General features: G+C 44.8%; 3 protein-coding genes across 14 annotated transcripts in view; 1 reads left to right on the top strand and 2 right to left on the bottom strand.

Annotated features, from left to right (window-relative positions):
- Positions 1-10,061: 10,061 nt before the first annotated feature.
- On the bottom strand, positions 10,062-70,778 carry ddx59 (DEAD (Asp-Glu-Ala-Asp) box polypeptide 59). Of its 8 annotated transcripts, XM_048521011.2 has the most exons (9): positions 36,378-36,708; positions 34,809-34,922; positions 25,693-26,510; positions 22,308-22,490; positions 20,717-20,806; positions 18,563-18,814; positions 17,852-18,004; positions 12,871-12,999; positions 10,062-11,076 (listed from the first exon to the last, which is right to left on the bottom strand). In XM_048521011.2, exons 3-9 carry the CDS (start codon positions 26,395-26,397, stop codon positions 10,807-10,809), a joined length of 1,782 nt encoding a protein of 593 aa, XP_048376968.2. In that variant the 5' UTR covers positions 26,398-26,510; positions 34,809-34,922; positions 36,378-36,708; the 3' UTR covers positions 10,062-10,806. The 8 variants fall into 8 exon arrangements, with proteins under 8 accessions (XP_048376968.2, XP_048376973.2, XP_059496845.1 ...); XM_048521016.2 differs by lacking the exons at positions 34,809-34,922; positions 36,378-36,708 and adding an exon at positions 70,625-70,778 and having other exon boundaries at positions 25,693-26,407; XM_059640862.1 differs by lacking the exons at positions 34,809-34,922; positions 36,378-36,708 and adding an exon at positions 70,625-70,777.
- fam234b (family with sequence similarity 234 member B) lies at positions 36,373-95,228 on the top strand. Of its 5 annotated transcripts, none has more exons than XM_048521003.2 (13): positions 36,381-36,794; positions 41,229-41,639; positions 44,769-44,885; positions 52,633-52,818; positions 58,962-59,092; positions 61,383-61,542; positions 67,593-67,734; positions 71,229-71,378; positions 73,021-73,102; positions 81,295-81,438; positions 84,551-84,668; positions 89,588-89,808; positions 92,201-95,228. In XM_048521003.2, the coding sequence occupies exons 1-13, from the start codon at positions 36,758-36,760 to the stop codon at positions 92,219-92,221; spliced, it is 1,920 nt and encodes a 639-aa protein (XP_048376960.1). In that variant the 5' UTR covers positions 36,381-36,757; the 3' UTR covers positions 92,222-95,228. The 5 variants fall into 5 exon arrangements, with proteins under 5 accessions (XP_048376963.1, XP_048376964.1, XP_048376965.1 ...); XM_048521004.2 differs by having other exon boundaries at positions 36,385-36,794; positions 71,232-71,378; XM_048521006.2 differs by lacking the exons at positions 89,588-89,808; positions 92,201-95,228 and adding an exon at positions 89,190-89,529 and having other exon boundaries at positions 36,373-36,794.
- Positions 95,229-105,452: 10,224 nt separating this feature from the next.
- Positions 105,453-111,238, bottom strand: part of LOC125447166 (germ cell-specific gene 1-like protein) — a 9,936-nt gene continuing 4,150 nt past the window's right edge. Inside the window, exons 4-5 of the mRNA XM_048521356.1 lie at positions 110,159-110,270; positions 105,453-105,781 (exon numbers count right to left, since the gene is read on the bottom strand). Of these exons, the coding sequence (XP_048377313.1) occupies positions 105,529-105,781; positions 110,159-110,270 (365 nt within the window). The 3' untranslated portion in view covers positions 105,453-105,528. The remainder of the gene's footprint in view (positions 105,782-110,158; positions 110,271-111,238) is intronic.

Here is a 111,238-nt window from a genome sequence, read left to right as displayed (position 1 = left end):
ATTTTCTTTATTGTACATTCCCCACAGATGCTACATGGTGATGTGATTAAATCTTTGCTGTACATTTGTCCCCATTATATGTTTGAATGCAACAATATCCAATTTCGGTTGTCAAGGGGCAAGTAATCATCATGCCACAAATGCCAGGTACTGCCCATCTCCAATAAGAGATGATGTAGCAACTGCCCCTCTGTCAATAAATAGCATTAGCAGCACTGAATCCGCCACACTCATCCTGCTAGGGGTTGCCATTGATAATAAACTCAGCGACGATAAGAGCTGGTCGGAGTATAGGAATGTTGTGGCAAGTAACTCACCTCCTGACTCCCCAAAGCCTGTCCACCATCTACAAGGCACAAGTCAGGAGTGTGATGGAATACTCCCACCAGCTGGATGAGTGCAGCTGCAATAACATTCAAGATGCCTGATACCAGCCAGGACAAAGCAGCCTTGCTTGATTGGCACCACGTTCACAATCATCCATTCTGCTCACCACTGATACCTAGTAGCAGCAACGTGTTCTATCTGCAAGATGCAATGCAGAAATCCACCAAAAATCTGTAGGCAGCACCTTGCAAACCCACAACCACTTCCATGTAGAAGGACAAGGACAGCAGATATAGGGAACACCACTCCATCACCTACAAGTTCCTCTCCAAGCCACTCATCATCCTGACTTGGAAATATATTGCCATACCTTTAATGTTGCTGGGTCAAAATCCTGGCATTCCCTCTCTAAGGGCATTGTGGGTCTACCTAAGCACATGGACTACAATAATTGAAGAAAGCAGTTCACCACCACTTTCTTGAGGGCAACTAGGGACAAGCAATAAATCCAGGGCATCCAACAATGTCCATGTCCCATGAATGAAATGAGATCTAACGGCCATGTTTTTTAATGGCACAGTTAGTGAAATTTTATAGATTGCTGCCTCAGCACTAACCACTAGTATGAAGAACTTCTAAATTGCCTAAGGGAATAATGATGAAGGCGGCCAAGCGGGAAAGAAAGCAGACAAAAATCAGTAATGCTTCAAAATAAATACTCTGGTCTCGCTGCAACTCCATTTTGGAATATATGAGATGTCAGGTTAGTATATGTCATTTTCCTTCTAGGACTCAGGTCATTGGGATCGAGATGAGGAGAAAGGTAAAAGATGACGTCCACAGAGTGCGTGTAGGACAGAAATGAAGGGAAAGTGTAAAAGTGAAAAGAGAGGGAGCAGAAGGATGAAGCGAGTCCACAGAATTCGTAGAATCCCTGCAGTGTGGAAACAGGCCTTTTGGCCCAACAAGTCTACACTGACCCTTGGAGCATCCCACCCAGACCCATCCCCCCAATCTACACATCCCTAAACTCTATGGGAAATTTAGCATGGCCAATCCACTTAACCTGCACATATGTTTGGACTGTGGGAGGAAACCCACAGACATGGGAAGAATGTGCAAACTCTACACAGACAGTCACCCGAGGATGGAATACGAACCTGGGTCCCAGGACTGTGAGGCAGCGGTGCTAACCACTGAGATACCGTGTATGAGAGAATAGCAAGTGAAAGACAAGATGAGGAGGTGGAACCACAGATGCAAAAGATGAATGGTGTAGCAAGGGGAGAATGCAAGCGTGGAGTAAGAAAAGACAGCAAATGTGTGCAACAGCATGAGTGGTTGGCATGGATGAGTTGGACTGAATGGTTTCTTTCTATGCTGTACATTTCTGTAACTGTATGAGTGGGAAGATGATAGATGGGCAGGAGCTGGGAGAGGCTGACTGTGGATTGAAGAGAATGGGGTGGCAGAGTGAGAACAGGAAGTGTGAGGGTTAGAGGAGAAAGAAACAGTGAGATGAGCAGAAGGGAGAAAGGCTGTCAACAGGATTTAAAGGTGTAACAGAGGGAAGGAGGATGGGGGAAAGGAGATACAGAGTGATGGGAGAGGGAAGGAATAAAAGTTGGGAGTGAGGTGACACGATAAATAAATAGGATGGCATGTCAATCATGTTGAGTGATATTTGTAGATCCTGTATTGACAGGAATTTTCCCAATTTATTTCCACAGTTCTTATTACATTTTTTCTGGAACAAGCCAATTTCCAGAGCCTGGGAAATGTTTATAAACTAAACTAGAGTGTCAGATCCTACAATTCCATCTCTCTGTCTATGTCTTTGCTGTTTGGCACTTGGTTTCATTGGTCATTTGGCTATAGGGAGCCAGGAACCAATGATAATTGAAGGTTATTTGCTATTTAACCTTAGTTTATTGAGATGCAATCTGTTTCAACATTTTATTACAAAACACTACAGATGCTGGAAATCTGTAACAAAAATAGAACTTGCTGTAAACATTTATCAGGTCAACCCAGTTTTAGTTCTGTAACTTTCCTGTATCAGGTCACAGACCTGAATCTTTAACCTGGTGTGAACTTCCAGCATTTTTTTACTTTCATGTTACGTTAATCCAGCGTTTGCTGGAGTGAGTGCATCACTGACTGATTTGAATGACAAGGAAATGAAAATTGACGTAGATGCTGCCTTATTGTTACATTCAATGGCTGAGTACTGCAGCACCATTTTAGTTAGAAAGGAAATTTCACAGGATTACATTTTGGTGCAGCATTACTATAATTTACAGAAAAAAGATATTGACTGCTACATATGTCGTCATCTGAAGGTATAATAAAGGCAGGATCAGAACTATAGTAACTACCCAATAATCTCAAACTGCATACCCAGATTAGGGAAGGGATTATTCTGCGATGATATGGGAAACTAGTGTTGTGAGCTCTTTAACCTTGAGACCATGCTGAGGGGTGGCCTTCCAGAGGTTTACAGAAGCATGAGGGGCATGAATAGGGTAAATAACCAAGAACCTTTGCCAGGGTGGGGGGGATCCAAAACGAGAGGGCATAGGTTTAAGGTGAGAGGGGAAAGATTTAAAACTGAGGGCGGTGCGTGTATGGAATGAGCTGCCAGAGGAAGTGGTGGGGGCGGGTACAATTACAACATTTAAAAAGCACCTGGATGGGTACATGAATAGGAAGGGTTTATAGATATGGTTCAAATGCTGGCAAATGGAATGAGATCAGTTTGGGATATCTGGCTGACATGAATGAGTTGAGCAGAAGGGTCTGTGTCCATGCTGTTTAACTCTATGACACTGTAAGATAAAACAGGAAAACCCTTTATAATAGAAGGCAGAGAGCTCACTTTTGTTTTGTTTGCTCGGCCTCATTTTAAAAAAAAATAATTTTGAATCACAGAGATGTGCAGCATGGAGACCCTTAGGTCTAACTCATCCACACCATCTAGATATCCTAAACTGCATCCCTAGGTCTCTTTGTTCAGCAAGTCCAAATCTCGAGAAGTACATGAAAGGAACCTCCTAACTCTGTTGCCACCAGGTTTGCTTTGAATGTTTCAACTCCTCATAGTGTGAATCGCACCTAGAGGCAATGGCAGATAGCTTCTAAAAGTTTCAGATAGGATAGAGGGCTTTTCTTTGACAGCCTAATCACTCCAGTTAAATCATACCTGCATTTTTCTGGCACTTGTAGCACTCTTAGGATATTCCCAAAATTTTTATAGCACTAGTATTCATCGCTATTGCAGATCCTGAAGGAACATGTCAGGGATTGACCTTTTTTGATTTAAGCACATGTGTGATGGACAGTAGTTGCCTGGTGCATTCTCCATGCCTATGCCTCAACTAATTTAATCCAATTTTCCAACCAATCAGCATCACTTTCCCCTTGAGATTTGGTGCTGTTCTGCTAATATCTTGAACAGTGCAATATGAAAAGCTTCAACAGCATGTTTTCTTTTTCTAGCAATTATAGCCTTCTTTTATTGGCTCAGCTAGCAATGTCCACATCCTACGACTGACTAAATGAGAAAGAAAATAGAAAATGCTGGAAATACTCAAGAGATGATGCAATAGCTGTAGAGAGGGGGGGGGAAATAGTTAATGCTTTGCATGATTTACTTTTTATCAGATCTATTTTGTTGTAATTTTATTGTCCTACAACATTAAGTACTGATTACTTAGAACATAAGAACTAGGAGTAGGCCATTTGGCCCTTTGAGCCCACTCCGCCATTTAATAAGATCATGGCTGATCTTTTCGTGGATTCAGATCCACTTACCTGTGTTCTCACCGTATCCCTTAATTCCTTTATTGTTCACAAAAAATCTACCTTAGCTTTAAAAATGTTAACTGAAGTAGTGTCAACTACTTCACTGGCAAGGAATTCCATAGATTAACAACCCTTTGAGTGAAGAAGTTCCTTCTCAATTCAGTCCTAAATCTGCTCCCTCTAATCTTAAGGCTATGCCCTCTTGTCCTAGCATCACCTGCCCGTGGGAACATCTTCTCTACTTCTATCTTATCTATGCCCTGCCAATACTTCCAGTATTGTGTGATTATATTCCAGATTTACAGCATTTGCAGTGTTTTATCTGGAAGCGGAATCCCTGGCAGTAAACTCTTCAAAGTGGCTGCCTGCCATTTTGTATCATTTTTAGAGAATTAACTGCTCTGACTTTGGTTTTACTATTTCTGCTGTGAGATTAGTGGCATCACCTCCAAACATTCAGTCTCGACAAGTCTCAAACAGTAGTTTGTACTGCTCGCTCATCTCTGCTGCGGCTTCGTGATTTGTCAGCAATGCAGTTTGGTCCAACTTATGCAAATGGTGCAATAGAAGTGTGTTAGTTTTTTTATGTATTTATGTTTTCAGTGATATTACTTAGAAATTTGTCTTTGCACTTAGTATCCATTTGATTTCCTTTTCTCTCATGCTCTTTTTGCATTCCTTTGGGTGAAAGCTGATGAGTGGGTAGGATAGTGTCATATGGTGGTGGGGAAACAAAGAGACATGAAGATCAAAGCCACACTTCCTGGTGGTGCTGTCAACTGCAGCTTAGATAGGGAAGGGAATAACTCATGCCGAAACCTGGCAGAACTTCAGCAAGGGTTGACAAGACTTGCATTTAAATAGTACTTAAGACCATCCAAAATCTCAAAGCACTTTTTAGCCAATGAAGTACTTTTGAAGTTTAGTGAAAGAGGCAGCCATTTTGAACAGAGCAAACTCACGCAAACAGTCATGTGATAGTAACCAGTTAATGCATTTTCATAATGTTGATTGAGGGATAAATTAGGGCATCAGGGACAACTCCCTGCTCCTCTTCCAAATAATTTTACATTCGTCCGAGCTGTTAGGTAGGTTTAATATCTCATCTGAATGACTGCATCTCCCACAGAGCAACAATGTCAGTCTTTCCTTTGGTGATCAAGATATACAGTTTTACATTACAGAAAAAGGCCCTTCAAACTTCGCATTTATACTGCTCATTAAGAACTGAGTTAACAAAGTGTGGAGCTGGATGAACACAGCAGGCCAAGCAGCATCTCAGGAGCACAAAAGCTGATGTTTCGGGCCTAGACCCTTCATCAGAGAGGGGGATGGGGTGAGGGTTCTGGAATAAATAGGGAGACAAGGGAGGCGGACCGAAGATGGAGAGAAAAGAAGATAGGTGGAGAGGAGAGTATAGGTGGGGAGGTAGGGAGGGGATAGGTCAGTCCAGGGAAGACGGACAGGTCAAGGAGGCAGGATGAGGTATTAGGTAGGAAATGGAGGTGCAGCTTGAGCTGGGAGGAAGGGATGGGTGATAGGAAGAACAGGTTAGGGAAGCGGAAACAGGCTGGTCTGGTTTTGGGATGCAGTGGGGGGAAGGGGAGATTTTGAAGCTTGTGAAATCCACATTGATACCATTGGGCTGCAGGGTTCCCAAACGGAACAGGAGTTGCTGTTCTTGCAACCTTCGGGTGGCAGCATTGTGGCACTGCAGAAGGCCCATGATGGACATGTCGTCTGAGGAATGGGAGGGGGAGTTAAAATGGTTCGCGACTGGGAGGTGCAGTTGTTTATTGCGAACCGAGCGGAGGTGTTCTGCAGAGCGGTCCCCAAGCCTCCACTTGGTTTCCTCAATGTAGAGAAAGCCACACTGGGTACAATGGATACAATATACCACATTGGCAAATGTGCAGGTGAACATCTGCTTAATATGGAAGGTCATCTTGGGGCCTGGGGTGGGGTTGGGGGTGAGTACTGAGTCTAGTCCCATTTTCCAGCACTTGGCCCATAGGCTTGTTTGTAGTGGCACTTCAAATGATCATCCAAACACTTCTTAAATGTTGTGATATCACCCTTTCAGACAGCAAGTTCCAGATAACAACTCACCTCTGGGTGAAAAAAAATCCTTAAATCTACTCTAAACTTACTACTCTTCACCTTAACTCTGTTCCCCTTACTTACTGATGCCTCCATCAAGGGAAAATGTTTCTCTTTACTTACGCCCCTCAATTTTATACACCTCAATTAGGCTCCCCTCAGCTTTCTGCTTGAAGGAAAGCAATTCCAGTCTACCTGATCTCTTTTCTTTGCAGCAGTTCAGCCCAGGCAACTTCCTGGTGAATCTTTTCTGTATCATCTCTAGTGCAATCACATCCTTTCTACAGTTTGGCAACCAAATCAGTGTACAATAGTCCAAAGCTGTACCCTAACTAACATCTTGCATGGCTCAATCACTATTTCTCCGCTAGAAGTCAGTGCCTCAACTAATAAAAGGGAAGTATCCTATCTGATTTCTTCACCACCTCATCGGTCTGTTGTATTCCCATCAAGGATCTGTGGAAATGCAAACCAAGGTCCTTCTGATTCTTTGTACTTCCTAGGGTCCTACTATTGATCAAGTATACCCCTGCCTTGTTAGTCCCCCCAAAATGCATTACTTCACACTCTTCAGGATTACATTTCATTTGCCAATGTACAGTCTATCTGACCAGCCGTCAATATCATCTTGAAGTATTCCTCCTTGTTATTTACCCATCACAAATTTTTCCATAATCTGCAATCTTATTGATCAAACCTTGTACCTTCATTTCCAAATCATTCACGTGCACTACAAGCAGAAAGGGTTCCACCAGCAAACCCTGTGGAATGCCACTGGACCCAGGCTTCCACTTCCAGTCCCCATAATAACCTTCAATCATCACCCCTCACCTTTTGTCACTTCGCCAGTTTAAGATCCAACTTGTCAAATTGCCCTGGATCCTAAGAGCTGTTATCTTCTTGGCCAGCTTCCTAAGGAAGTTCTTATCAAAAGCCTCACTGAAGTCCATGTAGACTCCATCAACTGCAGTACCTTAATCAGTCACCTCTTCAAAAAACTCAAATCAAACCTGTCAGACATAGTTTGCCCCTGACAAAATAAAATTGACTATCCTTCATTAATCCTTGCCTCTACAATTGGAGATAAATTATGTTGCTTAGAATTTTTTTTAAAAATACCTTCCCTATTGTTCATGTTAGATTCACTGGCCTGTAGGTTCCTTGGTTTATCCGTAGCACCCTTCTTGAATAAAATTGTAATTTATATAAATGCAAGTTGTTGTTCTGGTTCCTTCACTCCACATTTAAAGCAGTTCATGGGCTATATATTTGTAACTTTGTCAAACTCTTTAACAGAAGTCTCACACAGCTGATTACAACAGATAAAACAATTGAAATAGTACCACAATGTTTTGATCACTGGCTAGCCAAATTTCACAGAACAAACATGGGCAGCAAGACAATCCGAGCTGAAATTAACACTTTTCCCAACAACATTAAAACCAGTCAATTCCAATCCTGTGAGGCATGAAAAGGCCCTCAACTCCTTTCTGATTTACTGTTCTAGAGCCTGAACACAATGAACCCAACAGACTGAATATACAAACAAGCTTCTGTTTCAGGAGGCTTCTTCTAAGGCAGAAGCAGAGGAGACAGATTTTAGACCTCAGAAGTGTAAAATGCTAGAGAATGTTCCTCTCCCTATTCCTAAAGAAGTGCCCAGTAACAAAACTAACTGTAAAGAAACATCAGGAAACCAAGAACTTAAAAAGATAATTGCAATATTCAGGACAGCTGATAGTTCCTAGAACAAAACTAATCAATCATGATTTTAGGTTAATACCTTGTACCTCCAGAATATCCAATGGACTCTAAAGTGTATAATTCTTTTATGTTTCTTTGGGATTGGACACTATATTTTTCAACTTTGTATTTGTGTGTGTTTTTGTGAGAAAAAGACTTCTCAAACTTGAAGTCATGTCCTTATTAATTTTCTTGGGGTTAGCAAGTACTGAACCTGACTTTTAACTCAATAAAATCTTGTGATTGGCTGCATGCTACAATAAAATTTTGTTAAATGCATTTTAATTGGTATAGCCACTTGTTAGAAAAGATTTTAAAATATTGTTGTGACCAAGCGAGAGGCTGAAGAGAGAGCAGCTATTTCATACCTCTTCGCTGGTTGTTTTTTTTCCCCTCTATTCACAGACACTTTATTGTGACTGATTCACTTACGAAACATATTCAAAATTTCTGGAATTGTTTCTTTGCTCCTGCAACTTTGGTGACCATGACAATATTGCGGGATCTTGATCCAATGAGAAAGTGGGCTGAGGATTGGCAAATTACAGATAAGTGTGAGGTGTTGCACTTTGGAAAGGCAAACCAAGGTAGGACTTACAGAGTAAAGAGTAAGGTCCTGAGGAGTGTTGCGGAACAGAGGGACGGAGGATTAAAAGTACATAGTTCATTGAAAGTGGCATGACATGTCTACAGGGTGGTGAAGGAGGCATTTAGCATGCTGGTCTTCATTGGTCAAGGTACTGAGTATAGGAATTGGGATGTTATGTTACAGTTGTATAAGTCATTGGTAAGGCTGCACTTCGAATATTGTGTACAATTTTGATCACCCTGTTATAGGAAAGATATAACTAAACTGGAAAGTGTGCAAAGAAGATTTACGGGGATGTTGCCAGGGCTAGTAGGCCTGAGTTATAAGGCTAGATTGGACAGGATAGGACTTTATTCCTTGGAATGTGGGAGAATGAGGAATGACCTTATTGAGGTGTATAAAATCATGAGGGGCATAGGTAGGATGAATGCATATAGTCTTTTTCCCCAGGGATGACGAATTGAAAACTAGACGGCATAGGTTTAAGGTGAGAGGGGAAAGATTTAAGAAGGATCCGAGGGGCAACATCTTCACACAGAGAATGGTGCGTATATGGAATGGGCTGCCAGAGAAAGTGGCTGAGGCAGGTATAATAGCAACATTTTTTTAAAAATCAATTGGATAGCTACATGGATGGGAAGGCTTTAGAAGGATACAGACCAAATACAGGCAATTGGAACTACCCGAGTAGGCACCATGGACCAGTTTCCATGCTATATTACTCTAAGTCTCTATAAATCTGAGTAAAGATATTTTCCCTCGTCTCTCTGCTAGTTCTCTTGCTGATAATCTTGAAGTTGTGACCTCTGGTTACTGACATATGAACATGTGGAATTAGAATATCTTTCTTCACCCTTTCAAAATTGTTATTAAATTTTGAACACCTCAATAAAGTCACCTCTTAATTTTCTCTGCTCCAAGGACAACAAGCCCAACTACAGAGAGTTATGAGCACAGACCATTCCGTCGTGCAAACCAACCTCTCATCCACTGATTTCATCTATACTTCTCGCTGCATCGAGAAAGCAACAAGCTTAATCTAAGACCCCTTTTACCCTGCCTAATGCTCTTCTCCACCCTCTTCCATCAATCATAAAATATCAAAGTTGTATACACATACAAACAGCTTCTTCCCTGGTGTTATCAGTCTTTGAATGGCCTTCTTTAATGTTAACATTAATATCTCTCTGCACTTTCTTGGCAGCTGTAATATTGTATCTGCACTCTTTTGTTACTCTAATGTACTTATATAATTTGATTTGCAGTTAAGGCAAGTAAGACAATACTTTTCACTGTACCTTGGTACAAATGACAATAATAAATCAAATCAAATCTCTCTAGTCTTCCCTTATATATAAAATTCTTCATTCTTGTTATCATTCTAGTAAATCTCCTTTGAAGTCTCTCCAACTTCTAATATCCTTTCTTAAATAAGGTGTCCAGAACTGAACATGATACTCCAAATGTAATCTGACCAATGATTTGTAGAAGTAAAGCATAACTTCATTGCTTTTATTGGTAACATTATTAAGAATGGCCATGTCAATCAACTGAGAGATCTGGATTCAGTGTAATCACTCACAGGATAGAAGTTCCATCCAATTGTTTGTGGTAAGCAATTAAACAGAATGTGTTTGAAGCCTCCTAAATCAAGCTGCTGGTGGCCAGTGACTCATCTTCAGCAGATAAGCTGCCATACTGACAATTACTTCAGCGGTGATCCTGGTTCGTATTGTTAAGGAGGAAACAAAGCACCTGTTGTGCATCAGCATACCACAATCTACCCTCATGAGGTCATGTTTGATACCAATGTGTAACTGGGTGCCTCAAATTCTGCACTTTTCTAAGTGCAAACATAAAGGAGAAAAATTCATAGACAATGTCAGTGAAACAAGTGGAATATTAAGTGCATGGGTTGGCTTATCATAAACTTGCCGCAATTGGTCAGCACAGAACACTTACCCAAGTGCTACCCTCATGCCCATCTCATGACTATAAGCAAGTTGAAAGTCTGATTTTAATCGCTGTAAATATATTGCTGATCAGACAAGTATACACACCTCATACAGAATACTTAAAAACATCATTTTAATTAATTTCGCTCTGCCCAGTTTCATGTAATGCAGTATACATCACCCTCATGGCCTGTACTCAGATCCAGTGCGACAATGGAAAATAAGCCCAGTAGAGACAAACTGCTGTTAACCAGGTGCCCAGCCTGTCCCCTCACCACAAGTCACAGATTATCGTTTCTGCAGTGCACAGCGGTCATGCTTCCTGATGATATCAATCAGACTCTTCCCAGTCACCATGTCTTGCTGTGCTTGCTGCTTGTTTCTCAGTTGTTCTCTGCGCTGTTGCTCATTCAAATAGGGGGAGTTAAGGAGCTGCGGAGGCAGCAGTGTACCTGTTGGCTTCACCCGCTTCACCAGTTCCAAGAAATGCTTGCTGCTGCTGTTATTAACAAAGGTGATTGCTGTTCCCTGGTGACCCAACCGTCCTGCTCTCCCCACCTGGAAAAATAAGCATGTTTTAGAGCACCATTCATTTACGATTTGGGCCTGTAACTGTGGCCTCTATGGAAACAAGATAATAGCATGTATAATGTCCAAGTTGCAGTTTCATTTAAAGATTTATCCCTATTCAGCCATGACTCAATTGTTGAGACTCTCACCTCCTAGACATGAAGTTGTGGGTTTAAGTCCCACTCCAGAAAGATGAGCACAAAATCTACGCTGACAGTTATGGCAACAGTGAGTGAATGCTATTGGAGGTGATTTCTGATGAGATATTAAATCTGTCTGCTCCTTTAGCTGGATGTAAAAGATCTACTGACATTATTTTGAAGAGGAGGTGAGGAGTTCTCCCCAGCAACCTAGGAAATTTTCATCCTTCAATCAACACCACAAAAACATTATCTGCTCATTATTGCAGTGCAGTTTGAGAGACCTTACATGTACAATCTGGCTATTATGTTTCGGAGATAACCGTAGTGATTGTTAATGATCTCAGCAGAGACCAGTCTGTTTTTCTTTTAAAAAAAAAGTTGAAAATTCAGGTATTTACTAAAAGGATGAAGCCACAAGGTTCACAGTTTAAATCAAAATAATTTTCCTGAAAGAAGCATATCAAAGAACATAAATACTACTGACTACACAATTACCTTAAAGATATTAAAAATACAATGAAGCATCTGCAGTTCTTACTATCTGATGAAGCCGTCACTTATTCTCCAAACTGAATGCAAAACTGCCTTCTTCACCCATATGACTGACTCAAACTCTAACCAGATACTGATCAAAACCTGGAGGATCAATCACTTGGTCTGCATACTGTTGCTGAGATTTGTACAAGAATCTTCCACTTATTTCCAGCATGGTTGTGCCTTCAAGACTCCAACATCACTTCTTACATGGTTGTAAACTCTCCACTCAACACGTTGGTACCTTGTGTTGATGACACTATGGCTTTAAGAGGTGTATTTTGTTCTGGGTTTTGTTTTAATGAAGAGAGGTTGACACATAGGCTCTAAGTGGTCTGTTCCAAGCAGCTTGAGGGGCCATGGGTTTTTTTTTAAAAAAAGGTTGAAACAGTAGAAGCAGCATGAATGGGTAGAGTGAGGCTCCCACAGAAGCTAGGTTTTATAAAAGCTTTCAGTAGTTGTTAGGGGTTTGGAAGCTGGTTGTGGGAGCTACCACATCTTTTTGTTGCAGCTAAAAACTTGAGTTCTCTTTTTGCTGCCAGAATCACATGTGAGACAATCTGTTTGACTGGCTTTGCCTTTGCCAAACATGTGTTTATGGAATGTTACTATGTTCTAACAGTTGCTGTTTAATAGTTAAATAATCTATTATTTTGTTAAGTTTTCCAGCAGAGTTAAGTTATTCTAATTCTTCTTTTAATATTTTAACTGGGGGTAAGAATAAAAGTTGTTTTGCTCAAACCCAAGTAATGTGACCAATTGAATTACATGTGGAACACAGCACCTTACACTTGTCAATAAATAAGATAAAAGTTAGGGTCCAGGCCAACTCCTTGCTATATTCTGAAGGGGATTTAGTCTGGTCTGTAACATGAATTAGAAGTATCCGGTTTCTAATATTCTTCACCTCTGGAGTCTTGTATCTAATATTGTCCCTCTCTTCTCAGCGTGGCTAACCATAGAAATTAAACTCTTTTAGCCAGCACAGCGGAATTCTACCTGAATTCTGCATCCTGCATTGTTACAGCCATGCATTTCACAGTTTGGGACAAGAGGAGGAGGCATGGAAAGGAGATGAAGAATTCACACAGTAAAATTTCTCTACCTGATGCACATATTCATCCATGGTAGGCGGCATGTCAAAGTTCACAACCAATGTGACATTGACAAGATCCAGCCCTCTGCCGAGGACTCCTGTGCTGACAACAACCTCATAGTCATCTTGAAGCAGGCCCTGAAAAACATCACAACAGCAGACTTTGGATAACTATGGGATGAGAAAATTGAACACCTCCCCACAACCCACAAGCACCTCCCTCTCTATCATTACCTGCCCCATGTTGATTGTGAAATGATCAATTAGGTCCTACTATTTTTTGAACAGGTGATGAAGTGCTAAGGTTTACTATCAGCCAAGTACCAAAATGTTATGTTCTAAGACTAAGATTCCAGCAGGGCAAAGCTTGCTAGTTTGATCAGAGACTTGGTTGTATTGCTGCAGCTTTTCTTTCCCCCTCAGATGACCAAATGTTGCAATTTATATCCTGCAAGTGGCAAGTACTCCCATCAACAACCTCAGGATGGTCCCATTATCTAGGCCACTGGAGGTAGTGAATTCAGACTTTACTGAATTGCAAATTTAAATTTAGTAAATCTGGTTATTTTCTTCCTAGCCTCACCTTGAAAAATGGCAGTGTAGGTTGCTGGACTGGTGTACCTTCAGAGATTAGGCGTAAATGGTATTATGAATCAAATGCAGAGACGATCAAAACCACACTGTGGAACTTATTGCTGCAGACACTTGTAACTGTTCTAGCTTACACATATTTAGTGGATTCTTAATATCTTCTCAGATTGCCTTTCTTAGGGCTTCGGCAGGATCTATCTCATGTTGACATGGATTCCGAAACATTGGCAGCATTTGAAGCTGTGGTAATAGTGGCAGTGTTTTTCCCTTAGAGTCAAGAGTCAAGTGACAATCCAGAAACCTCTGAAAGGCAGTACAGAAAGGCTTTGGAAATCTGAAGATTGAAATGATTTGGGAGTCCTAGTTCAGGATTCTTGAGATTCAGTTGGTGGTTAGGAAGGCAAACGTAAGGTCTAGAAAACACGAGCAGAGATTTACTGCTGATGCTATATACGGCTCTCATCAGACTGCATCTGGAATATCATGAGCAGTTTTGGGTCCCATATCTAAGGAAGGATATGCTGGCATTGGTGGAAATCCAGAGAAGGTTTACAAGAATGATTTTGGAGATAAAAGGCTTATCATCAAAGGAGCAGTTGAGGTCTCTGGCTTAGTACTCAATGGAACTAAGAAGGATGAGGAGGAATCTGATTGAAATGTTCAGAATACTGACAGGCCTATTAGAGTGGATGTGGAGAAGATGTTTCCACTAGTAGGAGAGATTAGGAGCCAGGGATACAGCCTCAGGGTGAAGGGATGACAGTTTAGAAATGGGATGAGGATAAATTTCTTCAGCAGGAGGGTGGTGATTCTGTGGAACTTATTGCTGCAGATGGCTGTGGAGGCTAACCCATTGCACATATTTAAGACAGAGATGGTTAGGTTCCTGATGAGAACGGGTGTTAAAAGGCAGGAGAATGGGATTGAGAAACACATCAACCATGATTGAATGGCAGAGCAGACTTGATGGGCTGACTGGCCTAAATCTATTTCTGTATATTATGGTCTAAACTTGACTATATTATCTACCCTGTACACTACTGAAAGAGCGCTACCAAGTCAAAGGCCCCCCTAGACTACTTCAGTGGATTTAAAACAACCCATGACACTAATACACAGAAGAACAGAAGTTCTCTGCTTGCAGTTCCTGCCAATAATTATCCCTCAACCAATATTTCTTATGCGATCATTTATCCAATTGCTGGTTGAGGGATCTTGCTTTGAGCATTTAATTCTTATGTCTCCTATATTACAACAGTACAGCTCAAAAATATTTCAGTGACAGTAAACTACTTTGGGACATTGTGTTTATGAAGTGTACAACAGAAGTGTGATTCTTTCTTTCCAGTACCTCATCCAAGTGGCTGTTCTCCAAAATCATCTATTTCCACATATGTAATATTGTCTTATTTTGCTCCACTTCAACTTATCTGTAGCCTAATTCCTCATTCCATGCCTTTGTTACCTCTAGATTTAACGATTATAATGCATTCCTGGCTGTCCTCACACATTCTGTCCTCCGTAAAATTACAGTCATCCAAAACTCCCTGCCTATGTTTTTATTCGCATCAAGTCCTGTTCATCTATTACCTCTGAATGTGTTGACCCACACTGGCTCCCAGTTAAACAAACCCCCAGTTTCATAATTCTTGCCCTTCACCATCTCTATAATCCCTTTACTCCCACAATAATGAGGTATCTGTACCCCTTTAAATCTGGCCTCTTGAATATCCCTGACTTTAATTCCATACCATTGGAGGCCTTGCTTTCAGCTGCCAAGGCTCTAGGTTCCAAAATTCCCTCCCTAGACTTTCCACTGTCTTTTCATTTCCAACATGATCGTTAAAACCCACCTCTGTGAGAAATCTTTTGGTTGTCTACCCTATCATTTGATGCTGCTTAGTGGCAAATTTCAGTCATAGTCAGAGTCTTTAAAAGAAGTAAAAATGAATCAAAATAAAAGTCTTATACCTCTAAAATAAAATAATTGTATGAAATCCAGAAGTAAACCCGAATCTAGTCTGCAGCTGCAAGATCCACACTGCTTTCAATCCACCATTTTAGAATTATAAGTTTGCTTTATAATGCTCCTATGAAACGTCTTTGGATGTTTTATTATTATGTTAAAGTCACTATATAAATGCAAGCTGTTAAGATGTGAACCTAGATAAGTGAGGAGAGCCTGCGGCAGACATCATGTCGACTGTGTAATTCAGGTGAACAACATCTAGGAGAATGATCTTTCCTGAACACAGATACTGAGCACAATTATGCTGTTACAAATGCTGCTCTGGTTTGAAATTGTACAGGATATTGGTGGTTGCTAAGAATTGTGGCTGCAAGGCTCATTAAGATATGAGGCTATTTTTGATCATGGGTTAAAATGGGAAAAGAGCTTTAAAAATTAAGGATTGTTGAAGGATTACTACACTTTTTAAAAGCAAGTAACCTGACAGAAGTGTGATTGTAAGTACTGTTTATACTGCTGCTTGTTCATGTAGTAATGGATGCCTAGTTTGCCGAAGAGCTGGACCAAATGGTGCATACGAATGGACTTATGGCTGGCAACAAGCAGCTGTTTGGTCTGTAGGTAGAACTGATTATCAATGGCAAAGGCTATCTGCCTGACAACATCTCAGTGATTGGATCCCAGGGAGTTCAATGGCTTTGGGTCTGGATCAGATAGAAGCATTCAGATCTCTGCAAAAGCAGGAGCTGTCTCTTCTCTGCAGTAAAAGGCATCGCAAGTCTGGAGGTAACCAATTTGTTTTTCCTTTTCCAGTTGCTGTAAGCCGTGAATTTTAATTAATAAGTCAAAAAGCTTTACAGGTTTGAACCAGTCGCCTTTGGATCCTGCAAACAGATGAAAGTAACCAGAAAAGGAAGATTAAGAAGCAGCATTCAATCAGCACAAGAATAAACTCAGCAAATCCTATGAACAGGGACACTAAATTGCCTTCCCAATCTTTTCCTTTCCTGATAACACTGTTTTTATTCCCTGTCAATATGTGTGAGAGTTTGTAGAGGGAGAATTTAACAGGTGGTTGGAGGTTTAACCAGGAGAGATATATGTTGATAGTTCATAAATGTTCGTCTATAGTTAGAATCTATTTATTGGTAATTGCTTTCTGTCAACATGACTCTGAAAGACAGATAAACTGGGGAATTCTGCAGGGTATATTGGTCCATACAGAGCTCCACTCTGCTCCCCAGTTCCCTTTCCTTTTTGTTCTTTTTTCTCTTCTTCTTCTCCTCTCTCCTTTCCACAGTAATTCTATCCCCTCCCCACTCACATCCTTTTAACTACCTACCTAAGGAGTTGGATCACAACCGGGAGCTGTGTGGTGGGAGCTGAACATGTGGGCTGTGACCTGCAGCTACAGCGATTGAACATGGGCTGGAGCAATGGCGGCGGATCTAGAGCGGGCCGGTTTGGTGGCAACAGTCGCTGGTAAGAGCGGGGCCGGTAAGGCAGTGACAGCAGTGAGAGCGGGGCCAGTGAGAGATGCCAATGAAGTGTTGGGAATGGCCAGTGAGGCAGCAGCAGTCGGTGTGAGAGCAGGCCTTTTGCATAGAGGTGGCCTCCTGGTTGTCCTAGCGATTGGAACATCGGTGGCTCCATTGTGGAGATGGGACATGGGTCTCTGGGATCTGGACTTTTCTTTTTTCCACTTGCTTACCCTTTTAGCTCTGTTAAAATCTTCAATTCTGTTTTCTTTTGATCAAGTGGGCACCAGTGAAAGGCGATAATAAAATGTGAGGCTGGATGAACACAGCAGCCCCAGCAGCATCTCAGGAGCACAAAAGCTGACGTTTCGGGCCTAGACCCTTCATCAGAGAGGGGGATGGGGTGAGGGTTCTGGAATAAATAGGGAGAGAGGGGGAGGCGGACCGAAGCTGGAGAGAAAAGAAGATAGGTGGAGAGGAGAGTATAGGTGGGGAGGTAGGGAGGGGATAGGTCAGTCCAGGGAAGACGGACAGGTCAAGGAGGTGGGATGAGGTTAGTAGGTAGGAGATGGAGGTGCGGCTTGAGGTGGGAGGAAGGGATGGGTGAGAGGAAGAACAGGTTAGGGAGGCAGAGACAGGTTGGACTGGTTTTGGGATGCAGTGGGTGGAGGGAAGAGCTGGGCTGGTTGTGTGGTGCAGTGGGGGGAGGGGACGAACTGGGCTGTTTTTGGGATGCAGTGGGGGAAGGGGAGATTTCGAAGCCATTATCACCAGTGAAAGGCGACTTTGTGCACTTTTAACTGTACTTATGTATTTCTGTATTTAGTACATGTGGCAAATAAATAAATCTAATCTAATATACTTCCTGAAAGTCCTTAGCTTTTCTAATGACTCCAGGAATAGGGAGCTTTATTTTCAGCATGTCACACACTGGTTTCCATCAGGCGTTTACCTGCAGAATCTGATTCCGTTCACGCTGGGCCTTGTCTGAGTGAATAGCCACTGTCTTCAGGCCTGTGATAGTCTGCACAGCATTTGATAGCAGATCAGCTCCCAGTCTGCAGTCCACAAACACCAGCACGGGGGGTTGGAAGAGCTTGCCATCCTAGATCAGAGGAACAAACCAAAAATGGATTAGAAAGCATTTATACAAAAAGGTTGAGAAAAAGTTAAAATGGCCATTGGTTCCTTTCTCACCATCTCCCCAGTTCCTGCAGTTCAAAAGGGACTTCCAGCCCATTACTCAAATTATACTCTTTCAGGTGTACAAGCCAGCTATTTAACTGCGAATGCATCTCAGTAGTGCCTAAAACAAGACCTCACCCTTAATTTTTCCACTGTATTCGCACCCCTTTCAGCAGGTACAATCAGAGTGAGGAATAGCTCTGTCTGATGTTCCAAATCTGTTGCCTTGACCCTTCAAAACCTGAAAACACTGATGTTAATTCTGCACCAATTGGGGTCAAACACAGGACCTGTTAGCAGTCATTCAGTTCCACACTTGCCAATCGATCCCCGAAGGAACCTGTATATCTCACTCTAATCGCCAGGCTCTGGATTGTGACTACAGGCAAGTTCCATGCTCACCTGTCCCTGCCCCATGTTTGGGTGATATAAAGAGATTCTACCCGACATTTACACAGAAAAATTCAGTTCTACTTGCATTCAGAATCTCAAACAGTTTCTTCTTCTTGGAGGCTTCCTCCACCCAAAGGATAATTTGACGGACATTGGAACAAGGCTGGTTCATCTCTCCAACAGTGATCCTGACTGGGTCCTGCAGGAACTGGCTGGCCAGCTGCTCAATACCTGCTGGGATGGTGGCAGAGACCAAAACCGTTTGATGCTCTGAGGCAATTTTCTCCAGAATGTCCAACACCTGCTGCTGGAATCCCATCTTCAACATGGTGTCAACCTCAGAAAGAAAATAATAGTTTTTAGTTTTATCATCAGCAATGTTGCACAGTGCAAACTTGTTATTGGTGTTCAGAATATGGGCAAGGCCAGTGATATTGCTTCAAAGCATTGGTGGTGAGCAACCTTCTTGAACTGTTGAGATCTGTGTAGTGAAGGCACTCCCACAGTGCAGGTAGAAAGCTCCAGAACTTATACCCAAATACAATGAAGGAACAGTATTTCCAAGACAGGATCGTATGTGACCTGAAGGGGAAACATAGTCTGTGCTGGCTGTGTTTGTCTTTTTCAATGAGGCAGAAGTTACAGTTGTGAGAGCTACTTCCAGAACAATTAACAGACAGAACATAAAGCCTGTCTGCAGATTAATTAGAAAATGATTTTCCTGTTCTGGAGATGCTTAATACGGCTATCTTTAGAGTTTTGCAGTATTGCCATTAACCACCTCACCCCAATGATCACACATCATATCTGAACCTATAGTAAAGCATGGGTGGGTGATTAAATGATGTGAACCTTCCAAGGCCAGTAGTTTCTAGTAGTTGAGGATTTAAGAACAAGGAAACCTGTAAATCCAGGATTAAATGTAAAACATTTGACCTTTACGACAAGGGGCTTTGAGCATAGACGTTAAAATATTTTGCTTTGGTTGAATAGAACCTGTACAAGACTGCACCTTGTGTATCATGTACATTTTAGAAGGATATATTTGCCACAGAGAGAGGTTGGCCAGACCAATTCCTGGGATGGCAGGACTGTTCTGAGGAAAAATTGATAACATTGGGTTTGTATTCCCTGGAATTTAGAAGAAAGAGGTAATGCTATTGAAACTTACAAAATTCATGAAAGGGTAAACAGAGTAAATGCTGAAAGGATGTTTCCACTGGTTGGGTTGGAAGTGTTCAGAATATAAAGCAGACAATTTACAACTAAGATAAAGTGTGAAGCTGGATGAACACAGCAGGCCAAGCAGCATCTCAGGAGATGCTGCTTGGCCTGCTGTGTTCATCCAGCTTCACACTTTATCTTGGTTTCTCCAGCATCTGCAGTTCCCATTATCTCTGATCACAATTTACGACTAAGATGAGAAAGAATTTCTTCCCTCAAAAGTTAGTGAATCTTCAGAAATTGCTCTCTCCGAGGGTTATAAAAGCATATTTGACCAAGTTGAAGAAGAGATTGATAGATTTCTGAATAAAAATGACACCAATGAATATGGGAAACGCACATGAAATTTATTTTGGGGCAGATGATGATGCTCCAGAATGGTGAAGCAGGCTTGCGGGGCTTAATGGCCTACTGCTCCTCTTGTGAATAAGAGGATTGGAAAAATGTCTTTATAAAGAATGGAGGGACAGTAGAATTCACTTCTAGAGGTAGTTGAGTTAGGATAAATAGTTTTGTTAGAGGTTAACTTGTGATTAACTTGAGTTAGAAAATGTTCAAGATTGGACAGGTGACTGAAGGAAAGAGAGTTGAAGGAATAAGAAGATGCATTTGTTATTGCATAAACACAAGCATGGGCTGCTCCTGTTGAATGGTCTGTTTCCACATTATAACTTGTAGATGTTTGAAGCTCCCTCCACATTGCCCATTAAAACACCCTATGGGGCAGGTAAGCATGGATTATATTCAAAATGATACTCCTTTTAATGAACCATGTCTAAAGGAGTTCACTCTACACTAGGATAGTTCCTCATATCATCACAAATCCTCTCCTGGGATTATCAGCAGAACTATATGGTCACAACTGTGGGAAATGAAACAGATACTGGTCAAACTCATTCAAGCTAGAAAGTTGAAGGCAGAGAGCACTTCCTTCAATTAGGCCTGGCTTGAGCCGTGGCTTCAGTGTTGAATTCAGATGTGATTTTAAAAGGGATACTTCAACATCAACATTTACCTCATCCACCACCACAATCTGCATTCCACACAGGGTGACAGCTTTTTGCTTTAGAATTTCCAGCAGCCGCCCTGGAGTTGCAATAATGACCTGTGAATAGAACCAAAATGTCTAAAATTAAACACCAGATGATATTCTGTAGGAAGGACATCGAGAGAAGAGGCAGTCCAGGAAGGTGGATGATAAAATCTCTACAAGACAAATGACTGACAACATGTGAGCTCTTTGGGCCAAGTGATGAGTTTAGTCAGGATAAATAGTTTTGTTAGAGGTTAACTTGTGATTGACTTGGGCAAGTCCAGTGCGGTGGGGAGGAGGGTAAAAGATTGGTGGTGTTGGCAAAGGTGTAAGCGCTAGGGACAGAACAGTGGAAAGGACAGAGCAGAGGAGGCAGCAAGGTAGGTATAGATGGTGTCCATCTCCAGGACAATACAGTATACATCCCTGAGAAAGAAAAATTACTTGATATTAATTTGTTTTGACATTTTCTTTCAAAATTTCTCTTTAACTCCATTTTTCTCTCCACTGATGTTGCCTGACTGTTGCTGAGTATTTCCAGTGTTATCTGTTTTCATCTCAACACAAATAAAATGCCATTTTTGCTACATTAAACGCATTATTTGGTATAACCACATAAGATACTTGGACAGGTGATCCAAAGGCTTGGAAAAAGATATAGGTTTTAAGGGATGTCTTAAAAGGAGGAGATTTTGCATTTGTCATGTTGTAGCCAGATTTCTGGGTTAGTGGAAGAAGCGGCTGGTGAAGAGATAACAGGAGGAACACAGAATAGAATCCCATGTTTTGAATTCTGGAGGAACCACTTTTCGCTTTTTATACTGAGTAGAATGGCAACAGGGAAATAACTCAGAAATAATAAATGTCTACACATGGATAGAAGAACTTACTCACTATTATCAACAGATAACACAGTACAGAGGCAGGCGGTATTGCATGGATCCCCCTCATAGGGCACAAGTAGCAAAGTTAAAGTGAGACTCTCAGGACTGGCTGCTCTTGGTAATGCTGCAAAACTGTCCCCTTTAAAGAGTAGGCCATTCACTTGAAGCAATGCAAACTGATAAAGAATATATTATGATTTTATTGGTAAATAGACCAGGTGTGACTGAGCCACACAGGCCAGCAGGTGCTGGTTGGATTGCTGGTTTGTACTGTTACCAGATCCCAGACAAGGCTACAGTTAGCCTCAACACCATAAGGTAAGGAATTGGAAAAGAAAATTAACTAGCAGCCCTCATCCAATGACACCTTATGTTGCCTTTTTGTGGAAACATGTCATTGGCAAAGCCAGCATTTCACGGGAATGCAAAAGCTAAACAGAAGATATGATTAAATTCAGATGTGATGCCCTAACAGCTGAATAGGCTGCTCATAAGTATTGCCCAAGTTCATTCAAAGGCTTGGCCACGAAGGCAGCAAACATCTTTGAACCTCCACCCTAACCAGAGTTAGTCTCTTCAGGAGAGAAACAGAAACAAGAAGGGGAAAAACAAGAGAGAAATTGGAGGAATGAACATTTCTAAAAAATCCTGAATAAATTGTCAACTGCAGTGTGAGCTGCATATCTTGCCTGAATGTTTTGTTTGAGGCGGTGGAGCTGTGGGGGTAAAGGCATTCCACCGACTAGCAGTGCAGTTCTCATGTTGGGCAAACCCATCATCAGCTCCCTGGCCTGCCCTTCGATCTGAATGGCAAGTTCACGTGTCGGAGTCAGGATCAACCCAGTAGGTTGCTGGGGTGAAGTCTTCTTGTTCTGAAAGACAGGAAAACAAAAAAATGCTGCCACTCAAATTCTGACTCACAGTTCCTCTTTATTCCACATTCACAACCTTGAACTGAGAAAGTAATCGTTTTTTACGATTTGTGTTCCGATTCTTTTTTTAAAATTTGTCAATTTACGGAATGCAATTGCTGGAGACAGCAAAAATGTTCTCATTTTGAGCTCTCAATGTCACCAAAACACTCCTAGAATAATACAAAGTGAAACAGAGCCAAACACCCCAAGGTTAGATGTTACAAGGTTAGAAACAGAATTACATAACACTTAACCGGGCTGTTTATGCCACGTCATCATTCCTACAGCGTGGAAACAGGCCATTTGGCCCAACAGATCTGCACCAACCCTCCAAAGAGCATCCCATCCAGACCCATACCCTTACCCTATTCCTGTAACCCTGCATTTCCCATGGCTAACCCACTTAGCCTGCACATCCCTGAACACTACAGGCAATTTAGCATGGCCAATCTACCAAAAACCTGCACATCTTTGGACTTGGGGGGGGGGGGGAAGAAACCAGAGCACCCAGCAGAAACCCATGCAGACACGGACAGAACGTGTAAACTCCACACAGAGTTGCCAGAGGGTGGAATCGAACCTGGCGCTGTGAGGCAGCAGTGCTAACCACTGCTCCACCGTACCGCCCAACAATGGTGTTTATCATCTACATGAACAACAATCCTAAACTCATGTTCCTCCTCTGTACTCACACCCCTTTTCCCTTCAAATACAGGTATGGGCTCTGTTTCAAAGACATCCTCACAATTCTATTTAAAAATAAAAACCCTTCTCAAATACGTGCAATCTTATGCATCTGTCGTTTTATTGTAAATCGTCTATCACTGAAAATAGTCCACTTCTATCACTCTGTGCCATCCAATAACCACTAGTGATGAGTTATTTCTGAAAGCATATCCTCTCTGAAAGCATATATTTTCTTATCTATTGTTTCCTGAGAATATTCTAAATAATGTTTATTCCCAATTCTGCCCAGTTTGTAGCCTAGTCCGTTATTGTGCAAATAAACCTGCCTCATGGGGAGCTCGGAGTGTCATTGTAATGTCACTGGACTAGTAGTCAGAACCCAAGCTGGGTTCAAACCCACTGACTCATATGGTGAAATTGGAATTAAATAAGAATTGAAAAAAAAACTGAACATAGTAAAACTTTATTTGGTTCACCAATGTCTGTTAGAAAAGGAAATCTGCCATCTTTACCTGGTCTAGCCTATATGTTACTTCAGACTCTCAGTAATTTTTTTTTAAAAACTTATTCACGCAACATGGGCATTGCTGGCTATGCTAGCATTTATTATCCATCCCCAATTGAGAGTTAACAGTCAACTACATTGCCAAGGGTCTAGAATCACAGCTAAGAATGGTGGTTTCCTTCCCTGGAAGTGGACAGTTCTGCTTGAGCTGCTTTGTAAACAGCTGGAAAATTTAAGAAATCTCCAGATTAGATTTATCAGGACATTGCCAGGAATGGAGAGTTTGAGATACAAAAATGGACTGGAAAGGCTGGGACTTTTTCACTGGAGCGTAGGAGGTTGAGGGTTGACCTTATTGAGGTATATAAAATCATAAGGGGCACGGATAATGTGAACGACAAGGGTCTTTTCCCTAGGCTGGAGGAGTTCAAAACTAGGGGACATTTTTAAGGTGAGGAGAAAGATTTAAAAAAAGGACACAAGGGGACTTCCTTTTTACACAGAGTGTGGTTTGTGAATGGAATCAACTGCCAGAGGAAGTGGTGGAGGCAGGTACAGTCACAACATTTAAAAGATATTTGGATAAGTTCATGAATAGGAAAGATTTGGAGGGACATGGGCCAAATGCAGGCAGACCGAGTAGTTTAGTTTGGGAGCATGGTCAGCGTGGACTGGTTGGACCAAACAGTCAGTTTCCATATAACATTAGGAAATGAGATGAGTTTTTCTGACAATTCACAACGATTTCATGCTCATCCTTAGACTCCTAATTCCAGATTGAATTCGAATTCCACCATCTGCCACAGGGGTATTTGAACCTGGCTCCCAGAGCATTACCTGGATTAATAGTCTAGCAATAATATCACTGAACCACTGCCTGCCCACTCTTAAGCACCTTCTAGGTAATAGACATTGAGATAGCCAATGTCCATATTCTGTGAACAAATAAATTACAATAAGTGCCCTTCGGAAGTACTTCACTGTGCCAAAGTGGTTAGTTTCTAATGCGCATCCGTCACTCCAGACAGGACACAGTCTTCACAATATCATACTTTGTTAGTCGCAGAGCAATAATCATAAAGAGAACCAGTCCTTGGCCGAATGTTTGAAATTCCCAATCAACTCCAACTGCCCCAATTCAGTCAGTCAGCATATCAGCAGATACGATTACCTAAATTGACAACTCAGAGCTGCAGCCTTAAGTCACTGGCTGGACCATAGATAAAACGGCATATCTAGGTCACAGATCACATTTAGAGATAGTAAGAACTGCTGATGCTGGAGTCTGAAATAACACAGTGTGGAGCTGGAGGAACACAGCAGGCTAGGCAGCCTCAGAGGAGCAGGAAAGCTGACATTTTAGGTCAGGACCCATATCCACAGATCACATTTACCTTGAATGGTAGCGAGTCTCACATTCCACCAGATTCTGTATAAGCATTTTTTCCTGAATTCCATATTGAATTTCTGAATGATTATCATATATTTATGATCCTCTTACTTTTGGACTTCTCTACAGTGAAGGCATATTTTCAACATCTTTCTAATCCCTTAGTTCTGGTACTATCCTGGCAAATGTTTTATCATACCTTCCCCAGTATCCAGACATCCTTTTTCTAATGTGGAGACCACATTGTGCACAGAGCTAGTTAGTCCATTGTGCATGATGAGTTCTTTGAAAGAGCTAATCCAGTACCTTGCCCATGCAAAATGTTTCCTTTGTAAATATTTCCTTATGAAAGTTACTATTGATCCTGCTTCTATGGGTGTTTCATGTCAATGTTCCAGATTGCAATAACTTGCACTTTTTTTTTAAAAGTAGTCAGAATTTGGGCACAGGAAGCGTTTGCAAGATGCTTTAGCACTTTGTTAATGCAAACTGGAGATCCTCTGTATTGTGATATACAACTACCTCCCACTCCTCATTGTTCTCCCATTGCCCCACCAGCCTTTTCCCTTCCCACTCACCTGTTGCAGTGCCGCCATGATGACGGGAAGCAGAAAAGCCGCGGTTTTTCCTGAGCCAGTGTCCGCTGCCGCCAAAACATCTTTCCCTGCCAAGCCTTGTGGCAGCATCTGCATCTGAACCGGGGTAGGGGTCAGGTAGCCCATCCTTGCCAGGTTGGCATTCAGGGTGTCGGGGAAGCCACAATGCTCAAATTCCACAATGGGCCTGACAGCTGGACCTGACACAGCAATGCCAAGTTGATGCTGCAGGGCCTCCACCTGCTCAGTGTTCAGGCTAGAGATAAATGGGTGCTCCAGGTAGTTGCCAGCCTGGGCAAACTGCTCCTCTGGCTGCAGGCTAGGCCATGTCTCAGGAACAGGAAAGGATGCTGGACACCCCATTCCCAAACACTGCAGATTCTGGGCTTTACACTCCATGCTGCACACATCCGTATCAGTCTCATTGCAGATATATTCCCCATATCGGCCACACACCGAGCAGACAGGCTCTCCTGGCTCCGGCCAGCGCTGGCCTTTGCTCAGCTGCTTCACTGGCTCTTCCTCCTCCTCCTCCTCCTCTGGGCCAGCAGTGGCCTCAGGGTTTTCTGTGACTCCCTGGGGATGTTCGGTGTTCCCTAAGTCATCGGAAACGACTTTACTTCTCTTGGCATGTTGGCCCTCACTTTCTTCCACTCTTTTCACCTTCAGCGACCGGGGGACAAACATGGCTGTCAATCTTTGGAGAAACAGAGAGACTTCGCTGGATAGTCAACACATTCTGCAGCTGTGAAACATTTAACAACCTCTTTAATAAACCCAGAAAACCACTCAGGACGCAACTGTAGAGAGAGAGAAACAGAGTTACTGTTTCAGCTGAATGACCTTGCATCATCAATCTCCTGTCATTATCTCACATTGCCATTTTGTTCAAACTTTCGTACTGATTTCGGGTGTAGAAAAGTAACTTGCAAGTTCCAAACTAGAGGAAGAGCTTTGAATGATATTACCCAAAATATCACTTCAGCTTGGAACAAACCCCAGGCACGCAGCCCATTGGATTCTCTCTGTTTGGTTCAGCAGTAGCTCTGTTCAGTGAAATTGGAAATTTTGTTCCCAGAGTATTAGCTCGAAACTCTGGATTGCTGGTCCTAAAACATGACCATTACGCTACTGTCTCTGACAATCATTAAAGAGGGAATGCAATAAAATCCAAATTAGAATTACAGTGCATTTATCTAAACACCCTAAGCAGGGCCAACGATAGCCCATATAACTATTGATCACGGACACTAGGCTGACAAAAGGTCAGGATCTAAGTATTCCCGGATCTGAGGTACTCTGAAAAGGTTGGGAATAAAAGAAAGGAGACAAAGTGGAAGTATTGATCAAGAAGAATATTTCAGTGCTGGAGAGAGGGATCCAGGATAAAATTTGCCTGGTTAAAAAAAGAACATGATACTAACGGGTATATACTACAGGCATTGATGATGATGAGCTGGCTCAGGACCAATGGACTCTCTTTAAGCTATATCCAATCCTTTTCTTATTCTTAAACTACTCAAAATGGCACCAGATCACTGTGACAATGGAAAAACTTTTCACTGTATTTTACTGTTTTTCTCACTGTAAAATACACACAACAATAAAATCGTACACACATTAATACATGCATACAGGAAACCAACTGTTTGAGATATATATCGGGTTGGGAAGTATAAAGGGCCAAAGGGGGAAAAGAGTTTCTGAAGTGTATTTGGAAGAATTTTCACAGAAACATAGCAATTAGGAACAGGAGTACACCACTTGATCCTAAGCCCACTCTGCCATTCAATATGACCATAACTGATCATCGAGCACAATACCCTCATCCCACTCTCCTCTAGATCCTTTGATCGCTTTAGTCACAAATTATGTTAACCTCCTTGAAAACACAGAACGTTTTGGCCTCAACCACTTTCTGTGGTAGTGAATTCCACAGGCTCACCACTTTCTCAGTGATTAAATTTCTGGTCATCTCAATTTGGGTGGGAGTTTCAACAGAAGAGAAGCTTAAAAAAAAATCAAAAATAAGAGTGTAGAAGTGCAGGTTTGCGATGAGGTGAATGATAATCAAAGTGTGACGGGAATAACAATATACACAGAGTGATGCAGAAATTTGAAGAAAGGTAAGTAATACATGATAAAAAGTCAAAGTTTAAAGGTCTTTATCTGAATGCATACAGTGTTGGTAGCAGGATAGATGAATTTATGGCACAAATAGAAACAAACAGATGTGACTCGATAACCACCACAGAGACTTGATTGCAGAGTGCTGAGACTATTATTCAAGGGTTTTTGACATTCCTGAAGAATAGACAAAAGGAAAGCAGGGTGGGGTAGCTTTGTTAGTAAAGGATGGTATCAAATAAAGTAGTGACATGGGTACAACAAATTATGATTTGAAATCAATTTGAGTGGAAATAAGTAAAGAGTCATGGATAGGAATAGTCTACAAGCCCCCAGAGTTGTCTTACAGTAGGATATGATAAACTGAAATATTGGAGGTGTATACAAAGGCCATTACAATTGTCATGGGTGATTCTAATCCATATATTGACTGAATAAATCAGATGGGAAAGGGGGACGTCGAAGACAAGTTTGTAGCGTGTATCAGGGATTGACTCTCAGAAGAATATATCGCATAACCTCCCTGGGAACAGGCTCACAGAGAGTAACTCAGGTCTCAATTCAGTGCCCTCAATTTAAACAAGGGCAAATACAGAGTTATATGGTTAAAAGAAAGGCAGTCATGGAGAGTATGCAATTGAAAAATAAGGCACTCAAAGTGACAAAAAAATTGAGATTCTTTATAGGAACCAGCTGTGAATAATTCAAAGCCTAATAACAGGATCAAAAATTGATTACGAAAGTAAATTGGCAAGAAATAAAGTAAAACAAACAGCAAAAGCTTCTACAGATATAGAAAAAGGGGAAGTGCGAGACCCTTGGAGGATACAACTTGGGTATTAATAACAAATAAATGGCAAGTAATTTAAAACCAAAATTTTACATTGGGCTTCACAGCAGATGCTGTAAACATCCCAAAAACAATACACAAGTGCTAATGGGTGAAAGATATTGTAATGGTCTCCATCACAAGAAACAACGTATTTGACAAACTAATGAGACTAAAAAGCAGAAAAATTGCCAGGACCAGATGAACACCTCTCTAAATGTTTTAAAGGAGGTAAATGCAGAGATACTTGAGACATTTGTCAAAATATTCCAGGAGATTGGAAAACTGCTAATGTCTCATTCTTATTTTAAAAAAAAGGAGACAGAAAGCAAGAATCTACTGGCTAGTTAGCACAACCTCTATGAAGGGGAAAATGCCAGAGTCCATTATTTAGGAAGAAAAGGCAAGCCATTTAGAAAAGCTTATCACAATCAAACACAGTCAATGTAGTTTCGTGAAAGGAAAATCACGTTTGACCAATTTGCTAGTGCAAGCAGAGTTGACAAAGGAGAACCTCAAGATGTATATTTGAATTTCCAGAAGTCATTTAGTAATCCATGTTATGGGCCTCATGAGGTGACATTAAGTAAAGAAACTTTCATAGAGTGAGTGCAGACGTACAGTTGTAAGAAGACTTCCATATAAAAGGCTTTGCACAAATTAGAAGCTTCTGGTATTAGTATAGATCGAGGATTGGTTAAAAAAGTCGACAGAGTTTAGATAGATGGATCTTTCTCCAGTTGGAAAGACATAACTAGTGCAGTGCCAAAAGGATGAGTCCTCGGACGTCAATTATTGACTACCTAAGTTAATGACTTGGAGGAGAGGACAGAGTATAATGTATCCCCAAATTTGCTGATATTGCAAAAAAAATTGCAAGTGCTTAGTGTCGTGAGGAATTTGCAAGGGTTTATAAATAGATTGAATGAATGGCCAAAAGTTTGGCAGATGTAGTGTGAGATCATGCACTTTGGGAGGAAGAATCAAAAGGCATGCTATTATTTAAATGCAGAGAGACTCCACATAACTGTAGTGCTGAGGAAACACCAAAAGGTTTGCATGCAGATGTATCAAGTAATTAGAAGGCAAATGGAATTTTGGCCTTTTTTTACTATGGGACTGGATGGAATGGATGAAAAAATGAAAGTGTTATTACAACTATACTTTGGCATTCACTCGATGAAAGCTTCTTTACTTAGTGTCCCTTCATGAGGCCCTTAAACAAACTGTTAATACATTTAAGATAACAAGATGTAGAGCTGGATGAACACAGCAGGCCAAGCAGCATCAGAGGAGCAGGAAGGCTGACGCTTCGGGCTGAGACCCTTCTTCAGAAATGGAGAGGGGGAAGGGGTTCTGAAATAAATAGGGAGAGAGGGGGAGTGGGATCGAAGATGGATAGAGGAGGAGAAAGGTGAAGAGGAGACAGGCAGGTCAAAGAGGTGGGGATGGAGCCAGTAAGGGTGAGTGTAGGTGGGGAGGTAGGGAGAAGGCCAGTCCAGGGAGGACAGACAGGTCAACAGGGTGGGATGAGGTTAGTAGGTAGGAGATGGAGGTGGGGCTTGGGGTGGGAGGAGGGGAAAGGTGGGAGGAGGAAAGATTGGGGAGGCAGGGACAAGCTGGGCTGGTTTTGGGATGCAGTGGGGGAGGGGGAGATTTTGAAGGTTGTGAAGTCCACATTGATACCATCGGGCTGCAGGGTTCCCAAGCAGAATATGAGTTGCTGTTCCTGCACCCTTTGGTTGGGCATCGTTGTGGCACTGCAGGAGGACCAGGATGGACATGTCATCTGGGGAATGGGAGGGGGAGTTGAAATGGTTTGCTACTGGGAGGTGCAGTTGTTCAATGCGAACCGAGCGTATGTGCTCTGCAAAGTGGTCCCCAAGCCTCCGCCTGGTTTTCCCCAATTTAGAGGAGGCCACACCGGGAACAGTGGATACAGTATACCACAGTAGCAGATGTGCAGGTGAACATCTGCTTGATGCGGAGTCGTTTTGGGGCCTGGGATGGGGGTGACGGGGGGGTGGGGGAACGGTGAGATGTAGGGGCAGGTGTAGCAGATAAGGGTGGGGAGGGAAAAATGTCTTTGGTGGCGGGGTTGGATTGCAGATGGCAGACGTGTCGGAGGATAATGCGTTGGATCCAGAGGGTGGAGGGGTGGTATATGAGGATGAGGGGGATTCTGTTTTTGTTGTTATTGCAGGGAGGGGGTGTGAGGAATGAGTTGCGGGAAATGCGGGAGACACGGTCGAGGGTTTTCTCAACCACTGTTGGGGGGGGGGGGGGGGGTACTGTTGCGGTCCTTGAAAAACAAGGACATCGGAGATGTACGGGAGTGGAATGCCTCATCCCAGGAGCAAATGTGGCGGAGGCGAAGGAACTGGGAATAGAGGATGGCATTTTTGCAGGAAGGTGGGTGGGGAGGAGGTGTATTCTAGGTAGCTGTGGGAGTTGATGGGCTTGAAGTGGATATCCGTTTCCAGGGGGTTGCCTGCTATCTCTGTTAATACATTTAACCTATTTGTTAACATGGATTCCTAAATATCTCTCCTACAACCTTCCCTTTCTGGAATTTTCTCCTACTGATATTAAACTGACTACTTTCTAAATGGCAACAGGATTTGGAAATCTGAAGAGCAAAGAAACTTCAGAGTCCTAGTTCAGGGTTCTCTTAAGGTTTACACAGAGGTTAGCTGTCAGCTGTTAGGAAGGCAAATGCAATATTAGCATTGACCTAACAAAGTCTAGCATACAACAGCTGGGAGGTAATTCTGAGGTTGTATAAGACCTTTGGACAGGCCATATTTGGAATATTCAGAGCAGTTTTGGACCTCTTATCTAAGGATGCTTTGGCATTGGAAGGAGTCCAGAGGAGGGTTACCAAAATGATCCTAGGGATGAAGGGCTTGCTAAGTGAGGAGCAGTTGAGGACTCAGGGTCTGTACTCAAGGAATTTAAAAGAATAAGGAATATCTCATTGAAACTGACTGAATACCAAGAGACCTGAATAGGGTGGACATAGAGAATTTGCTTCCACAAGTAGGACAGTCTAGGATTTGAGTGCACAGTCTCAGAGTGAAAGGAGAACCATTTAAAATAGAAATGAGGGGGAATTTCTCTAGCCAGAGGGTGGTGAATCTGTGGAACTTGTTGCTACAGAAGGATGTAGAGGCTAAGTAATTACATGTATTTAAGACAGAGTAGACCAGTTCTTGGTGAGTAAGGGGATAAAAGGCTATGGGAAGAAGGCAGGCGAACTGTGTGGAGAAATATTGAACGGTGGAGCAGACTCAAGGGCCAAATGACCTAATTCTTCTCCTACATCTTATGGTCTTGTTAGAACTTAACTTTCCCAATAATAACAATACACCACAAATCTTCATCATACAGTGATGAATTGAGGCCAAATGTTAAAAGGTTCAGAGGAGAAGTGAAAAATAATAAAAGGCAAAGAGAGACTATGAGAAGAGACTAGCAGTGAGCATAAAAGGAAATCAAGACTATTTTGTGGACATATTGATGGCAAAATAGTACACAAAGGAGGGGAGACAGAATAGGGAATAAAAGGGATCTATATGGGGTTCATGGCTGAGGTAACAAATCCATATTTTGTATTTGTCTTTACCAAAGAAAAAAAAATTGAAAGAGAAGGCAGTTGTGACACTGGAAGGGCTAAAAATTGATCAAGGAGGTATTCAGAAAAATCAGCTGTACATAAAGTTGACAAATCTCCAGAGTGGACATAATGGATCAAAGAAGTGACAGAAGGGAAAAGAAAAATTGCAGGTGCACTGGCCTTAACTCTCCAAACGTGGTACCAAAACATAAATTACAAATGTTAAATGCTTTCTTGAACGAGGATGATGTAATGATAGGCCCAGTAACTACAGCTATAGTTTAATCTACAGTTTAATCTCAGTGGTGGGAAAACTTTTAAGGGATAACCCGAGGTTTTAGACATGCTCACAGAGCCAGTGGATTTGGTTACAAATGTTTCGTCTCCTGGCTAGATAACATCATCAGTGCACCTCCGGTGAAGCATCAGTATTTTGTCCTGCTTGTTATTTATATGCCTCAGTTTGTTGAGGTGATTGATATTACTTCCTGTTCTGTTCCTCAGTGGTTGTACACAGGGTCTAATTCAAAATTCTGTTGATGGAGTTCCGGTTAGAATACCAGGCCTCCAGGAATTCCATGGCATATCTGTTTGGCTCGTGAGATTATGGATTTGTCGTCCCAGTCAAATTTGTGTCCATCGCTGTCTGTGGTAGTGAGACAAGTGAAAAATTGATCGTGTATCTCTTGGTGGTTAATTGATGTTCGTGTATCCTTATTGTCAGTTTCCTTCCAGTTTGGCCTACATAGTGTTTCTCAGAGTCCTTGCATGGTATTTTGTACATTACCCCAGTTTTGCTGGTTTTGGATGTGGGATCCTTTACATTCATTAGTAGTTGTCGTAGGGTGGTTGTTGATTTGTGGGCTACTCTGATACCTAGGGGTCTAAGCAGTCTTGTGGTCATCTCTGAAATGTCCTTGATGTACAGTAGGGTGATTAGTGAGTGTGGCCGTGTTCTAGTCTGTCTTGGAGGTAACGGAGGATTGTGCTTTTTTGGGTATCCATTCCTTTTGAAGGTTGCAGGTTGCTGCAATGTGTTGTGGATTGTTTAAAACAGTGTCCTGATGCTAGCGTAACGAGTACCTGGTCCTTATGTGTGGTCTTTCTATATACGCTAGTGTGGAGTCCCCTATCATTTTTGCATTCTACCATTCTGTCCAGCAAGAGTAGTTGGTTGTTCTCTTCTTCTTTTGTGAATTTTATCCCAGTCAGGATGTTGTTTATGTGTCAGTGGGTTTCTTCTAGTTTTGTGCATTTAATAAACATGAACGTGTTGTCTACATATCGGACCCAAAGTTTGGGTTGTATCGTGTGGGTGCTGTTCGTTCTAACCTTTGCGTTACTGCTCCTGCAATCAGTCATGACATTGGGGGTCCCATTGGTCCTCCACTGATTTGTTCATATATGGCATCATTGAAGGTGAAGTGGGTTGCGAGGCCCCAGATCTATTATTTCATGGTGGTGTACTTATTAATGTTGTTGGTGTCCTGGGGTGCCGGCCTACTTAATTTGTCAAGTAGTGTAACCCTGGACAAAATTAAGTCACTTAGAAAAGTTGGATTAATTAAAGAAAGGCAACATGGATTTATTATTAGCAAATTGTGTTTGATTAAATTGATTATTTTGATGAGTTAACAAAAGAGGAATGATGAAGAGAACATTGAATTCCAAAAGGAGTTTTGATAAGGTGCTGAAAAGTGTAAAAGCTTGTAGCAGTATGGGTGCAAAGTTTGTTAAATGACAGGAAAGAGCTTTCAAGTTTGAAGATATACAGGAGGGTTCCAGAGATCAGTACAAGGACCATTGGTTTCCTTGTTATATTTTAGTTACCTAAATACGACTGAAAAAAGGTCAGAACTTCAAGATGTGCAGATAAAAATAAAAATAAAAATGGAAAAACTGCGACATTAGTAGAAAATAGTGACAAATTACAAAAGGACCTAGGCTGGTTGGATAGCCAAACACATAACAGAAGGCATTACAGAAGAACACTGAAATGATACATTTTGGTAGAAAGAACAGAGCACAGAAGGATGACAGAGGTCCTGATTGAGGTGTACAAAATTATGAGGGGCATAGATAAGGTAGATAGGCAGATACATTTTCCCTTGGTAGAGGGATCAAAAAATCAGAAGGCATAGATCTAAAAAAAGAGCAAGATGTTCAGCTGGGATTTAAGGAAGATTTTTTTCACCCAGAGCATGGTGGTTATCTGGAACTTGGTGTCTAAAAAGGTGGTAGAGGCGAGAATCATCAGAACATCTAAGAGGCATTTAGATGAGCACTTGGAGTGCCGCAGCAAATAAGGCTGTCAGCCAAGTTCAGGAAAATGGGACTAGACAGATAAGTGCTTGATGGATATTGTGGACACAATGGGCCTAAAGACCTCTTTCAATTCTGTATCAATGAGACTCTTGTTTAAAAACAAAAGGGTGTAAATCTAAAGAGATAAAAGCGAAACTTGGAAGTATATATACAAAAATCATTGAAAGGCAGCAGGTTGAGAACATGGTTCAAAAGGCTTACCTGATCCTGGGCTCTGTATGATGGCATTGAGTACAAATATATGGAAACTACAGTAAATCTGTATATACACTGGTTGGGTTCACTGGAGTATGGTGTCAAAACTGGGGCACAAGACTGTAAGAAAGTGATCAAGAAAGACTTTGACAAATGGCTCCACGGATGAGGAATTTCAGTTACATGAATAAACCGGTGAAGCTAGGGTTGTTGTCCTCAGGGAAAAAAATAAAGAGGCTGTGAGGAAATTTTAAAGTCAGGTTGGGTCTCAGAGTGCATAGAGGGAAACCATACCCATTGGCCACAGGTTCAGGAACTATACACTGCTGCAGGGTGAATAGCCAAAGCAGCAATAGTGACTTGTGGGAACATTTCCTAAACACTGAGTGGTTAGAATTTGTAATATGTTGGTGCAATTTGTGACGAAGGAAAATTCAATCATGACTTTCAAAGAGAATTGGATAATTGCCCAAAAACAAATGGCAAAGCTACATGAAAATGTTGAATTCTCTGTCCCAGAAAGTGGTTGAGGCTAAAAGAGAGAACGTTTTCAAGCATCAGGTGTAGTTCTAGGGACCAAGCGATCAAAGGGTGCAGGAAGAAAGGATGCTGCTTTGGATAAAAACCAAAAGAACTACAGATGCTATAAATCAGGACCAAAATCACAGTTGCTGGGAAGGCTCAGCAGATCTGGCAGCATCCGAGAAGAACTTTGAGGAAAGGCCACCAGACCCAAAGCATTCACTCTGATTCTTTCTTCACAAATGCTGCCAGACCTGCTGAGTTTTTCCAGCAACTTTGTTTTTGATACTGCCTTGGATGATCAGCCATGATCATATTGTATAGTGAAGAGACTCAAAAGACATAACCTACTCATATTTTCTATGTTTCTGCATCAAACACATACAACATTGATACAAAGATAGTAAAAACCGCCGATGCTGGAGTCAGAGACGACACGCTGGGGGACTGGAGGAACACCGCAGGCCAGACAGCAAAGGAGCAGGGAAGTTGACGTTTCAGGTTGGGTCCTTTCTTCAGAAAAGGTTGATACAGGCCGTTTTGCCGACCTAGACTGTGCTGGTGTTTCACAGAAGTCTCCTTCTGTTTCAGTAAGGCAAAGGGGAGTGGAACTAGCCGAGCATTCTTGTCAGTTTCTGAGGAAGGGTCACTGGAGTTGAAACGTTAACTCTTGATTTCTCTCCACAGATGCTGCCAGACCCGCGGCTGCGGTTTTCCAGCAATTTCTGTTTTTGTGCCAATTCTAAACTTTTTAAAATCAACCTGTTTGGATGTACCTTCGTGTTGGGTGGGACTCAGCCTAGACGTCCTAGTCTAAAGGGAGGGACACTTCCATTACACCTCCACCCCTTTTAAGCCACAGGACACACACTGACAATGAAAACCACGAACTCAGAGACTGGGCGGCGAAAGCAGAAACAAACAAAGCGGGTGGTCCCATCATCCCAGCCCCTGGCTATCCAGAGACGTCTCGGTCTGTAGTCTAGCAGCCACCCCTCCTCCCTCTGCGTGATCTGAGGCCTCACTTGCTCCAGTTCCCACAGAAACACTCACTCATTGCCTCTCGCTGCCCGCCACAACTTCGGAAAGCCGCACTCCAGGAAGATAGGACCGTTCGACACCTCGATGTGTTTCGCTCATCCCTTATTGAATGTGACTCTCCGGCAAGCCACAGGGTGCAACTGGAAATCAGTCCGCAGTGACGAACCGCTCCATGGCTGCCGTAGTTGGGGGAGGGGTTATCAATGAGGTCGGAAGACATTCGATTGCACGTAAAGTATGCGATCAGATATATGATCCGGGCCGGAATTCCAGTCGCTTCTGTTTGAAGTTTATTTTCAAATCTATTTGACCGGGAATGTTACCGAGGTCAGGACTACAATTTCCAGGTGACTTCGCGGCGCCCCACGCATGCGTGGCGACGGGGCGTCAAGATGGCGGCTGCTCTGTCCCGGGCGCTGAAGCTTCCAGGTGAGTACAGCTTCAACTGCCCTGTCACCCAAATAATGTCATCGTGAGGGTGGATTACATACGTTTAATCTAAACCCGTTAACTTCATTCCTATGTGGTCAACGCGTAGATTTATTTTTGTAGTCTTTTCGACGTGCACCTGTTTTTACTTATCCTCTTGGATGTATTTTTTAATTCATCCGCGGGATGTAGGCGTCAATGGCCAGGCATCATTTATTGCCAATCCCTAACTGCCCAGAAATCAACCACATCACTCTAGGTCTGGAGTCACAGTTATACCAGACAAGGCTAAGGATGGTAGTCTCCTACCTGACAATCTAAAATCGTTTCATGGTCATCATTAGACTCCTAATTCCAGATATTTACTGCAACATTACTAGGGTCTCAGTATTAATAGTCTAGCGATAATACCACTACTTATGTCTGTAGTGAGAACAGAAACAATGTAAACGCGTCACACTTTCAGTGATACTCCAGTCTTTTCTGAAGGTCACTTGCTCTGACATTATCCTCAACAGCATCAATATGGGTCACTGCACAGACCAGAGGGTGGTATTATCCTGAGCCTTAGGCTAGTCATCAAATCCCACCACAGCATTCTTGTGTAAATATAAATTCAATTAATAAAATTTTGAATTGAATGCTTGTCTCAGTAATGGTGACTAGGAAGCCATCATTGTTATTAAAATCCCATCTAGTTCACTGATCTCCTTTAGCAAATGAAATCTGCTGCCCTTACCTGGAGGTTAACTCTGACCAATAGCAAAGCAGTGGATATTCAAATGAGTTCTGAAATAGCCTGCAGAGCTAATCAACTTAAGAGGTGATTAGAATGGTCAGCTGGTGTTGTAAGTGACACCCATGTCATTTGAAATAATGAAGACTCAGCAAAGACCGGTGGTGATGGTGAAGAGTTGCTTTTCGAACTGGAGGCCTATGACCAGTGATATGTGCAAGGATCAGTGCTGGGATAACTGCTTTTTGTCATTTGTTAAATGATTTGGATGTGATTGTAGAAGGAATGGTTAATAAGTTGCAGGTGACATGATAATTGGTGGTGTAGTGGACAGCGAAGAATGTAAAAGAAGACCTTGATCAGATGGGCTAGTGGGCCAAGGGGTGGCCGAAGGTGTTTAATTTAGATAAATGTGAGGTGTTACATTTTGATAGGGCAAGTCAGGGCAGGACTTGTACAGTTAATGGTAGAATTCCAGGGAGTGTTGCCAAACAGACTTTGAGTGTAGGTTCAAAGTGGACCTGCATGTGGACAGCATAATGAAGAAGGCATTTAGTACACTTGTCTTTTTAATGGTCAACGCATTGAGTATAGCACTTGAGATGTCATGTTGTACAGGGCCTTGGTTAGACCACTTTTGGAAAACCATGTTCAGTTCTGGTCTTCCTATTATGACAAAGTAATTGTGAAACTTGAAAGAAAAGATTTACAAGGATATTGTCAAGTTGGCTGGAGGGAAATGCTGAATAGGCCGGGGCTATTTTCCATTGAATATTGGAAGCTAAAGGGTGACCTTATACAGGCTTATAAAATATTGAGGGATATGGATAGGGTGAATAGCCAAGGTCTTTTCCCTGGGGTGTGGCAGTCCAAAACTAGAGGGTATAGGCTTAAGGTGAGAGGGGAAAGATTTAAAAGGGATCTAAGGGACAACTTTTTCACACAAAGGGTGTTGCATATATGAAATGATCTGTCAGAGGAAGTGGGTACAATTATAACATTTAAAAGGTATCAGATGCGTGCATGAATAGCAAGAGTTTAGAGGGATATGAGCCAAATGTTGGCAAATGGGACTAGATTAATTTAGGGTAACAGTTCAGCATGACATGTTGAACCAAAGGGTCTGATTCTGTGATGTACAGCTCTATGACTGTATGTTGAATTGAAGCTTTTGGGTAGAGAAAAGTGATTCAAGGTGGTAGGATTTGTTACTATCAGAATTTGATTCCTTATTGGACAAGCTTAAACAATTTATGATCAGAGGAACAGCACGCTGCTATCAAATAAGTGAAAATCAAAGATCAGCCCACTTATTTGGTCTGTGTTTCCTCTTTAGGCTCTCCAGCTATAGCTACCTGACCATTTTGTTCATTTTCCTTGAGATGCCACGTTAAAGGAAATCACTGTTGGTGCTCCTTCACAGTTAATGAGTCATTTTACTGGCGCTGTAAATTTTAATCTTCACTTGTTTTGAGCCAAGTTTGCCTCTAAGAAGTTAGTCATGGATACAACCCTGACCTTTCTTTCCCTGTTTAACTCTGGGATTCTGTGAGATTTTCACTCTATTACTGGCTCAGGGATTTCTGCTGAAGGGGTACAAGTTGTGAAGCTGGAGGTATGGAATCCCTACAGTGCAGAAGAAACTATTTGGCCTATCAAGTAGTTCTGAAAGAGCTCCCACGCAGACCCCCACCTTATCCCCATAACCCCACATTTACTATGGCTAATCCACCTAACCTGCACATCCCTGGACACCTACAGGACAACTTAGGATGACCGATCCACCTAACCTGCATGTTTTGGGACTGAGGAAACCAAAGCATCCAATGTAAACCCACACAGACATGGGGAGAGCATGCAAACTCCACACACAGGGCTGGAATCGAACCCGGGTCCCCGGTGCTGTAAGGCAGCAGTGTTAACCACTGAGCCACCGTGCTGCCCACACCTACAATGAGGACAAATCAAGGAAGCTTAGCCATCATTCATTGCATTGTGATTGTGCTGTCCCTTTGACACAATTTGCCCTAATATGGTACAGATACCCCAAGTTGTGTATTTTTCCAACTACCTGTGCAGGTTCTTATTGAACAGCATCATCTAAATGCAGACAATTGGATTTTTACAGAGTAGATGAGAAGTGAAGTCACATACGACCAAGATCAGCCATGAAGACCAGGCTTAAAAATCAGACACCCCAGACAGGACTTGAACCCACAATCACTGGCTTAGGCCAGTGCCCTATCCATTATGTTATAGAGAATCATAGCCCCTCTGTAAGTTACAGGTAACAAAAGTTCCAGTGTGTATTCTGGAGTAAAACAACCCCAGTGAGTATGATGGAGAATAACCGCTCTGCTTATTGCAGAGAATAGCAGTCTCTGACTGTTTTGTTGAGAATAGAAATACCTGTTTATATGATTGAGAATTAGTCATTCTGTATGTCATCGTGAAAACTGCATCTGTCTATGCTTTGGAGAATGTATTTTGCAGCAAATAGAATTTGCTGTATGTATTGTAGAAAATATCAACTGCTGTGTATATTATAGAGAATAGCCATCCCTCTATATTTTATGGAGAGAAGACTTGCTGTGTGTATGATATAAATTAGCACTCCTATGCATATTACAGAGAGTAGCAATCCCTATATATCTCACAGAGAAAAACAGTTGTAGAATCATAGAATCCCAACAGTGCAGAAAGAGACCATTCGATCCATCAAATCTGCACCAACACTCTGGGTCTGGATGGGTTGCTCTTCAGTGCCCACCATCCTATTCCTATAACCCCACACTTTACCATGACTAATCTGCACATTCCTGGACATTTCGGGGCAATTTAGCAAGGCCAATCCACCTAACCTGCACGTCTTTGGCCTATGGGAGGAAACTAGAGCACCCAGACAAACCCACACTGACATGGACAATGTGCAGACTCCACACATACAGTTACCCAAGGCTGGAACTGAACCCAGGTTCCTGGTACTGTAAGGCAGAAATGCTAACCACTGAGCAACCATGCTGCCCTAGACCCTGTAATATTATAGATAACAGCAGCCCCTGTATATTTTGCAGAGAATAGAAGCCCCATGCTTTTTAGAGAGACGAGCAGCCTCAGCCTCTGTGTATGTGAGAGAGCGCAGCAGCCTGTGTGTATATTATGGAAAACATAATTTATAAATAAGGCAGTTTCCTTTTAAGTGACAGTTTGGATTTTTTTTCTCTGAGGGTCATTAGAGTGTGGAATTCTCGTCCCCTAAAGGTAATGGAGGCTGGACTTTCAAATTATTCAAGGCTGAGTTAAATAGCATCTTGATAATAAATGGAGTTGAGTAGTAAGGGTTGGCAGATGGGAAAGTAAGGTTGAGACTGCAACCACAACAGCCATGGTCTTATTGAATGGTGCAGCAGACTCTGACCGAATGGCCTACTCCAGCTCCTAAGTCACGTGTTAACTGGATTTGAAAGGACTGATGTAGAGTTGACCGCACTACCCCAGACAGTATCTAAGCCACATCCAATAGGGTTCAGGAGATGCCGAGGTGGAAGTCACTTGCTCGGTGTGAGTAGGGAACAATGTTAGCATGGGTTGGCGGTAAGAAACTGAAGAACACAGAATCCTGTTTGAACAGGGTTAAGGTATTTGGAAATGAGGGTAACATTGACAAACATCATTTTCAACAACTCTTTGCTTTCCAGGGAAAAAGATTCATGATCTGGGAGAGTATGACCCACTCCGTCAGGCTGACAGTGATGACAGCGAGGATGATAGCGATCTTAGCTTCCAGAAAAATGGCAATGTCCAGACTGAGGGCAGTGACGAGGCTGTGTGTGACAGAGACGCTGATGCCGCAGTCGAAATGCATACGCTGAAAACGAAGCAACGGCGGACAGATGAACCCAGCTCCGCGGAGGTCCGTGCGACTGAGGTCTCCGACGAGTTTACTGTTAAAGCCAGAATCTCGCTTGTCCCTTGCCTCCGGACCGCTGCCTTCCTCCTCACCCTCGCGTTCACCATGGTCCTCGTTCTGGTCTGCGCTTTCTTCATCCCGTGTCCAAGGAGCCAGCCACAGATGACCTCGTGGAACCGAAGCCTAGGCCAAGCAGCCAGTGAGCAGAGCTCACATAGTGGAATTGCAATAGCAGTCATGCTTTATTACAGAGTAATGGGAAGGGAGGACCAGTACAACACCTTGCAATCTCAGTGCACCCTGATGATTCTGCCAGGCAGAATTGCTGACCTTTGCCCAGTCATATTCAGAAGATGTTGAGTGAAGTTTGGACATAGGAGAACCCGACCTCCCTCACTACCCTCAGCATTCAGCAGTAGATTGTAAAACTACACTGGCTGATGTGATACTGTAGATGCTGCTGTACAGTCAGCCTGAGTACAACTGAAAGGATTCACTCAAAGGAATGGAAATTGCTCTGAATAAAGGACACTTTGCTTTTGCATCTTACCTAACATTTTCAGCCTTCTCTTCACAGAATCATAAGTGCAAAAGGAAGCCACTTAGCCCATCGTAACTGTACCAGCTTTTCAAACAACCATCATTACCTATTGTCAATCTCTTGCTTTCTCCCCATACCCTTGCACAATATTACCATCCAAGTAATCATCCGTTGCCCTCTTGAATGCTTCTTCTGACTGTTACAGAGCCAGGGCTTTGAATGAACAGACACTACCGCCAAAATGACAGAGTCATACAGCACAGAAACACACCCTTCAGTCCAACCAGGCAATGCCGAACATAATCCCAAACTAAACTTTTCCCATCTGCCTACTCTTGACCCATATCTGCCCCCCCCCACCCCCCCCCCCCCCCCCCCGCCCCCAACCTTACCAATTCATGTGCTTCTCTATATGTCTTTTAAACATTGTAACTGTACCTTGCGTCAACCACTTCCTCTGGAAGTTCATGTCACACACAAACTACTCTCCTGTGTTTAAAAAAAAGCCACCTTTTTTTAATTAATTTTTCTCCTCACCATAAAAATATGTCCCCGTCTTGAAATCCCCCACCATAGGGGAAAAAAACACCTGTCATTCACCTTATCTATACCCCTCATGATTTTATAAACCTCTAGAAGGTCACCCCTCAGCCTCCTGCGCTCCAGTGAAAAATATCCCACCCAATCCAGCGTCTCCCCATAACTCAAAACCTCCGTCCCCGGCAACATCCTGGTAAATCTCGTCTGAACCCTCTCCAGCTTAATAATAATATCTACCAGAACCAATTGATGATAGGCAATGGAGAATGGACTAGGAATAACCACTGCAGCAGTTTATCGGTAAAGAATTGCCCTGCACTCAGCATCTCTTCTGAGAGTGTGTACTCTCAGATAACAAACATAACAAATGTAGCATTTAGCAAGATTAATTTTGCAACACAAAGCACCAGTTCCTGTGGTGAGCTTTCTCTTCTTGCAGAGGAGATGGTTGAGCCTCTGTCACTGTAGCTCATTCTTGTTAATTGATATGAGGCCTCACACCCCTAACTGTTGCAGACACTGTCATTTAGATCAGGTTACTCAGGTTGTAAACTACAAATCTGATTTATTACAGTTAGGAATAAACCATAGCGAAAAAACATGAAGTAGGAGATTTACTGAAATTTTGAGTGACACCAAATCTTCTGCACAAAATGTGCAACACTTTGCTAATTCAAAAATAACTTGCATTTGTATAGAGATAGTAGGAGCTGCAGATGCTGGAGAATCTGAGATAACAAGGTGTAGAGCTGGATGAATGTGGCAGGCCAAGCAGCATCAGAGGAGCAGGAAGGCTGACGTTTTGGGCCTAGACCACCTTCAGAAAGGTTTCTGAAGAAGGGCCTAGGCACGAACGTCAGCTTTCCTGCTCCTCTGATGCTACTTGGCCTGCTGTGTTCATCCAGCTCTACACCTTGTTATCTTGCATTTGTATAATACCTTTTACCATAGTAAAATATTTCAAGGTATTTCGAAGGAGTGCAGTCATTTTTAAAAAAACTGAAATCTCTGGGGGTTGTGAAATCTTTTCAACCAGAGGGGCAGAGTCAGAACTTGCTGCTTGAAAGGATGGTAGAAGAACTTATGGGTTTTTTTGATAAAGTAATGAAGGAAAACTGTATCCACTGGAAGGAGAGTTGATAACCAGGACATGTAACATGACTGGCAAAAGAACCAGAGAGGATGGGTTTTCTCTAATTTAGAATGAGATGCCTGAAAGGGTGGTGGACGCAGCTTCAATAATAAATTACAAATAGAATTAGGTAAATATTTGAAAAGAAAGCAACTTGCAGGGCCAATGGGTTAAGGACAGGAGTGCAGAGCAAGCACTGATACATTAGGCTGAATGACCTGTTGCTTACTGACTGAGCTCTAAACAACATTTTAATTGTCCACATACGATTTGTCTTCTGAACAAATGGGAAAAGCCCTGAGTTCTGCCTGATGATTGCATATTTCACTAAGAACCTGAGCCAGATGGTTACTAAGCAGACATTGAAAATTGTGCTACCCCTGGATTGCTGTCCTCTGAATTAATGAGATCCTTATCATGACCACTTTGACCATTAGCTTGCTGGTTGATTTTATTTAAAATTAAATGCATTCTTGGGGTGTGGGCCTTGTTGGCCTTAATGCTATGTCCCTGGTTTCCCCTGTAAAGTGATGTTTTGGATCGCTGCAAGAAAATGGATCAGGCCTTTCTGGCAGTGTCATCAGGAGGTCAGGTGCAACAAGATTCAAACCAGAGGAGAGCAGAGTTGCTGCAAAATAGGGAACAAAATCAAAAAGACTCAGGAGAAACATCTGGGACTAAAGGAGTATGGGACACAAACCATCATGGGGTGATAGGCTGCACTTTAGCCACATTCTCATTGAATGGCAGAATAGACTTCAAGGGTTAAATTACCTACTTTGGTTTCCATGTTCCCAGATGAGCTAGTAAGAGACAACAGGTTGAGCACACAGGAAGCTGTGTTCTCTGTCCGTGAACCAATAGCAGCTGTCAAGTCTTTCTGTTGATTTGAATAGGACAGATCTCACTGCAGTGGGTAACTGAGAGATGGTCACCTTTGCCCAAAAGTGAAGGAACTGTAGAAATAGGCAGAAGAATCCAAAAAGCTTGACGATTTTTAAATAAATTCACACCAGCTCTATGAGCCAAGAGGCCTTTGCTCATTCTAGATGGTCTGTTTTTCTGTATCTCTCCTGCAATTTCTCCTGTTCATCCAAAATTCTCCTTTCCCTTAGGTTTCCCTCCTGTGATGACGCTCTGGGATGTTAATGATGACCAAGTTTCTGATGTAATTATTTCGTTTGGTTCCACCGGGAAAGTCCGAGACCAGAAAGGAGGCCTCAGGCCACAAGGTAATTTAGAGTTGGATGGAATATTTGCTGCAGTTGTGACAATGTGGTGACTACTTGGACAGGAATCCACAACAATCAGACAAAGAACGGTGGATGCTGGAGATGTGAAACAAAAACGAGAATTGCTGGCAGAGCCCAGGGCCCTTAGCTGCGGCCGACCCACTTCCCACACTTCACTCCTCATGTTTCTTTTCCTCCTACAACAATAATAGAATCCCTGTGGTCCTCATTTACCACCCCACCAACCTATGCAAGCAAAGGATTGTGAGCTGCTATTTCCATCACCTCCAACAGGAAGGCACAACCCGACACACTTTTCCCTTCCCTCTCATGTCAGCAGGGATCGTTCCCTCCTCCATTCCCACAACTCTCCACACACCCAAGGCACCTTCCCATGCAAGCACCGACTACGTAACACATGCCTGTAGCTCCTCACTCCCCACCATCCAAGGGTCCAGATGTGCTGCCCTAGTGAAGCAGTGATTTTCAGTCTAGTCTACTGTATTTGCTGCTCACGGTATGGTCTCTTCTACACTGAGGAGGAGATGAAACTGAAACTCAGTGACAGCTTTGCTGAACACCCACGTTCTGTCAGTAAACGTAACTCAGAGCTGCCAGTTGCCTGCCACTTCAATACACCAGTGAGTTCCCTGGCCAACGTTCTTGTCACTGGCCTGCTGCAGCGTTCCAACGTGCCTCAGCACCAGCTCAAAGAACAGCATCTTATTCTCCGCTTGGGGACCAAGCAACCTCTGGAACTCAACATCAAGTTCAATAACTTTAGAGCTGTACAGAAGGGTCACTAGACCTGAAACATTTAACACTGATTTCTCTCCACAGATGCTGTCACACCTACTGAGTTTTTCCAGCAATCTCTGTTTTGTTTCTGATTTCCAGCATCTGCAGTGCTTTCAGTTTTTATTTTCATTCAATATCTTTAGAGCCTGATTTCGTCCTTCTGTGTTTTCTTTACCCAATCTACACCCAATCCTGTTATGACATAGGTTACTTTTAGCACAGCCAATCCATCCTCGCCCACTCCTGGGCCTACTACCACAGTTTTCTTTCAGCACAGATTACCCATTCTCTGCAACCCTCCTCTCTCATTATCATTGTTCAGTTTCTCTTCTGTCTTACACCGCCGTCCAGAAACCCCTTTATTTTGGAGCCCTTTAATATCTCCTCTTTCTCTTTCCGGGCTCCTTCTCCACCTATTACACCACCTTACATCAACACTACCTGGCAGTTCATTCCATACGCGCGTCACCTTCTGCGTGAAAAAGTTGCCCCTTTTAAATCTTTCCCCTCTCACCTATGCCCTCTAGTTTTGGACACCTCCGCCGCAGGAAAAAGACCTTGTCCATTTACCTTATCCCATGCCCACATGATTTTATAAACCTCTATGAGGTTACCCCTCAGCCTCTGACATTCCAGAGAAAATAGCCCCAGCCTATTCAGACTCCCCAGATAGCTCAAACCCTCCAACCCTGGCAACATCCTTGTAAATTGTTTCCAAACCCTTTCACAACATCCCTCCTATGACAGGGAGACCACAATTGCATACACTATTCCAAAAGTGGCCTAGCCAATGTCTGTACAGCTGCAACATGACCTCCCAACTCTTATAGTCGGTGTACTGACCAATGAATGCAACCAAACCAAATACCCTCTTCTCTACCCTAACTATTTGGGACAATTTTTAAGGAAATATGAACCTGCGCGCCAAGGTCACTTTGTTCAGCAACGTTCTGCAGACCCTTACCATTAAAGTGTATAAGCCCTGCCCTGATTTGATTTCCAAAATGCAGCACCTCACATTTATCTATATTAAACCCCGAATGCCACTCCTCAGCCCATTGGCCCATCTGATCAAGATCGTGTAGTACTCTTGAGGTAACTTTCTTTGCTGTTTATTACATGTACAACTTTGCCGTCAGCAAAAGTACCAACCATATCTCCTATGTTTACATCCAAACCGTTTATATAAATCACAAAAAGCACAGGACCCAGCACTGATCCTCGTGAAATACCACTGGTCATGAGCCTCCTGTCTGAAAAGCAAGCCTCCACCAGTGCCCTTTGTCTTCCCAGGCGTGTGCCTCAGTATCTTAAGGACACTGGCTCGGGTGCGCGTGTCTGTCAGTGTCTCGGTGACCCTGTCCCCGGTGCGCGTGTCTGTCAGTGTCTCGGTGACCCTGTCCCCGGTGCGCGTGTTTGTCAGTGTCTCGGTGACCCTGTCTCCGGTGCAGGTGTCTGTAAGTGTCTCGGTGACCCCATCCCCGGCGTGCATGTCTGTCAGTGTCTCGGTGACCCCGTCCCTGGTGCGCGAGTCTGTCAGTGACTTGGTGACCCCGTCCCCGGCGTGCATGTCTGTCAGTGTCTCGGTGACCCCGTCCCCGGCGTGCCTGTCTGTCAGTGTCTCGGTTACCCCGTCCCTGGTGCACGAGTCTGTCAGTGTCTCGGTGACCCCGTCCCCGGCGTGCATGTCTGTCAGTATCTCAGTGACCCCGTCCCTGGTGCGTGTGTCTGTCAGTGTCTCGGTGACCCTGTCCCCGGCGTGCGTGTCTGTCAGTGTCTCAGTGAGCCTTTCCCGGGCGTGCGTGTCTCAGTGTCTGAGTGAGCCTGTCCCCGGTGCGCGTGTCTGTCAGTGTCTCTGTGACCCCGTCCCCGGTGCGCGTGTGTGTCAGTGTCTCTGTGACCCCGTCCCCGGTGCGCGTGTCTGTCAGTGTCTCTGTGACCCCGTCCCCGGTGCGCGTGTCTGTCAGTGTCTCTGTGACCCCGTCCCCGGTGCGCGTGTCTGTCAGTGTCTCGGTGAGCCTTTCCCGGGCGCACGTGTCTGTCAGTGTCTCGGTGACCCTGTCCCCGGTGCACGTGTCTGTCAGTGTCTCGGTGACCCTGTCCCCGGTGAGTGTGTCAGTGTCTCGGTGACCCTTTCCCGGGCGTGCGTGTCTCAGTGTCTCAGTGAGCCTGTCCCCGGTGCGCGTGTCTGTCAGTGTCTCGGTGACCCTGTCCCCGGTGCACGTGTCTGTCAGTGTCTCGGTGAGCCTTTCCCGGGCGCACGTGTCTGTCAGTGTCTCGGTGAGCCTTTCCCGGGCGCACGTGTCTGTCAGTGTCTCGGTGAGCCTGTCCCCGGTGCGCGTGTCTGTCAGTGTCTCGGTGACCCTGTCCCTGGTGCACGTGTCTGTCAGTGTCTCGGTGAGCCTTTCCCGGGCGCACGTGTCTGTCAGTGTCTCGGTGACCCTGTCCCCGGTGCACGTGTCTGTCAGTGTCTCGGTGAGCCTTTCCCGGGCGCGCGTGTCTGTCAGTGTGTCGGTGAGCCTGTCCCCGGTGCGTGTGTCTGTCAGTGTCTCGGTGTGCCTGTCCGTGTCTCGGTGTGCCTGTCCCCGGTGCATGTGTCTGTCAGTGTCTCGGTGAGCCTGTCCCAGGTGCATGTGTCTGTCAGTGTCTCGGTGACCCCATCCCTGATGTGCGTGTCACTCAATACCTTGGTGACACTGAACCTGTGGTGCGTCTCAGTGAGACTGTCCCCGGTGCACGTATGCCTCTCAGTGAGACTGTCACACTGTGCCTTGTGTATGTGTGCCTGCGCGCACGCATGTGTGTCTCTCTCAACATCTCTATGACAAGTGGTGTTCCATAAGGGTCATTGATGGGACCGCAATTTTCACCTGATACATTAATGATCTGGATGAAGAAACTGAGGGCATTCTGGCTAAGTCTGCAGATTGTACAAAGATAGGTAGAGGGACAGGTAGTTTTGAGGATGCAGGGAATGCTGCAGAGGGATTTGAACAAGTTGGGAGAGTGGGCAAAGAAGTGGCAGATGGATTACAACGTAGGAAAGTGAGAGGTCGTGCACTTTGGTTAAAAAGGATAGACGTATGAGAGATAATGGGAACTGCAGATGCTGGAGAATTCCAAGATAATAAAATGTGAGGCTGGATGAACACAGCAGGCCAAGCAGCATCTCAGGAGCACAAAAGCTGACGTTTCGGGCCTAGACCCTTCATCAGAGAGGGGGATGGGGAGAGGGAACTGGAATAAATAGGGAGAGAGGGGGAGGTGGACCGAAGATGGAGAGAAAAGAAGATAGGTGGAGACAAGAGAGTTGCAATGGGAGAGAGATTCCCTGAGGTTGGTCCGGAGGGAGGACGGTAACTTCTTCAGGTTAGGCATCCCTGGAAGAGGCTTCGCAGTGAGGTTAAAATAGTATCTCCTCCCTCCGGACCAACCTCAGGGAATCTCTCTCCCATTGCAACTCTCTTGTCTCCACCTATCTTCTTTTCTCTCCATCTTCGGTCCGCCTCCGCCTCTCTCCCTATTTATTCCAGTTCCCTCTCCCCATCCCCCTCCCTGATGAAGGGTCTAGGCCCGAAATGTCAGCTTTTGTGCTCCTGAGATGCTGCTTGGCCTGCTGTGTTCATCCAGCCTCACAGGATAGACGTATGGACTATTTTCTAAATGGGGAGAAGATTCAGAAGTCTGAAGTGCAAAGAGACTTGGGAGTTCTAGCTCAGGCTTCTCTCAGGGTGAAGTTGTATGTTGAGGCCGTAGCTAGGAAGGCAGATGCAATGTTGGCATTTACTTTGAGAGGACTTGAATGTAAAAGCAGGGATATACTACTGATGCTCTACAAGGCTCTGGTCAGGCCAGTTGGGAGTATTGTGTGCAGTTTTGGGCCCCATATCTCAGGAAAGATGTACTGGCCCTGGAGCAGGTTCAGAGAATGTTCATAAGAATGGTCCCAGGATTGGAAAGCTTATCATATGAGGATCATTTGAAACTCTAAGTCTATACTTAATGGAGTTTAGAAGGATGAGGGGAGATCTAATTGAAACTTACAGAATACTGAATGGCCTGGACAGAGTGGATATTGGAGAGATGTTTCCATTGGTAGGAGAGACTTGGACTTGAGGGCACAGCCTTAGAGTACAGGAAGACCTTTTCAAACAAAGACAAAGAAAATTCTATAGCCCAAGAGTGGTGAATCGATGGAATTCACTGCCACAGAGGGTTGTGGAGGCCAGGTGGCTGAGTAGATCTAAGATGGAGATAGATAGGTTCTTGATTGTCAAGGGGATCAAGGGATATGAGGAGAATGGGGTTGAGAAACTTATCAGCCATGGTTGAAATTGGAGCAGGCTGTATGAGCTAACTTCTGCTCCTATGTCTTATGGACTTATGAACCTCGTGTCTGTGCCTCTCATTGACACTGAATCTTGTGTGTGTGCGCCTCTCAGTACCTCTGGGACACTGAATTTCGTGTGTGTATGCCTCTCAGTATCTCTGGGACAAAGAATCTCGTGTGTAAGCCTTTCTATCTCTGGGACACTGAATCTCGTGTGTATGCCTCTCAGTACCTCTGGGACACTGAATCTCGTGTATATGCCTCTCAGTATCTCCGGGACACTGAATCTCGTGTGTGTGCGCACCTCTCAGTACCTCTGGAACACTGAATCCCAAGTGTGTACGCCTCTCAATATCTCTGGGACACTGAATCTCGTGTGTATGCCTCTCAATATCTCTGGGTCACTGAATCTCGTGTGTATGCCTGTCAGTATCTCTGGGACACACAATCTCGTGTGTGTGCGCCTCCCAGTATCTCTGGGACACTGAACCTCGTGTCTGTCTCTCTCAGTGACACTGAACCTTGTGTGTGTGTGCATCTCAGGATCTCTGGGACACTGAATCTCGTGTGTATGCCTCACAGTATCTCTGGCACACTGAATCTCGTGTGTATGCCTCTCAGTATCTCTGGGACACTGAATCTCGTGTGTATGCCTCTCAGTATCTCTGGGACACTGAACCTCATGTGTATGCCTCTCAGTATCTCTGGGACACTGAATCTTGTGTGTCTGTCTTTCTCTCTCTGTCTCTGTCTCTGTCTCGCTCTCGCTCTCCTTGTGTCTGTCTGTGGCACTGAACCTTGTGTGTCTGTCTCTCTCTGTCTCTCTCAGTGACTCTCTCCCTGGTGTGCGCGTCTCTCCGTATCTCAGTGACACTGTCCTGTCTCACCGCTACTGACCCTGCTGTATCTCAGTGATCCTCTCCTTTCTGTGTCATCTAGTATGTTATTGACACTGTCCCTGCTGTATCTCCCAATAGTCTGTTCAGATAAACCATATGATTGCAAATAAAAGCTGAAGCCATTGCGCTGGTCCCTGCCGTAATCTCTTGTTCCCTGATACCCTTACCATTCTCGGCAACTGCCCGAAGCTGAGCCAGACCGTACTCTGTATGTTGCTCTTGATTTCAAGGTACCCCACTTCTATCTCCGTAACATAATCTAGTTGGACCCACCTGCTGCCAAAGGCCTTATTCCTGCCTTTATTACCTCCACTTGGTTTCCCAGCCAGATCCCCAGCTTCCAACCTACATCAACTTGCATACATCCAAAACTGTAATGGCAGTATCCTAACTCTCACCAAGTGTTTTTAACTATCAACTTGCACACTTCATTGTTTCTGAGCTGACAACACCTCTAATTTAAAATCCTTCACCCTATTTCTCTGAGATCACTCCCTTTCCTTTTCAATAATTTCCTGCAGCCCTATAGGAGTTCAAGGTCTCTAAGCTCCTCTAACTCTCTCGTCTTTTGCACTTTCCAATTTTAGTTGCTCACATTGGTGGCTGTGCCTTCAGCTTACTCTGGAATACCCTCTCTCTATGTCTAACCTCCTATCGCCTTAAAACTTACCTCTTTCGCCAAGCTGTTGTTCACTTGCAACAAAAACAGAAATTACTGGAAAAGCTCAGTAGATCTGGCAGCATCTGTGAAGAGCAATTAGAGTTCATGTTTCAGGTCCAATACTTGCTCAGAACTTGGGTCAGCTGTCCTGATAGCTCTTTCTGTGACTGTTTCATTTGATAATGTTCTCGTGAATTATCTTGGATATCCTATTACATTAAAGGCAGTATGAAAATGTAAATTGTTGTTGTGTTGCCACATGGTTTTGGTTTGGTGACAGACAGTTGTCCGTTTGCTAGCTGACCAGTTCAAACATGTTTGTTTTAAGTAGAATGAGCTGAACCAGAGTCCATGTGGCTCTCTGCCGTGAAGACAGTAAAGAGGGACATGATCGCCTCCATTGAGAAGAGGATGACCTGTGACAAACAGAACTTTTTAACATTGCAGTTATAGGCAGCTGGAAAGCCCCTCAGTGATCTATAAAAGCAAGGCAAATTAGCAAAAAAAAAGCACACTTTGAACTAATTAAGAAAACCTTTCTGTACTAAGTGTTAAATGTTATTTGTTTTTCAAATGAACCATTCTTGGGACATGAGTGATGCTGTCTAGGCCAGCACTGGTTGGCCATTGAAGCTTGCCCTCTTGAATCACTACTAAAAATCACCTTCTGGAGAAGCTCTGGCAGCTGTCTGCCAACAGGAGCCAAGGGGTCTGCATCATGTAACAAGAAAGTTAGCCTGATCCCCAGAATTGGTTGGTTCATCCAGGTTTCCTGCTCATGATTGCTCCTGGTGACTGCACACTCCTGGCCATTTGGGTTAGAGGGCAAATAGCTGCAGGGCCAGCTTTTCCCCTGCCTGTGGTGGAACAGACTGCTAACGCTTTGCTACATGGGCTGACCCCTGATAGTTGGCAACTCGGAGGAGAGGAACTGTAAGTGAGAGTCAGCCAGAAAACTGGGAAGCTTGCAGAATAATATATCACTTATGTAATGGAGGAGCTGGTAACTCAGGATGCTGGCGATATCATGAATTGTCTGATTGTCTGCTTTCTCTGCAGCTGCATTGAAACTTCACGTGTCGGTAGCAGTGTTATCTGGGGTTGACGGTAACGTTCTATGGACAGCCCTGGCCCCAGAGCAACTGAAGTTTATCCAGTGCGGCATCGGCTATCTAGGGGGGCCAGGTTCCGTCTGCCTGCTGATTGGAATCAGTCACATATTGAAGGCTGTTAACAGCAGCTCAGGTACAGCATTCCCTAACAGTAACATCCTGGAGACCTGTTCTCAGACCCATGTGACATTATCAGAATCTTCACAAGTTTCTTTTTTATTGAAGTGGGCTATGCAACTAACCGGCTCCACAGGTGCTGCCAGACCTACTGAGCTTGTTTCTGTTTTACAGCATCTGTAGTTCTTCTGGTCTCTGTGTTGGAGAGTGCACTCTAGACACATACAAATTAAAGAAAGAATATGCTTTTTAGCATCTCAAGTCTGGTCTCTTGTTTGATTGCATCATGGCTGATCTAAGTGTAGCCTCAAATCTGCTTTGCTGAATTTCCACGCTAGCCTTTGAATTCAATAATCTATTTAACTCTGCATTAAAAATACTCAACAATCCTGCCTCCATCACACTGTTAGGAAGAGAATTTCAGAGGCCCAATAAACCTTTTTCACTCAGGTCTGTCTTAAATCCCTTATTTTTAGACTGTGACCTTGCGCTCTAGTCTCTCCCATAAGAGGAAGCAATCTTTCAGCATCAATTCTGCTCAGGATTTTAGACATCTCAATGAGAGCACCTGTTATTCTTTCAAACCTGAATGGATACAGACTCATCCTGTCTGACCCTCCCCCCCCCCCCCCCCCCCCCCCTTCATCCAAGGAATCTGACCCTTCTCTGTACTACTGCTGATGCAGTTATATTCATTCTTCTAAAAGGAGACAAAAATTGTACACAGGACTACTAGATGTAGTCTCACCAATACTTCGAACAACTGTAGCGAAACTTCCCGTATGTATTTCACTCCCCCTTGCAAAAAATGTCAACATACTGTTTGCCTCCTTAATCACTCCCTGCACCTGCATACTAACGTTTTGTGACTCTTGTATCAGGACATGGCTGTGACTCTGGTAGGAGCAGTGCGCTGGAAGTCAAGCTCCATTACGCCATGTGCCATACAAAAAGTATAAATACTTTATTCAATCACTTAAGTGGTCCATTTCTTTCACTTTCCTAACATCACCTAAAAGGAAATAGACTTCCACCAACCTTTTCAATAAACTGAAAAATAACACCATTATTGTAGGCAAACTTATTCTTAAAATAAGTGGCAAGCTGGTTTTAACTAGCTACTATGTGAATTAAAAACAAAAAATGCTAGAAATCACAGTGGGTCAGGCAGCATCCATGGACTGACAGTAAGATAATATTTCAAGTCTAAATGACTCTTCAGACTCAAAACATGAGCTTGCCCTCTCACCGTGGATGTTGCCTGACCCTCCAGCGTTGGCAATAATGTGCTCCTACTATGTGAATTGAACAATGTGCCCCTTAATCCTAAACATAATTCCACATTCGTACATAGCACAAAGACATTCATAAGACTGCAGAGCAATAATGGGGTGGAGAAAAAAGTTTAGATTGATGGGGGCAAAAATCAAACACCCATATAGGTCAAGCGGTGAGTTCAGATGTCAAAAGTAGGTTGACCGCTCACAATTCCTCTGACTTCTTTTGATAAGATTTGATTGCTAACAGTCACAGAATAATGGAAAATCTTTAGACGAGATTTCAGATTCAGCTGAGAAACAGAGGTGCCGATACTTGAAACTTCAGAAGGTTTTTTCAAACTACCTCACAAAGAAGGATATAGAGAGTAAAAACCAAAAACACCATGAATGCTGTAGATCAAGCAAAAACAAACTGCTGGAAAAACTCAGCAGGTTTGACAGCATCTGTGGAGAGAAATCAGAGTTAATGTTTCGGGTCCAGTCACCCTTTGTCAGGATCCCAGAAGATAGAGTTCTGATTTCAGCCCAAACTGTGACTGTCTCAGTACAACTTGCCCTTATAAACCTGTCCAGCAACTGCTCACAATTTCCAGATGTGAACTGAAAAAAAAACACCGATAACCTCTGTCCAGAAGCTGATGTTAGATGATGACAGCATAGATCTGTTAGGGTTTTTCAGGTCTGTTTTCTTAACAATTAAAGCAATAAAACTCCTATTTCTCTCTAAAAGCTCAGCTGATCCAAGTTACTCAGTTTTTTTGTAAACAGCGAATAGAACACTTTGACTTTGCAATTCCAAGCAAACACATGATAAATCCTTTGCAATCCAGCAATGTTCATACATTACTGTATTCCAATTCTCATTCAAGTTATTCTCCTTCTGTACTGGAGAATTCCTTAGTACACCCTCTGGAGAACCAGCATTCACTTTAGTTTTCCTTCTAAATTCCTGTAGAAACTCTTAGTATCTGATTTTTAATTTCTAGCCCATTTCCTCTACTGTAAATTCTGCCCACTTGTGTTTTGGTTATTCTTTCCTGTTTTATCCGTTCTGTCCAATTTTTGACCTGCTACTTTGAAATCAAATTTTTCAATTGATTGTATCTTTAAACTTTCTTGAATGGCTAATGATGGACCATCCTTACTCTGGAATCTTTTTATTTCTGTAAAATACATCTTTTCTGAGTGTTATGAAATGTCTGCCTAAATGAGTGCACTCTATCTCTACTGATCTATCTGTTAACCTACGTTTTCAGTTCACAATAACTAGCTCAGTCTATAAACTTGCACAATGGCAATTATGAGGGTTTAAAACTCTAATCTTAGACTCATTTCTTTCCCACAAACTAAACTATGTTCCCTGGTACCTACAGATGGCTTGACCATCAGATCATAAGTTACTACAGTGTCATAGAGTCATATAGTATGGAAACAGGCCCTTTGGTCCAACCAGTCCATGCTGACTTTCATCTCAAACTAAACTAGTCCCACCTGCCTGCACGTGGCCCATATCCCTCCAAACATTTCTTATTCATGTACTGATCCAAATGTCTTTTCAATGTTGTAACTTTTACCCACACCCACCTTTGGAAGTTCATTGCACATAAGAACCACACTGTGTTTAAAAAAAAAGTTGCCTGTCATGTCTATTTTAAACCTTCCTCCTCTCTCCTTAAAAATATACCCCCTTATGTCTCACTGAACATTACCCGATCTAGAACAGCTGCTCTCTGGGTTGCTTTAGAACTTGATTGTTCTTTGAAGCTGTCCTGAAACGATGCCAAAATTTGCCAATGTGATTTCTTCAAACCGTATGTAGATTTAAAACCACCCATGATTATTGCCAGACGTTTCTCACCAGCCCCCATTATTTTTTCCTGTTATCCTGTCCTACATTGTGCTTGCAGTGCAGGCCTATAAATTACTTCCATACTGACTTTGCTATCCCAACTGATTCTGTATCTTGACGCTTAATACTGAAACAATCTCTCACTATTGTGCACTTTCCATTCTTAATTAATAGAGCTACTTCTCCACCTTTCTGAGGTTCCTTTTTTTAAGAAAGGTGCCCTGTTCTTCTGAATATTACAGTCCAATGTTTGTCCTGTTGCAACTTTCTCTGTAACGGCCATTTGATCTTAAACATTGCTCATAAGACACAAATTCAAATATGTCTTGCACTCTTCTGGCCCAACATTCAAGAAACCACGTTTGGAAAGAAAGCACCAATAATACAGCAAGAAAAGAAGGAGCTCATTGGTTGACCTTGATTGCTATAGAGATGTCAATTTTACCTGAAAAAGTACTGTGTAGGCAGAGATAGTGGGAACTGCCGATGTTGGAGAATCTGAGAGAACAAAGTGTAGAGCTGGATGAACACAGCAGGCCAGGCAGCATCTGAGGAGCAGGAAAGCTGACGTTTCGGGTCTAGACCCGAAACGTCAGCTTTTCTCCTCTGATGCCGCTTGGCCTGCTGTGTTCATCCAGCTGTACACCTTGTTATCTCAGTGTAGGCAGGTAGTCTTTGATTGTTCAGGGAGTGCAGCAGGAACTGAGAGTACCCTGACCCATTTCTTGATGAGATAGGTGCACTGTATGCACAACTTCTTTTGGCATACATAGAATAGGTCCTGTGTATTAATAAATATATATAAGTTTCTCAAATGTACCAATGTATTGCACTGTAAGCCCAACTGATGATCTGAAATTAACTTCTACTTTGGGATAATCTGGATTGGGGTGACCATTGCAATTGGTCAGAGTAATGTGTTGTTTGATTATGGTCTGCCAGTTATTGGGATGTTCTTCCTACATACCTGATACCCCACCAGCACTGATCACATTAGGCATTTGTTTGAAAGGCAAAACGTTTTTTGCTTTGAAGGCAATATCCTGTTAGTATGAGAAATCCACTCATGAGTTTACTGCAAAGTAACAACGTGGTTCCTTCTAGGCCCACCTGTTGCTAACATTTCACTCTATACTATGAAAAGCATGTCTTGCCTGGAATCACCACTAACTATCTTCTCTTTTCATTCTTCTGATATGTGGATAATGCATTTGCGATATTTGAATCCTCAACTGCATTAAAGAATTTCTTGACATGGCTTAATCAGCTCAAATTTCTTATTGAAATAGTATTACCATTGAAATAAGCTCCCTTTCTTCAATGCGTTAGTTGAAAAATCTGTTAGTATGTTCTCTGTGGCTGCCTACCAAAAGCTATGTACACTGGTCAGTATATACATTGGGATTCCTATATTCCACATGTTACACGAAAAAGCTTATAGGCAGCCAAGTGAATAGTGCCCGAGCCATCTGCTCAACATGTGTTGATTTGGGGCATATCAGACCTATCCTACATGATGATGAGTACCCTAATCAAATCATTGCTAGTTGTATGGGACCACACTCATGGAAGGTCACTTTTGCCGTAAATACACATGATAGCAGGGTGCTGCCATCAAGCCAAAACCGCGCGTGCTTTACCAACTGCACAAATAAGGATCATGGAAACTGCGAGTGTCTGTTGCATTCCCCATGGGAGCATCCCATCCACTGAGCGTCTGCTTGGTCTGAGTATTTTTTCCAACTGATGAAGATTGACAGTTAACAGTTCCTATTACCTCTCCATGACAACTGTTGTTCAATTTCTCAACAGCCTCATCTTGTACTGTATAAATCGATGCTCCCATTGCAAGTTTGATTTCTTGTCTGTCTATCTTGAAGGGTGCGAGATGAAAAGCGTAAACTTTGTGTCTCTTTTTAACAATATTTGAGATCTGATGGCTATGAGCAATGTTTAAATTCTGTATCTACTGAGCAATAGTTACCTTTATTTGCTGGTGCTCTCTTTATGTACTGTGTCCCTTGCTGTCATGTTATCATCATCCTAATTGCAGTCATGCTATTTTGCCTTGTCCTCTCCCTTTATTTTATTATACGTTTCCTCAACTGCACAATTTAGTTTAAAGCCACTTCTACTACTGTAGCTATGTAATCCGCAGAACACTGGTCCAAGCATAATTCAAATGAAGACCATCCCAGTGGTACAACTCCCCATTTTCCCCAGTTATGATGCCAGTGCCTTAGTTCTGATGATAATTCAGCGATTATTACCTTGAAAGTACTGCTTTTTAATTTAGCTCCTAGCTTCTCATACTCCCTCTGTACTATTGCTATCTATGTCTTTAGGACCCATGTGGACATGACAACTACATGTGACACAACCTTCTGGACTCTAGCTCTTTACATAAGAGAACTGTATCTGTCCCCTTGACTGTACTGTCGCATACAACCTCAACACCACCCACTCCAGTGACCTCCTGGGCCACAATGCCATAGTCAGTTTGCTCATTTACCTGCTGTCTTCCATGTAGCTTGCCAGAATTTCAAAACAATTGAATATTTCCAAGGGCTTAGAATCTTCCTCTTCTAACTGCCTTACACGCAAGCACCCACCCAGTCCCTGACCCTGGACCAAATCAGGTTATCCAATCCTTATGGGTCTGACCACTTCCTGAAACACAATATTCAAACCGCTTATCCCACACCCAATGTGTTGCAGTGTCTGCATCTTGTCTCCTGGTCAGTGATTGTGAGCCTGTTTCTCAAGCTGCAAAACATTAACTGCAAACGTGTTTGTCTTGGATCATGAATCATGCACAAGCCTACAAGCTCCATAGGACTCTGTTAGAGTTTTCTGTCTATGACAGTACCTTGTGTTATTTCAGGGTTCTGTGTGACCAGACCCTCTTGGTACAAAGTATACACTCTATCTGGTTGAGCACTGTGTTACAGAGCACTCTGTCTATTACCATGTAATTACAAAGCAATCATTCTGTTGTAAGTAATCACATTGTTCCCTGTTAATTTTCAGGAAGTAGCCTGTGGGAAGTGAAGAGCATGTACCAGTCCCACCAGACTCCAGCTGCCCCAGCTGTGCTGCTCCCAGACATAGATGGTGACGGATTTGCAGACTTGCTGCTCGGGAGCAGACCTACTGCACTGGTATGGACCAACACTCAACCTTCGATTGACAACAACTGCAGAGCTTCCAGTGCAATAGCCACAGGATGCCATCCTCCGCGGTTAGGGTGCTAATCACCCTTGATGCCTAGTAAGTGCTGGCTTGGTTCAGTGGTACTGCTCTTGCCTCTGAGTCAGAATATTCTGGGAGTCAATTTCCATTCCAGCATTTGGACACCTTGAACAAATTTGGGTGGGAGCTCTCCTGTTTGTTGCCTTCTTTCTGTAAGTCGGAGGAGTTAAAATGTACAGGTGAAAGTTTACCCCTTTGCTGACAATCATGTTCTGACCTGAAGGAGTGTGTGTTTGTCAGAACGTATCACCTTGGGGGATATATTAAACTGGGTTCTTGTGGATATAAACAGAGCAGAGAGTTCTCCCACTGCCTGAGCCAGCATCCTGTCCAAAAAACGACACAAGAGATAAAGCAGACTCATTGAGCAGTCACCCTGGTTGGTAATGGGATCTTCCTGCGCACAATATTACCAATGACCCCACTTCGCAGATGACCCATTGGATGTTAAATATTTCAGAGCATTCTGAAGGAATACAGTGATGCTGTTGAATATTTAGTTCTGTACCCTCCTTGGTTATTATCTCCCTGATGTCGTTTTCTCAGACTGTGAGCCCAGCCACCAGCCTGATTTTGTTTACTTGCATTTGGGTTCATTGCTAGGTTAAAGTGCGGATAAAAATGATCACTTCATTTCCCATCATCTCTTGATTTGGTTATCAGAGCTGCGTACACATTGCGCCTGTTCGGGAGCACGCATACCCTTCCCCAGCTATTGCCAAGTATTCATGCACACTGCGAGTGTGGCCCAGATTTGAGTAAACCTACCTGCTGTTAATGTTGATACTGTGATCCGTTGGCCACATGTAATGGGCAGTTGCATGGATAAAATAACAGCTCTAACAAACTAGCAAAAGGTGCAGTGTCTCCTGCAGGCACATGCAGCAACATTTTCCTGTTTGTCAGTATTAGGGTGAGTATAACATGATGGGTATTTAAGGTACATTCTCCTCGCAGTAAGCACCCCCAGAATACTGCTGCTGTCCGTTAGAGCATAGTCAGTTGGTGAAAGGAGATACCACAACCTATCCGTACTTGGAGGGGGGATTTATTTGTCAAATGAAACAGCACAAGTATATGTCTCCTGACTCCACTGAACTGTTGTGTCAGTAAGTATTTCTTAATGTTGCTCAAGAGTCCGTTCAATCAAAATACTCTCCCTTCTGTTATTAAATTCATTTGAAATGCTAACTGTCTGAACCTCACTGCTGTGATTGTAGCTTCTCTGAAGCAGCTGATGGATCTTATGGGGTTTAGCCTGTTTTTAACTGATATTCTTCCCCCTCAACACACTCTGACCGTGTTCTGGAAACTTGCTGCATTTGCTATTCTTACCACACAGGTCCAGATCTTCTGATAGTAAGATAGTCGTTGAAGCAGAGACTGGAGTTGTGCTTTAGACATTGAGGATGTCCCAACACAGCTGGGAATTGCTTGGGAAGTTGAATATTCCAGTGGGCATCCCTGGTGCATGGAAGTCTCTGAAAATGTCCCCAGCTCTCAGTTAGAAGCTTCAGAAGGTTCTAACTCAGTAACCTTAATAGTTTGCTGGGAAAAGTTAGAGGAACTGAAATCTTGTTCCAACTCTTGGCTGCTGACCCCATCACCTACTCACCACTGCTCCTCCCTCAAACAAAATCAGCTACCACTGCAGAAGGGACATAGTGTCAGCATTGATCCATGTGGGTTGCTGCATTGAACTGTGTTCCTTCAGCTGGGAGAGTTTTTTGGCCTGGAAGTTTGGCCGATAAACTCCACTGCAGGTAAGTGAGCCACGCTTTATCTGGTCCGGTTTGGAAACAAGGATTCCAGTCCAGATCAGCATATTCAAGGTGATGACTTTGACAGAGGGTTCTTACCAGTGTGTGAGACTGGAGTACCTTTAGGCCCTGACCAAGTGACAATGAGAGATTCCTTTCCTAAAGGCCGTGAGTGAACTCATTCAGTCTCTCTGACCGTCTGACAGCTTCATGGTCTCTTTTAAATGATGTCATATTTTTAAAACTGAATTCAGTTCTCAGGGGATCCAAATCCATGTTCACTGGGTAACCGATCCTAGAGTTTGGACTCCTGTTTCAGTAACATAGTGCAGTTCACTGAGGAGTGAGTGAGTTCACTCAGATGGGTGGGAGGAATGCAATCACCTGTGAATATCCAAGACACTCTGCGCATTATTCTAACAAATTGTTTCTGTTCCAGACCAGTCGGCTTCGTGAAATCTCCTTTGTATTTGTGTCAGGAGCAACAGGGGCCCTGATTGGCCGGTCAGTTTCTTACAATGTGACCGGCGAGGGCAAGCTGATTGGTCCAAAGGCCTGTATGTCTGGAGGAGGCACGCTGTACGTTCTGTTTGGCTATGGTAAGGAGGAGAGATCAAATTAGTCTTCTCTGATCCCTCCTTAATGTTTGACTACCGTTTCCCATCTGGATCCTCAACTCCTTTGTGCCTCTCCTGTCTTGGGCCACATTTTTGGTTATTGTTATTGTCCATGCCATCACACAGAAGGCCATGGTGCTACTTAGAGAGGTACAGGATTGCAACACCATTCCCCTGCCAGGCTGGACTAGAACCTCTGGCTGTGCGAGTATAACATTCATCCAGCTTGTACTTATCCACAAGCAGGGACATAGTTAATCTTTGCCCCTTCATCACAAACGTCAATGTAAAACGCTGAGCCAGTCGCGCACACACTGCCGTTGGCTGACCTCTGTGAAGTTTCAATGACCACCTGCGGTCAACAATAAGGAACACCTTCAAGGCCCTTCATTTCTTGCTAAACACCCCTGATGGCCTCCCTGTTTTTGTGCCATGTGGCTCTATGACACAATATGACTCCTCCTTAATTCCATTGTCTGGATGGCTGAGGCGTCTTGCACAGTGATGCTGACAGTGTGGGCTTGATTCCCACACTAATTGAGATCACCATTAAAGCCCCTCTCTTCTCAACCTTGCCCCTCACCTGAAGCATAGTGATCCTCAGGTTGAACATGCCAACAATCGCCCTTTCTAATGGCAGAGCAACCTTGGGCTTCTGGGAGTTTAATTATTTCATATGGCATCTGTTATGTAAAAACATAGAATATAGGTGCAGTAGAAGGCCATTTGATCCTTTGAACCTGGTCTGCCATTCAATTTGATCATGGCTGATCACAAGAAGCTCAGTCCCCATGGTCCTGTTTCCTCCCCGTATGTTTTAATCCCTGTAGACCGAAGAACTATATCTAACACCTTGAAAACATTCAATGTTTTGATCTCAGCTGCTTTGTGTGGTAGAGCATTCCCAGGCTGACCACTTACTGCATCAAGAAATTTCTCGTAATCTCCATTCTTAAGTGGTCTGCTGTCATCTTTAGACTGTGAACTTTGTTTCTGGATCTTCTGGTCAGCAGGAAAACCCTTCCTGCCTTTACTTTGTCTAATCCCGGTTAGAAATTTTCATATGTTTTCGCGACATTATACTCACCTTACAATTCTTCCAACCTCTAGAAATTATAATCCTGACATCTAGTCTGTCTTCCTATGTTACTCTTGCCATTTCAGGAAGCAGTCTGCTTACACAGCAGCTACGTGTGTTGCCAATAGCTTGATCATTCACAGCTCCACCTTCTGCCATGAGGCCAGATCCTCTAAAATGACATTCCTGTAACCTGTCCACCACCAGTACTTTCCTTCTCCTTTCCAAAAGCTTTGACCGAGGCCTTCTCCACTCTAGCACCTCCGCACTGTCATCTCTTGCCTGATTTCACTTCCTACTCAATATGCCTTCTGTACTTGGAGTCTGAGGGGCCATCAATGTGTGCAGCTGGTCAGAAATCTAAATATATCTTGTAAGTTCATCTGATGAAACAATATCTATATGTAACAAGGGGCATGGGAAAGGAAAACTCTTAATTGAATGAAGTGTGGTTTTGCAACTAGTTTCTATTTTAGGTTTAGGATGCCACAGAATTTATAGAATAGTTTAGCACAGAAGGAGGCCATTCAGCCCATTATGTGTACACCGGCTTCTTATTATTCATTGGATGGCTAATCCATTATTTATTGTCCCTTCCTAGTGCCATTGAGAAGGTGGTGGTGAGCCGTCATTTGAACTGCTGCAATCCATGTGGGGTAGGTACACCCACAAGGCTGTAAGGGAGGAAGTTCCAGGATTTTTAGCCAGTGACAGTGAAGGAACGACGATATATTTCCAAGTCAGGATGGTGAGTGGCTTGGAGGGGAACTTGCAGGTGGTGGTGGTGTTCCCATCTAACTCTTGTCCTTCTAGATGGAAGTGGTCATGTCTAAGCATCTTTGGTGAATTTCTACGGTATATCTTGTAGCTGGTACACACTATTCCTACTGAGCATCGGTGGTGGAGGGAGTGGATGTTTGGGGATGTGGTGTCAATCAAGCGGGCTGCTTTTTCCTTGCTCGTGTCAAGTTTCTTGAGTGTTTTTGGAGCTGCTCCCATCTAGGTAAATTGAGTTGGAATAAACATTCCAACTCAAACCTGACTTGCGGTTGGGATAAGGATATCGGAGAAGGTGCTCGGGCCCTAAAATTCTTAAACTTGATATTGAGTTCAGAAGGTTCCAGGATCCCCAAGTGGAAAATGAGACGCTGGTCTTCCAACTTGTGCAGGACTTTGCTGGAGCATTGCAGCAAGCCCAAGACAGAAATGTTGACTAGGGAACATAGTGGTGTGTTGAAGTGGCAGGCAATGGGAACATCGGGAATTTTGCAGGCAGAACGTAGTTGTTCTGCAAAGCTGTCACCGAGTCGATGTTTTGCCTGTCTAGAGCAAGTCATGAGCAGTGAATATAGTAGACTAGACTGAGTGAAGTGCAGGTATGACACTGGTTCGCCTGGAAGGTGTGTCAGGGGTCTTGTATACTGAGGAGGGAGGAAATAAACAGTTGCTACACCTGAGATTGCAGGGCAAAGGGTAATGGGAGTTTGGGGAAGTATTGGGAGTGGAGGAGAAGTGGACAAGAGCCTCCCAGAGGAAGTAGTTCTTGCATAAGAGTGACAAGGGGGTGGTGCAAGGGGAATATGTCAGGTAGTGGCATCCCACTGGGGGTGGTGGAAATGGTGGCTAATGATCTTTTGGATGTGAATGTTGGTGGGATTGTAAGTGAGGACCAGGGGGACACTGTTGCTGTTGTGGGAGCAAATGGAAATGGTGGGTGCCAACATGCGGGTGATGGGCCAGGCACAGCCAGGGGTCCTGTCAACCACGGTGCTGGGGAATCTTCAGTTAAGGAAGAAGGTGGACGTTTTAGAGGGCCACTTTTAGAAGCTGGCATCACCGGAACAGATGCGATGGAGATGAAGAAACTGGGAGAATGGGATGGAGCCCTTAGTGGAAGCAGGGTGTGAGGATATAGAGTCAAGGTAACTGTGGGAGTTGGTGGATTTGTAGTGGATATTGGCAGCCAGCCTGTCCCCATAAAACAGAGAAGTTAAGGAAGGAAAGGGAGGTTTCAGGGATAGAACAGGTGAAGGTGAGGGCAGTTTGGAAATTGGAAGTGAAATTGACAAACTTTTCAATTTCCGGATGAGAGAGTGAATCAGCACCAATGATATCATCAATGTGTCAGAGAAAATTGTGGGTAGGGACCAGAGTGGGACTGGAACAAGGAACGTTCCACGTGCCCCACAATGAGACAGGCATAACTGGGCCCCATGTGGGTACCCATGGGCACCCCTTTGACCAGAAGGAAGTGAGAAGAGTTAAAGGAGAAGTTGCTGAAAGTGAGGACAAGTTCAGCCAGGCGGAAGAGGGTGGTGGTGAATGGGAATGGTTTGGAACTTTTTTCCAGGAAGAAGCGGAGAGCCCTGAGACCATCCTGATGAGGGATGGATGTATTAAGGGACTGCATGGCAATGGTAATGAGGCCGTGGCTGCAGCCCACAAACTGGAAATTCTGAAACTGACATGAAGCATCAGAGGAATCATGCTCTAAGTGGGAAAGGACTGGTCAAGAGGATAAAAAACCAAATCAAGGTAGGAAGAGATGAGTTCTGTTGGGCAGGAGCAGGCAGAAACAATATGTCTGTTTGTGGGTTTTGGGAAGGAGGTAGAAGTGAACTGTGTGGAGTTGGGTGACAATGAGCTGGGTGAAAATGATGGGGGAAGACCATCAGATAAAATGAGGTTAGTGACTTGTGGACACAATATCCTGATGGTCCATGGTGGGGTCAACACCCGGGGGAGATAAGAGGTGGTGTCCAAGAGCTGGTGCTCAGCCTCTGCAATGTAAATATCAGTATGCCAAACTGCAACACCACCCTTATCAGCAGGTTTGATGACAAAGTCAAGGTTTGATCTGAGAGCACAGATTGCAGTCAGCTCGTGGGGAGATAGGTTGGGATGGGGAAGGGGCTCACAGAAATTGAGGCAACCAGTGTCATGTTGACAGTTCTCAATGAACAGATCGAGTGCGGGTAAAAGGTCAGAGGGGAGGGGTCCAGGTGGAGGGAGTGTGTTGGAGGTGGGTGAAAATGGGGAGAAGACTCTTGCCCAAAGAAATGGGCATGGAGGCAAAGATGATGGAAGAAAAGTTCAACGTCTAGTCGTGCCCGAAGTACAACTTGCATTCATCTAGTCATAGTCCTACAGCTGTACAGCATGGAAACAGTCAATCCAACCCGCCTGTGCCGACTGGATAGCCCAAATTAATGTAATCCCATTTGCCCACATTTTGCCCATATCCCTCTAATACCTTCTTATTCACATGCCCATCCAAATGTCTTTTAAATGTTGTAGTCGTACCAGCCTCCACCACTTCCTCTGGCAGCTCATTCCACATGCACACTACCCTCTGTGTGAAAACGTTGCCCCGCTGGTCCCTTTTAAATCTTCCCCTCTCACCTTAAATGTATGCTGTCTAGTTTTCAACTCGCCCACCCTGGAGGAAAAGACCTTGGCAATTCACCTTATCCACACCCTTCATGATTTTGTAAACTTCTATAAGGTCACTCCTCGGCCTCAGATGCTCCAGGAAGAATAGCCCCAGCCTACTCAACTTATTTCTATAGCTAAAACTCTCCAACCCTGGCAACATCCTTGCAAATCTTTTTGAATCCTTTCAAGTTTCACAACATCCTTCCTGTAGCAGGAGACCAGAATTACACAGAACATTCCAAAAGTGGCCGAATCGGTGTCCTGTACAGCAGCAACATAACCTCCCAACTCCTATGGTCTATGCACTGACCAATAAAGGCAAGTATCCCAAACACTTTCTTCACTATCCTGTTTACCTAGGACTTTATTTTTAAGGAACTATGGACCTGCACCCCAAGGTCTCTTTGTTCAGCAAGCATTCCCCAGGACCTTACTGTTAAGAGTATAAGTCCTGCCCTTATTTGTCTTTCCAAAGTGCAGCACCTCACATTTATCTAAATTAAACTTCATCTGCCACTCCTCAGCCCAGTGGCCCATCAGATCAGGGTTCTTTTATACTCTAATGTACCGTCCATTGCTGTATCTTCTGTGTGAATCTTCAATAAGAAAGTAAATATTATTCACCAGAAGCAACTTTTAAATGTTCATTGCTTGTGAGTGAGAATTCCAACCAGCCCAGACAGGCTCGCAGTAAACAGCCTGACCTTTGGAAAAGGACAAGAAGGTGATTAATATTCTGCAGTTGCTAGCACCATCAATTGGAGAATATGAGGTAGTGCAAGAACAGGTTACATGTTTGGGAAGCAGGAATGCAGTTATGATCATACTGAGAAAGACTGTGGTCACTGTTCATTACAGTACTGAAGCTGAGAAACCTGACAGAAGAGCGGGTTATTCAGATTGTGGTCAGGAAGGGACGCCAAGCTTGGGTTTTGAGAGAACCAAAAGGTTTATTTCAAAAAGAAGACAAAACAGCTGAGGAACTGCGCAGTTGTGAGGGAACACACCTTAATAAATGTACTGTGAGAATCTTAATCTAACCAATTATTCAGCCAGAAAAAATAATATGCTCTTATCATTTAAACAAAAAATGTTAAGCCTCCAGCGTCTCAAGTGTGCCATGGACAGGTACAGAGAGGAAACTGAACCATTTAGTTTGATACTTTGTAAAATCTTGTATGTTGACAAATTTGAATTCTATAAATTTTATGAATAAAGTGTACATTTGGGGACAACAATGTAGTGACTAAAACAGAAACTCATTCCAATTCCTGTGGTAAGTGCAGCTGTTAGCTAAAGTTTGCATGTTTGATTTTGGATTCTGTTCCTAACTGGTAGTTAAATTATCCCTGAAATCACAGCCCTCTGTCAGAGTTAACTTACTAAAACAAGGAACGACAGCTGAAAGCTGACACAATGGGAGCACAAAAAAAGACTTCTCGTTCCTAGAATAGGGAGCAATTATTCTTTGTAAAGAATCCTCCTGCACTTCACTAACACAAAATCTTCCCTTCTAAAGGAACCATCCAAGCTGTGGCCGTGAGGGACATTTACACCCAAGCAAATGGCAAAGGGAGCTTGCCTCCATCTCTACAAGGTCAGGACACCCTATGGGAATGGAAGAGAAATGGGAACCTGTCTGGATTGTTGGAAGTGTACAGGTGACTATCACTCAAATAGCATGTGGAGCAGTCAGGACTGTTTTGGCAGGACGCTTGGTGGGTTTATGTCTGGACAGCTGTTTCTGAGAGCATCAGCTACCTGTAGTAATGGTGCATTGGGAGGTGAAGGGAGCCAGCTGCAATTGCCAAGCTTTAACCTACTTTCAGGGTGTTTCAAACTCTGGTAAAAACAAGGAATTAAGCTGAGAAACCAGTGGCAGCTGTAGTTTTAGAGTAGGCCTGTGAAAGGGCCCCTTAATTAAATCACAGGCTGGAAAAGTGATCTGAGGTACAGGTTCAGGAAACTCCTTACACCTGTGACTGTGTCACTTAGACTCCAATTTGACTGGTCTTCAGTCCTCATCGTATGTAGACTGAGACACCTGTCTCTGCATCTCTATAGTACTTTGCATCCCAAAGTTCATCACAACTACTAAAGTGCTTTTGCTGCACTGTTGACAATACCTTCCATCATTTTGCTGAACGGGGCAGTAACTAAGTGGGTTGGCTTTGCCTCACTTGGACAAAATATACCCGGACAATTTTCTGCATTATCAGGTAGATGTTATAGCATCGCTGAAATATCTTTGCTGGAGGCACAATTTGTTCAGTGCTATTGGGGGAATGTTGTCAGGACTTATGTCATTTGCAGCATCCAATATCACCTTTAGCTGTTTCTTACGATCACATGGACTGAATCGAATTGTTTGAAGACCAGTATCTGTACCGCTGGGACCTATTGAGGATGAGGACTGTTTTTGGAGCTGCCTCCTCCATTGAATTGTTTAATTGTCCGCCACCATTCACAAGTTGGCATGACAGAGCTTTAATTTGATATGTTAGTTGTGGCTCTGCCTATGTAAGTTGTTAGCATGAAATAAAACCTTTCTAAATATGACTTTTTGATTGGTGAACTTAAGACAGGCAGCTCTGTTTGTTGATTAAATTGTGCAGGGCATGAAGTTACGATCTTCCTTTGTGCTGGCTCTCTGAGGGTTTGCATGTGATACTGATTCTCTTCCAGGAGACTGCACTTAGTCACGTAGTAAGAACGATGCCAAAACAGGCTCATCATCCTGCAATCCAAAATAGCAATAAACTGACCTGTTTCTGCAATCAGTCACGTATTTGACCAAGCTACTGTAGCAGTGCTTTCTCACATGACTGCATTGTGCTGTCAACAACAGACTTTAAAAGATGACCTTGAGAGCTAAGGACACAGGGTCACTTTCGGTTAACAAACTAATACAGCGATATGCTCAGAACAATTTATTCATGGGGTAAGTGTTGCTGAGATGGATGGGGTGGACATGCAGGGAGGGCTTTGTCCTTGTAGTTGATAAATTGCAAGCAGAATGTTCATGTACCATATAAAATGTACAGATTGCATGAGATCAGTGCACAGGAAATGTTCAATCTCTGGCTAATGGCCAGCAGCTGTCCACCAGTGGATATACGCTCCAGCACATGCTCTGCCCACCTACTGGCACACAGTCTGCCCTTGGCCTCCCAAGTACAGGGCCTCCCAAGTATAGAGCTTCCCATACGTGAACCATGCTTGCAATCCAGTTGACAGAGGCCTCTGGTTAGGTTGAGTACTGTCAGATGATGGTGCGGATGGATGATTGTGGCACGGCGTTTTGCCATTTTGGCTTTCGGGCTTCGGGCAGCGATTAGCATACAAACTGCAAGCACTGCCCATAGGCCAAGGAATCTGAGAGATGAGCAACAGCCTGTGATCAGCAGGGTGATAGGAAGCGACTGGCTGTTCAAACAACTACCAAGTTGGGAGGTCACACACCGGGTCAAAGGGGAGGGGTTTGCCTTTAGTACAATCTGTCTCTGTCACATTTTAAAAGCTAATCCACCTGACCTTTCCATCGACATTTACTGCTGATGTGATGTAATTAAAATCTCTGAAGAGGAGAAAACCTAGGAAAAAAAGGTCAAGTACAGCTTGAGCTGTATTTTTCCATCGTCCTGACACTCTCAAATCACATGTAATGCAGAACTGTGAGAGACAAGGCAGCAGGTGGATTATGTATCTGTACACAAGTTCATTATCAGCCTGAGTCCATCACTGATCCCCTTTCAGCTTCTCCAGTACACACACTTTCCCTTTCTTCACTGCTGTTCACACAGAAATGTAAGCTCCGTGTCTGCAGGGCACAGATATAGCTGGACAGAGTTAAACAATATCACTAAACAAAGAATCCAACACACACAGAGACTGAGCGAGACGGCTTTGTGCTCTCAGAAAACCAGCTCTGCTTGCAGCTTCAGTGCTCAAGAATTCCACATCTACTCATTCACTCCAGGGACAGGGAGAGTTTTACTGACATTGTTCTGTATCAGTCCCCAGCCGAGGGAGAGAAGTCTTCAATACTGCAATGTAACCCAGTTCACTCACCGATCAAGCCAGCCTCAGAATCTGGAATAATCTCACTGCCCACAGAACCACAGATAGAAGTGATTACCTGCCACCAAACATGTCCCCCCGTCCCCCCCCCCCCCCCCCCCCCCCGCCCTGCTCTCCCCACCCACAAAAAAAAGGGAATCTCACTGGCTGTGGGGCTTAGGCTGCACTGATGGGGGGCTGGGGTTTACACTGTGGGGAACCGGGGCACAGACCGACTGTCGTTCGTCTTGTCTCTCAATGACACTAACGTCCAAGGCAGTGAGAGAGGTCACTGAGATGCTCCAAATGCAGCCTCGATAGACTGGAGAGCAGAGCCCCCTGTTGCCCTCTCCCTACACTGTTTTCAGAGGGACAACAGTCAATTGCTGTATGAAAAGGATAGACTTTGCTGAAATTAAAAATTTCTTTTAGACAACAATCTCAATTCTTCAGTTTTCTGGAATGAAACATGAACTTCAGCCAGTAACTCACCAAATGTTGCTGCTTTTTGCTTGCACCTAGCTTTGTTCCCATAATTGGATCGGATACTGGCTCTGGCTGTGTCCAACCTGTGTTCCTAACATCCTACTCCCCTGCACAAATTACCCCCTCCCCCGCCACACCACCAGCACTAACTGTGTCCCAGTCTCCAGACCTTCAGGGGGATGGGGGAGGTCTAAACAGGGTTAGGAGGGGTTATATACAGGGTGCAGGGAGAGAGTCTGTAAAGGAGGTTGTTCTGTGTATGGTGTAGGGGAGGGAGAGTTTGGGGGATTTGATTTGATTTATTGTTATGTGTATGATACAGTGAAAAGCTTTGTTTGCGAGCAGTACAGGCAGGTCACAGCAATCAAGGGCACACAGATCACAGGGTGAAAAAGAGTGAACAATGTGTGACTTACGCTGCACAGGACACGTACGAGGCAAGATTAACATTAACAAAGTTGGGGAATTCTGTACGGGGTCTGTGGGCAGCGGTGGGGGGGAGGTCTGGCAGGGGTCAGTACAGGGGTAGGGTAGAGGTATGGGGGTCTGTGTATGGGTTATGAGACTTAATCAGTTAATTTTGATGTAATCAAATCTATTTTTGTCCCAGCAGCAATGATTCTGTGAGGGACGTACAGACTCTGAGCCGACGTGGAGGGAGTGACAGTGACACATTGATCACCACAAAGAGTAGATTGCAACGTCTGAGTCGGCAGCATCTCCTGCAATTATGGTCAGCTAACGGAAGCATCATCGACAGGTGAGCCTGTAGTATGGCAGAATTTCATCAATGATCAGTGTCCAGGGAATACAGCTCTGTGCAGGAATCTCCTCAATAAAATTAAAAGCAGCTTTTCCCCCCTTTCATTGCTATCTCACCTCCCTGTGGTGGCACACCAAAAATCAAGCTCCACTATTCCCAGATTGCAAAAGATGCTTTTAAAGCGTGCACCAATTTCTCAATGCACCTGCCTTTTAGTCCTAAGTTGACAGAAAACATAGACAAGCAAATAGACTCTTGCAACAAGTAAGCACTAATGAAACCTCTAATCTTCTTACCAGCTGCCCCTTACACATCCATACAGTGCCACAGACAGAAACAAACAACACAGATGAAAAGTTCATGAAGACAGTTCAGAGATCCCTGTTCACAGGATCTGCTGAGATCATTCTTTTGCTAATCAGAACACTTTCTCAGTCCTGTTCCTCTGGATACTTTCACTTGTTTGAGGGAGGCACAGGGTGGCTGGTTCGCATTTCTAAAAATTCTCTGACTGATTAATTGATTAGTTGTAGCTTACAGCAACTGTGAGAAGGAAGAATAAACTGGCTTTCTTCAGGCTGTAAGTAGGTTTTACTGTGCAGAAGAGAGCTTCTAAGCTGCTGGAAATTGGATGGATTTACTACACACAGCCCTGACCTGCTCAGCTACCTGAGAACCAGTCACACAGATTTTAGCAGGCAGAAGACTTTTGTCATCTCTAATTGGTCACAAGTCCACAAACCAATCAGCTACTTCTTGCCATCTTTACGTTTATTCATGTCCTTGGCACCAGCTATTCTTCACCTCCAGATTCATAGAAGCGTAGGAAATAGGACGCCATTTGACACTTTGAGCCTGCCCACCATTCAATATGATCATGGCTGATCATGCAGTTTCCGTAAACCACTCCCACTTTCTCTCCGTACCCCTTGATCCCTTTAGCCGCAAGGACTATGTCCTGATCTGTCTTGAATGTATCTAACGAACTGGCCCCAACACCTTTTCATGATTAAGAATTCCACAGGTTCACAACTCTCTGAGTGAAGACATTCTTCATCCTCTCAGTCCTTAATGGCTTACACATTATTCTTAGCCTGTGACCCCTAGTTCTGCACTTCCCCAACATCAGGAATATTCTTCCCCCATCCAGCTGTTCAGTCCTATCAGGATTTTACACATTTCTATGAGATCCCCTTCATTCTTCTAAATTCCAGTGAGTACAAGCCCAGTTGATCTGAACCAGCATCTTTTTAAACAGTGTTTATGATGAGTGTCAGGTTATTTGTTATCAAAACCTTCAGTAATCCTTCAACAATACTCGGCTTTAAAATAGTTCCTCTTGGTCCACAGTTGAAAACAGACAGAAGAGTAAAGACATGATCTTTACATTGACATTACAATATTGTCATGTTATACCTACATAGACCTTGATTAATCACAGTGCATTAGCATCTGCATGTCACTCCATGCTGTGTGATCATTGGTGTGATGCGTCTCATGGTACTGTCTCCTCTGAGGGTGGTGGGGAAGGCTTGGTTCCATTGGCTTGGAGGTGAACAGTGAAGATTCCTGTCCCATGCAGCAGAATACCCACTTTATTTCCTCTGCGTAACACTAATAAGAATGGTTTTCCTTCCAGTTCTCCTGTCACTGGCTTCTTCAACCAAGACAACGTCCTAGATTTCCTGATCCAGATCACAAGCAGGAGCGACGTGAGAGAGGTGGGGGCTGCAGATTTGCTTTGAGGGGTTCCTTTTCATTTTGGTAGTGTCTCAGTACCATGTACCAGGCCTCTATTTTTGCCTCTCCTCTTCCAGTCACTGTCCTTGTGAGACAATTTACTTGTGCTACTGCTGAGGGTTTAAATTAACTTATCAGTGATAAAGGACTGGCTATTAGAGAGGAAAGCTAAGGTGCACAAAAGTTTGGAGCAAAAGATATCGCTGGACTCTGAAATGGTAAGGTATTCAGTGAACTCAGGAATGCAATAGGTGGTCTAAATCAGTTTTACATGGGATGCACATATGTGAAAGTGCGTAAAACTAAGTGAGACCCTGACATTGAGAGTGATCCCCAGCATGGAGCAATTTTTCTTTTCTACCTTATGACAAGAGATTGAGTAGTTTGGGCCCGTGCTCACTGGAGCTTAGAAGAATGAAAGCAGACCTTATTGAAATGTACAAGATTCTTGGAGGACTTGACTGGTTGTGTACTGAGGAGCTAGGGAACTATGGAAACAGGCTGTTCAGCCCAACAAGTCCACACCGACTCTGAGAGCATCTCACACAGACCCATCCTCCTACAACCCACCTAATCTACTCATCCCTGAACACTACAAGCAATTGCCCATGGCCAATGCACCTAGCCTGCACATCTTTGGACTGTGGGAGCAAACCAGAGCACCGAGAGGAAACTCATGCAGACACGGGGAGAACATGCAGACTCCACAAAGACAGTTGCCTGAGGGTGGATCCCTGGTGCTGTGAGACAGCAGTGCGAACCACTGAGCCACTATGCCGCCCCGAATCTCTGATAATCGCAGAAGAAGGGATGGCACAGGTAGAGCAAAGACTCGGAGGAATACCTTGTCTCGGACGATAGTGAATTCTTTACCTCAAAAACTAGCCACGGCTGGTTGTTGAGTATATTCAAGACTGAGATAGATTGATGTTTAATCATGATGTGGATCGGGATTATGGGCGAAAGGTAGGGGAGGGTAACATTTAGTGGACAGTAATCATTGTACCACAAGGTTTAGACTAGCTTTTGGGGGGGTAAAGACCAATCCAGTGAGAATGCAATTAATTGAATCTGGCCTTTCCCCAAAATGGTAAGGCCAGATCTGACCCAGGAAAGTTAGACAGGGAACAGTGTAGCACAACAAGGAAACCAAGCAAAATACTGCTGGATATCTGAAATAGAAAGCAGGCAGTGCTTCAAATAATGAACAGGCCAGGCAGTATCTACTGAGAGAAGCATATAACTTTCTGGTTGATAACTGTTCATCAGAACAAAGACAATGAAGCTGCCTGTTGGAAGATTGTTTGGTGTGGTGAAGGTATTTTTCCACAAGGGAGAAATGTAGAACAAACAGCTCCCTAAGTTACAAGAGAGTCAGAGAGTAAGATGCAAAAGGGTGACCTTGAACAGGACCATGCCAGTATTAATACTTCCTCCCAGCCCTCTTCAGCTAACCCGGTGTTTCTGATATTGTGGTCTGCTGACAGCAGGCTCTAGCATTGGTATGGCGGTTGTGAGATTGCCACTACCAAGGGTGCTGAAGTCAAGTTGGTCACTGTGCAGTGACAGCTACAGGAGATGCTGCTTACCACCCCTAACCCCCTGCTCCTGTTCTGTGGGGATTTCTGTCTTTCCTGGAAACATTATTAAGGCACTGTTTACGCAGAACACTTTCCTACTATGGATATTATTATAGTGTGAGAATTTAGATCTGACATTTGTCTGCAGGCCTCATGTACTAGTTCATCACCAATCATCCGTGCTGACAGGTCAACACTGCTCCCAGAAAAAAACCCAAATTCTAGAGAGATAGCTAAATTGCTTTTAACTAATTCTCAAATGCTTTCATCCATCAGTGACGAAGCAATCAACAAACTACCAAAGATTGCCGTTAACTACTTCCATGAAGACCTTACTGTGTTCAGATTAAAGATGATTGTAAAAGTACACTGGTCCCCAGCTTACCTGGCTTCTAGATCCAGGCTGACAGAAAGTACAGACAAGCAAATAGACTCTCACTACAGTTAAACAATTATGAACTGCCAGCATCTGTTCAGAACAATAAATGCTACCAAACCCTTGTCCAGAGACACTGCTTCAGGGGTTGTTTATCCCAGCTGAGTATACAAAGCTGGAGGTCAAAGCTTTGTCAAGAAGTTCATTGAACTCTTTGATTCAATGTGTAAGCAAGGAGTCATCCTGGAAGAATACTAAGATGCCTCCATTGTCTAACTGTATAAGTGGGAAGGAACTTGCTAATCTTGTAACAATTATAGTCATCCTACTTCTCTCCATCCCAGAATCTTCACTAGAATCTTCCTGAGTTGATTAATTCAACTTCTCACACAGGATTTGCTGCCAGAATGATGTTGTGGTTTTGGAGAAGTTTGAGAAGCCACTGATGTGGAGTTTACAGTTAGACAGCTCCAGGAAAAGCATCGAATCAGAGGGTAGACACTCTACACAACATCTATGAGCAAAACCTTTGAGAAGTTCGAAGCCATGAGGATCTTTGGAAGATAATGGAGAAATTTGACTGCCCTGAAAGATTCTTCACAATGGCTCAAGAGTTCCACGCTGTCATACTTGAGCATGACCCAACTCCGTGTGCTAGTGCCAGCTGTCTTCAGTGTGTTATCCCCCCCTTGGATGGCTTCGACAATGACAACACTGATGTTAACTATGACATGGCCTGTAGCTGCTCAATCTGAGAAGACTCTGGATGAAGACCACAGTCTCCAAAGACATGATTTCTTGTTTGCTAATAACTGTGCATGAGATGACATTCAGAACTGGGCAGGAAATGAGGCATTAATATGTTCTCCATTGCAAGTAATAACATAAGCCTTAGAAAAGCTGAAGTATTGGACCAACCTACTCCAGGAAGGCCCATCTTGAACCCAAGGTTTTGGTCTATGACTAGAACCTGTCAGCAGCAGGAAATTCACTCCCTTCCACAACACACAACCTTTCCTGTCAGTGTTGAAGAATGCACACATGCAAACATTGGTACAGCAATTGTAGTCTTCAGCAATGTGGGGATGAAATGGAGTATGTCTGTTTACCAAAACCCACATCTATAAGAGAATACTCCTGCCCTACACATGCGGCATTTGGGCAGTGTCCCTGTGTCATTCCTACAAGCTCAACCCCTTTTACCTGATCTGGCTGTGGAAGTTTCTGAACAGCAGATGGCAAGACAAAGTACCAGGCACTGAGGTGCTGACCCGAGCTGACATGCCAAGCACCCACACCACCAATCCCTGGACGCGACAGCCCACCTTTGCTTTCATTCGCAGCTGAGTTGAGCTGGCCATGTAGCTCGAGTGCCGACTCTCGATTACCAAAGTGAATCTTTGCAAGATGAGACAAGAAGACAATAAAACCTGCCAAGCCTGCTCTACCATCTACCTTCAACTTGGCTTTTCCACCTGCTCCCAAATCCCTCCATTCCCTGGAAATTGTCTGTTACAGACTTAAGTATTTTCAATCATAGAAAATCCATCACCTCCTGTCGTAGAGAATTCCAAAGATTTTAGAACCCTTTGTTGGAAAAAAGTTTCTTCTCATCTCAGTTGTGAATGATTGCCCCTGGTTCTGAGACTGACAGCATGTGCCTGGGGTGTACTGCCATGGTGGTCACAGGAAATGCGAGGACATTCTGAATGCTTCCCTGAAGAGATTTGAAATTGATACCGAATGCAGGGAAAAACCCACCCAGGATCACTGCAGAGAGCATTCTTGAGGCCTCCTTCCAAAGCAAGTGCACGTCAGAGGCCGAGAGGAAATCCTGAACCAGGAACTTGCTCGTAACCTCTTTAGTCGCCAGTCCCCAGGGATAACAAGGTGTAGAGCTGGATGAACACTGCAGGCCAAGCAGTATCAGAGGAGCAGGAAAGGTGGGAGGAATGGGGGGGGAGGGCAGTGGGGATCTGAAATAAATAGGGAAAGAGGGGGAGGCGGAAAGAGGATGGGTAGGGGAGAAGATAGGTGGAGAGGAGACAGACCAGCCAAAGAGGCGGGGATGGAGTCAGTAAAGGTGAGTGTAGGTGGGGAGGTAGGGAGGAGATAGGTCAGTCCAGGGAGGACAGACAAGTCAAGGTGGCGGGATAAGGTTAGTAGGTAGGAGGTGGGGGTGGGGCTTGAAGCGGGAGGAGGGGATAGTTGGGAGGAAGGACAGGTTAGGGAGGTGGGGACGAGCTGGGCTAGTTTTTGGGATGCAGTGGGGGAAGGGGAGATTTTGAAGCTGGTGAAGTCCACGTTGATTCCATTGGGCTGGAGGGTTCCCAAGCGGAATATGAGTTGTTGTTCCTGCAGCCTTCAGGTAACATCATTGTGGCACTGCAGGAGGCCCAGGATGGACATGTCATCTAAGGAATGGGAGGGAGAGTTGAAATGGTTTGCGACTGGGAGGTGCAGTTGTTTAGTGCAAACTGAGCGTAGATGTTCTGCAAAGCGGTCCCAAGCCTCCGCTTGGTTTCCCTGATGTCGAGGAAGCCACAACGGGAACAGCGGATGCAGTATATCACATTAGCAGATGTGCAGGTGAACATCTGCTTGATGTGCAAAGTCTTCTTAGGGCCTGGGATGGGGGTGAGGGAGGAGGTGTGGGGCAGGTGTAGTACTTCCTGCCTTTGCAGGGAGAAGTCCCAGGTGCGGTGGGGCTGGATGGGAGTGTGGAGCAGACAAGGGAGTCACGGAGACAGTGGTCCCTCCGGAAAGCAGATAAGGGTAGGGAGGGAGAAATGTCTTTGGTGGTGGGATCGGATTGCAGATGGCGGAAGTGTCAGAGGATGATGCATTGGATCCGGAGGTTGGTGGGGTGGTACGTGAGGATAAGGGGGATTCTGTTTTGGTTATTATTGCGGGGAGGGGCTGTGAGGGATGAGTTGTGAGAAATGCGGGAGACACGGTCAAGGGCGCTCTCGACCACTGAGCGGGGCGGGGGGGGGGGGGTGCGCAGAATGTTGCGGTCCTTAAAAAACGAGGACATCTGAGATGTACCGGAGTAGAATGCCTCATCCTGGGAGCAGATGCAGCAGAGGCAAAGGAATTGGGAATAGGGATTGGCATTTTTGCAGGAAGGTGGGTGGGAGGAGGTGTATTCTAGGTAGCTGTGGGAGTCGGTGGGCTTGAAATGGATATCAGTTTCTCGGTCGTTGCCAGAGATGGAGACAGAGAGGTCCAGGAAGGGGGGAGAGAGGTATTAGAGATGGTCCAGGTGAACTTAAGTTTGGGGTGGAAGGTGATGGTGAAGTGGATGAACTGTTCGAGCTCCTCATGGGTGCATGAGGTGGCGCCAATACAGTCATCAATGTCACAGAGGAGGAGGTGGAGTTTAGGGCCAGTGTAGGTACAGAAGAGGGATTGTTCCACATAACTTACAAAGAGGCAGGCATAGCCTGGGCCCATGCGGGTACCCATGGCCACCCCCTTCCTCTGTAGAAAGTGGCAGGAATTGAAAGAGAAGTTGTTGAGGGTAAGGACAAGTTCGGTTAAGCGGATGAGGGGGATTGATCGGGCCTGCGGGACAGGAAGAGGTGGAGGATCTTTAGGCCATCTGTATGGGGAATGCAGGCGTATAGTGACTGGACGTCCATGGTAAATGAAGTGTTGGGGGCCGGGGAATTGTAAGTTCTGGAGGGCGTGGGTGGTGTCATGGATGTAGGTAGGGAGTTCGTGAATCAAGGGGAAGAAAATGGAGTCGAGATAAGTGGAGATAAGTTCGGTGGGGCAGGAACAGGCAGAGATAATGGGTCAACCAGGCCAGCCAGGTTTGTGGATTTTGGGAAGGAGATAGAATCAGGCCGTGCGGGGTTGGGGAACGATGAGGTTGGAGGCTGTGGGTGAGAGGTCACCTGAAATAATGATCTTGTGGATGGTTTGGGAGGTGATGGTTTGGTGCTCGGGGGTGGGGTCATGATCAAGGGGGCGGAAGGAAATGGTGTCGCAGAGTTGGCGTCTGGCCTTGGCGATATAGAGGTCAGTGTGCCATACTACTACTGCGCCTCTCTTGTCTTAGAGTTTTATGATGAGGTTGGGATGGGAGCGGAGGGCTGCATGTTCTGTGGGGGAGAGGTTGGAGTGGGTGAGAGGGATGGAGAGGTTGAGGTGATTGATGTCTCGACGACAGTTGGAGATGAAGAGGTTGAGGGATGGTAGGAGGCCTTGGGGTGGTGTCCAGGGTGAGGGGGTGTGTTGGAGGTGGGAGAAGGGGTCAGTAGAGGGAGGATTAGGCTCACGGTTAAAGAAGTAAGTGCAGAGGCGGAGTTGGTGGAAAAACTGCTTGATGTCCAAACGTGACTGGTGTTCTTTGAAGTGTGGGTGGAGGGGGACAAAGGTAAGCCCCTTACTGAGGACTGACTGTTCGTCCTCAGTCAGGGGGAGGTCTGGGGAGGTGGTGAAGACCTGGCAGGGCTGGGTGCTGCTGTCTCCTCTGGAGCTGCTGGCTGCGAAGGCGGTGGATAGAGCGATGTCAGTGTCGGCTGTGGACAGAGTTGCATCAGCGTCGGTGATAGGTGGAGGGGGGTAGGAAGTGGCAGCAGCGGTGACAGTAGGTGTGTCCTCAGTGTCTACGGTGTTGGACTTGGAAATGGAGGCGGTGGCATTCGCTGTCCCAGAAGTGGTGTACCCGGCAGCGGAGGATGTGATGTCATCCATGGTTGCCCCAAAAGTGGCCACATAGCCAATGGCGGCGGGCACATTGTGGGGAAAGTCCTGAGTAGATTTGGGGTTTTGGGAGGTGGGGGAAGCCCATTTTGGGTGGTGGGCGCCAGTAAGTTTACTGTACTTACAGTTTTTTGTGTCCATTAAAGCTGAGTAGAATTGTGAGTTCAAGTTGTGAATCCTACGAAGAATAAAAAACAGGAGAGGTCCTTTGCACATCTGGGAGAGGGAGGCTGTGAGCTGGGGTAGGCTTGACTGTAGTGCCTGGAGATGCCGGTGCGTTGCTGCGAGTGTGTGTTTCAGGAGTCGCAGAGAGAAACACTTCTGAAGGGTCTCTATGTTCTGAATGTAGACATTGTCACGGTTGGGACCAAATTGGGAAGGCTTGAATGTGGACTGTAGTCCATTGGGGATGATCTGGTTCCATAGGCAGGTACTAAGAAACCTGGTTTGCTTCAGGACATGGTTGAGCAATTTCAAGGCTGAAGAGATTATGAGAGAGTTGCAGTTGGAGAGAGATCCACTGAGGTTTTTCCAGAGGGAAGAGGGTAACTTCTTCAGGGTAGGCATCCTTAGAAAAGGCATCACAGAGAGGTTAAAATTGTTTCAGAGATAGTAGGAACTGCAGATGCTGGAGAATCCAAGATAACAAAGTATAGAGCTGGATGAACACAGCAGGCCAAGCAGCATCAGAGCAGCAGGAAGGCTGACAATTTGGGCCTAGACCCCTTCTTCAGAAATGGGGGTGGGGAAGAGGGATCTGAAATAAATAGGGGAAAGAGGGGGAGGTGGATTGAGGATGGATAGAGGAGAAGATAAGTGGAGAGGAGACAGACTGGTCAAAGAGGCGGGAATGGAGCCAGTAAAGGTGAGTGTAGGTGGGGAGGTAGGGAGGCAATAGGTCAGTCCGGGGAGGACGGACAGGTCAAGGGGGTGAAATGGGGTTAGTAGGTTGGAGACGTGGGTGGGTCTTGATGTGGGAGGAGGGTATAGGTGGGAGGGGACAGGTCTCCTGTTCATAGCCATACCCTCCAGTCAGTGACCTCAGTCACCCATGTATCCACCAGTGTCCCATCAAATACCCCACAAAATGGAAATGGTCGTAACCATCATCATCATCATCTCTAAGGACTAATGTCATCAAAACCTAGATATTGCCTGTGGTTACTAATCCATTTTAAGGGTATTCTTCAACAAAAATATTTGAGAACGACCAATGAAACCCCTTCGCTATATCCTATTCCTCTTTCCCTTGTGCTTATTTAGATTTCCTTTTCCTAAAATTGTCCCTCTAATTGATATATACAGCAATGTGTAAATGTGACAGGAATAGTGAGAGATCCAAATAAGTGAGACACTGCTTCCAGAAGTAAAATTGTTATGCAGCTGGGTTTATTGTGTTTTCATTTGGCCAGTATTTCTGAAGTGATGCTAAAATTTGAGCCGTGTGTTGCTTGTTGGCTGCAGAAATCTGATATTCTTCATAACTACCTTATTCTGACCACAGAGTTTAATTATCGATGGGAGTTCGGGTGAGGAGCTTTGGAAAGCAAACATGGACTGTCGCATTCAGGAAGCAGCCTCTATACCGATGTCCAATGGGAGATCTGCATTTCTATTCTGGGCCGAGGAATGTGGAGTGGCCCACTTGGTGAGTTCAGTCAGCCCCTGGGTTGTAAGATGCACCTCTTGGAGCTTTGTAATTGTATTCATTCACAAGGTACGGGTATTGCTGACATTTATTGCCAGTTTCTGGCTCATCTTGAGAAGGCAATAAGCTGCCTTTTCGAATTGCTGCAGCCCATGTCATGTAGGTGCATCCAACAGTGCTGCTGGGAAGGGAGTTGTCGCATTTTGGCCCAGTGAAAGCGAATGAGGAGCATTATACTTACAAGTTATATAATTCTGAGGGCACTTTATAAGTGGTTCTCATGTGCCTACTGTTCTTGTCCTGGGAGGACCTATCTAAGGAGCCATGACGTAAATGCATCTTGTCTATGGTGCATACTGAAAGTACAGTGTACCAGTCATGGAGGCAGTCAGTGGAATGTCCGTCAAATGAAAGGCTTTGGCTCTGGTTGTGGGTATGAACATCTTGAGTGCTGTTGGTATAGCACTCAGTCAGGCTTTGTGGAGAGTATTCCATCACACTCCTGGCTTGTGCCTACCTTGACTGTCCTGTACGGTAAAGAATTCCACAGAGTCACTACCAACTGAGAGAAGAAACTGATCCTTATCTCTTACTTAAATGGGCAACTCCTTATTCTGAGATTATGCTATCTGGCCTTGGACTCTCCCACAAGGAGAAGCAGGCCCTCTGCATCTACCTTACAAGTCCCCAAAGAATATCCTATGTTTCAATATGCCACTTCTTATTCTTCTAAACTCCGATGAGTATGGGCCCAATCTAGTTTACCTCTCCTCATCCCGAGTGAACCTTCTCTGTTCTGCCTCCAATGGAAGTATATCCTTTCTTAGATAAGGCTCCCAAAACTGTTCCGTATTTCAGCTGTGATCTGACCAGTGCCTCGTATAGATTTAGCAAGACTTCCCTCTTTTTAAATTCAATCCCCATTGAAATAAACTTTCTGTTTGCTTTCCCTGTTACTTGCTGAACTTGTATGCCAGCTTTTTGTGATTTTAATCCATCTTTTCAGTAGCTTTCTGCAGTCTTTCTCCATTTAAATAATTTAACTCTTCTATTGCTCCTGCTTCTCCCTTCCCTAATGTGTCACAGTGTCCACAGCTCCAGGTATTGATTTGATCAACGTGGGTTACACTGACGTCCATCAATTCCCAATTACTGCAACTGCAACACGTTGTCTGCCAGCCATCTCTGATCTGTTCAGTTATTTAATTTAGATGTTAAATTTGTAACAGTGAATACCTTAACTATCCATTCCAGCTCTTGTTTTCATGTGCTGATACACTTCAGCTCTGACTGGCAGCAACGTGTTGAAGGGGCTCCCTGCCTCTGGCCTTGTCTCCTGCTCTCACTGCCCTCCTCAATGGGTCAGCTCTTCTCTTTCTGAAGCTGTTTACTCGCTCTCACGTTGTTCCAGAAGCTGCTAACTCCACTTTCTCTTCTATTGGCCATCCAGTCAGCACATCCAACACGTCAGCACTCAGACACTGGGCTCCCCAGTCGTTGGGGCTGGGATTATTTGTGGAACCGCCCTCCTCTGTTTAATTGTCAGCCACCATTCATAACTGGCTGAGGCGGAACAGCTGGTCTCTGGTCTGATTGTTAGTTGTGGGAGTGCTTTGTCTAATAACTTGCTGCCTCTGCTATTCAACATGTCCTTATTCCAGTTTTTGTAACCTCAGTGGGTTGGCATCCCCTTTTCAACTATGCTTGGTGTTACTCCTAACATGCTTTGAGTATAGGAATAGGGAAGTTATCTTGAGGTTGTACAGGATCTTAGTGAGGCCTTTTTCTGGAGTGCTGTGTCCAGTTCTAGTCACCCTGTTATAGGAAGGATATTATTAAGCTGGGCAGGGTTCAAAACAGATTTACTAGGATGTTGAGATAGTAGGGACTGCTGATACTGGAGAATCTGAGATAACAAGGTGTAGAGCTGGATGAACACAGCAGGACCAGCAGCATCAGAGGAGCAGGAAAGCTGACGTTTCGGGTCTGGATCTTTCTTCCCATTTTTTTTTCTGAAGAAGAGTCCAGACCCAAAACATCAGCTTTCCTGCTCCTCTGATGCTGCTTGGCCTGCTGTGTTCATCCAGCTCTGCACCTGTATCTCTTTTACCAAGATGTTGCCAGGATTGGAGGGTTTGTGTTCTAAGGATAAGCTGGGACTTATTTCAGAGAAGTTGAGGAGTGACCTTATAGAGGTTCATAAAATTATTAGGGGTATAGATAAGGTAAATGGCAGTTGCCTTTTCCCTAGGGATGGGGAGTTGCAAGACTAGAGTGCATGTTTTTTAAAGTGAGAGAAGAAAGATTTTAAAAAGTTATGAGGGACAATTTTTTTTTACACAGGGTGGTTTGTAGGTGGAATGAACTTCCAGAGAAAGTAATGGTTGTGGATACAGTTACAACGTTTAAAAGGAATTTAGATAAATACATAAAGTAGAAATGTTTGGAGGGACGTGGGCCAAGCACAGCAAATGGGACTAGTTTATAGTCAGCGTGGACTGGTTGGACTGAAGGGTCTGTTTCCATGCTGCATGACTGTGACATTCGACTGCCTTACACTCATTGAACCAGTTTGTTCCCTAGCTTGATGGTAATAGAATGAGAGAAATGCAGAGCCATGAGGTGACAGATTGTGGATCAGTACAGTTCTGTTGCTGGTGTCCCACATGGCTGCCCAGTTTTCAGCTGCTGGATTTGTTCTGGATCCTTTCTGATCTACAGGATAATGAAGCCAGAAAGGGTATTGTTAGTGTGAATACAGCATCTCATCTCCATGATTTGAACTCACCTCATTCAAAATACAATTGATCTTCATATTCCCTGATGTAGGTTTCAGGTAAGTCAGGAGTCCAGCTGTCCATCAGGCTGGGGCCCAGTCTTTGTTGTCTCTGGCTGGACTGTTTCTCCCAGTGCAAAACTACTCATGTAGATTGACAAGAAACCAGTGATTAATAGCTTGTGGTGAGAGATGTGTTCCTGTTGTGGAAGCCATTGCTTCCCTTCATTTCTTCTGAATGCGTGTGTTGTGTAAAAGCCTTTTGCAGAACAATTCAGTGTGACTGTGACTTCAAGGATTATGTTGATGAATCCTCTCTGTTCTGTGTCATCACAGGCTCCAACAACAGACCCTGACACTCTGAGCCAGTATCACCTGTACCTCCTGCACCCGTTGTATCCTAGTGTCCTGCTGGAACTGGCCAACAGCACAGCAGTTGTGACTGCATCAGCAAGTGAGTACAGTCACAACACCAAGGCTTCAAAGAGCAACAGAGAGAAGGGGCAGCCAGGCTGGGGACAACTGGGCAGGTGGGGCAAGCAGTTTGGATTGGGGCTCAGCTTTGTTACTTCTGCCAGTGTACCCCATCATTCCATCTCAGATACACCCCGTTAGTCTCCAGTCCCAATCTCAGCATCTACTGTGTCAAAGACCATTGTAACTTGGCACTGCCAGTTTACCTGATGTCCATCCTCCTAGCTTCAGAATGCCAACACAATCTTGTATTTTTAAAGAAAACAACTAATGACTTTTACCATCTTTAATTCATATTGTTTAAATCACCCTGAATTTCTTACCCTTCCTACTTTAGAGTGGATAGACAAATGATCAGTGTGGCAGCACACCATACTGAGCTCCTGTTTGCATTGGGTTAGCCAGTGCTAGTCCAAGTCAAGGTAGCTCAGCAAGCTTGATCAAGTTGTCTGTCAGCCAGGATTCCCGCAGCTGGTCCCAATCCGGAGTCTACCTTTCATCTCTCTAGCCAGCGACTGAGGTAAACTTTGGGCTCAGTGCCATGTTCTCAATAGCTGACGGTCCACAGTTCCAATCTGCCCACTCGAGCAGTGGTTAGGGATAGTGGAGGATTAATCAAGAAATATCCCAGTGTGAACTATCATCTTAGGGAAAATGAATAACTTGCCTCCTGACTCCCAAAAGCCTGTCCACTACCTGCAAGGTTCAAGTCAGGAGTGTAATGGAATACTCCTCACTTGCCTGGACAGGTACAACTCCAAATACATTTGAGAAACTTGACACCATCCTGGACAAAGCAGCCCCCACTTGGAATGCAGTGGTTTAAGGAGCCACTGTCTCCTGGGATGAGCAATAAATGCTGGCCTAGCCAGCACTACTCACATGCCTAGAGCGAATGACAAAATAAAAACACGAGGATTATGAATAATCAAGGCAATTATAATTAAACAAAAATAATTCCTGAAGATTCCAAAACGCAGATCAAGACCTCTAGCCTTGCTGTTCCAGGACATCCCAGTGCAGTCTGCTCAATGCCCTGGTTTAAATTAGATCTGGGGAGAAGAGTACTGCAGATAAAACAACCACATATTCATAATTGTGTTGAAAAGAGTTTCATTTCACAGAGTCTAGACCACACAAGGGGGTCTTGTGGTAGAGTGGGCGATGTCCCTACAACTGGCCCATCAACCCCATCTTCACCTCCTGCCACAGAAGGTGGTGTAACACAGTCAAACAAGCTTTAAAAGAGAACAGGAAGCGTGGGTGTGTTACCTGAGGAGCTAGATGCCTACAGTAGTTGCAGCCCAACAGCTTCCCCTTATTCGGAGACTCTGTTGTCACAGTGAGCCAGTGTCATCGTCTTTCACAGGGACCACCACCACCACTATGTGAAGAAGTATTAGCATGGGTGAGTAAAGAGCTCAGAGGGATGTTTTAAACAGCAAATTAGAGAGAAACGCAGAGAAGTTTATGATCATGTAGGGTCATGACCTTCACTGAATGTAGGACCACTGTTGACTGCGTGGCGTAGATCAATGATCATTGGGTAAACAGTGTTTGATGCAGGTTCAGATATGCATTGTACTATATACAGAGTTGTACCGCATGGGAACAGACCCTTTGGTCCAACTCATCCACATTGACCAGGTACCCTAAATTAGTATTTTGGCAAAGATCTGCAGCTCAGGTTGTGGGTGAGGTTGTTGATTTGCTCACCAAGCTGGCTTGTTCTCATTCAGATATTGCATCACCATGCTAGGTGACATTATCAATGGAGCCTCCGATAAAGCAATGTTATTCTACTCCACTTGGAAATTATACTGCCCGATCTGTTATGGTGAGTAGAACATAGAACATAGAACAGTACAGCACAGAACAGGCCCTTCAGCCCACGATGTTGTGCTGACCATTGATCCTCATGTATGCACCCTCAAATTTCTGTGACCATATGCATGTCCAGCAGTCTCTTAAATGACCCCAATGACCTTGCTTCCACGACTGCTGCTGGCAACACATTCCATGCTCTCACAACTCTCTGTGTAAAGAGTAGTGTCACTTCCGGTTTTGATCTGTATGGGTTTGTACACCACTTGGAAATTATACTGTCCAGTCCGTTATGGTGAGTAGTGACATTTTCGATTTTGATCTGCACGTGTTTGTATATGGGGTCCAATTCTATATGTTTGCTGATTGCATTACGGGTGGAGAACCATGCCTCTAGGAATTCCTGTGTGTGTCTACGCTTGACTTGGGCTACTATGGTTACCTTGTCCCAGTTAAACTGATGACCTACGTTGTCTGAGTGAACCGATATTAAGGAGAGTTCGTTGTGCCATTTAACTGTGACATAGCAACCATGGTAGCCCAAGCCAAACATAGACACACACAGGAATTCCTAGAGGCATGGTTCTCCACCCGTAATGCAATCAACAAACATATAGAATTGGACCCCATATACAAACACATGCAGATCAAAATCGAAAATGTCACTACTCACCATAACGGACTGGACAGTATAATTTCCAAGTGGAGTAGAATAACATCGCTTCATTGGAGGCTCCACTGATAATGTCACCTTGCATGGTGACAAAATGTCTGAACGAGAACAAGCCAGCTCATAAAGCAAGTCAACAACCTCACTCTAAATTAATCTAGTCACGTTTGCCAGCATTTGGCCCTTTATCCCTCTAAACCCCATTCATGTACCCATCCAGATGCCTTTTAAATGTTGTAATTGTCCCAGCCTCCATCATCCCCGTGTGAAAAACTTGCCCATTATGTCTCTTTTAAATCTTACCCTCTCACCTTAAACCTATGCCCTCCAGTTTTGGACTCCCCTACTCTGGGGAAAAGGTGTTGAAGGAAAACCAGTAGCGCCCAGATATCAGTTATCACAGTCTGCCGCACTCCGCTGAGCCAAGCATATTCTTCCTGACACTCCCAGGGGGACCCTTAACACAGCAGACATTGTGCCCCACACAGAATGTGAGCATTTCGCTCTCCTCTTATCCCTACAGCTGTTTATACAACAGGTAACTATTCAGCCAACTCCTTTTAAAAAGAGTTCATTGACTCAGCCTTTCTGTGGGAAAGAGGGAACTTCTGTGACCTCATTACAGTGGAAACTTATACTTGTGTCCTCAAGTCCTCAGAACAATGATTTTAAAGAGGTTAATTATTGAAAGAAGCTCTTTTATTTGACGAGCTGTGTGTTGTGGCCAAGTCTGTGCAATGTGACACAGAGTGACTAATCCCATGTAGACTCCTGGCTCTGTCTAGGGACAGCCGAACCCTTTGCATTAGATCCTGATGGCCAGTTCAGTACAAATGTTGACTGCAAGCTAGCTTAATAGTAATGGACCTTATGAGGGGTCTCACACCTCAGTGACGTTTGCGGTTGGTGTCCATACTTTCAAGGTCATTAATGCACAACAAATGCCAGCCAACCTATCCCAGTATTCCCCCGGCAAGTCCCTGACATAGGCCTGCCAACTGTAGCGATCTGCCTCCCTCCTTTGTACTGAGCACACACTTCCACCCCGGGAGTCAGTGTACTTCAGTGTCTCAGACAGAAATCTTCACCCTTGTTTTCAAATCACTCCAGGCGTCTCCCCTTCCTATCTCTGTAACCTTCTCAGTCACACAACTGAGGTCTCTGGGCTTCTACCATTCTTGCCTTTTGTACATCCCTCATTCTCATCCACCACGCTTTTGGCTAAATAGGTCTGAAGCTTTCGAATCCTGACTCAAAGCCTGTCCACCATCTACAAGACCCAAGTCAGGAGTGTGATGGAATACTCCCCACTTGCCTGGATGAGTGCAGCCCCAACAATACTCAAGGAGCTTGACACACCATCCAGGACAAAGCCGCTTGATTGGCACTACATCCACAAGCATTCATTCCCTCCACCACCGACGCTCAGTGGCAGCAGTGAGTACTATCTACAAGGTGCACTGCAGAAATTCACCAGAGATCCTCAGACAGCACCTTCCAAACCCACGACCACTTCCATCTAGAAGGACAAAGGTGGCAGATACATGGGAACACCACCACCTCCAAGTTCCCCTCCAAGTCACTCATCACCCTGACTTGGAAGTATATCGCCGTTCCTTCACTGTCACTAGGTCAAAAACAGGGATTTCCCTCCCTCATGGCATTGTGGGTCAACCCACAGCAGGAAAAATGCAGCAGTTCACCACCATCTTCTCAAGGGCAAGTAGGGATGGGCGAGAAATGCTGGCCAGCCCGAGACGCCTATATCCCACGAATAAATGAATAGAGAAAAAAAAATTCCTTCCCTAGCGCTCTCATTCTCTGCCTGTCCTCTTTTAAAGTACCCTTTTACCCTCACCTGCTTAAAACCCACTTACTTGACCACCTTTTATTTTGGAGAGGGGCTGTGGTCAGAGGGTGGTAACTGAGGGCAGTTATAACATTGAAATTGTTGGCTTGATTGCCGAGCTGGCATATTCTCATTCAGACATTTCATCACTATGCTAGGTAACATCATCACAGTGGCCTCCAATGAAAGCTTCTATACAATGGCCAGCAAGCCAACAACCTCGTCTGCAACCAGAGCTACAAATCTTCGCATGGTTATTACATTCCTACCACCATCTAGTCCACGAAATCACGACGTCACCCTAGGAAACTGGGGTTCGCTCCTCAGGTGATGGAGTCTCTGTTTGGGGCTGGCAGAAGTGGGATTTGGTTCCACGCAAATTTAGGGAGTGTCAAAAGTTAGAAGTGGCTAAACTGAACAGAGCTGGATTTAACACTGCTAACTTAAACATCCTGTTCAGAATTCCTTTAATTTGTTTGAATTTCCCAGCTGTTTTTATATCATATCAATTTATATGATGTAGAACTTCCTAGGATTGTCTTTTTCCATTGTGTAGCTGGATTACTGGAGCAACAGAAAGACGCTTTTTACGTTACTGTGACAATGGACACCACACACTGGCCTCATGAAAGTGGCACCGGGCACCTGATGGTGACTGGCCTGGGCCTGAACTGGGCAATTTCCCACAGTAGGATGGTGGCCCTGGAGGACAGAGCCATTGGCGCCATCCAGAAGTTTGTCTCCAAGATCCAGTTCTCTGCTGCCCAGCACTCACAGGTAAATAAGCAAGGAAACAGAACAGCTGTCACCCAACCCCGGATAGGCCTTTTGCCGGCAATGAGTATAGTCACCTGAGCCAGCAGTTTGCAATGTCCCACACTTGGAAATGAGCTCAGACTCTGGAATGACATTGTAGTGTAGTCCTGAGGTTGTTGACCCTGCAACTGAGTTGACTTGTTCTTGTTCAGACATTTCGTCACCATGCTAGGTGACATCATCAGTGGAGCCTCCGATGAAGCAATGTCATTCTACTCCGCCTGGGAATTATACTGTCCGGTCCGTTATGGTGAGAAGTGACATTTCGGTTATGACAGACCAAGACCAGAAATGACAGTACTGACTGGACAGTATAAATGCAAAGAGGTGTGGAACAACATCGCTTCATCAGATGCTGAAACATCTGAACGAGAACAAGCCAGCTCAGTGAGCAAGTCAACAGCCTCACTCACAACCCAAGCTGCAGATCTTCACCAAACTGTGGAGCACTGCATTGACAGATGCTTGCTGTTGGTCTGATGATACAAGCAACCAGTGTGCCTGTTCACTATTCAAACAAACTGACACATTGCTGCTTGTGGGGGCCACCAGTTTCTTACAGTAAAACAGTTACTGCCCTGTGAGAAGTGCTTGATCACAAACTCAAGTTGTGAAAGGCATTATACAAATACCAGCCTTGTCCAGCCTAAACCTGGAGCCTTGAACTTCTAACCTGAAATCCATCACTCCTGGGAAAATGTAGAATTGATTGTCTCCAGCCAGCTAGTACCTACCTGCTGAACCTGAAGGAGCCATACTTTACAACTTAAAGCACACTAAGAGGTGATTCAGCCTCTCCTAGAGTCACAGAGTCATACAGCATGAAAACAAAGCCTTTAGTCCCACCAGTCCATGCTGACCATAGTCTCAAACTAAATTAACCCCACCGACCTATGCTTGGCCCATGTCCCTCCGAACCATTTTTATTTGTGTACTTCTAAATGCCCATGCTGGCCGTTTGAAAGCTAGTCGTGATTGGCCACTTCTGTCTGTAATGCTAAATTGGGCGGTGACACCTAGCAGATTTATTGCTAGACTGTTAATGCCCTGGGGACCCTGGGGGCCACAGCAGATAGTGGAATTTGAATTCAGTTTTTAAAAAAGAGTCTAATGGTGGCCATGAATCCATGATTCATTGTTAGAAAAACCCATCTGACTCACTAATGTCGTTTAGGAAAGGAAACAGTCACCCTTACCCAGTCTGACCAATATGTGACTCCAGACCCACAGCAATGCGGTTGACTCATAAACTCGTAAATTAGGAACCGGCAATAAATGCTGGCCTAGCCATCAATGTTTACGTTCCATTGGTGAATAAAAATAAAAGTTATAGGGTGTGTTGTTACCCAGCACCTCAACAGCAAGAGCAAACTGTGCAGTGGTCATGGCTGAAAGGGACTGCCATTCCTCGACAAATGTCGAGGTAATGTATGACACTGCAGAACAAGAGCCAGGCCCCCTCTAGCCCCTGATGCCCTTGCACACATCATCACAGGAATATGTTGATTTGAACAAAAACAAATTTGCTGGAGAAGCTCAGCGGGTCTGGCAGCACCTGTGAAGGAAAAACCAGCTAACGTTTCAGGTCTAGTGACCCTTCCTCAGATTTGGTTCTGTTATTCCCCTATCCCCAGTTGCCGCACAGCTCTGCGACTGAACTCTGCTGGTCTGTGTCCTCTGACATTAGCAAAATGTTTGGCCGCACAATCCCAAACTGTGTGTTTCAACTTAATCCTTTGTCTTTTATTAATGACACGGTATTACTAGAGCACCATCCAGTTGAAAACACAGAAACCAGGAGCTGGAGTTAGCTATTTTTGGCCATCAAGTCTGCAATTCTGCTCAGGTCATATCTGAACTCCAATTTCAACTCCATCTTCCCACACAATTCCCAATTTCTTGAGTTCACTGACTGCCCAAATATCCAGCAACCTGCACCACCCTATGTGGGAGCTCTCTGGAGTAGAGAATTCCTAATAACAGAACGTCTGACAGTGAGGAGAAATTTGTGCTTAAAACCGTTTAACATACTATCCAAGATAATGGGAACTGCAGATGCTGGAGAATTCCAAGATAATAAAATGTGAGGCTGGATGAACACAGCAGGCCCAGCAGCATCTCAGGAGCACAAAAGCTGACGTTTCGGGCCTAGACCCTTCATCAGAGAGCCCGAAACGTCAGCTTTTGTGCTCCTGAGATGCTGCTTGGCCTGCTGTGCTCATCCAGCCTCACATTTTATTATCTAACATACTATCCATTCTGCTGTTCCTTTCCTTTTGTTACCTTTATGATTTTCTCTGTGGTAAAGAGACTCAGTCAGTGACTGATGGACTGTTTTGTTATCTCTATGCAGTCACTACAGAGACCAACCTGAAGCAACACATGGAACAGAAGCTCATTTGCCACTTCCTGCAGGAATTTTGCATCCCAATCATTGTGTTCCCTTCTGGTGGTGTCCCTGCTACCTCCCGATAACTCTGCTCCTTCCCCCGCTACCCTCTATCTCCCTCCCTGCCCCTCACTATCCTCGCAGGAGCTCCTCAATTGATCTGGGTGATAACTTGAAAATGGATTTGTAGCCGGGGCTTTCCCACTAGTTACTGGCTCAATCAGAACAGTATTTCAAAAGAATCCAGCTCCTTCTGTTTGCTACAACCATCGGGCAGTTCATCCCAAATGTGTAGTTGCCTGGGTCCAGCCATCTCCACATGAGGAACCACGTCTGCCTGTTGTCCACCAGGACCCAGCTTTAAATGAGGCTCTCCTTTGTACAGGAAAGGGGAAGTCGTTCCCACAGGATCCTCTTTAAGGCACACACTTTTACACGCGTTGCCCATTGTAACTGCACTTTAGATTAGAGCAATCGTGTGTCTTATTGTAGCTACAATCTAAAATTATTTATCATTAGAGTTTATTATAGTCTTTGCCGAACCAATCAAAAGCTTGAATGTGAACTTAAACTGATGAAAATATAGAAAAGATTTGTAGATGATATATATGTATATAGGAGCTGGAGTAGGCCTAGATCAATAGATTGTAAATAGATATATCCTAAAATGGTTTCTATGTGATTTAAACAAATTTAATATATAAGATATCAGAGTTTCATGGTGTTTAATTTGACAACAACTTGGTGCCCTTCTTGAGAGACAAGGAGAATGTGTCCTTTGACTTGTCCACTGGAAATCTGAGGGCACCAGGACATCATCATCTACAGATTATGATGCATTTTTTGTATCTCCAAATATCAACAGATCTTCAATCCTTCCTTGTGGTTATTTCATACTATGGGTCAGTTACAGGAGGGGTCCCTCGCTGTCAACATCGTATCTGACACGCAGAAACAGGTCAAAATGTAGAGTCAGCCTGCCCCCCTCTTTTTCTCTCTCTGTCTCTCTCACTCACGCACACTCTCTCTCAAACTGTCTCAGGCATACACTCTGTCTCTCTCAGCCACGCACCCACTGTCCCCCTCTCTGCCTGTCCTCTCTCTCTCTGTCTCTCTCTCTCTCTCGCTCTCCCCCCGACCATACGCGCTCATTCCCTCTCCCTCGCTCCTCCTCACTCGTTCTCTCCCTTGCCCTCCCTCACTTGATAACGAGCTCTCTCTCTCGGTCACCCTCCCTCGCGCTCTCACACAAAACAAGGCTGAGCTCTGCAGTAACATGGGACTGGTCTGGTGACACTCCATCCCACTGAAAGGCAGTTAAGACACTCTTACAACAGTGCGTTAAAGGACACGTGTTTGTTTGCAGCCTGACCCTGTTCTGTATGTAACCAGTCAGCCCCTGTCTTCCTTCATATACATTTCCCATGCCCATTTACTCCTGTCCAAATCATGAGAAATACAATTGCCAGTAAACCATTTGGCCTATTGAGCAGTGTGGCTGACCTTAGGCTTCAACGTCACTTTCCTTCCGGATCCCCTAATCCCTCAATTCCCAAATTGGGTCCAAAGTTCTTCGATCCCAAATTTAATGTATTCAACGATGAAGCATCAACTATTGTCTAGAGTCGAAGATTGCAAAGTTTTGCAGTCTTTGAACATTCATCACTTCTCCTTTGTGTCCTTAATAATCTGCTGTTGTAGCTCTGCTCACGTCCCAATCCCCTGACAAGGGAGAGCAGTCCGTGCACCTACCATCTCTCAATCCTTTCCAGGATCTGCTATGGCTCAATGAGAGTTGCTGTCATTTTCCTGAACTCCAGAAAACATGGACCCAGCCTCCCATCACAGGGACCAAATTAGTGAACCAACACTATACCACATCCAATGCAGTGTATCCTTTTGTAAATGTGGAGACTGAAACTGCAAGTAGTATTTTCTGAGAATAAAAGCCAAGATGCCGTTTACCTCCCCAATTTCTTGCTGACTGCTTGTGTTACTTGTCTAATTACCCCCAAGTCCATTTGAACACCAGCATTTTACAGGCAGACCCCCCCCCAAACCCCGTTACAAATGGGTTCTGTCCTGGAGTTGGTTTGCAGGTCGATTTGGTTGCTGGCCTCTTGCCCCTGTGTGGCGGTCTCTCGGCCTGGTGTGGCCTCAGCACTGCCTCCCGGCCCCAAGGTAATTCCGGAGCAGCCTCCTGGCCTCAAGGCCCAATGTGGACTGGAGTCAGGGTGTCAGTGTGCACCGGTGTGATAGACTGTTCTGAACTTTTTATTTGTCTATTTTCTAATTTATTACAACAATCTACAATGATGGACTTTTTTTCCCTTTAGTTTTCTAATTTTTTTCTTAAGAACATGTACTGAAGAATCTGTACCTAGGTACCTCAGTAGCTAAGATGGCGACATGTGAACTTTTCACTTTTCTTCTGAGTACCTGTGACGATAAAGCTGATTCAATTCAGTTGAAGTTGGAATAGAACATTAAGCAGCCATTTGTAAGTCCAGGAAATGTCAGGTCTGTAAGATTACACTCCTGTATGGGGTCACATTTGTAGGTAGAAGTGGTCATAAATCAGGGACCCCCTATAATCTGACATTTGCTGTTTTCTTAAATTCTCCAGTCTGCACAGCAAGAGACAACAATGTGACAAAGTCAAAATACTGAGGATGCTGGAGAAGCTCAGCAGGTCTGGCAGCATCTGTGGACTGGGGGAAAAGAGTGGATGTTTTGAGTCTGATATGCTTTTTTCAGAACTCAATTTTAGCAGCTGAGAATAATGGCGAGGGTGCTGTCCAGATAATCAGTGGTATGTGGGGGAAATGCGTATTGCATGTGAGCTCTAAGTGTCTGCACTTTTGATCATCTATCAGTAAAAATGGTCTGTAAATTCAGAATTCCATCTGTCATCTCCATATATCCCTGTGTTATGCTTGATATAAAGGTATTCGGGTACAGAAGTAAAACGCTATTGCACAGCTATATTGTGTCCTGGTTTTTCTATTAATAATTAAAAATGTTGCTGTGGTTAACAGGTTATGTCTTACATTGTGGTGGTATTCCTTTCGTTAGTGGCACCTCATCAATAATGCTGTGTTTATAAAACGTTGGTCAGGCTGCACTTCGAAGATGGCATTTGATTGTGGTTGCCACATTACTGGAAGAATGTGGAGGCTTTGGAGAGGGTGCAGAAGATATTTACCAGGATGCTGTCTGGATTACAGGGTATGAGCAATAAGAGAGGTTAGAAAAACTCAGGTTGTTTCTCTGGATTGATGGAGGCTGTGGGGAGACCTGATAGAAGTTTATAACACTGACAGGCATAGATAAGGTTAACAGTCTGATCTTCTCCCCCAGAATTGAAATGTCTAATACTAGAGGGCATGCATTTAAGGAAAGGGGGAAAAGTTTAGGGACGTGCTAGGGGCAAGTTTTCTTTTTACACAGAGTCTGCAACCCACTGCTAGGAGTAGTGGTGGAGGCAGATATGATCAGGACGTTTAAGGGGCTTTTAGATGAGCACATAAATAAGCAATGGGCTAGCAGAAGGGATTAGTTTAATTTGGCACCATGTTTGGCACAACATCATGGGCTTGTTCCTGTGCTGCGCTCTTCTACTTTCTACATTTGAATAGAAATACAGTTGGTCAGGTTCACAAAAGACAAAGAACTGCAGATCCTGTAAAACTGAATCAAAAACAGAAATAGCTAGAGAAACTCTGCAGGCCTGACAGCATCTGTGGAGAGAGAAACTGTGTTAATGTTTGGGACCTAGTGACATTTCTTCAGAACTGATTGCAGCTAGGAAAAGTTTGGTATATATGCTGAAGACTGGGGTGGTGGAGAGATGGAGCTCAGAGAGAGAGATAGGGAACAGCAGTTGGATAGACAGAGGAATGGATAATGGTGAGCCAGGGAGAAGGAAAAACTGCTAATGGGGACCATCAGTGTGTAAAATGGATTGGCTGTGCCGGAAGTGGCCCATGTGATGACAGACCCTAGTGTGTGGGGTCTGGTATAAAGGACATGGGACATAGTGCTGAAGCCCTAAAATTATTGACCTATATATTGAGTCCTGAAGGCTGTAGGGTTCCCGAATGGAAAATGAGATACTGTTTGTAGGAGCACTGCAGCATTCCTGGGACAGAGGTGTTGGCCAGGGGACACACTGCTGTGTTGAAGTGGCAGGCAACTGGAATCTCCGGGTCTTTTTTACGGATAGAACGTAGGTGTTCCACAAACCGGTTGTGTGGTGTGTGTTTCGTCTCCCCGATGTAGACAAACCACACTGTGAGAAGTGAGTACAGTACAGGTTGAGTGCAGTGCAGGAAAATCACTAGTTCATGGGGAAGGAGCATGTGGGGCCTTGGATACTAAGGGGGGAGAAAGTAAACAGGCTGGTGTTACATCTCCTCCAATTTCATGGAAAGGTGCCATGGGGCTGTGTGGAGATTTGGGAGTGAATAAGCACAGGATCATGATGTCCCAGAGGGACCAGTCATTGTGGAATGTTGACAAGAGAAGAGAGTATGTGTTGAGTCATGGCATCCCACTGGAGATGGTGGAAATGGCAGCGTATGATCGTTTGGGATGATAAGGGAGGTCCAGGTGACACTGTGGCTATTGTGGGAGGGAAGAGAGGGGTGAGGGCCAAAGTGTAGGAGCTGGATTGGACCAGGCTGAGGGCCCAGTAACTACAGAGCCAGGAAATCCTAGGTTGAGGAAGAAGGTCGAAATTTCTGAAGACCCTGCCCCTCCCCTGCAGAAGGTGGCATCATCAGAACAGATACAACGGAGATGGTGAACCTGGGAGAATGGGATGGAATCCTTACTGGAAGCAGGGTGTGAGGATGTATAGTCAAAGTAACTTTGGGAGTTGGTGGATTTTTGGTAGATATTGGGGGCCAGCCTATCCCCAGAATTGGAAACGGAATTCGAGGAAGGGAAGGGAGGAGTTAGAGATAGACCAGGTGAAGTTGAGGGAAGGATGTAAAATGGAAGAAAACGCTTTCTGATTCCAAATGAGAAGAGAAGCAGCAGCTATGATGTCGTTGATATACTGGAGAAAGAATTGTGTGGAGTAGGACTGGAATAAGGAAGGCTCAATGAACCCCATCCCAGTCTACAGCACAATCAGTTCGGAAGAAGGGTCACTGGACCTGAAGAGTTAACAATGCTTTCTATCCACAGATGCTGCCATTCTTGCTGAGTTTCTTCAGCAAGTCCTGTTTTTGTTTCAGACTAAGAACATTTATAGAACATAGAACATAGAACATAGAACATTACAGCAGAGAACAGGCCCTTCAGCCCTTGATATTGTGCCGACCTGTCATACCGATCTGAAGCCCATCTAACCTACACTATTCCATGTACGTCCATATGTTTGTCCAATGACGACTTAAATGTACCTAAAGTTGGTGAATCTACTACCGTTGCAGGCAAAGTGTTCCATTCCCTTACTACTCTGAGTAAAGAAACCACCTCTGACATCTGTCCTATATAGAACATAGAACATAGAACAGTACAGCACAGAACAGGCCCTTCAGCCCACAATGTTGTGCCGACCATTGATCCTCATGTATGCACCCTCAAATTTCTGTGACCATATACATGTCCAGCAGTCTCTTAAATGACCCCAATGACCTTGCTTCCACAACTGCTGCTGGCAACGCATTCCATGCTCCCACAACTCTCTGCGTAAAGAACCTGCCTCTGACATCCCCTCTATACTTTCCTCCAAACAGCTTAAAACTATGACCCCTCGTGCTAGCCATTTCTGCCCTGGGAAATAGTCTCTGGCTATCAACTCTATCTATGCCTCTCATTATCTTGTATACCTCAATTAGGTCCCCTCTCCTCCTCCTTTTCTCCAATGAAAAGAGACCGAGCTCAGTCAACCTCTCTTCATAAGATAAGCCCTCCAGTCCAGGCAGCATCCTGGTAAACCTCCTCTGAACCCTCTCCAAAGCATCCACATCTTTCCTATAATAGGGCGCCCAGAACTGGATGCAGTATTCCAAGTGCGGTCTAACCAAAGTTTTATAGAGCTGCAACAAGATGTCACGACTCTTAAACTCAATCCCCCTGTTAATGAAAGCCAAAACACCATATGCTTTCTTAACAACCCTGTCCACTTGGGTGGCCATTTTAAGGGATCTATGTATCTGCACACCAAGATCCCTCTGTTCCTCCACGCTGCCAAGAATCCTATCCTTAATCCTGTACTCAGCTTTCAAATTCGACCTTCCAAAGTGCATCACCTCGCATTTATCCAGGTTGAACTCCATCTGCCACCTCTCAGCCCATCTCTGCATCCTGTCAATGTCCCGCTGCAGCCTACAACAGCCCTCTACACTGTCAACGACACCTCCGACCTTTGTGTCGTCTGCAAACTTGCTGACCCATCCTTCAATCCCCTCGTCCAAGTCATTAATAAAAATTACAAACAGTAGAGGCCCAAGGACAGAGCCCTGTGGAACTCCACTCACCACTGACTTCCAGGCAGAATATTTTCCTTCTACTACCACTCGCTGTCTTCTGTTGGCCAGCCAATTCTGTATCCAAGCAGCTAAGTTCCCCTGTATCCCATTCCTCCTGACCTTCTGAATGAGCCTACCATGGGGAACCTTATCAAATGCCTTACTGAAGTCCATATACACCACATCCACAGCTCGACCCTCATCAACTTTTCTAGTCACATCCTCAAAAAACTCAATAAGGTTGGTAAGGCATGACCTACCCCTCACAAAGCCGTGTTGACTGTATTTGATCAAGCCATGCTCTTCCAGATGGTCATAAATCTTATCCCTCAGAATCCTTTCTAACACCTTGCAGACGACAGACGTGAGACTTACCGGTCTATAATTGCCGGGGATTTCCCTATTTCCTTTCTTGAAGAGAGGAATTACATTTGCCTCTCTCCAGTCCTCAGGTACGACTCCAGTGGAGAGCGAGGATGCAAAGATCTTCGCAAGTGGCGAAGCAATTGCATTTCTCGCTTCCCAAAGCAGCCGAGGACAAATCTGATCCGGGTCTGGCGACTTGTCAATCTTAATGTTTGACAAAATTTTCAGCACATCAGCTTCCTCTATCTCTATCCATTCCAGCATGCACACCTGCTCTTCAAAGGTTTCATTCACTACAAAGTTTGTTTCTTTCGTAAAGACAGAAGCAAAAAACTCATTTAGGGCTTCCCCTACCTCCTCAGGCTCCACACACAAGTTCCCTATGCTATCCCTGATCGGCCCTACTCTTTCTTTGACCATTCTCTTATTCCTCACGTAAGTGTAAAATGCCTTTGTTTTTTCCCGGATTCCTTCTGCCAAGCCTTTCTCGTGCCCCCTCCTGGCTCTCCTCAGACCATTTTTGAGCTCCTTCCTTGCCTGCATGTAATCCTCTCTAGCTGAACTTGACCCTAGCTTCCTCCACCTTATGTAAGCTACCTTCTTCCTTTTCACTAGAAGCTCCACCGCTCTCGTCATCCAAGGTTCCCTAATCTTACCCCTTCTTGCCTGTCTCAGAGGGACATATTTACTCATCACTCCCAACAACTGTTCCTTAAACCGTCTCCACATGTCGATAGTTCCCTTACCATGGAACAACTGCTCCCAGTCCATGCTTCCTAACTCATGTCTAATCGCATTTCATGGATTAGTTCATGGATTTTCATCCTTTGTTTAACTCAATGCCACATCTCTTCCTGGTATGCACACCCTGAAGATGCTCTGCTTCTCTCTCCATCAGGATTGCTATCCTCATCTTCCTTCTTAATCATCATTACTTTTGTTTTTACTCCTAGTATTTGATAAGGTATTTGTCAAACTCACTTCCACAGCCACATCTGAATCCTCAGTGACTGCCTCTGGCCCAGAATCACCCCATGTGGATTCTGACTGAAGTTTCATCCTTTGCATGCACCCAGACTTACTCTATGAAGTACAATGCTTCTCACACAGCCTCTCTCTCCATCAGTATCACCTCATGCTGGCTCGGAGCTGCCCTAACCCTCAGTCCCACTTAATCCTCTGTCTCCTTCAATGTTTTACCAAGAAGCATTTTTCTTTTCCCTGCAGGCATTGAGGAACACAAGCTGCAACAACTTAGAAATACCCATGCCTCCCCACAGCCCCGCCAGAACCTCCCTCCCTCCCTTTCCCTCTGACTCCAGCCCTTCTCCTAAACCCTCCTCCTGCCATGTATTTGTTATCCTTTCTGACCTGCTGCTCTCTGATCCTGAATGTTCTGTCCTCAGCAAAGGTCTCAGTTTTGCCTCTGTCTTACCGAATTTTTGGCAGGGTATACCGTTGAAGATTTCTTCCACCACCTCTGTCCCCATTTCTATAGACGGGAGTCTGCTCCCCATCCCACGGACCCCTCACCTGCCTCCAACACTCTCCCTCCACCTGGACCCCTCCCTCGGACCTTTTACCTGCACCTGACCTGTTCATTGAGAACTGTTGACTTGACATTGGTTATCTCAATTTCGCTGCCACCCCCTTACCCATTCCAACCGATCCTCCCCGCAAACTGACTGCAAGCTGTGCTTTCAGATCCAACCCTGTGTAATTAAACAGCCCACAGGGTGGTGCTGTTGTCTGACAGACTTTTACACTGTGGAGGCTAAGCGCCAGCTCTCAGCTCCCTCCTCCTATCTCCTCCAGACTATAACCCCCACCATGGAACACCAGAATATTGTGTCTACAACAGTCACTAACCTCATTTCATCTGGTAATCTCCCTTTCTCCACTTGCCCCCACCACCGCCACCATTGCCTCCGAGATCATAGTCTCCCAAACCCACACAGCTCACTTCTACCTCCTTCCCAAAACTCACAAACAGACCCAGTGAAGGGTTTTCTGAAGAAGGGTCTTGACCCGAAACGTCAAACTTTCCTGCTCCTCCGATGCTGCTTGGCCTGCTGTGTTCATCCAGTTCTACACTTTGTTATCTCTTCCTATCTTGACAGTTTTTTCTCCATTTATCCATCCCCTTCCCACTTACATCTATGAGTCTTCTGAAGCTTTACACCAGTTTTGGAATTTCCAGCTTGCGGGCTTTAGTCACCTCCCGATTACTGCTGCTGTGCAATCCCTTTACACGTCCATCCCTCACCAGGATGGCCTCAGGGCTCTCCGCTTCTGCCTGGAAAAATGGCCCGAACCATTCCTGTTAACCACCACTAGCATCCTCAGGTTGGCCAAACTCGTCCTCACTCTGAACAACTTCTCTTTTTGCGGGGTTTGTGGAACAGTCCTTGTTCCAGTCCTGTTCTGATGACATCACCGTTTCCCTCTCTCAAACATAATTTGAAAAGTTTATCAATTCCACTTCCGATTTCTATCCTACTGTCACTTTCCTCTGCTCCATCTATGACTCTTCCCTTCTCTTCCTCAAAATATCTGTTTCCATTTCCATTTCTGGGGATTGGCTGGCCACTGATATCCACTAACTCCCACAGTTACTTTGACTCTACATCCTCAGACCCTGCTTCCTGTAAGGACTGCATCCCATTCTCCCAGTTTCTCTTGTCTCCATCGCATCTGTCAATACTACCTTCTGTAGGGGAGCCTCAGAAATATTCAGTCTTCTCCTCAACGAAGGATTCCTCACCACCTCCTGTGGTTCATACGGCCCTTAGCCATATTCAGCCCATCTCCCAGACTTCTGCCCTCACCCCTTCTCTTCCCTCTTACAACAGCAATAGGGTCCCTGGACATTCCGGTGTATCAGCAATTTACTTGCACTTCCTACAATCTAGTCTACTGTATTTGCTGCTCTCAGTGTGGTCTCTACATTATGGAAACTAAGTGCAGACTGGGTGACCAGTTCGCCAAACTCCTACATATGCAAAAACATCCCTGAGCTTCCAGTTGCCTGCCACTTCAACACTGCTCCCTGGCCAACATCTCTGTCTGAGGCTTGCTGCAGTGCTTCAGTATAAACTGGAAGAACAGCACCTCATTTTCTGCTTAAGGGACCTCTGCAGCCTACTGGACTCGCCATCAAGTTTAACAATTTTAGGGTTAGAGCACCTTCTCCCATGTCCTTACCCCAACCCCCACACACCAGGCCTGTCATCACCTGGGCTGCTTTCAGCACAGCTAACCCATTGTCACCCTCTAACAGTTCCCATTAACAGTCTTTCTTTCTCCCCCACTTCACCATTATCCATTCCTTTGTCTGCCCGACTGCTGTTTTGTCTCTTTCTCTCGGATCTACCTCCACACTTTGATTAGATTAGATTAGATTCCCTACAGTGTGGGAACAGGCCCTTCAGCCCAACAAGTCCACACCGCCCCTTCCCAGACCTATAACCCACACACCCCTGAACACTACGGGCAATTTGGCACGGCCAATCCACCTAGCCTTTGGACTGTGGGAGGAAACTGGAGCACCCTGAGGAAACCCACACAGACACGGGAAGAATGTGCAAACTCCGCACAGACAGTTGCCCGAGACTGGAATTGAACCCAGGTCCCTGGCGCTGTGAGGCTGCAGCGCTAAGCACTGAGCCACCGTGCCGCCCATAAGGGATTACTCCCTTCCCCACCCCTTCCCAGTCTTCAACATATATACCACCTCTAACTACATTCGCTTCTGAAGAAAGGTCGCTGGAGTGAAACATTGACATTATTTTCTGTCTACAGGTACTGCCAGACCTGCTGAGTTTCTCCAGAAATTCTTGCGTTTAGGCTGCAGTGTTGCAGTGCCACAAGTGGTGAGGGGGTGTAATTACAGTGTGGCACATTGACAAGGGCACCCCCGTGCACTAAATATTAATGCAGCAATAGACGCAAAAGCCAACAGGAAGAATGTACTTACAATGTAACTAATAATGTAGAGGCATAGGGTCAAAGCTGTACAGAACGTCCCTTTGTACGACCCTTTGGCCCAACTCATCTATGCCAACAGGTATCCTATATAAATCTAGGATAACAAAGTGTGAAGCTGGATGAACACAGCAGGCCAAGCAGCATCTTAGGAGCACAAAAGCTGACGTTTCGGGCCCTGCATCGATCCCTAAGGTCTGGGCCTGAAACGTCAGCTTTTGTGCTCCTGAGATGCTGCTTGACCTGCTGTGTTCATCCAGCTTCACACTTTGTTATCTTGGATTCTCCAGCATCTGCAGTTCCCATTATCTCTGTATAAATCTAGTCCCACTTGCCAGCATTTAGCCCATATTCCTGTAAACCTCATCCAGATGCCTTTTAAATGCTGTAATTGTACTAATCTCCACCAATTCCCTGGCAGTTCATTCCATACACATCACCCTCTGTGTGAAAAACATTGCCCCTTTGGTCCCTTTTAAATCTTTCTCCTCTCACGTTAAATCTATGCTCTCTAATTTTGAACTCCCCTACCCTGGGGAAAAGACCTTAACTATTCACCCTTTCCATGCCCCTCATGATTTTATAAACGTCTATAGGATCACCCCTCAGCCTCCAACGCTCCAGGGAATTGTAACTCCAGCCTATTCAGCCTCTCCCTATAGCTCAAACTCTCCAACCCCGGGAACATCCTTGTAAATCTTTTCTGAACCCTTTCAAGTTTCACAACCTCCTTCCTACAGCAGGGAGACCACAATTGCACACAATACTCCAAAAGTGGCTGAATTAGTGTCCTGTACTGCTGCAACATAACCTCCCAACTCCTATACCCAACGCAATGACCAACAAAGGCAAACATACCAAACACCTTCTTCACTATCCTATCTACTTGTGACTCCACTTTCAAGGAACTATGAACCTGCACTCCAAGGTCTCTTTGTTTGGCAACACTCCCCAGGACCTGATCATTAAGTGTAAAGTCCTGCCCTGATTTGCTTTACCTCACATTAAACTCCATCTGCCACTCCTCAGCCCATTGGTCCATCTGATCAAGATCCTGTTGTACCCAGAGGTGACCTTCTTCGCAGTCCACCACATCTCCAATTCTGTTGTCATCCGCAAACTTGCTAACCATACCTCCTATGGTCACATCCAAATCATTTATATATATGACAAAAACACAGTGGACCCAGCACCGATCCCAATGGCACACCGCTGGTCACAGGCCTCCAGTCTGAAAAGCAACCCTCTACCATCTGTCTCCCACCAACAAGTCAATATATTACAGTAATAAACTTATCATGGTTACTCCCTTCTCATTCAATCCATCTGCCCTGTATCTTCGGATCACTGTTGTCCCTCTGGGTAGTAGTTGATCCAATAATTGTTTCCTATAGAACACTACAGCATAAAGAGGCCACTTGGCCAGCATTCCTTGTTAGTTCCTCATGCAGAAGCAGTGGCACCAGCGCCAGTGCCCTTTCACCATCCTTCCTGCCCCCCCCGTTTGTTTTGGACAGACTTGCGGTGGTGTTAGCTGTGTGAACATTAACTGTTCTGTTCAGAGACGAGCTGGGCTCCTTTTTGTGCTGCTATTGGAATATCAGTCCCCAGTCTTCGCGCTGGCTTTGAGAAACACCACTGATTGAATTTGGTTTGATCTGTGACATAGCCATTCCCAGGACTCATCTGTCGTTTTGATCCTGGAAATGCGCGGAGACTGTATTGCCTTGTTCCTGCATCCTCTCCATCACTGGGTACCTGTGAGAACATTCTTTGATGGTAGAAGCAGTGACCTGGCAGTGGCCATTCTCACTAACAGCTTGTATTACCGGGTGACAACATGCTGTCTGTTTCAAACAGCCCTCTTTGTTGCAAGTGTCCTCACTGGGGACCTGGCTTCTTTCTTCTGATCTCTCTTAAACATCGCTATTGTATCTATCTCTACCAACTTCCCTGGCAGCACGTTCCAGGCACTAACCAACTTTTTCTCACATGTAGAATGCAGACTGAGGCTAATTCAGCCCATTGCACCTGTAACTGACCCTTCAAAGAGCATCCCACCTGGACCCAGCCCCTCAATTGATCCCCGTAATCCCACATTTAGCCTGGCCAATCCACCTAACCTGCTTGTCTTTGGACTGTGGGAGAAAACCCATGCAGACGCGGGGAGAACGTGCAAACTCCACACTGACAGTGGCCCAAGGGTGGAATTGAACCCGGGCCCCTGGTGCTGTGAGGCTGCAGTGCTAACCACTGAGCCACCATATTACAGCTGACTCCTGCTGAGGGTTCCACTCAGTGATTGGAAAAGAAACTGGTTTCCACACATCAACCACCACGAGGAGCTTCACTCTGTCCACGACTCGTTTCTTTATTGGGGAAAAGTTTTATGTTGACAATATTTCAAAAGAATCACATCAATGAAGAGGAATGAGCCGGACGCAGTCTGCTTCCCAAGAGTTAACAACATTCATCACCTAGGGACCTGGTGTTGAGTTCATTTGCTGATGGCCTACAGCTCAGGAGGCCGAGAGCCGGATCGGGAGAGGTTTGGTCTGTGCTGCAGGGCTGCCTTGGGAGAGAATCCAGCCCCCGCTCCAAACGCTGCCGGTAGATTTTCTGTGACTGGTTAAATTCGAGGACTGTCTTAGTGTAGCCATTCAGAGCAGTGACTGAGGAAGCCATGCAGAATGTGAAGGAGGCCCAGGCAAAGCTGGAAAACAGCACAAGGTTAGGGGCAGGACGGAGAGTGAGCGGTTACCACAAACAGACAATGAGGTCCGATAATGCTCATGGGCCTGACTCCCCAAACTCCTCGCAGAAACCCAGGATTGAGGCCTTACCCCATGGTGACTCAACATCAAGGAGATGACAACAAGAGCCCCACCTCCTCCCCCAGGGTGTTCATGTATGGGAACCCCATCAGACGCACGTACTTCGCGACATTGGAACCTAAGCCATGAGGCCTTCCAACCTTTCACAAGCCCAACTTCGTGGAAACCCAGAACCGAGGCCCACTCAGTGGTGGAATAACGAACACTGTGACCCAACCTCCAGGAGGCCTGAGTCAACACAGCCATGAGACCTCCTGGAATGCTCAAGGCTGCAGTTGGTGCCGTGGACCCCCATTGGGAGCGTGCACTTACCCCTCAGAGCAACAGACCTCCCTCACAGATGCTCGGGGTCAACTAGGAGCAGCCATCCACCCAGGAAGCCTGGAAGATGTGCTGGACTTCAGGTGAGACTGAAGCCATAGGGTTTCAAGTCTTCCCCCCCGACCCCTCCCCACCCCAGTACAAACCTGGCAAATGGCCAAGCCATTAAAAACAAGATGGATGTACTTACAGCCAGACTCACCTTCCAAACATCTGTCTGTGCCTACAACCTGAGAGTTTCTCAGTTCTCCAAATGGACCAGTTCAGCATCCTCAGGCAGGTAGGGGGCGATGGAGTCTGCTTCTGATCAATACCTCCTCGTGCTCAGACAAGGTGGCCCTGTTGAGTTACTGGCCCTGGATCAGAATTCCCTACAACCTGCTGTGTGTATTCTCCTCCCGCCATCCCGATAGTGGTCTACATCCTACTCTACGTGGAAGTGAAGAGAGCACTTGACCAAGTATGACAGTCTTGAGACAGAACACCCTGAGGCTTCGTTCATCGTAACTGGAGACTTCAACCAGGCCGACCTCAAGGATGTGCTACCAAAATACCATTAACACGTCTGCTGGCCCAGCAAAGGGCCAAACATCCTTGACCATTGTTATCAAACATCAGAGATGCCTACTGCTCCATTACCTGTTTGCATTTTGGAAAATCAGATCACAACGCCATGCTCCTCCTCCCAACTTAAAAGCAGAAATTGAACTGTGAGGACCCAGTATACCACAGAACAATCACCAGACAGCAGTGTCCCTTCTCAGTTAGGGAACACTTCAACAGTCAAGGGCACTCAGGCTCCGATCTTTGGGTAAGCATCTCCTCCGAGGCGATCTCAGAGATACACAATAACACAGAATTGGCGAGCAGAGACTGACAGCCACGTTCCAGACCTGTGAAGACTTCAGTTAGACCCTTGGCATACGACTTTCATAACTACCATTATTCTAGCCATTTGGTATGTCTCCAGCACACCCTTATTTTCGATTTTTTGTAATTATCTCTCTGCCTCAATTAATCAGTTCATAGGTCATCCCTTCGCTTGAGATTCAACTGTTTATTCACACCATTTGACACTTTTGATCACCTGCAAGGACTTGTTATCCAACCTGTCAACACCCCACTCACACTATTCGTACTTATCTTGTGCCATTCATAGTTCCCTGGAATTATCTTGCCATTATCTCGCTGCCTATAAATTCTGAGACTGCACACTCCTCTCCACTTCACCGAATGAAGGAGCAGTGCTCCGAAAGTTTGTGATTTCAAATAAACCCATTGGGCTATAACCTGGTGTCGTGTGACTTCTGAACTTGTCCACCCCAGTCCAACATTGCCACATAGTGTGGTGTTAGTCTGAGGCAACAGAAGGGCTTCTGCGGGACTGCTGAGAGTTGGTGGACCTTGATTATGGACTCAGTGGTCAACCGAAACAAGAATGCTGTTACCATCACAGGCCTCATTAGGAAGTGTGCAGGAGACGGCACGCCGAAAGCGTGGATGAACCAGGAGATCCATTCCCTACTGAAGCCCAGGTCTAAGATGTTCAAGTCGAATGATAGTGACCTGTACAGGAAGTCCAGGTATGACCTCCGTACGACCGTCAGAGCTGTTAGAAGACAAAACTAAACTAAACCTGAGACCCAGGCCAACCACACAGATACCCACCGTTTGTGGCTTACGCTACATAACAGATGACACAGCAAAGTCAAACAAAATTGCCAGCAACAATACATCCCTGCCTGGTGAGCTCGACGTGTTCGACACTCGGTTTGAACAGGAGGTCAATGAAACGGTGTCACCTAATTCCAACAGCCTCCACTGTGCCCACAGTCAGCCCCTGCCGCTGATGTGAGACCAGCCTTCTTAAGGATGGACCCACAGAAAGCGACTGGCCCAGATGGAGTCACCGGCTGCACACCCAGATCCTTTGAGGACCAGCTGGTGGGAGTATTCACTGACATCTTTAAGCTCTCCTTACTCTGGTGTGAGTTTCCCACCTGCTTCAAGAAGACAACCATCATCCCCAGTGCCAAAGAAAATCATGCAGTGTGCCTCACTGAGTACCACCCAGTGGCTCTGACCTCCATCATTATGACGTGCTACAAGTGTTTAGTCACGATTTGCACCAAACTCCAGTGTGGGCTGGTCCCCCACATTAAACTCCAGCGAGGGCTGGTCCCCCACATTAAACTCCAGTGTGGGCTGGTCCCCCACATTAAACTCCAGCGTGGGCTGGTCCCCCACATTAAACTCCAGTTTGGGCTGGTCCCCCACATTAAACTCCAGTGTGGGCTGGTCCCCCACATTAAACTCCAGCGTGGGCTGGTCCCCCACATTAAACTCCAGTTTGGGCTGGTCCCCCACATTGTCTTGATCCTTTGCAGTTCCCTACTGGCACTTCAGGTCCACTGCAAACACCATATCTTTGGCCCTACACTCATCCCTGGAACATCTAGATAACAAGGGTACCTACATCACTCTCCTACGTATCGACTACAACTCCATCTAAGAAGCATCATTCCAACCAAACTCATCTCTAAACTCCGAGATTGAGCACTTTGCTCCTCATTCTGTAACTGGAACCTTGACTTCCTGACCCACAGACTGCAATCGGTAAGGACGGGCAACAATACCTGGGGTGGCACGGTGGCACAGTGGTTAGCAATGCTGCCTCACAGCGCCAGGGACCCAGGTTCAATTCCAGCCTCGGGCAACTGTCTGTGTGGAGTTTACACATTCTCCCCGTGTCTGTGTGGGTTTGCTCCAGTTTCCTCCCACAATCCACAGATGTGCAGGCTAGGTGGATCGGCCATGCTAAACTGCCCGTAGTGTTCAGGGGTGTGTAGATTAGGTGGGTTGTAGGGGGATGGGTCTGGGTATGGATTTGTTGGGCTGAAGGGCCTGTTTCCACACTGTAGGGAATCTTAAAAAGAAACACCACCTCCACAATAATCCTTAACACCAGTTCCTCGCATTGCTGCGTACCCAGCCCCTTACTGTACTCCTCCCATATTCTACCCCAACTCCATTTACAAGTTTGCTGATATTTGTGAGTTGGATCTCCATGGTGAGACGGAATACTGGGAGGAGATAGAGTGTTTAGTGTCTTGTAAAGATAATCTCTCCATCAACATCAGCAAACAAAGGAGCTGGTCATTAACTTCAGGAAGCAGAGTGGAGGACACGTCCCTGTCTGTATCAATGGAGCTGAGGTGGAGATGGTCGAGAGCGTCAAGTTCCTGGGAATGATGATCACCAACAATCTGTCCTTTGCCCAACCACTTTGATACAACAGTCAAAAAGATAAGCAACATCTCTACTTCCTGAGGAGGTTAGGGAAATTCGGCACACCCATAAGGATCCTCACCAACTTGTATAGATGCGCCATAGAAAGCATCCGATCTGGATACATCAAAGCTTGGTTTGGCCACCCTTCTTCCCAAGATCACAAGAAACTACAGGGAGTCCTAAACACAGCCCAGTCCATCACACAAACCAGCCTTCCGTCCTACAATTCCATCTATACTCCCCACTGCCTCATGAAAGCAACCAACATCATCAAAGACCCCTCCCCCCCAGCCCTGGTTATACACATTCCCACCCGAAGGTACAAACGTTTGTGTACATGTATGAACAGATTCAAGAACAGCTTCATCCCCACTGTTATCAGATTACTGAACAGACCTTTCTAATACTAATTCTGATCTCTCGCTCTCTCTGCACCATCTCTGCAGCTGTAACGCAGTATTCTGTACTCTGTCCTGCTAGCCCCCTCCCCTGATGCACTTTGTATGGTATAATCTGTCTGTAAAGCACACAAAACAATACTTTTCAGTGCATCTCAGTACAAGTGACAACAATAAACCAAACTCAAATTAGACAAGGTGTTGGCACCCACCCCCCCATACACCCTCACACAATGAGGTACTCACTAGAAGGACCAGCCAAAGACCCAGTGATGGGGTCTCCAGTCCTCAGGCCCTTGACTCGCAGCCACATGGAAAACCTGTGAGTACATCATATGGGCGACCATTCCCAGTAACCCTGAGGACAGAGGGATAGAATCTCTCAGTCTCACACCAACACACACACTCTGACACATACACCGACACACACCCACACAGTGACACATGCTCACACACTGCCACACACATACTCACACCGACACACACACACACACCAATGCACACTGATTTGCATGTGCTTACACAGTGATATTCACATTGGCATACATTAACATACACACTGTCAAACTCAAGCCACACTGACTCCTACAGACACTAACACACAGTGTACACAGACAGATACATACATTGCTTTTCAGAAATATAGACATTCACCCTCCCAGACTCCAGCAGGAACACAAACCCTTGTACATTATATTTATGTAAGGGTTTGGTCGGTATTAGTAAGGCTGTGTCGGTAGTTACAGAGCTGTACTCTTATATACTACATTGTCACTAGAGCTATTCAATTCTGCATAAAGTCCTTTTATGCATAAAGTATATCTTTGAAATTTAAAAAAATCCAACCCCGTGCAGTCCCTGCCCTGGAAGTGTATGATGGGGGACAGTGTAGAGGGAGATTTACTCTGTATCTAACCCTGTGCTGTCCCTGCCCTGGAAGTGTATGATGGGGGACAGTGTAGAGGGAGTTTTACTCAGTATCTAACCATGTGCTGTCTCTGCCCTGGAAGTGTATGATGGGGGACAGTGTAGAGGGAGATTTACTCTGTATCTAACCCTGTGCTGTCCCTGCCCTGGAAGTGTATGATGGGGGACAGTGTAGAGGGAGATTTACTCTGTATCTAACCCTGTGCTGTCCCTGCCCTGGAAGTGTATGATGGGGGACAGTGTAGAGGGAGCTTTACTCTGTATCTAACCCTGTGCTGTCCGTGCCCTGGGAGTGTATGATGGGGGACAGTGTAGAGGGAGATTTACTCTGTATCTAACCCTGTGCTGTCCCTGCCTTGGGAGTGTATGATGGGGACAGTATAGAGGGAGTTTTACTCA

This window comes from Stegostoma tigrinum, chromosome 38, assembly GCF_030684315.1.
Source record: "Stegostoma tigrinum isolate sSteTig4 chromosome 38, sSteTig4.hap1, whole genome shotgun sequence".
Classification (NCBI taxonomy): Eukaryota; Metazoa; Chordata; class Chondrichthyes; order Orectolobiformes; family Stegostomatidae; genus Stegostoma; species Stegostoma tigrinum.
Note: the sequence above shows the minus strand (reverse complement) of the source record. Positions and strands in the feature narration are given on the sequence as shown.

Coding starts and splice junctions, on each gene's coding strand:
- ddx59 (XM_048521016.2), bottom strand. CDS start 26,397: ATGTTTGTCCCCCGGTCGCTGAAGGTGAAAAGAGTGGAAGAAAGTGAG. Junction 18,005..18,562: donor AACTGTTTGAGATTCTGAAT/GCAAGTAGAACT, acceptor CCTCTGATCTAG/GATGGCAAGCTCTTCCAACC. Junction 11,077..12,870: donor TGGATGAATATGTGCATCAG/GTAGAGAAATTT, acceptor TTATTTTTCCAG/GTGGGGAGAGCAGGACGGTT.
- fam234b (XM_048521003.2), top strand. CDS start 36,758: ATGGCGGCTGCTCTGTCCCGGGCGCTGAAGCTTCCAG. Junction 52,819..58,961: donor GGCTGTTAACAGCAGCTCAG/GTACAGCATTCC, acceptor GTTAATTTTCAG/GAAGTAGCCTGTGGGAAGTG. Junction 81,439..84,550: donor AATGTGGAGTGGCCCACTTG/GTGAGTTCAGTC, acceptor GTGTCATCACAG/GCTCCAACAACAGACCCTGA.